This window comes from Cherax quadricarinatus, chromosome 14 (assembly GCF_038502225.1).
Source record: "Cherax quadricarinatus isolate ZL_2023a chromosome 14, ASM3850222v1, whole genome shotgun sequence".
NCBI classification, from domain to species: Eukaryota; Metazoa; Arthropoda; class Malacostraca; order Decapoda; family Parastacidae; genus Cherax; species Cherax quadricarinatus.
In genome coordinates this window covers 46,542,886-46,666,600 of record NC_091305.1, presented here as the reverse complement: position 1 = coordinate 46,666,600, position 123,715 = coordinate 46,542,886, and the positions used below count along the sequence as shown (strand labels likewise).

At 39.8% G+C, this 123,715-nt stretch overlaps 1 protein-coding gene across 1 annotated transcript; it reads left to right on the top strand.

Moving 5' to 3' along the window:
- Positions 1-4,492: 4,492 nt before the first annotated feature.
- LOC128694731 (probable cytochrome P450 CYP44) lies at positions 4,493-84,390 on the top strand (the record flags this gene model as incomplete). Its single annotated transcript, XM_070084986.1, is given in 4 exon segments — positions 4,493-4,659; positions 69,024-69,102; positions 82,212-82,374; positions 82,526-84,390. Coding segments are annotated over 4 exon segments (567 nt in total), but the record flags the coding sequence as incomplete, so codon positions are not given.
- Positions 84,391-123,715: the final 39,325 nt, after the last annotated feature.

Genomic DNA, 123,715 nt, shown 5'->3' with positions numbered 1-123,715 from the left:
GAAGACACTGCCGAGAAGAGATACATAGTCCTCCCCACCAACTCCATTGCCAAACACGTTTCCAACATCTTTTCCAATACCTCATTTCAAGTATCTACCTCCACAACCACGACCATCAAGGACATTACCAGCGATAGACAGGACAAGCTTCTATCCTCTGGAGGGGTATACATAATCCCTTGTAATGACTGCAACAAGTTATACGTGGGCGAAACATCAAGGGACCTCCAAACACGTATTTCAGAACACCAATATGCAAGCAGGTCTGACGATACAAGGAATGCCTGCGTACAACACCGTAATTCACACAACCACTTGATAAACTACAGAAACTCAAGACTTATCGCCACAGAAGACAACACTCAATACCGAAGAATCCTGGAATCATCACTTATTTCTATATCCGACAACATCAACCAGAATAGTGGCTTCTATAACATAGCTGAACCACTTGCCAAGAAACTTCTTCATCGCTATCCCACATAAGAACACTGTAGAAGGTCTGCTCACAAACTTATCCAATCTCCTTTCCAAGCTACCCAAGATTTTAGACTCTATAACCCCACTCGGTACATCATCAGATGCAGCATTCTCCACCTGACCTCAGCATTCTGAACATGACTATAAATACTCGCCTTCCTTCCACCCCAGGTAGTTCTGTTTGTGACTTGAAAAAGCCCACTGTGTGGGCGAAACGTAGTCAATAAAGGATCACATTATACTGCATATGTGTTTATATTTTCGTTCCTCCTTTCTTATGTTCTTATTGAAGACTTGTTTGTGTGAGGGAGGGATGGTAAGTTTATTGTTGGAGAATGTGACACTAATATCAACTCTATGGCTTATTTATCTATCACAATTCAACTAATATGACATAATAAACAACATTAATAACATAGAAACATGGAATATACTCTAGAATGAATAAAATAAGTCATTACGTATGTCACAAGAGGTGTTGTGTTGTGTTGTTGTTGGGTATATAAGGGCCACTGAGAGTATGCCGTCCATAATGGTGGTGAAGCAGTAGCTGAGGCGGTGGTGTTTTCTGTAGCCCTATATAACTCCAGCAACATTAGAGGAGTTGGTAGAATCGCTGAATCACTAAAGAAGGAACCCTCTACCACCATCACTACGACCTTCTACCACTATTACAACTGTTACCACAATCACTACTACCTTCTACCACCATCACTACCACTATCAACCACTATCACAACTGCTTCCACCACCACCTTTGTATTTTTCTACAAACTTTTTCATAAATTATGTGTGTTTTTCACATTCTTTACCAAAGGGCTGGCACTAGAAGCTTTCTTTGGAGCCAAGGTAGCTTATTTAGCACTTGCAAGCACTAAAATCAATGGAATATTATGAAATATTTCGTAGGAGCAAGTGAGGGGACCATCACTCACTGGTAAACAATGGCACACTGCTAAATTAGACACATGTGCAACTCTTGGGTATCTTTATTGAGGAAACGTTTCGCCACACAGTGACTTCATCAGTCCATACGAAGGAGAATCTTGAAGAACGGGAGGAGAATGAGGTAATCAGTCCCTCAACCTTGAGTCGATGTGGTCAGTCCATCAATCTATTCAAGATTGATAGACTGACCACATCGACTCAAGGTTGAGGGCCTGATTACCTCATTCTCCTCCTGTTCTTCAAGGTTCTCCTTTGTATGGACTGATGAAGCCACTGTGTGGCGAAACGTTTCCTCAATAAAGATACCCAAGAGTTGCACATGTGTCTAATTTATCAACATGTCGGTTCTCTGAACCATTCATCTACAAATGGCACACTGGCTGGGAAGACAGGCCCAGGCGGCTCAGAGTGTGAGTACACATCCCAGACGCAGGACAATTAGCGAGTTAATGGACCATTTGCGAGCCAATGTTTAGATGAAATAATGGGACTATTTCCGAAATGGACGACTTTCAGGCTGGACGATTATTGAGGGACCACTGTATATATATATGTACAGTGGACCCCCGGTTAACGATATTTTTTCATTCCAGAAGTATGTTCAGGTGCCAGTACTAACCGAATTTGTTCCCATAAGGAATATTGTGAAGTAGATTAGTCCATTTCAGACCCCCAAACATACACGTACAAACGCACTTACATAAATACACTTACATAATTGGTCGCATTGGGAGGTGATCGTTATGCGGGGGTCCACTGTATATATATATATATATATATATATATATATATATATATATATATATATATATATATATATATATATATATATATATATATATATATATATATATATATATATATATATATATATATATATATATATATATATATATATATATATATATATATATATATATATGCATGCAAAACAACCACTCTGAAAGAATAGAGAAATTCCAAGTGCTTTCGTGACTACTCACATTATCAAGGAACTATGAAAGTAAAGCATCCAAGGAAGCTATATAAGGGGTCTGGCCAGCACCTCACTATCAGATCCCACAACGGTTAAACACCTGACGTGCGCCGACCCAACTTGGATAGGTCCTTTGCACAACTCACCCCACAAACTATTCTACCCAAGAAAATTTAAAAATTATTTGTCCAGTGTATTATTAAATTCTTCCCAAATTCTATTAATTATAAATGTATCTAATTTATATAAACCAAAGAAAATATTCATATTATTGTCAAAACTGCTTTTTATGAAACAAGTGTATATATATATATATATATATATATATATATATATATATATATATATATATATATATATATATATATATATATATATATATATATACACACACACAGTAGACTGTCATTTAGCATGAGTTTATTTGGCACGATTTGAGTATTCCATGATTGAAGAATTGCGGCACAATTTTATGTAACACGTTGTATAATTAATTTAACACGGTTCAGTTTGTGGGAAGGAAAAAAAATTTTTGCCAACTTGTTGTGGAGCAGCCGGGGAGCCCTCCTATCCCCTACCACTCCCGACACCACCCCACCATCCCAACATTCATGGTTCATACGTGTCCAGTCCAGTCTTTCTCTGCTACAAGGCAGCTATGTTTGTGAATTGTGTTATGATATTTTAATTAGTATATCTTGTATCTGCCAAGCAATCATGACACTCAGTAGCCATACCAGTGTTGCTGAAAGTGGCACGAAGAGGTATAAGCACTTACGTCTTAGAATTAACAAAGATATTAGACAAAAGATAACCTGTAGCCTTAATGAAGTGTTACTTTGTACACAGAAAAAGAGGTAAACATGAGTTTGTGTAACTGACTTACTGAATGGCTGGCTGACTGAATGACTTACTTAGTGACTTATTGAGTGGCTTGACTGATTTACTGAGTAACTTGACTAACTTACTGAGTGACTTGAATAACTTACTGAGTGACTTGACTGACTTACTGAACAACTTGACTGACTTACTGAATGACTTGACTGACTTACCGAATGACTTGACCGACTGACTGAATGACTTGACTGACTTACTGAATGACTTGACTGACTTACCGAATGACTTGACTGACTGACTGAATGACTTGAAGTTAGACACTCCAGTACAACCATTGACTTCAGTACCAGAATCTCTACCATCCACCTCAGCCCAGTAGGGCCACAACATAACTCTCCACTCTCTTCACAATCATCCACAAACACCAGCACCCATAATTTAAGGTAAGAAATACTATTATTTCTGTTACATTTGTAGTCTTAAGCAGTAAAAACAGCATAATACATCACAACAATGAACTAAAACTACATACTCACTTTTATTTTATTAGGATGTGGAGGCCTAAAAAAAAGTCGTTTGGCTTTTGGGAGCTCCCAGGAATGTAACCCTAGTTTTCCATAAGTTCTTCAGTTCATCTAACACGATTTTACATAACACGGAATTTTCAGGAACGTAATTACCGTACTAAATGATGGTCTACTGTATTCATATATTTTCATTCAACGCACTGGCCATATCCCACCAAGGTGGGGTGACCCAAAAAGAAAAACAAAAGTTTCTCCTTTTACATTTAGTAATATATACAGGAGAAGGGGTTACCCCTTTGCTCCTGGCATTTTAGTCAATTTTTTGACACACATGGCTTACAGAGGAAGAATTCTGTTACACTTCCCCATGGAGAGAAGTGGAAATGAACAAGAACAAGAACTAGTAAGAAAAATAGAGGAAAACCCAGAAGGGTCTGTATATGTGTGCTTGTACATGTGTGTGTATTATGACCTTAATGTTAGTAGAAGTAGCAAGACCTACCTGAAATCTTACAGGCTTATGAGAGAGAAGAAAGACACCAGCAATCCTACCATCATGTGAAACAGTTACAGGCTTACGTTTTACGCTCACTTGGCAAGATGGTAGTACCTCCTTGGGCGTTTGCTGTCTACCAACCTACTGCTTAGGATGGGTTGTACATATTATTGCGAAATAATAAAACATTACATGTTTTGTGCTGAAAATCATTTTTTTTTTTTTCAGACTGGTCCAACACTTCTTGGCAATCTTCATTGTTTAGCACTGAATCCATGCATTCAAGAACGACTCTATGATCAAATTAAAAGTCACGTGGACCCAGATGCTCCAATAACTGTGCAAATCATCAACAAATTGCATTACCTTAAAGCATTTGTTAAGGAAGTATTTAGGTAAGTTTCATATAGTTTCTCTTATTCAGCTTGTTATTAGTACAGTGGACCCTCCCTTTTCATTTGGCTCTGTTTTCATGAAAAAATATTGGCTCAGTTTTCATTACTTTCCTCCGTTCTCATTGGTGGTACAGTACCTGTCCGAGTGCCGTGCACACACAAAGCCTCCCACACACATTCTGAGGCAGTGTCGCTTTGTTTCTCGGTGAGTGAACATTATCTTGCAAGGCCATAGGAAACATTTTGTAATAATTCATTGCTTTTGCACTTGTTTATTCTGTGTGACTGCTAAATAAGCCACCATGGGCCCAAAGAAAGCTGCTAGTGCCAGTCCATTGATAAAGAAGGTGAGAAACATGATAGAATTCAAGAAAAATCTCGTGCAAAGTACCAAAGGGGAGGAGGAAGAGAGTTGGGAGAATGTGCCTTCTTCAGTGATTCAGTGATTCTACGATATATACAGTACTAAAGCAGCAGGAGTTGATAAAGGCTATAGCGCCAGCCAGCATTTAAGTGTAGCATTAACAGTGTAGCAAGTAAGTTAATCTATTAAGTGATATAAAAAGGACAACATGAAACTGACTCCTCCAATGTTATTGGAGGTATATAGGGCTACTGACAAACATACGCTGCCCTGCCTATCTTCCACCACTCTAAACCAATGCCAGCATCTCCAAGGTACAGTAAGTGTAAATATTTCTTACATAAATAACTCGCACATAGAAGAGAGGAGCTTACGACAAAGTCACACTAATGAAAAGGAGAGAGTGAGGGGTAAATATAGGCAGGAGGTGGTAGTAGTAATAGTAGTAGTGGAGGTAGAAGGTAGTAGTAGTAGTGGGGAAGGTAGTACGAAGGAGGAGGAGGAGCCAGTCAAATACTAAGAAAGAGGAGCACTGCAAAGGAGCTAGGTGCCCTCTGTGGGCACCTAGCTCCCTAAACCAATGACAGCATCTCCTCCAAGGTACAGTAAGTGTAAATATTTCTTATTTATAAAGTGTAAATATTTCTTATTTATAAATTGTAAATCTTTCTTATTTATAAATTACATGCATTGTTTGTGTGAATAGTGTTGGTGGCTTCTGCTGCCACCTCCACTGCCACTAATATGTACGGCTTCTCTCAGTGACCTTTATAAACCCAACAACACCACCACCACCACCACCACTTACTCCTCACATACATAATGACATATTTTATTCATTCTAGAGTATATATCATGTTTTGCGTTATTAATATTGTTTATGTCATATTAGATGAATTGTGATGGATAAATAAGCCATGGAGTTGATAATAGCATCATATGTAAACATTTTGTCCTGTCTCCAAACAATAAACTCGCCTTCCTCTCTTCTCCCCGCTGTTTTGCATATGCCACTAAGACTCTTCAATAAAGGTAAAAGTGATTTAAATATTCATTTATTCATTTCATTAGTAATTTTATTTAGTTCTCATTATTTTGTGTATGTAAAACTATAGTTAATCTTTAAAAAAATGTATTTTTTTTTTAATATGGGTGTCTGAAATGGATTAATTGGATTTACATTAATTCTTTTGGGGAAATATTATTTTGGTTTTTGGCCATTTTGGTTTTAGGCCAACCTTCTGGAACAGATTACTGCTGATAACCGAGGGTTCACTGTACCTCATTATTGTTAAGGTTACTTATATACATATATTCACACACAGTACACACCTGGAGTTTATCTGGAGGGTATTCCAGGGATCAACACCCCCACAGCCTGGTCCATGACTAGGCCTCCTGGTGGATCAGGGCCTCATCAGCCAGGCTGTTACTGCTGGCCGCACAGCTGATGCCGCACACCGACTTTAACCCTTTCAGGGTCGAGAGGCCCTCTCCTAAACTTGTTCTCGGGGTCAAAAATTTTTTGGAAAACAAAAAATTATTGTTTCTTATGAAAAGATAGAGAATCTTTTCCCAATCATAATGACGCCAAAAGTATGAAATTTGATGGAAAACTTACGGAATTATGCTCTCACGAAGTTAGGGGTCTCGGCGATGTTTACGCATCAGTGATTTCACCCATTTTGAGCCCTATTTTCGGCCAATTCTAATGTACTAGTCGACAAAAAACATAGCTATTTCGCTAGAACTCCATTTTTTTCTATCGAATGAGTACAAGAAACTACCCATTTACCTATTTCAACTATCCAATAAAGTGGTCAGAAATTAGCAATTTTGCCAATTTCACACAAATTTCAAAAGATGCCAATTTCCAAATAGGGTCCAGAATAAACAAGACAGACATTCCTGGCACTAAAATAACATTTTCTCTGTTCATTAGTCATGTCCCCAGGCCCCTCTTACATTTCTTTTGCTTTCCACTTTGAATTTTTATTCTCACAAAATATAGAAGATTTACTGTTATGCAGACTACTGCATTAGTGTATAAATGGTATAAGTAATATCAGCTCACTTGTAAAAGAATATTAGACTCACCAGTTGACTTGTATTGGATGCGCGGCAAGATTTGTTTACTTTCGAACTTTGGCAAAAATCGAACATTTCTGCTACTTTGAGCTCAATTTCAAGGGACTTTTCATTATGAAACCAATCAAAATCATCCCAATTTCTGTAATATGTCTTCCATTCTATAAAATGAGACCAGGAAAACTAGAATACAGCCATAAATACCATGCGAAAATACAGTGCAAAGTCGCTGTTTTAAATAAAAAACACGGTCAAAGTTTTTTTTTCTCAGTATGCACTGTGTGCTGCAGGATTTTTTTTATACTGTACACACTGACCACATAGACCCATTCTTTCATATGTAGGTCTACCAGCTTTCTCTTGGTAGATTTGAAGGCGCTAGAATTTAGGCGTACTAGTACGTCAATAACCCTGGTGCGTAAGCCATACTAGTACGCCGGAAACCCTGAAAGGGTTAATAAATATCTGTCCAGCTCCCTCTTGAAGGCAACCAGGAGCCTATTCGTAATTCTCCTTATGCATGGTGAGAAGCTGTTGAACAGTCTTGGGCCCTGGACACTTATGGTGTTTTCTCTTAGTGTACTAATGGTGCCCCTACTTTTCATTGGGGGTACTTTGCACTGCCTGCCCAGTCTTTTACTTTCATAGGGAGTGATTTCTGTGTGCAGATTTGGGACCATTCCTTCTAGGATTTTCCAAGTGTAGATTATGATACATCTCTCTCGCCTGCATTCCAGTGAGTACAAGTCGAGTGCTTCCAAGCATTCCCAGTAGTTAAAGTGTTTGATAGAACTTATATGTGCAGTAAAGGTTCTCTATACACTCTGTACACACATCTTTATAAGTTTGACTGGACATTACCTCAGCAAAGACTGTTCAGAAAACTAATATCCTTGAGTTGATGCCATTACCTGGATCTCTCACAGCAGCACATATCATGGAGATTATTCAAGAAACAGTGAATGAATTCAACATACCAGCTTCTACCATTCATTTGATAGCACGGATGATAGTGCTAATTTTGTCAAAGGAATTGAATAGACAGGATACATATACACTTCAACTGGTCATTCATGACTATTCTGAAGCAGAGAATAATAAAACAACATACCTGATTAAAGGCACAGATTATGCCACCTTGGTCCTGATCCTGTAGCCTGCAGTAGACTAGAGGCTTTTAGTGAACAACATGGACTATCAGAGCAGAAGCCAATTTAACTCTTTCAGGGTCCAGAGGCCAAATTTCAAAGTGCGCACCAGGGTCCAAGAATTTAAAAAAAAAAAAATTTGTTATTTTTTCTTATGAAATGGTAGAGAATCTTTTTCTGAAGGTAATAAAACAAAACAGTACGAAATTTGATGGAAAAGTGGCGAAATTATGCTCTCGCGAATTTTGATGTGTCAGCGATATTTACGAATCAGCGATTTTGCCGACTTTGACTCCCATTTTAGGCCAATTACATTATTCCAGTCGACCAAATTCTTAGCTATTTCACTATTATTACTTCTATCGATTGAGCACAAGAAATCACCAAGTCAACTGTTTCAACTACAAAATAAAGTGATCGGAAATTGGTAATTTGGCCAATTTAACACATAATGAATTTTTATTCAAACCAAAAAATAGAAGATATACTGTTATGCAATACTGTAATAATTGTATAAATATCATCACCATATTTGTGAATGCATATTAGACCCACCAGCTGGCGTGTATTAGACGTGTGAGGTCGTTTGTTTACTCTTAAACATCGGCAAAAATTTAACATTTCTGCTGCTTTGAGCTCAGTTTCAAGCCATTTCCAGTGCTAAAACCAATCAAAATCATCTCCATTTCTGTAATATGTCTTCCATTCTATCAAATGAGACCAAGAAATCACAAATACAATTATAAAAAACATACAAAAAAACACTGCAAAGTCACTGTTTTAATCGAAAATCATGGTCTCGGTTTTTTCTCTCATTATACACTGTGTGCTGAAGGATTTGTTTTATGTGGTGCACACATACCACATAGATGTATTCTCTCATATCTAGGCCCAAATTTACCACTCACTGCTTATCAGAGTGAGCTGAGCTCATGGCGTAGATCTACGGTTTGGATCCTCAATGTAAAGCCGTAGATCTACGGCACGGACCCTGAAAGGGTTAAAATGTACTTGCTTGTGGGAATAGCACTTACTTAATGTTAGACTGCATCTGAAAGAAAAAAAAAAAACTATTGCATCATTTGATGGAAAGAAGTGAAATCCCATTGTTTAGTATTTTTTGTTGAAATATTTCATAAAATAACTGTATGTCATAGTGAAAGAAATTGTCTCCTCTCAGAAATTCTGCCTCAGGTACAATTTTTTTAAACTTTTCATTAACGAAGCTTTGAGGGGCTCGCTCGGTTTTTGTGAAGACCAACATAATTGAAACTAAAAAATTATGGAAAGCAATGTTTTCTTAGCAAAAAGTAGTGCATAATTCTGGCAACATGTTGATGCAATCAGCTTGTTTCTATCATATTTCTAAGTATGTTTTTTTCCAAAAATTTAATTTTTTTGTTTTTGCTGTCATCAAGAGGACATGTTGGTAATTAGTGTTTTTTTGTTTTTACTCTAAAAATTGCGATTATGATTGTTTCATTCTGAATGCTCAACATGGCAACTTCTGTGAGGACTAAAGTGAAGAGTGCAGAGTGTTGTGACTCAGTAGCCTGAGAGCTGTCAACAGGAAAGGGGTTTGCAACACGCTCAGATTTGGCACGCCGTATCCATAGAGTTTTATAGAAAACAAAAATATGAATAACTCAGTAGTAAGTTATTGACATTTGCTTTCAGTTTTTGTGAAGAGTAATAATAGGAGTGTCATGGTTTTTTCACACATTATTGAGGAATAATGGTTCTATTCAATTTCAGGGTGGATTTGCAATATGTTTTACCATTTTGTTTTTATTAAATTTTATTCTCCCAAAAAGCTCCTTAAAAAAAAAAAAACACAAATTTCAACATTTTTTATAATGCAATCTATTGACATTTCTCACAAAAAACTGAAATTAAGATTATCTAGCTCTTTATCTTTCATCTGATGTTCACTAGAACATTGTATATCTTACCAATTTTGTAGGGCAGGGAGGGTTTTCATGAGATATACAATTCTGCAATATCTTGCAATTTTGCAACATGAGTCAATACAAACACACTGTGTAGGTTGCAAAGAGCTGGTTAAATCACAGTATAAAATTTCATTGAAGTTGGACCAAAACAAAACAAAAATTTTAGAACATAAGAAAGGAGGATCACTGCAGCAGGCCTGTTGGCCCATACTAGGCAAGTCCTTTACAGTCCATCCCACTAACAAACATTTGCCCAACCCAGTTTTCAATGCTACCCAAGAAATAAGCTCTGATAACTCTATCCACTGTGGAAATAAATGGTATAAAATACCGACACAATGGAAATATAAACACATATGCAGTATGATGTGATCCTTTATTGACAACGTTTCACCAACACAATGGGCTTTTTCAAGTCACAAACAGATCTACCTGGGGTGGAAGGTACGCGAATATTTATAGTCAGGTTCAGAATGTTGAATCAGATGCAGCATTCTCCACCTGACCTCAACATTCTGAACCCAACTATAAATACTTGCGTACCTTCCACCCCAGGTAGATTTGTTTGTGACTTGAAAAAGCCCATTGTGTGGGAGAAACGTTGTCAATAAAGGATCACATTATACTGCATATGTGTTTATATTTCCAACTCTATCCACTCATTTGCAAGTCCCACTTAAATCCAACCCCTCTCACTCATATATTTATCCAACCTAAATTTGAAACTACCCAGAGTCCTAGCCTCAATAACCCAACTAGGTAGACTGTTCCACTCGTCAACTACCCTATTTCCAAACCAATACTTTCCTATATCCTTTCTAAATCTAAATTTGTCTAATTTAAATCCATTACTGCGGGTTCTCTCTTGGAGAGATATCCTCAAGACCTTATTAATATCCCCTTTATTAATACCCATCTTCCACTTATGCACTTCAATCAGGTCTCCCCTCATTCTTCGTCTAACAAGTGAATGTAATTTAAGAGTCTTCAATCTTTCTTCATAAGGAAGATTTCTAATGCAATGTATTAATTTAGTCATTCTACGCTGAATGTTTTCTAATGAATTTATGTCCATTCTGTAATATGGAGACCTGAACTGAGCTGCATAATCTAGGTGAGACCTTACTAATGATGTATAAAGCTGCAGTATAACCTCTGGACTTCTGTTGCTTACACTTCTTGATATAAATCCCAATAATCTATTTGCCTTATTACGTATGCTTAGGCATTGCTGTCTTGGTTTAAGGTTGCTGCTTACCATAACCCCCAAGTCCTTTTTGCAATCTGTATGGCTAAGTTCTACATTATTTAACTTATAAGTGCTAGGGTTATGGACACTCCCGGGCTTCAGAACTTTGCATTTATCTACATTGAACTGCATCTGCCACTTTTCTGACCAAGAATAGAGTTTGTCTAAATCCTCCTGAAGTTCCCTAACATCTACGTTTGAATCAGTTATCCTACCTATCTTTGTGTCATCGGCGAATTTGCTCATATCACTAGTAATACCCTCATCAAGGTCATTGATATATATTATAAACAACAACGGGCCTAAAACTGATCCCTGTGGTACGCCACTTGTTACAGATCCCCACTCGGATTTAACCCCATTTAAGCATACTCTCTGCCCTCTATTAGTGAGCCATGACTCGATCCATGACAGCACTTTTCCCCCAATGCCACGAGCTGCCACTTTTTTTAACAGTCTCTGGTGCGGTACTCTATCAAAAGCCTTACTAAAATCTAAATAAACATGTTTAGGCCCCTTGAGTGATACAGGATTCTCAGGCTTGAGTAGCACACTATCAGCTCTTGAAGTATCAGTGTTAACTAGGTTCCAGAGTTACACCACTGACTACAACATGATACTCAGCACATTTCTAGACACCCATTACAAAAATAACTTATTCAGTGTCATTGCAGTGGATGAGTCATTTAAAACCAACCTTAAATAATAATAATAATAAGTTTATTTCTTTGTAAAGATTACAATGTGCAATTACAATTTTGATTTGCTAAGTACAAAGATAGCCATTACCATGCACAGGCATTTCAGGCAAACTAATCCTAATACAAAGTAACTAATTAAAACTGGATAAGATAATAGTACATAGTAATTATACTTAAAACTAAACATGGCATAGTGGTTAGCTGTTTTACAATCTTACTTGGACTTAACCCTTTCAGGGTCCGTCCCGTAGATCTACGGCTTTACGTTCAGGGTCCAAACCGTAGATCTACGCCATGAGCTCAGCTCACTCTGATAAACTGTGAGTGGTACATTTGGGCCTAGATATGAGAGAATACATCTATGTGGTATGTGTGCACCACGTAAAACAGATCCTGCAGCACACTGTGTATAATCAGAAAAAAAAAATGAAATCATGATTTTTCGATTAAAACAGCAACTTTGCAGTGTTTTTTCGTATGTTTTTTATAGTTGTATTTGCGATTTCTTGGTCTCATTTGATAGAATGGAAGACATATTACAGAAATAGCGATGATTTTGATTGGTTTTAGCACTGGAAATGGCTTGAAACTGAGCTCAAAGTAGCAGAAATGTTAAATTTTTGCCGATATTCAAGAGTAAACAAACGACCTCACACGTCTAATACACACCAGCTGGTGGGTCTAATATACATTCACAAATATGGTGATGATATTTATACAATTATTACAGTATTGCATAACAGTAAATCTTCTATTTTTTGGTGTGAATAAAAATTCATTATGTGAATAAAAAATCAAAATGGAATTTATTTGTAAAGCCTCAAAACATAACTAATGAACAGAGGAAATGTTAGTTTAGTGCCAGGAATGCCTACATTGTTCATTCTGGACCCTATTTTGAAATTGGAATATTTTGAACTTTGTGTTAAATTGGCCAAATTAACAATTTCCGATCACTTTATTTTGTAGTTGAAACAGTTGACTTGGCGATTTCTTGTGCTCAATCGATAGAATAGAAGTAATACTAGTGAAATAGCTAAGAATTTGGTTGATAGGAATAATGTAATTGGCCTAAAATGGGAGTCAAAGTCGGCAAAATCGCCGATTCGTAAATATCGCTGACACATCAAAATTCGCGAGAGCATAATTTCGTCAGTTTTCCACCAAATTTCGTACTTTTTGTTTTATTACCTTCACAAAAAGATTCTCTACGATTTCATAAGAAAAAATAACAAATTTTTTTTTTGAAAATTCTTGGACACTGGTGCGTGACTCCAGATTTGGGCCTTGGACCCTGAAAGGGTTAATAAATCTTATGTATACTTAGTACAAAATCTAATTTACAAGGAATGGTGCAGGTGGTAATATTTTATGGAATGGCAGAATTAAAAGCCAGGTGGTCACATGATAAAACTAGTCAGTAGATGTTTGGTTGATTTGGTTAATATTGTGAGATAAGATGATATTTCAGCAGAGTGGTAAATTTATAAGCTGTCTGGGGATCCTTGACCTGTTCCGGTAGTGAGTTCCAGATCTTCAGGCCTTTTATGTGCATAACATTCTTGCATAGTGAGAGACTTACTCGAGGGATGTTGAAAAGTGCCTTATGCCTTGTATTGTGACTGTACATTCTGTTGTAACTATCGAGGAGTAGTTTTAGGGGAGGGTTTACAGTGAAGTCTGTATGTGTAGTAGGCACAATAATAAGAGTGTATGTCTTATATATTTAGCAAGTTGAGTCTTTTGAAAAGTGGTGGGGTGTGCTATCTAGCACAGGAGCTGGTTATCACCCGCACAGCAGCTCTTTGTTGGATTATTAAGGGTCTAAGGTGGTTGGCAGTGGTTGAGCCCCTGGCACAAATACCATAGGTGAGGTAAGGATAGATTAGAGAGTGGTACAGGGTAAGGAGAGTCATCTGTGGTACATAGTAGTGTATCTTGGAAAGGGTTACTACTGATTTGGAAATTTTCTTGGCTATGTGATGGGTATGGGACTGAAATTTAAGATTACAGTCAAGAAGAAGACCTAGAAATTTGCCCTCCATGTGTCTTGATATAGGGGAACCATTTAACAGTATGTTGAGTTGAATATTTGAGGCTCTGTTGCCAAACAGCATGAAGTATATTTTGTCTGAATATTTGAGGCTCTGTTGCCAAACAGCATGAAGTATGTTTTGTCTGTGTTCAGAGTGAGTTTGTTGGTCATCATCCAAGTATATATCTTTAGCAGTTCATTGTTTACAATGTTGCCAAGCACAGCTGGGTCTGAATGGGAGTAAACATATGTAGTGTCATCTGCGAATAGAACTGGTGTAAGAAGGTGGGATGCATTGGGGAGATCATTGATGTAGATGAGAAAGAGGAGTGGGCCTAGGACATTACCTTGGGTACTCCTACAGCTACAGGTTGGATAGCGGAGTTGACTCCATTTGCATGTACATACTGGTGTCTGTCGTTAAGATGGGATTTTAGGTAGTCAAGAGAATGTCCTCTTATGCCGTAATGATTCGGTTTGAGGTGCAAGAGATTGTGATCAACTGTGTCAAACGCTTTTCTTAGGTCGATAAAGAGCCCCAGGGGATATTCATTTTCATTGATGGCTGTGTATATTAGGTCAAGCATTTGTATAATAGCATCATTTGTGCTTGTTACAAAAAATGCGATTCTAAAAGCTTAGAGATCTCCAGTGAATACTAGAAAGGACTGCCCTTCTAGCATCCAGCCTGTTACTGGGTTTTCGTAACAATTAGTCAGTATCCTTGTCCAATTATCCATTAGAATTCTGTATGATTCAATAGTGCTTCAGGATTGCAACTGGTAGGCTACTAACTAGAGAAATTAAAATTTAATAAATTTATTAAGTCTAGAGGTATATTATCAAATTAAATTAAATTAAATTAATCACAGTAATCAAAATAATATCACTTCTCTCGTTTACAGTATTATTGTGCTGAAAGCACATACCACATTTATAATTCTTAAGTACCGTCTGGTACATAAACATTTAATAAGATATTACAAATATGTACAAGTAAGTGTGTATGTGTGTAAATGCTCTAAGTAGTTCACTATGTCTCACGACTCGACTAGACTTAAACAAGTGACTGACAAAGTCATCATATAAACTAACTTCTCGACCAACTGGCAATCAGAACAGTCTGCTTGAACAATAAAAAGAATGCTAAGCCCAATAGTAATATAACAAGCGACTGCGACACAGAATCAGGAACAAGGAGATAATATAACGACACTAAGTAGGGACCATCATCAGATCCTCCACAAAAGTCACAAAACTCCCATATTACTGAATCTAAGTTCACCCTAAGAAAATCCCTGACTGTTATAATACACAGATACCAGTACAAGTTAGATCAGAAGCTACAGCTCAGGACCTGAGTTGTTCAGAGTGTCTTTGAGACACACAACCTCAGTACAACGTCGAAAATCACTAAGTCTATACAGTGTTCTGTGAACAGTCTCCAGAACTAACAATAATGAGACAAGAGACGATCTTCCAACAAGGGCCTATAAGGGAGATTTAGGCTCTTTGTCTGGAATACGTCCAACCACCCAGCGAGTCTAGACCAGACTGAATACTTCAGGCGAGGTGAGGACCCCCCCCCCTCGATCACGTGATAGCTCCGTGGACAGTACTGCCCAGCAACAGAAGCCGGCAGAATAACGAGCAAAGAGCGATAATTACAGTAGTTAGACAATCAAGACTTGAACTGAGCACATAATATGTTACATCCTACCTAACCAAAGGAAGCTAAGTCAAATAACAATATAAAGCAGTACATTTACAATCTAGCTATTATCGCAAATATAAGCAATATAAAATTATATGAAAAGGTAATAATTATATATATATACTTATTAATCATTGCAACCCATTCAGGGGTTGCAACACCCCCCCCCCAACACGACAAACGGTCGCACTAGGATTTACATTAATGTCTTTCACATTACTGATTACTCAGGTTACATTACTAACAATATAATATAAACATTAATCAGAGTCACCCTTGTGCCAAGCACCTCTATAATTTCACAGCATCTGTCACTAGGATATGCCCCTAGTACTAGGGCAGTACACAGTATTGTATCTCTGCATACTCGTGGTTATGTACATCAGTGTAGAGACAGGATAGCGTAGACAAGCATAATAGTCTTGTGCTATAGACAGGAGACAGCATTCCACTCTTAAGTAGTGGTTGTGGAATGCTATGCAGTAAGGACATCTGAGTATGAAACAGCTTAAGGTGTGTAGTGAGGGGGGGGGGTCTGCGGCAGGACAGTGTTCCGCCAAGCAGTAACATCGCCCACACGACACTACCCACTCATCACTCAGCTTATGTCTCCTCCTCATACACATCACTACTGTGAATATATAAATATAATAATTAGACATGAGTATACATAGTTAATATGGGCTGGAGGGATTAAGTTACTGTACTGAATTTGACATAGCAAGTAACAAAAGGTATTTGGGCATAAAATTACGTTAACCCTTTGACTGTTTCAGGGCCCTGTCTGAAACTGTCATTCTATGTCGCCAAATATTCGAAAAAAAAAAAAATTATTTTTTCTTATGAAAATGTTAGGAATATTTTTACTAGTGTTTTAAGCCTAAAAAAAAATTTTTGCCATCAGTACTTACCGAGATATAGAGCCGCAAAGTTTGCAGAAATCGACGTGCGTATGGCAACAGCGGCGACTGCCGCCCGCCCGGTATTCTTTTATTTACTCTAATTCAAAGGTTTCTTGCATTTTTCAATATTTTTTCTTTTCCAGGTAACTTATGTGGCCTGTGAGACCAATGTAAGGTGCATTGTTCAAATATACACTCATTATTTACAACACAATAACAGAACAAACTTTATCACTATTAGTTTGTGTATACACTTTGTTTACACAAACAAACAATACAAAACAATGTTTATTACTATTGTTCCATAATATATATACATATGTACAGTCACTAACCACGTTCCTAGAACTGCTGCAGCTTGTGGAACTCTTTGAAACATGGGTATATGCAGAGGGGCACTTCACACTCCTCACACATAAAACGAGTGTCTCTGCGTGTTTGTGGGCGTTTTGTGGTATGCATACATACATAACACCTCTTCTGAGCATTTTTCTTGGCAGTAGTAGGAGGCAGTTGTATGGGGTAGTGATCACCAGGCCTCAAACGAGATGACGTCTGTGGGCGCTGGTCTATTGCAGGAGTTGCTCCTTTGTACTTTGCAATTATTTGTCTGATTACTGACAGGCAAAATTCACCATATTTTGGTGTTTTGTTGGTCTTCAACTTGTATATGTTATAAGCATTTAGCATAGAGATATCAACAAGATGGAAAAAAAGTTTGATATACCACTTATAACTCTTGCGTACACAGTCTGCAAACCCAATCTGCATGTCACATTTGTCCACTAAGCGCATATTGAGGTTGTAGTCCATGACAGCTGCAGGCTTTAGAATGGGTTCATTGGTCTCTCTGTTGTCCCTGCCACTGGGTACCATTTCGTTTGTGTGAACTGATGTCAACAATGTGACATCACGTTTGTCATGCCACCGAAATGCCATGATGTCATTGGCAGCAAAGGCTTGCACCTCACCTCTGCGAGTGCCAGCGTCGAACCTTGGCATATGTTTGCGATTACCACGCACTGTGCCACACACGTCTGTCAAGTTCACTCGCAAGAAATCACTGAGTAAGGGGCTTGTGTACCAGTTATCAGTAAATAACATATGCCCCTTACCAAGATATGGTTCCATCATTGTTCGAACCACATCACCAGAGATACCCAATAACTTCATGGTATCTCTCAAAGTATTACTGCCAGTGTACACAATAATATCTAAAACAAGACCACTTCTGCAATCACACAGTACAAATAGCTTTATACCAAAGCGTTTCCTCTTGCTTGGTATATATTGCTTGAATGAGAGTCTTCCTTTGAATAAAATCAAGGACTCATCAATAACAAGCTTCCTGAAGGGATAAAAATACATGCAGCACTTTTGTTTCAGGTACATAAACACATTTCTTATCTTATATAACCTGTCGCTTCTGTCAGGCCTGGTTTTGTCTGAAAAGTGTAACATACGCAACAGTATCAGGAAACGATTGACACCTATAATGTCACTAAAACCTGGAGTTGAAATCAGGCGATCTGTTGTCCAGTATGTGGTGACAGTGTGCTTATACACATGTGGCATAAGCATTATTGTGGCAAAAAACAGGTACATCTCTGCCACAGTTGTCTCCTTCCACTTGTGTAGCCGTGATTTTGGTGAGAGAATTGTATTTGCCATGGTGTATTCACAGTATGTGTTGGTTTCCCTGACAATGATGTCCATCAGGGGTTCATCGAAGAATAACTCAAAGCAGTCCAGTTCACTGGCATTGTTCCCAAGTGGACAAGATGGCTTTATTCCACTTTGTGTTTCATCAAAGTCATGGGGACTGGGAACAAACTCGTCACCGTCCTGCCAATCCCAGATGCGGTCTGCTGGTGGGGTCTGGATATTGTACCGTGGTTGTGGCTGTGGTTGTGGCTGTGCAGGTTGTGGTGGTGCAGGTTGTGGCAGTGTGGGGTAGGGTGAGGCTGGTTGTTCTGCTGAGTCAGCCGCGTGGCTAGTAGCGTGGCCCGGTGATGGTGCCACATGGGCCGTGCCACCCTCACTATCACCACCACTGCCTCCTCCCTCACTGTCACCATTCATACCCATCGTTACAATATCATCATCTTCACTATCAGGTCGTGGTGTTGGGCCACGGGATGTGCTCCCAGAGTTTCTCCTTCCCCTTGGAACAACATATGAAACACTACCAGACCGCATGCTACGTCGTACATACTGGCGCTTCACTGGGGAATATTCACTCTCACTGTCACTAGAACTGCTTTCAATGACCTTGAAATCACTATTACTATCACTATCACTATCACTGCTATCATCAGGGTGTTGTACACGACCAAATAGTTTCCTCTTTCGTCCTGGTACAGGCGAAGGTGAATGTGAACAAGCCGGCACAGCACCAGAGGTCGAAGGTTGTGGGTCATCTGGGTTTTCGTCACTATTTACGTTATCCTGGGCACTTTTTTCGGTAACACTCACTTGAAAACCCTTGAATTCACTGTCACTGACATTTTCATCGCTGTTAGAGCTATCACTTGGGAACAAAAGACCTCCAATCCGCCGAGGAGTGAGGAACTTCTTACCGAGAGGCATGGTGAAAATGGACTGACAACATGGCGTTCCCACAATGCACCGCTAGGTCCGAGATTTTTTTCACAGGGTGCACACCGACCACTGAGACCCATTCTCTCCCGTGTAGGCCTACCAGGCCTTTGGCGCGCGATTTGAAGCCGCTAGAATTTGTGCGTATAAATACGTCAGAAACATTGGCTCGTAAGACGTATTTATACGTCGGAAACAGTCAAAGGGTTAATTTAATGTAACTGATAATTATTAAGGACGTGACAGAGCGTCAGCAATTACATTATAATGACCACTTATGTGTTTTATACTAATAGAATAAGGTTGGATTCTGAGGGCCCACCTCATGATCCTAGCATTTTTACTTTTCATAGTGTTAATATAAGTGAGTGGATTGTGGTCTGAAAAAACGTTAATTTTAAATGGGGAAGTGCCCAAATACACGTCAAAATGTTCCAAGGACACCACAAGAGCTAGAGCCTCTTTCTCAATAGTGGCATAATTTTTCTGGTGTCGTTTAAGTTTAGATGAATAGTAACATATAGGATAGAGAATGTCAGTGGATGTTGACTGTTGGAGTAGCACAACACCCACTGCATAATCACTCGCCTCTATATGTAAAAAAAGGAAGATAGAAATTAGGACTCAACACTGGAGCAGAGGAAAGCAGATGCTTCAACCTTTTGAACGAGTCTGAACAATCACTAGTCCAGATGAACTGAGCTTTGCTACTAATGAACACAGTGAAAGGTGTAGGTGGAGGTGTGTGTGCTGGCTTGCCTGTCACTTGACACACGTGGCAACGTCGCACATGATCAGCTACTGTTTCCTTCATTTTAGGCCAAGTAAAATGTTTTGCCAGTTTACCGAGTGTCTTCTCGACACCCAAATGTCCTCCAATGGGACTATTGTGAGCAAAATCAATGACTTGTTCACGAAATGTAACTGGTAACACTACGAGATGCTTGACTATGGTGGAAACACTATCAGCTGACAACTTACATGTATTTTTCTCCATCAGTACACCGTTACTATAATAGTAACAATTATCGAGATCCTTTGCTTCACTCTCAGTAACTGCTATATCTCTCAGTCTTTCCAGTGACTGATCAACAAACTGATCCTTGATTAAATCATCATGAGTTAGAAATTTAATGTCAGTAGTGTTCTGACTAGGTTGATGACCAGTGGGGAGTTGGTGTTAATGACCCTGGGCACAGAGCATCACTAAACAACATATTCAAGCCCAAATCATTGTCATCCACTAACACAACAGGAGACAAGGATGGTTGTTGAATCTTTGACATAGCTCTAGTAATTGAGCTGAGAGGAAATAAAATAGGTTTCTCTCTACAAGCTTCAATGGCATAATTATCATCAGTGTTATTATCAATCACAAGTGGTTCCTTACATATACCAGCATGAAGGATATCATTCCCTATCAACAAGTCCACTGACCTGATGGGAAATACACCACTGGATATACCAACTGAAATATAACCAGTATAATAGCTTGTTTCAATGTAAACTTTGTGCAAAGGTACTTTTATAACAGCCCCACCATAGGCTTCTAACAACACATCTATCTTGCAATAGGTATCATCAGTTATGGGCAGTACATCTTCTCTTAATAACGTGAGATAACTGCCAGTGTCTCTGAAAGTAATTATCTCAGTCAGATGTGATTCGTCAAATCCTACTTTACCTCTCAAAAAGTAAGGACTCATCGCTGAACGAATCTTTTCGTCAGATACACTTTCTGACGCTAGTCATCTGTTCTGAGTAACATTATCTAAAACAGTAGGATCAGAGGTATTACTAGGATTTTGGTGCCTTTGTTGCTCTGAAGAGGATACGACTTGTGTGGGGGCGCCAGCCACATGACTGTCTCTCACATCTCTTTCTAACTTATAGCAATACTCTCTAGCATGTCCTTTTCTGTTACAATATGTACATTTAACTTTCTTCTTCTCGATATCAGATTTCTGTCTAGCCACAGAGACAGATTCAGGATTGTGAGTTTTCCTGGTAAAGGTACGAGAAGTTACAGTAGCAGGTACATCAGGCCGGCAATGAGCAACTGATTTAGGTTGCCAACTTCTAGGACAATTTTTAGTTACCTTGTTTCTCTGTGTTTTAGTACGTACAAGTTTGTGAGAAATCTCGTAATTGTCTGCTAATGCTGCAGTTTCCAGAATATCCGAGGTAGTATGATCGATCAGATATTCTTGTAAGTTCGCAGACATACAGTTGTTAAACTCTTCATGTAGTAACAACTGAACTAGACTGTCTTAGTTGTTACATTTGGCAGACCTACACCACCTCTCAAATGCAACTTTTTTCTCACGAGCAAACTCTACACAAGTTTGATCTTGTCGTCGTTGTAACGTACAAAATGCAAGTTGATAACTTACAGGTAACAAGTTATAAGTCTCTAGAATAGTTCGTTTGACAGCGTCATAACTAATGTACTTGGCAAATGGTAAAGCAGCAGTACAAGTTTGAGCTCTTCCTGTCAAAACTGTGTGCAACAAGGTAGCCCAGTGCTGACGTGGCCAGTTCATAGCACGTGCCTGGTTCTCAAACACATCAAAATAGGTGTCTGAGTCACTCTCAAAAAACTTAGGAACCATAGAGGCAGCTTTCTGCACATTAAATGTGTCTTGTGATCTATCAATCTGTTGTCTTCCAAGACGAATATTTTCTCTCTGGAAATCTTCTTCGTTCAATTTCCTCTGTGCCTCTATTTGTGCAGTCTGCAACATAATGAGGCGTTCAAACCTCTCAAACTGTTCCTGAGAGATAGGACCAGTGGGTAATGGAGGAGTAAGGAATCTAACATGGTCTGGACGGTCCTTAGGTCGGACACCTCGTTCAACCGTCCCTAGAGAATCTAGATCTGGTCTCTGATAAGTAGATACAGGTGTAGCATACACAGTACTTGCATGAGGCTTAGTCATACTACCAGCTATACTCTGTACTAATGTGTCAGTGAGGGAAGGAGTGAGCGAGAACCGAGCTATACTAGGCTCAGACACTAGGCTCACTTCTGCCTTAGTTGCTCTTTCATCAAATAGAGTCATACTTCCTAATTGTGACACTAGGCTTTCTGAATCTGAATCATAATCAGACATTTCTGTATGAGCAGGAAACGATATATCTTTAATTAACGCTCTGACAGTTTCTGCGGTGTAATTCCTGTTATACGTCACACCGAGATATTTGGCTACTCGCCAACACGTCTGAAGTTTTAATGTACTTAACTCAGACAAAGTCAGAGTATCAATTAACTGTTTTACTTTGGCATACATCACGAAAATAAGTGTACTACAAGAGAGTGATTATGGGAAACTATAATCTTGATAGGAATTTTAGTGTTGGTGGTCTTAGAACTAGAGCTCATCAATAGTATTTCCATCTCCTTGGATCAAGAGACTCAGTCAAGTACATACATCCACCTGGTATGTTGTACAAGACTAAACTCAAAGTCTTCATATTAGGAAAGTACTCAAAGTGTTTGATCATAGAGTTACTAGTATGTCAAACTGGAAAATTTCTCCAACACCTTGGATCAAGAGCCTCCCGGACAGACCCCCATTTGTTACAAAAAACGCGATTCTAAAAGCTTAGAGATCTCCAGTGAATACTAGAAAGGACTGCCCTTCTAGCATCCAGCCTGTTACTGGGTTTTCGTAACAGTTAGTCAGTATCCTTGTCCAATTATCCATTAGAATTCAGTATGATTCAATAGTGCTTCAGGATTACAACTGGTAGGCTACTAACTAGAGAAATTAAAATTTAATAAATTTATTAAGTCTAGAGGTATATTATCAAATTAAATTAAATTAAATTAATCACAGTAATCAAAATAATATCACTTCTCTCGTTTACAGTATTATTGTGCTGAAACCACATACCACATTTATAATTCTTAAGTACCATCTGGTACATTAACATTTAATAATATATTACAAATATGTACAAGTAACTGTGTATGTGTGTAAGTGCTCTAAGTAGTTCACTATGTCTCACGACTCGACTAGACTTAAACAAGTGACTGACAAAGTCATCAAATAAACTAACTTCTCGACCAACTGGCAATCAGAACAGTCTGCTTGAACAATAAAAAGAATGCTAAGCCCAATAGCAATATAACAAGCGACTGCGACACAGAATCAGGAACAAGGAGATAATATAACGACACTAAGTAGGGACCATCAGCAGATCCTCCACAAAAGTCACAAAACTCCCATATTACTGAATCTAAGTTCAGCATAAGAAAATCCCCGACTGTGATAATACACAGATACCAGTACAAGTTAGATCAGAAGCTACAGCTCAGGACCTGAGTTGTTCAGAGTGTCTTTGAGACACACAACCTCAGTACAATGTCGAAAATCACTAAGTCTATACAGTGTTCTGTGAACAGTCTCCAGAACTAACAATAATGAGACAAGAGACTATCTTCCAACAAGGGCCTATAAGGGAGATTTAGGTTCTTTGTCTGGAATACGTCCAACCACCCAGCGAGTCTAGACCAGACTGAATACTTCAGGCGAGGTGAGGACACCCCCCCCTCGATCACGTGATAGCTCCATGGACAGTACTGCCCAGCAACAGAAGCCGGCAGAATAACGAGCAAAGAGCGATAATTACAGTAGTTAGACAATCAAGACTTGAACTGAGCACATAATATGTTACATCCTACTAACCAAAGGAAGCTAAGTCAAATAACAATATAAAGCAATACATTTACGATTTAGCTATTATCGCAAATATAAGCAATATAAAATTATATGAAAAGGTAATAATTATATATATATATATACATATTAATCATTGCAACCCATTCAGGGGTTGCAACAGTGCTTTTATTTGGTCTAAATCCAAACTGGCATGGGTTAAGTATGTTGTTGACTGTAAGGGAGGAGTAAAGTCGCTTGTGTATTATTTTTTCAAATATCTTGGAGAGTAAGGGCAAGTTTGATATGGGTCTGTAATTGTTCAAATCAGTTGGATCTCCACCTTTGGTGGATTGGGGCGACCCTTGCTGTCTTGAGCATAGATGGGAAGATTGAGGATGCTATAGATTTGTTAAACATTGTTGCAATAATGGGCGGCAGTTCTGGTGCAGCTTTTTTATATATGAATGGCGGCAGGTTATCTAGAACACCTGATTTGTTTTTTAATGATTTAATGATGAGTGAGACTTCAGTGGGATTAGTTGGGCCTAGAAATAGAGTATTTGGACAGTTGCCAATGAGGTACTCGCTCGGATGGGTATTTGAGCTAGGAATTTGACTTGCTAGCTTTGATCCTACAGTAGAGAAGAAGACATTAAATTTGTCGGCCGTGTCTGTAAGTTGCATGTGAGGTTCATCTGGTTTAGTTAAGTCTATCTCTCTATTTCCAGTCGGTTCCCTTGAGCCCAAAATTTTGGAGAGGGTTTGCCAGATACTTTTCATGTCACCTTTCATTTCACTAAATCTATTTTCATAATACAAATATGTATTATGAAAATATGTTTTACATATTAATTTTGTGAGTATTGATGTGTATCTTTTAGTAAATTCTTTAGTAATTAAGCCTAGTCTGAACTGTTTTTCAATTTGGTGTTTTTTATTAATAGATTTGAGGATACTTCTAGTTAGCCATGGTCTGTTTAGCCTTTTTTCTGTGATCTGTTTCATTTTGATTGGGCAATGTTTGTTGTAGAGGTTTAGGGTTTTATGTAAAAAAAATTTGATATCTTTATCGATATTATTACTGTCATCTAGCTCTCCCTGCCAAACAATGGCACCTAGAGCTAGTTTTAGGTTGTTTATCGATGTCTCATCATGCAGGCGAAATGAGATCTTTCTTGTTTCTTGAGGCAGCTTAGATAAGTTGGTTATGAGAAAGGTAGGGTAGTGGTCTGTGGTGTTATCTGTGATTATACCTGCTTGTAGTGGGGATATTATGTTGGCCCAGATATGATCGAGTAACGAGGCACTAGTGTCAGAGATTCTTCTTGGCTTTGTTATAGAGGGTAACAATAAGCTGTTGTTCATAGCATTTGTGAAATCAGCTACTGGAGGGTCGGTTGCTTGGATAAGGTTGATGTTGAAATCTCCTGCTAGTATCAGATGGTGTTTATTCAACTCTGACTCAGTTATCATGTTTCTAAGGTTATTGCTAAAAGTGTAAGTGTTTGAGTGTGGAAGTTTATTCTCTATAAAGATTACAATGTTGAATTTACAGAATTTGGTTGTTGTGTGGTTTACATGTAGTTAAATAATGATTACAGAGTGTACCACTAGAACGCCTAGCATGGCTAGGCATTTCGGGCAGACTTAGTTTAATTCTTTATTTTAAAATATTACAAATTATGAGGTAAGTTGGTATTATGGCTAAGTGACTAAATACTAGTTTGTGAGTTTAGCAATGTGAATGCTTTTGTTTTGGCACAGTACATAGTTTCAGTATTGGAGTATCATAGGATTCATTATTTTAAGATTGAGATTAATATTTCTGTTTATGGTCAAATGGGTGAGTGAGTGTAAGTGTGAACCACCAGGTGGTATTCGTGTAGTTAGTTGATGGGGTTTATCAGGGAGATAAGATGTTTTCTAATGGTAGTTTTGAAGGTGATGAATGTGTCTGCAGTTCTAGAGTTCTCAGGTAGGGTGTTCCAGATTTTAGGGCCTTTGACATACATTGAATTTTTGTAAAGGTTTAGTCGGACATGGGGAATGTCGTAGAGATGTTTGTGTCTGGTGTTATGCCTGTGGGTTCTGTCACAACTATCAAGAAAGCGTTTTAGGTCAAGGTTGATATTGGAGTTTAAGGTCCTGTAGATGTAGATTGCACAGTAGTAAGTGTGGATGTACTGAACAGGGAGTAAGTTTAGATCTATGAAGAGTGGGGGGGGGTGTTGCCAGGGATGGGATTTAGTGATTATTCTTACTGCAGCTTTTTGTTGGGTTATTATTGGCTTTAGGTGTGTTGCTGCAGTTGATCCCCAAGCACAAATAGCATAGGTGAGGTATGGATAAATAAGTGAGTGGTATAGTGTGAGAAGGGCATTTTGCGGCACGTAGTATCGTATCTTGGAGAGGATCCCAACTGTTTTGGATACTTTTTTGGTTATGTGTTGGATATGGGTGCTGAAATTCAGGTTGTTGTCAAGGTATAGGCCTAGGAATTTGCCCTCATTATGTCTGGTAATTAGAGTGTTGTCGATCTTAATGTTAATTTGTGCATCTCCTGCTCTGCTACCAAACATAATATAGTAGGTTTTGTCAGTGTTAAGCGTAAGTTTATTGGCTGTCATCCAAGTCGATATTTTGATCAGCTCCTCGTTAACAATGGTGTTGAGGGTGGCAAGATTAGGGTGAGAGATGACATAAGTCGTGTCGTCAGCAAAGAGAATGGGTTTCAGGTGTTGGGATACGTTTGGAAGATCATTGATGTATATGAGGAAGAGCAGGGGACCAAGGACACTTCCCTGCGGAACTCCAGTATCAAGTGGCCGTGTTGTTGATGCTGTGTCTTTAATGGTAACATACTGATACCTATTAGTAAGGTAAGATTTGAAATAAGCAAGCGCATGGCCTCTTATACCGTAATGGTCAAGTTTGTGGAGTAGGATGTCGTGGTCTACTGTGTCAAAAGCTTTTCTTAGGTCAATAAAAATTCCTAGTGGATATTCCTTATTTTCCAATGCTGTGTAAAGCAGATCTAGCATTTTTATGATTGCATCATTAGTGCTTTTATTTTTCCTAAATCCAAATTGGCAGGGGTTGAGTATGTTTTGTGCTGTTATAAATGAATATAGTCTCCTGTGCACGAGTTTCTCAAAGATTTTGGATAGCAATGGTAAGTTTGATATTGGCCTATAGTTGTTTAAGTCTGTAGGGTCACCACCTTTATGTATTGGTGTAACCCTTGCCATCTTGAGTAGTTTCGGGAAGGTGCTAGTTTCTAGTGACTTGTTAAAAAGTAATGAAATAGCATGCGAAAGGATATGGGCCGCTCGCTTGTACAGTAATGGTGGGACATTAGACAGATTCCCTGAGTTGTTTTTAAGTGACTTTATAATCTCGGTGACTTCCGAGGGCTCAGTTGGTGCAAGATAGAAGGAATTTGGGAAATTCCCATCTAGGTAGTCCCTGGCATGGGCATTAGTATGTGGGATTTTATTGGCGAGATTAGATCCTATGGTTGAGAAGAAGTCGTTTATCTTGTTAGCTGTGTCAGTGGGATGTAGTGGTGTTTCATTAGGTTTAGTTAGGACAATATTCTTGGTTTTTTTCAGTTTGTGGGTCCCTAGAATCTGAGAGAGTGTTTTCCAGGTCTTTTTTATATCTCCTCTAGTGTCTGTGAATCTACTGGAGTAGTATAGTTGTTTGGCTTTCTTTATTACTTTGGTGAGAACTGATGAATAGTGTTTAAGAATATCTTTGTGTATTAAGCCCTGTCTATATTGCTTTTCATATTGGTGTTTCTTGTCAATGGATTTCAGAATGGTGCTGGTTAGCCATGGGCAACCAAGCCGTTTGTTTGTGATCTGTTTCGTTTTTATAGGACAATGTTTGTTGTATAGTCTAAGTAATTTGTTAAGAAAAATGTCTGTCCAGTCATCAATACCATTGGCCTTGGAGAATTCTGTAGGCCAGTCAACAATCTCTAGGTCAGTTGTGAACTTCCTTATTGAGGCCTCGTCATGGAGTCTAAATGAGACTTTGTTGTATTCAAGTGGTGGTTTATTAATGTTTGTCAGGAGGAAGGTAGGGTAGTGGTCTGTAGTGCTATCTGTGATTATCCCTGATTTAAGGGGGGCTAGTATATTGGTCCATATGTGGTCTATTATGGTTGCACTTGTCTCAGTGAGCCTGGTTGGTTTAGTTATTGTTGGTATGAGAAGTGTGTTGTTCATATTGTTGATGAAATCAGTTACAGGCTGATCATCTAGTAAGCCAAGGTTGATGTTGAAGTCTCCAGCTAAGAGAAGGTGGTGCTTATTCATTTGTCTGTTTGTTATTAGTGACTTTAATTTCTCACTGAAATTTGGGATGTTTGTGTGAGGTATCCGGTAAATGGCACCGATTGTTATAGGTGTCTTAAGGTTTTTTACAGTAAAATTAGCAAAAATGTATTCCCCATATTCATCACTAAAGCAAGTGGTGCTAATACAAGATAATTGGTTAGAGTAATAGATTGCAATACCACCCCCAACTTGGTTTGGTCTGCAGTTGTGAATTGCTGTGTATCCTGGTAGAGGGTAGATATCTATTGTGTCCTGCTTAAGCCAGGTCTCAGTAAGAATAATGCAGGAGAAGGGTGTCTTTAGTGATTCAAGGAGTGCCAGGAGGTCATCATAGTGTTTGCTTAAGGACCTGATGTTGTAGTTAAGTACTGATAGGCTTTTAGCATTGTTTAGGATAGTGCTGGCTTGTGATGCTGTGTAATAAAGGCAGTTACTTTCCAATAGGTTTTGATTGGGTGTCAGATTATGGAGGTTTAGATCAGGGTCAACGTGATCAATCATCTTCTAGGTTTAAATTATGGTTATTTATATCCTGAGTTATGTGTTGAGTTCTAGTACTGATATCTGTAGTGGTGGGAAGCTTGGATAAGTATATAGCTAGAGTATTTTGGTCATATAGAGTATAGTCACTACTACACATAATGAAGTTGATGTTGTCTATGTGTTGTGCTGGAATGAACTAAAGTACAACTAGGTATAAACTAGTAATATAAAAATACAAATTTAAAATAGAACAAGACTCTCACTTGTAATTGCACTAAGGTCTAATATAATGACTTTTGTGGAGTCTATGTTTTGAGCTAGAATGAGCTATAGTACAACTAGATTTAATCTAATAATATAAAAATACAAATTAAAAATAGCACCAGTCTCTCACTAGTAATTGCAATATGGTCTAATATAATGAATTTGGTATTGACTATAGTACAACTGAGTTTAATCTAATAATATAAAAAAGGCACAAGACTCTCAATTGTAATTGCACTAAGGTGTTATATAAGTTGTTTACAAGAATTAGAGTATAACTAGATTTAAATTGACAAGATAAAATATACAAGTTAAGGTAGCAAAAGAATAAAAAAAGTAGAAAAAAAAAAAAAAAAGATATATGAGGTAGTTGGTACTAGTTAGCAAAAGATAGTTAAGGGCCTTGAACAATAATATAATTGAAATATACACTAATTGCACACACAATATAGTCACTAAGATATGAAAACAATCTTAGAGTAGGAATTATAATATAAACTTATAAAAATACAAATTGAAATGGTACTTGCAATTGCACTAGAGTCTGGTATAGGTTGTTGACAAGATCAAGAGTATAACTAGATTTAAATTGACAAAATAAAATTCACAATTAAAGTACCAAAAGAATAATAGTAAAAAATAACAATGGTAATGTCTTGGTTATAATATGATTGTAAGATGGTAGACAGGTACACAGGTACAAAGGATAATATAAAGGTTGGAGTTGAATATACAAACTTGAAAATTTGGCAACAAAATGTTATGGGAAGTATAAAATAATGTTTAATGTACAAAAGTAAAATTGACTGGTAATAAATATGGTGTTTAATAAAATTTTAGTAAGTAATAATGATTATAAAAAAAGTGAAAAAGTAATGTTTATTTCATTCAATATTGCACTGGTAGTTATACTAAAGGTTATATGGCAGTACAAGGTAATTAAGAGTACTCTAAGATAGTAAATGTTGGAGTTGAATATACAAACTTGAAAATTTGGCAACAAAATGTTATGGGAAGTATAAAATAATGTTTAATGTACAAAAGTAAAATTGACTGGTAATAAATATGGTGTTTAATAAAATTTTAGTAAGTAATAATGATTATAAAAAAAGTGAAAAAGTAATGTTTATTTCATTCAATATTGCACTGGTAGTTATACTAAAGGTTATATGGCAGTACAAGGTAATTAAGAGTACTCTAAGATAGTAAATGTGGTATTAAAACAGGTAAAGGTAATGAGACAAGTAATGGTAATTAACCCTTTGACTGTCGAAGGGCCCAATCCTGAAGTTGCTCCTGGTGTCGCAAAATATTCGAAAAAAAAAAAAATTATTTTTTCTTATGAAAATGTTAAGATTATTTTTCTGATTGTTTTAGTCCCCAAAAAAAAATTTTCCCATCAGTACTTACCGAGATATAGAGGCATGAAGTTTGCAGAAAATGAGCCGCGTATGGCAACAGCGGCGACTGCCGCTCACCCGGTAAACTTTGGTTTACTTGTATTTGAAGGTTTGTTGTTTTTTTCACTATTTTATTTTTTTACATAACTTATGTGGCCTGTGAGACCAAAGTAAGGTGCAATGTACATATATACACTCGTTGTATACAACACAATAAGCACACAAACATAATTATCAATATATTGTTTACAAAACTTGTTTACAAAAACAAACAATACAAAAAAATTTTTATTACTATTGTTCTATAATATATATACCAATATACAGTCACTGAACATACTCCTAGAAGTTCTGTAGCTTATGGAACTCTGTGAAACATGGTGTCATACACAGTGGTGTTTTACACTCTTACACATAAAACATGGTGTCATACACAGTGGTGTTTTACACTCTCACACATAAAACATGGTGTCATACACAATGGTGTTTTACACTCCTCACACATAAAGCATGGTGTCATACACAGTGGTGTTTTACACTCTCACACATAAAACATGGTGTCATACACAGTGGTGTTTTACACTCTCACACATAAAACATGGTGTCATACACAATGGTGTTTTACACTCCTCACACATAAAACATGGTGTCATACACAGTGGTGTTTTACACTCTCACACATAAAACATGGTGTCATACACAATGGTGTTTTACACTCCTCACACATAAAACATGGTGTCATACACAATGGTGTTTTACACTCTCACACATAAAACATGGTGTCATACACAATGGTGTTTTACACTCTCACACATAAAATCAGTGTGTGTGCATTTTTGTTGAATTTTTTTTTTATGTACAAAGACAAAACACCTCGTCTGAGCAGTTTTCTTCAAAGTATTAGCAGGCAGTTGTGTTATGTAGCTATCCTAGGTAAATGGTCATGTGTCATCCTTCCTTCCTAATTTCCTTCATTCCTTTCCTTCCTGGAGGGTACCTGGAGGGCATTCCACCTCTCTTCCTACATTCCTTCATCTGTCCTTCATTACTTTTTTCCTTCCTTTCATCTAGTCCTTCCTTCATTCCTGCCTTCCCTTCTTGCTTCTGGTTTCTATAATATATATACACATATATAGTCACTAGATACTTTCATAAAACTGCTATTATCACCCTTCAGCAAGCTTGTCTTGTGTGCGAGTGTGTGGCTTATAATTGTTTTGAGTCAGGAGTGGGCAGCTGTCAAAATGACATATTGTCTCATTAGTCACTGCCCCTACCGCCTGTCAAAACAATGGGGTCGGATGCTGCTTCCCCCTCCATTCTATCTAATTATCTTTCTCCCTCATTCTATCTCTTTCAATCTGTCTCTCTTTCTCTCTCTCTGTCTCACAGGTACACATAAATACAACTATACATAGTGTAAATTACCTAGGATAACCCAAAAAATCCAGACAAAGTGCTATACTCTGCTTGAAGATGTGAGTAAAGGTGATGACACAGTCTTGTGGCTCTCTCTGAGACAGAGCTAGACGGATAGACAGGGAGTTTGGCAGACAGACAAATGTTTCGTCGTCGTCGTCGTCCTCGTCCTCGTCGTCCTCCTCCTCGTCGTCCTCCTCCTCCTCCTCGTCGTCCTCCTCCTCCTCGTCGTCCTCCTCCTCCTCCTCGTCGTCCTCCTCCTCCTCCTCGTCGTCCTCCTCCTCCTCCTCGTCGTCCTCCTCCTCCTCGTCGTCCTCCTCCTCCTCCTCCTCGTCGTCGTCCTCCTCGTCCTCGTCCTCGTCCTCGTCCTCGTCCTCGTCCTCGTCGTCGTCGTCGTCGTCGTCGTCGTCGTCGTCGTCGTCGTCGTCGTCGTCGTCGTCGTCGTCGTCGTCGTCGTCGTCGTCGTCGTCGTCGTCGTCGTCGTCGTCGTCGTCGTCGTCGTCGTCGTCGTCGTCGTCGTCGTCGTCGTCGTCGTCGTCGTCGTCGTCGTCGTCGTCGTCGTCGTCGTCGTCGTCGTCGTCGTCGTCGTCGTCCTCCTCCTCCTCCTCCTCCTCCTCCTCCCCCTCCTCGTCCTCCTCCTCGTCCTCCTCCTCGTCCTCCTCCACGTCCTCCTCGTCGTCCTCCTCCACGTCCTCCTCGTCGTCCTCCTCCTCCTCCTCGTCCTTTTCCTCGTCCTCGTCCTCCTCCTCCTCCTCCTCCTCCTCCTCCTCCTCCTCCTCCTCCTCCTCCTCCTCCTCCTCCTCCTCCTCCTCCTCCTCCTCCTCCTCCTCCTCCTCCACCCTCGTTTACGCTCATCAAAGGTCAGCTCTTATCAGATGTTATCTCCCCTTATCTTGTCACTGTCATGGGGTGAACTGTTTTCATGCCTCAAGGGAACATATTATTACATATTAGGTATTAGGTATTATTATTATGCTTATTCTTCTTCTTCTTCTTCTTCTTCTTCTTCTTCTTCCTCCTCCTTCCACCTTCCTCCTCCTCCCTCCCTCCTCCTCCCTCCCTCCTTCCTCCTCCCTCCCTCCTTCCTCCTCCTCCCTCCTTCTTCCTCCATCCCTCCTTCCTCCTCCTCCCTCCCACCTCCTCCCTCCTTCTTCCTCCTCCCTCCTTCTTCCTCCTCCCTCCTTCTTCCTCCTCCCTCCTTCCTCCTCCTCCCTCCTTCCTTCCTCTTCCTCCTTCCTTCCTCTTCCTCCTTCCTTCCTCCTCCTCTTCTTCCTCCTCCTCTTCTTCCTCCTCCTCTTCTTCCTCCTCTTCCTCCTCCTCCTCTTCCTCCTCCTCCTCTTCTTCCTCCTCCTCCTCCTCCATTGCTTTTGGTCTCAAACTCCTCGAAATCATGAAATTGATCTTCATTGACACTTCCATCGTGTTAGAGCATCACTTGGGAAGAGAAGAGTCCCAGATTTGAAGGGAAGTCACATATTTCTTACCGCTAGACATGCTGAAAAAGGAGGACTGAAATGGTATTCCCACAATGCACCACTGGCTCCCCGATTTTTTTTATATGGTGCACACTGACCACGGAGACCCATTCTCTCACATGTGGGCCTACCAGCTTTCTCCTGCTTGATTTGAAGCCGCTAGAATTTATGCGTATAGATACGTCAAACACGGTATCTCCTATGACGTACATATACGACCGCGACAGTCAAAGGGTTAAATGTCAAAAATGTTAAGAGTAAATTGAAATTATAGTAAAAATTATAATTATTAATTTTAGTAAGTAATATCAATTGATAGTATTTAAAAAAATATGAGGTAGTAATATGGACAGAGAAAGTATCAACTCAGCTAATGTTTAAGCAAACAATAGTAAATAAGAAAATTACATAATGTGACTTATGCTTACTAGTAAAATCACAAAATGAGGTAGTTGATTATTTAATTACTAAGAGATTGTACAATGAAATTTGAACAATAATGGAGCAAAACATACACTACACTATGTAGGCTTTTAAGTTGGACATTGTTTAGTTATTCTCTGTAAGATTAGTATCCCTGAGAAATCGTGATAGATCATTCTCGTTCGTGATTGTGTACAGTTGACCTACATTTGTTTTCCTAACAAGAATTTCCCCATCCCGTGTGAAGCATTGGTGTATTGTGTCGTTATTCTCCCGCTTAAGTTTTCTGACTCTATACAGGAGGTTCTGACGTGTTTTTTGGTAAGACACTCATTTATGTATACCTCTTTCTTTACTTTAATAGATGCAATAATTAAGTCTTTTTTCCTGTCATGTATGGTAAATATGTCTGTCAGATCTTGTCTGAGCCAGGCTTCAGTAAGTATAATGAAAGTTATAGTAGCATTTAGAGACTTAATGAGGTCATCATAGTGTTTACTCAATGATCTAACATTGTAGTTGAAGACTGTAATGTTCTTGCTGACACTGAGAAGGGTATTAGCCTGACTAGCAGTGTAGTAATGGCAATTACTACACTGGATTATGTGTGCTGTTCAATAAGAGGTTGATATCAGGATCAGTAATTGCATTCATAAGGGGTACGTAGAGAAATAGCTGTTACAGTTATTAACCCTTTCAGGGTCCGTCCCGTAGATCTACGGCTTTACGTTCAGGGTCTAAACCATAGATCTACGTCATGAGCTCAGCTCACTCTGATAAACTGTGAGTGGTACATTTGGGCCTAGATATGAGAGAATACATCTATGTGGTATATGTGCACCACATAAAACAGATCCTGCAGCACACTGTGTATAATGAGAGAAAAAAAACTGAAATCATGATTTTTCGATTAAAACAGCGACTTTGCAGTGTTTTTTCGTATGTTTTTTATAGTTGTATTTGCGATTTCTTGGTCTCATTTGATAGAATGGAAGACATATTACAGAAATAGAGATGATTTTCATTGGTTTTAGCACTGGAAATGGCTTGAAACTGAGCTCAAAGTAGCAGAAATGTTAAATTTTTGCCGATATTCAAGAGTAAACAAACGACCTCACACGTCTAATACATGCCAGCTGGTGGGTCTAATATACATTAACAAATATGATGATGATATTTATACAATTATTACAGTATTGCATAACAGTAAATCTTCTATTTTTTGGTGTGAATAAAAATTCATTATGTGAATAAAAAATCAAAGGAATTTATTTGTTAAGCCTCAAAACGTAACTAATGAACAGAGGAAATGTTAGTTTAGTTCCAGGAATACCTACATTGTTTATTCTGGACCCTATTTTGAAATTGGAATATTTTGAACTTTGTGTTAAATTGGCTAAATTAACAATTTCCGATCACTTTAATTTGTAGTTGAAACAGTTGACTTGGCGATTTCTTGTGCTCAATCGATAGAATAGAAGTAATACTAGTGAAATAGCTAAGAATTTGGTTGACTGGAATAATGTAATTGGCCTAAAATGGGAGTCAAAGTCGGCAAAATCGCCGATTCGTAAATATCGCTGACACATCAAAATTCGCGAGAGCATAATTTCGTCAGTTTTCCATCAAATTTCGTACTTTTTGTTTTATTACCTTCACAAAAAGATTCTCTACCATTTCATAAGAAAAAATAACAAATTTTTTTTTTTTAAATTCTTGGACACTGGGGCACCACTTCAGATTTGGGCCTTGGACCCTGAAGGGGTTAAAGAACAAAAAGACAAAAGTATTGATGTTAAACCACTAACAATTATGAACTTATGAACTAAGATAGTTATTTTAAATCTAAAAAATAATGGAGCTACCAAATATTAAAATAAAACACTTTAGCACCTTGATTATTTCAGAGTTAAAAGTAATGGTTTCAGGTATAAAATAAGACAGAGAATAAAACACTTAAGTACCTGGATTAGCACCTTGAACAATGCCTTAGGTGTCTTAAGTAGCTGGGAATTAATTACATTATTCACTAGCAGTCATGAAAATATGGATTAGAATAAGGGTAAATTCTACTATACTACAGCACTGAACATGGTTGATAATGTGTTGAGATATGGCTTAACAAGGTTCAGTCAAACCAGTGAATGAGAGGCAACATACTAGTTCTTGATCATTCGTTATCTCAAACCTACGACCCGTGTCTGATAATTTTACCACGATAATTCCATCACAAGTAAAGCACTGTTTTATTGATGCATTATCACGCTTAAGTTTTCAAAGTCTGTATAATAGGTTCTGACTTTTTTAGTTAGGCACTCATTTATTTACACATTACTCTGTTTCTTGATGGAGGAACTTATTAGATCATTTTTTACATCAGTGGAATTGAATTTTAACCTAACACGTTGTTGTTGACTCGGCTTGCCTAGCAGTCGGGCCTCCTTGATATCACTGGTTTTAATGTTAACCCTTATCTTGACAGTATTAAGGATGAACTGAAAAGCTCAGGAGAGAATTCAGCAGCTCAAAAAATCAGAGAGTGCAGCTAGTTTGTTAGCATCAAGCAGCAACTAGTCTGATGAAGAAAGTCAGGATGATGTAACAAGGATTGAAGAACTTGACCAGTTTGATTTTGATCAATGTTATGAAAAAATCATAGCCAACATTCCAAACAGAAGCACATCAAAGACATTGGCCTTCTTTGGAATCCTTTTCCAAATCACAAAAAAAAGAAAAGAAAAAAAAAAGCCCTGGTATTTGTGTTACCACAAACATAAAAACCGACTGATATATGGCATTGGAGTTATTGCCTAAAGAAGGAAATCCGCTAAAGTGGTGGAAAGAAAATGTGATAGTTCTTCCATCTGCAGGAAATATCTAGGTTCAAACTCCCCTCTCCATCTCGGCTTTAGTATTGGAGGGAACATCTGCTCTCCTCATAAGAACAGATTAACTTTCAAATATGGGGAGATGTTGATGTTCCTCAACTTTGGTTTGAGAATTTTTAATTACAGCTATTAGAATAATGTATGTATATTGTTTACTATTAAGTTTAGATTAAACAGTTAAAACTAATTTTTTTCTCATGAGCTATACAAAATTTGATACAAAAGTAGGTACAAAAGAAAGTCACTCATGCAGAGCATTTTTGACAAACTAATCATAAAACTTACATACTGCTTAAATTTAGACCTATCATATTAGTTAACTCTTTCACTTGTCTCATGATTAGATCTATGTCATTGATACCAGTGTCACTCAGGAAGGTGTATGTTTTATGCAGGGCACCCACAAATATGCTGTGGGAGGTAAATTTTGGCTTGCAGCGAGTGTGCACAGTATAAAAAAAGCAAACCTCTCATCTTGTGTTTGGTTTAAAATAGCAACTTTGAGGTGTTTTCTAGAATGGTTTTTATGGCTTCATTGGCTATTTTAATTGATAGTATGGAAGACATGCTTCTGAAGTAAATGATTTTGGTTGGTTTCAGGACTGAAGTTACCTTGAAGAGTAGTGCTCAAAAGTAAATTTTTGACGATTTTCCTGATGGGTAAGGCCACCTACCCCATATCCCTACCTCCAGTCTGTTTTATGGGTTTTTACTAGGTCTGCTTCAATTATTGAGATGCCCTAAACCATGACCAGTCATTCTTGGTTACTCAGTATTTTATTAACCCTTTGAGGGTTTCGGACGTACTAGTACGTCTTACGACCCAGGGTTTTTGACGTACTAGTACGCATAAATTCTAGCACCCTCAAATCTAGTGAGAGAAAGCTGGTAGGCCTACATATGTAAGAATGGGTCTATGTGGTCAGTGTGCGCAGTATAAAAAAAAATCCTGCAGCACTTCGCGAGAGCATAATTCCATAAGTTTTCCATCAAATTTCATACTTTTGGTGTCATTATGATCGGGAAAAGATTCTCTATCTTTTCATAAGAAAAAATAATTTTTTTTTTAAATTTGGCCGACCCTGAGACCGAGTCTCTGAGAGGACCTGTCGATCCCCAAAGGGTTAATCTGTGAATGAGGGTGAAACTTCAAGTTTCTGGGTGATGCTGGATTCGAAATGGAAAGCAAGTGCAATGTAGGAGAGGCCTAGGGACATGACTGATGAACAGAGGATAGGTTGCTTTAGTGGCTGGAATGCCTACAGTGGTTATTTTCAACTCTGTTTTTAAATTAGAATTTGTTTAATTCTGTGTAATATTGGCAAAATTACCAATGGATATTTACAATAATCTGCTTTTTTTTATGGAGTGATTGCATAGAGATGGTAAAATTATAGCATGATAATTTACAGCTAATAGCCATTGCATTTGTAAGAAATTTAATATGTGCTTTTTTAGCATTGTTGGTAAAGATGCTGGCAGATGGTAAACTTTCAGCATTTTCAGGCAGTTATTTGCATGGAGTTTTTGAACAGGTCAAGACATAAATGTGGAACGTCAAAGCGATATCTGTTCTTTTTATTGTGTCTGTGTGTTTTGCTGCAGCTATCCAGATTGATTTTAAGCTGTGGGTTAATGTTTGAATTGAGAATCCTGTAGACATACCATGCACAGTAGAAAGTGTGAATATTTTGTATGTTAGGCAGATTTAAACTTTTGAAAAACAGGGCGAAGATGGTACTTGAAGCATGAGTAGTAATTATTCTGAGAGCTGATCTTTCCCTCAGAGTGCAGGCATTATACTTCCCACCTCCAGGACTCAAGTTCAGCTAACTGGTTTTCCTGAATCTCTCCATAACAGTGTGTCAAGTCATAAAAACCACTTGCCTTCACTCACTCCTATCTAACATGCTCACATATTCTTCCTGGATGTCTAAATCCCACGCGCACAAAGCCTCCGTCTTTTCCTAAGACAACCCCGACCCCACCTGCCCTCCTCTATAGACTTGTACGCCCTCTAAGTTATCCTATTTTGTTCCATCCTCTCTAAATGTCCAAACCACCTCAGCCACCTCTCTTCAGCCTTCTGGATAATATTTTTTGTAACCCCACACTGCCTTACTAATCCCCACTCTACAAATTCTTTGCATAATATTCACACTACACATTGCTTTTAAACATGACATCTCTACTGCCTCCAACCTTCTCTTTGCTGCAGTATTCATAACCCATGCTTCACACCTATGTGAGACAATTGGTACCACTGTACACACACATATACCCCCCTTTTGCTTCAAAGGGTAATGTTCTTTGTCTCCACAGATGCCTCAGTGCATCACTCGTCATTTTTCCTTTGCCATTTCTGTGATTCACCTCATCTTTCATAGACTCATCTGCTAAGAAGTCCACTCCCAAATATCTGAACACATTCACTTCCTCTATACTCCCCTCCTGTGTGACTTGTTATGATTTTATCTACTTTATAAACATTTGTTTAATATTCATGTAATCTGTTTTATTGTGAAGATCATTATTGTCTTGTATATACAGTAGGGCCCCACTTTATGGCACTTCGCTTTACGGCATTCCGCTAATATGGACATTTCAAATTACGAACAAAACTTGCTATACGAGTCCCCCAGCCTGTCTTTCTAATATGGTCACCGCTCCCCACCCGGTTTATTTACATTTTCCATGAGCACCACGTCTCTCCATGATATCTGGAAACTCCAAAATTTCAAGCGCTTTTAAAAGTTATTTCATATTTTATATATACTCTGTGGCACTCGATGTATGCTCAAGGCATATTCCTTTAAGAAAAATGAGGAGTAGATGTAAAATAGAAAGAGACAGGTGCTCCCTTTACAGGCAATGGAAAGAATAACAGCGGCTAAAAGAGGCCAATATATCTGAAATGCATAGGGAGACACTGGTCAGAGAAATAGCAAACATCAGACTAAAGCTAAAGGAATCTTATAAGAGTCAGGAATCACAGGAAGAACTAAAAGCCATAAATAAAATCAAAAGAAACCCAAAGTATTTCTTTTCTTATGCCAAATCAAAGTCAAGAACAACATCCAGTATTGGGCCCCCTACTTAAACAAGATGGGTCCTACACAGATGACAGCAAGGAAATGAGTGATCTACTGAAGTCCCAGTATGACTCAGTTTTTAGCAAGCCACTAACCAGACTGAGAGTCAAAGATCTAAATTAATTTTTTTATGAGAGAGCCATGGAATTTGGTAAACACAAGCCTATCTGATATTATCCTGACACCAAATGACTTCGAACAGGCGATAAATGACATGCCCATGCACTCTGCCCCAGGGCCAGACTCGTGGAACTCTGTATTCGTCGAGAACTGCAAGAAGCTCCTATCACATGCTTTTAACATCCTATGGAGAGGGAGCATGGACACGGGGGTCGTCCCACAGTTACTAAAAACAACAGACATAGCCCCACTCCACAAAGGGGACAGTAAAGCAATAGCAAAGAATTACAGACCGATAGCACTAACATCCCATATCATAAAAATCTTTGAAAGGGTCCTAAGAAGCAAGATTGCCGCCCATCTAGATACCTATCAGTTACACAATCCAGGGCAACATGGGTTTAGAGCAGGTCGCTCTTGTCTGTCCCAACTACTGGATCACTATGACAAGGTCCTGGATGCACTAGAAGACAAAAAGAATGCAGATGTAATATACACAGACTTTGCAAAAGCCTTCGACAAGTGTGACCATGTCGTAATAGCGCACAAAATGCGTGCTAAAGGAATAACAGGAAAAGTTGGTAGATGGATCTATAATTTCTTAACAAATAGAACACAAAGAGTAGTAGTCAACATAGTAAAGTCTGAGGCGGCTACGGTGAAAAGCTCTGTTCTGCAAGGCACAGTACTCGCTCCCATCTTGTTTCTCATCCTCATATCTGACATAGACAAGGATGTCAGCCACAGCACTGTGTCTTCCTTTGCAGATGACACCCGAATCTGCATGACACTGCAAGGCTCCAGGCGGACATCAACCAAATCTTTCAGTGGGCTGCAGAAAACAATGTGAGGTTCAATGATGAGAAATTTCAATTACTCCGATATGGTAAACACGAGGAAATTAATACTTCATCAGAGTATAAAACAAATTCCACCCACACAATAGAGAGAAAAACTAACGTCAAAGACCTGGGAGTGATCATATCGCAGGATCTCACCTTTAAGGACCATAACGCTGTATCAATCACATCTGCTAGAAAAATGACAGGATGGATAATGAGAACCTTCAAAACTAGGGAGGCCAAGCCCATGATGACACTCTTCAGGCCACTTGTTCTATCTAGGTTGGAATATTGCTGCACACTAACAGCACCTTTCAAGGCAGGTGAAATTGCTGACTTAGAAAATGTACAGAGAACCTTCACGGCGCACATAACGGAGATAAAACACCTCAGTTACTGGGAGCGCTTGAAGTTCCTGAACCTGTACTCCCTGGAATGTAGGTGGAAGAGATACATGATTATATACACCTGGAAAATCCTAGAGGGACTAGTACCGAACTTGCACACGAAAATCACTCGCTACGAAAGCAAAAGACTCGGCATACGATGCAACATCTCCCCAATGAAAAGCACGGTTGTCACTAGCACATTAAGGGACAACACAATAAGTGTCAGGGGCTCAAGACTGTTCAACTGCCTCCCAGCATACATAAGGGAGATTACCAATAGACCCCTGGCTGTCTTCAAGCAGGCACTGGACAAGCACCTAAAGTCAGTACCTGACCAGCCGGATTGCATGCAGCCAGCAGTACCGGCCTGGTTGATCAGGCCCTGATCTACCATAAGGCCTGGTCACAGACCGGGCCGCGGGGGCGTTGACCCCAGGTAACTCTCCGGGTAACTCTGATAATTATACTTATGTACACCTGTACCTAAATCAACTTGCACACTGTGCTGGCATACAGGTACACATTAAAATCAGTGAGTGTGTCTTATGTCTCGAGACACCATATTAGTAATGATAATAATAATAATCACCGAGCCTCATTAACCCCTTGACTGTCGCAACCCTAAATCCTGAGGTGTCTCCTTGTGTCGAAAAATTTTTGAAAAAAAAAAAAAAAAAAAAATTATTATGATAGGGAAACTTTTCCCAATGGTAATGACATAAAAAGAACAAAATTTGGTGTAAAACCTACAGAATTACGCTCTCACGAAGTTAGCAACCTCGGCGATATTTACAAATCGGCGATTTCGCCCACTTTGAGCCCTATATTCGGCTAATTCCATTATTCCAGTCGAGAGTCATCCACTCCACTGAGTTTGTTCATTCCTCCAGAAAGAAAGAACCGATCCCTTGTGTTCTGGTGATTCGATTCCTGCTCCAGGAAGATCTTATTCTTACTGTGAAGCCACCAGCACCCATCAGTGACTTTGTAATGAGCCAAGAATTACTGTATCGAACAGCCGAATTGGGTACTCCAAGCAGAAGAGTTTACCAGTTAGTAATTCCACAGTCACTAGTGAACGTAGCTCTACAGCTAGTTCATGATGCACCAGGTGTTGCACACCCTGGTATGGATCGTTCTGTGAAACAAGCCAGAATGAAGTACTTTTGGCCACGTATGGCAGCTGACATTTCAGAGTATGTTAAGAAATGTAGTGTTTGTATGCAACATAAAGGAAATGTCAATGGTCCTAATCCAATCCAGGTGTACCCAACCACTAGCGAACTGTGGGAAAGAGTTGCCCTTGATTTGTTAACCAATTTTAAATGTTCCCTCCAAGGCAACAAACATCTGTGTGTTATGGTAGACCATTTCACCAGATATTGTGAGTTAGTTCCTATTGCAGATAAGACTGCAGAGACAGTAGCTAAAGCTTTTAAAGAACGCATTATCTGCAGGCATACCACCCCTAAGTCCTTAGTAACAGATAATGGAGGTGAATTCTGTAATGAGATTCTTGAAAATTTGTGTACTTTGTACAAGATCTCTAAATCCACCATTGTTCCTCATCCTGCCAGCAATGGGTTAACTGAACGAACCAATAAGAAAGTACTTGATGTCTTGAGAGCCACTATCAACCCCAATAGTGAAATTTGGGATGAAGTTATACCAGATGTTCAATGTGCCATAAATTCTGCTTACAATGCTTCCATAGGTGATACCCCACATTATGCCTTGTATGGTGTAGACAAGTGTTTACCCTATTAGTTGTTATATTCCACTCCAAAACCCAATTACAACCCTGATGATTTCGTAGCAACTCGTACAAGCATGGCTCAGAGTGTTTTTAGAAGAATCCGTGAAACACTTCATAAATCAACAGCAGAATTTACTAGAGTAACTAATAGCCATGCTAAGCCGTCAAAAGTCAAAGTAGGTTCAAGAGTAATGCTGGCAAATTTCAACAAAACATCCGAAATGCCTAAGTTCGATCAAAAGTTTGTTGGCCCTTATCGAGTTGTAGAACATATCTCAGGCAATAAGTATAAGGTTAGAGAAATTAGTACTGGTAAGTTCAAAGAATCACATTTAGATCATATGAAATTAGTATGCGATGTTGATGATATTGCTACCCAGACTAATGTGACAGATGCTGAAAATCCTCTTGACTCTGTACCCTCTACCTCAAATACCCAGTCAGATAATCAACCTGAATGTCGTTACTCCCTGCGTACTCGACAAGTAATGAGAAATCCACAAGTATCTTTTGTAGATACTCGTTCAGATCTCCCTCAGTCAAAGCATGTGTTAGCCATTGCAGAGGAATTCGATCCTCCCAGAGATGATAACCATTCTGCATATGTAAACCTCACCCTCGCAGAATTGGGTTTAAATGTACATAGTCTGTATAACTAGATGTCCGAGATGAAGGAAATTGTCAACTGATCAGTTTTTCAGAATGTTTTTTTTTTCGTGTTCACGTTCCCTCCGTATTCTGAGAATTTGACAGTAATGATCTGAGTGCGCACCAGATGCCTTTGCTGTTAATTTCACCTTGTATATATATATTTATTTCCTCAGAATCCGTGGAGTGCATGAATACAGATCAATCGATCAATTCCATCCATAATGTACAATGATTTGTTCTTATAAGTCGTAATGCATTACAATGAAACTCATTACGTTAAAAGTGATTACGTTAACACCCATTACGTAAAACTCATTTTGTTAACATACAGTATGATACCATCCATTAGTTCTAAGTGATATATATATATGAATTTGTTATTGTATAGAATCAGCCCAGAACCACCTGGACATCGAGACGACATATGTAACATGATTGAGCTGTCAGCATAGTTGCTGATCCCCTTATATGTGTTGTATAGCGTATTATAGTACCATCCATGTGCTTTATATAGAAGATCCCTATTAGGCCGAGTGACTGTATGATGTCACGGGATGCAGCGTGAGTGAGTGACGAGCTGCTGCTTCCTCACTCGATGGATAGACATAGAAGCAGGGAGAACATGGCAGGCCTGGGCTCCCACCTCTCATCCGCAGTCTGACAATATATAGTGTTACCATCCAACAAGGTGTTTACCTTCAACCCTCGTATCTCCTTAAGAACCCCTACGACAGATATTCCACGTCTCCAGGCCCCTCTGATATTACTCTTGCTTTCTGTTTTGAATTTTTATTCAAACAAAAAATAGAAGATTTACTGTTATGCAGACTACTGCAATAATGTAATAAATGTATAAATAATGTTAACCCATTTATGACTACATATTAGAAAGGCTAGTTGGACATTTATTGCACAATGACATCATTTGTTAACTTTTGAACATCGACAAAAATCAAACATTTCCCCAACTTTAAGCTCCATTTTGAGGTTCTTTTCATCGTAAAATCAATCAAAATCACTTCTATTTCTATAATATGTTTTACATTCTATCAAATGAGACCAAGAAAACGAGAATACAACCATAAATACTATACAAAAATAGACCACAAAGTTGGCGTTTTAATCCAAAAACACGGTCGGAGTTTTTTTTTCTCATGCACTGCATGCTGCAGGATTTTTTTTATATGGTGCACACTGACCATGGAGACCCATTCTCTCACATGTGGGCCTACAAGCTTTCTCCTTCTTGATTTGAAGCCCCTATAATACGTAAGACGTATATATTCGACTGAAACAGTCAGGGGTTAAATGTCGTGTATTATGTTAATATACACTTTTTTTTTTTTTAACTAATCGGCCGTCTCCCACCGAGGCAGGGTGACTCAGAAAGAAAGAAAATCCCCAAAAAGAAAATACTTTCATCATTCAACACTTCCACCAAACTCACACATAATCACTGTTTTTGCAGAGGTGCTCAGAGTACAACAGTTTAGAAGCATATGCGTACAAAGATACACAACGTATCCCTCCAAACTGCCAGTATCCCAAACCCCTCCTTTGAAGTGCAGGCATTGTACTTCCCACTTCCAGGATTCACGTTCGGCTATATAAAAATAACCGGTTTCCCTGAATCCCTTCACTAAATATTACCCTGCTCACACTCCAACAGTTCGTCAGGTCCCAAATACCATTTGTCTCCATTCACCCCTATCTAACATGCTCACGCACGCTTGCTGGAAGTCCAAGCCCCTTGCCCACAAAACCTCCTTTACCCCCTCCCTCCAACCTTTTCGAGGATGACCCCTACCCTGCCTTCCTTCCCCTACAGATTTATATGCTTTCCATGTCATTCTACTTTGATCCATTCTCTCTAAATGACCAAATCACCTCAACAACCCCTCTTCAGCCTTCTGACCAATTTCCATACTCCAAATTTTCTGCATAATATTTACTCCACACATTGCCCTTAGACAGGACATCTCCTATGCCTCCAACCGCCTCGTCGCTGTAGCATTTACAACCCAAGCTTTACACCCATATAAGAGTGTTGGTACTACTATACTTTCATACATTCCCTTCTTTGCCTCCATAGATAACGTTTTTTTGTCTCCACATATACCTCAATGCACCACTCGCCTTTTTTCCTTCATCAATTCTGTGATTAACCTCATCCTTCATAAATCCATCCGCTGACACGTCATCTCCCAAATATCTGAAAAAATTCACTTCTTCCATACTCCTCCTCCCCAATTTGAAATCCAATTTTTCTTTATCTAAATCATTTGATACCCTCATCACCTTACGCTTTTCTATGTTCACTTTCAACTTTCTACCGTTACACACACTCCCAAACTTGTCCACTAACCTTTGCAATTTTTCTTTAGAATCTCCTATAAGCACAGTATCATCAGCAAAAAGTAACTGTGTCAATTCACATTTTGTATTTCATTCCCCATAATTTAATCCCACCCCTCTCCCAAACACCCTAGCATTTACTTCTTTTACAACCCCATCTTTAAATATATTAAACAACCATGGTGACATTACACATCCCTGTCTAAGACCTACTTTTACCGGGAAGTAGTCTCCCTCTCTTCTACACACCCTAACCTGAGCCTCACTATCCTTATAAAAACTCTTTACAGCATTTAGTAACTTACCACCTATTCCATATACTTTCAACATCTGCCACATTCCTCCCCCATCCACTCTATCATATACCTTTTCTAAATCCATAAATGCAATAAAAACTTCCCTACCTTTATCTAAATACTGTTCACATATATGCTTCAACGTAAACACTTGATCTACACATCCCCTACCCATTCTATAACCTCCTCTCTCATCTGCAATCCTACATTCTGTCTTACCTCTCATTCTTTGAATAATAACCCTACTGTACACTTTTCCTGGTATACTCAGTAAACTTATTCCTCTTTAATTTTTACAATCTCTTTTGTCCCCTTTCCCTGTATATAAAGGACTATACATGCTCTCCACCAATCCTTAGGTATCTTCCCCTCTTTCACACATTTATTACCCCTTTCAAGGTTGGTGCCGTACTAGTACGGCTTGCACGCCAGGGTTGGTGCCGTACTAGTACGCATAAATTCTAGCTCCTTCAAATCTAGCGAGAGAAAGTTGGTAAGCCTACATATGAAAGAATGGGTCTATGTGATCAGTGTGCGCAGTATAAAAAAAAATCCTGCAGCACACAGTGCATAATGAGGAAAAAAAAAACTCCGACCGTGTTTTTGGTTTAAAACAAAGACTTCGCAGTGTATTTTCGTATGCTATTTGTGGTTTTATTCTAGTTTTCCTGGTTTCATTTTATAGAATGGAAGACATATTATAGAAATTGAGATGATTTTTGATTGGTTTCACAATGAAAAGTACCTTGAAACTGAGCTCAAAGTAGCAGAAATGTTCGATTTTTGCCAAAGTTCAAAAGTAAACAAAACATGCCATGCATCCAATACACGTCAACTGGTGAATCTAATGTTCTTTCACAAGTGCACTGATATTATTTATACCATTTCTACAGTAATGCAGTAGTCTTCATAACAGTAAATCTTCTATTTTTTGTGAGAAAAATTCAAAGTGGAAAACAAAAGAAATGTAACAGAGGCCTGGGGATGTGACTAATGAATAGAGGAAAAGTTATTTTAGTGCCAGGAATGTCTGTCTTGTTTATTCTGGAAATTGGCATCTTTTGAAATTTGTCTGAAATTGGCAAAATTGCCAAATTCTGACCACTTTTTTGGAAGTTGAATTTGGTAAATGGGTGGGTTCTTGTACTCATTCGATAGAAAAATGGGGTTCTAGCGAAATAGTTATGATATTTGTTGACTGCTACATTGGAATTGGACGAAACTAGGGCTCAAAGTGGGCAAAATCGCCGATGCGTAAACATCATCGAGACCGCTAACTTTGCAAAACCATAATTCCATAAGTTTTCCATCAAATTTCATACTTTTGGTGTCATTATTATTGGGAAAAGTTTCTCTATCTTTTTTAAAAGAAAAAATATTTTATTTTTTTTTTTGTTTTTTTCCAATAATTTCCGACCCTGAGAACAAGTTTAGGAGAGGGCCCGCCGACCCTGAAAGCGTTAAACAAAAATACCAACCACTCCAACAATATATTCCCCCCTGCTTTTAACATTTCTGTCATGATCCTGTTAGTTCCAGCTGCTTTACCCCCTTTCATTCTACGTAATGCCTCACGCACCTCCCCCACACTCACATCCTGCTCTTCTTCACTCCTAAAAGATGGTATATCTCCCTGGCCAGTGCATGAAATTACAGCCTCCCTTTCTTCGTCGACATTTAAAAATTCCTCAAAATATTCTCGCCATCTACCCAATACCTCCATCTCCCCATCTACTAACTCCCCTACTCTATTTTTAACTGACAAATCCATTCGTTCCCTAGGCTTTCTTAACTTGTTTAACTCCAAAAATTTTTCTTATTTTCATTAAAATTTCTTGACAGTGCCTCTCCCACTTTATCATCTGCTCTCCTTTTGCACTCTCTCACCACTCTCTTCACCTTTCTTTTACGCTCCATATACTCTTATAACACTTCTGCTTTGTAAAAACCTCTCATAAGCTAACTTTTTCTCTTTTATCACACCCTTTACTTCATCATTCCACCAGTCACTCCTCTTTCCTCCTGCACCCACCCTCCTATAACCACAAACTTCTGCCCCACATTCTAATACTGCATTTTTTAAAACTATTCCAACCCTCTTCAACCCCTCCGCTACTCATCCTTGCACCAGCCCACCTTTCTGCCAATAGTTGCTTATATCTCACCCGAACTTCCTCCTCCCTTAGTTTATACACTTTCACCTCCCTCTTGTTGTTGCCATTTTCCTCTTGGCCCATCTACCTCTTACTCTAACTGTAGCTACAATTAACCCTTTGAGGGTCGACAGGCCCTCTCCGAAACTCGTTCTCAGGGTCGGCCAAATTTCAAAAAAAAAAAAATTATTTTTTCTTATGAAAAAATAGAGTATTTTTTTCTAAACATTATAGGCTAAACAAAAAAATTTTAACGTCAATACTTACCGAGATATGGAGGTGTGAAATTTGCCAAAATTGAACAACATATGGTAACATCGCCGACTGCCATCACCCGGTATTTTTCTATTTACTTTTTTATGTACTATTTTCAATTTTTTTTTAATTTTTCTTTTTCTGAGTAACTTTTATGGCCTCTGAGGCCAACATGATCAGTATTTTGTAAGTTATTTCTTTTTCAATACTACACAATAAGGGCGTAAACACTGTTGTCATTATTTTGTTAACAGAAAATATTTACACAAACAAACAATATGAAATGTTGTTTATTACTATTTTTCTATATTTTATATACACATATACAGTCACAGGACATGTTTCTAGAAGTTCTGCAGCCTGTGGAACTCTTTGAAACATGGTGTCATGCACAGTGGAGTTTTGCACTCCTCACACATAAAACGAGTGTCTCTGCGTTGTTGTGGGCGTTTTTTTGTATGTGAACAGACGTAACACCTCTTCTGAGCCTTTTTCTTCAAAGCAGTAGCAGGCAGTTTTACCAGGAAGTGATCACCATGCTTCAGACGAGCAGGTAGTTGTTGATAATTTGGTGGGCGGTCAATTGCAGGTGCATTTCCTTGGTACTTGAATACTATTTGTCTGATGACAGACAAACAGAATTCGCCGTACTGTGGTTTGTTTCTGGTGCTCATCTTATACATATTATAAGCATTGAGCATGGAAATGTCCAGAAGATGGAAAAACAGTTTGATGTACCACTTATAACTCTTGCGAACACAATCAGCAAACCCAATCTGCATGTCACATTTGTCCACTGAACGCATGTTGAAGGTGTAATCAATCACAGCTGCAGGTTTTAGAATGGGTTCATTTCTCTCTCTATGCTGCCTGCCACTGTCTGCCATTTCATTAGGGTGAATTGATGACAACAGTGTGACATCTCGTTTGTCATGCCACCGAAATGCCATGATGTCATTGGCAGCAAACGCCTGCACCTCACCTCTGCGAGTGCCAGCATCAAACCTGGGCATATGTTTTCGATTTGCACGCACTGTGCCACACACATCTGTCATGTTCACTCGCAAAAAATCACTGAGTGAGGGGCTTGTGTACCAGTTATCTGTATATAATATATGCCCCTTACCAAGGTATGGTTCTATCATTGTTCGAACCACATCACCTGAGATGCCCAATAACTTCCTGGTATTTTGCAATGTATAACTTCCAGTGTACACAATAATATCCAATACCAGACCACTGTAACAATCACAAAGCACAAACAACTTTATACCAAAGAGTTTCCTCTTGCTTGGTATGTACTGCTTGAAAGAGAGTCTTCCTTTGAACAGAATCAAAGACTCATCAATTACAAGCTTCCTGAAGGGATAAAAATGAGTACTGAATTTCTGTTTCAGATACACAAACACATTCCTAATCTTATATAACCTGTCAGTTCTGTCAGGCCTGGTTTTATCTGAGAAGTGAAGCATACGTAACATTAGCACAAATCGATTCACTGGCATTATATCACTGAAACCTGGTGTTGCAATCAGGGGGTCTGTTGACCAGTATGATTTCACTTTGTGCTTATACACATGTGGCATAAGCATTATTGTGGCAAAGAAAAGATACATCTCAGCCACAGTTGCCTCCTTCCATTGGTGTAGACGTGATTTTGGTGAAAGTATTGTGTTTGCCATGGTGTACTCGTAGTATGTGTTGCTTTCCATGACAATACTTTTCATCAGTGGTTCGTCAAAGAATAACTCGAAACATTCCAGTTCAGTGGCATTGTTCCCAAGTGCACAAGATGGCCGTATTCCACTTTGGCTGCCATCAAACTGGTGGGGATTTGGAACAAAATTGACAGCTTCCTGCCAATCCCAGGTGCGGTCTGCTGGTGGGTACTGGACAATGACAGGTGGTTGTGGTTGTGGAGGTTGTGGTTGTGGAGGTTGTGGTTGTGGAGGCTGGTGTGGTGGGGGAGTGGGGGATGGTGGCCTTTGTTCTAGATCAGCTGAGGCAGCGGCGTGGGTGGCAGCATGGCCCACTGCTGGTGCCTCACCGCCGGCACCACTACCACCACGCACATTTTCCATCCCAATTGCAACAGTATCTTCGTCATTTTCACTGTCTGTTCCTGTTGTACAGCCACGGGATGTACTCCGAGATACACTCCTTCCCCTTGGTATAACATATGGCACACTTCCAGAGCGCATATATCGTCGTATATACTGACGCTTCACTGGGGAATATTGCACTTCACTATCACTACTGGAACTAGTTTGAAGAGCTTGTAGTTCATATTCACTATCACTATCATCACCCATGCTCTCATCTGAGTCTGGGATTTGGGAAAATAGAAGTTTCCTCTTGGGTTCTGGAACAACTGAACGTGAACACGAGGGCCCAGCACCAGAGGTGGAAGGCTGAGGGTCGTCTGGGTTTTCTTCACTATTACCGATATTATGGTCATTAGTTTCGGTCAAAACCTCACTAAAACCACGAAACTCATCTTCACTGGCACTTCCATCACTATTAGAACTGTCACTGGGGAACAAAAGTGTCCCAATTCGCCGAGGAGTGAGGAGCTTCTTACCGCGAGGCATGGTGGACATTGTTTACTAAGAGGGCATTCCCACAATGCACCACTGGGTCCCAGATTTTTTTTCTACCACGCACACTGACCACGCAGACCCATTCTCTCACACCTAGGCCTACCAGCATTTTCGCGCGAGATTTGAGGCCGCTAGAATTTATGCGTACTAATACGTCAAAAACCCCTACGCGTAAGACGTACTAGTACGACGAAAACCCTCAAAGGGTTAAATAATGATCCAATATATCAGTTGCCCGTCTATAAACGTGTACATCCTGGAGCCTACCCATCAACCTTTTATCCACTAATACATAATCTAACAACTACTTTCATTATGTGCTATATCATACCTTGTATATTTATTTATCCTCTTTTTCATAAATTAGGTATTATTACCAAACCTCTTTCTACACATAGCTTAATTAAAGGGTTTCCATTTTCATTTACCCCTGGCACCCCAAATTTACCTACTACTCCCTCCACAACATTTTTTACCCACTTTAGCATTGAAATCCCCAACCACAAGTAATCTCACACTTGGTTCAAAACTCACCATGCATTCACTCAACATTTCCCAAAATCTCTCCCTCTCCTCTACACTTCTCTCTTCTCCAGGTGCATATACGCTTACTATAACCCACTTTTCACATCCAACCTTTATTTTACTCCACATAATCCTTGAATTAATATATTTATAGTCCCTCTTTTCCTGCCATAGCTTATCCTTCAACATTATTGCTACTACTTCTTTAGCTCTAACTCTGTTTGAAACCCCTGACCTAATCCTATTTATTCCTCTCCACTGAAACTCTTCCACCCCCTTCAGCTTTGTTTCACTTAAAGCCAGGACATCCAGCTTCTTCTCATTCATTACATCCACAATCATCTCTTTCTTATCATTCGCACAACATCCACCCACATTCAGACATCCCACTTTGGCAATTTTCTTTTTAATATTCTTTTTAGTAATTACAGGAAAAGGGGTTACTAGCCCATTGTTCCCGGCATTTTAGTTGACTTTTACAACACACATGGCTTATGGAGGAAAGATTCTTATTCCACTTCCCCATGGATATAAAAGGAAAAGTAATAAGAACAAGAACTATTAAGATAAAATCAAAGAAAACTCAGATGAGTGTGTATAAATAAACATGTACATGTATGTGTAGTGTGACCTAAGTGTAAGTAGAAGTAGCAAGATGTACCTGTAATCTTGCATATTTATGAGACAGACAAAAGACACCAGCAATCCTACCATCATATAAAACAGTTACAGGCTTTCGTTTTACACTCATTTGGCAGGACGGTAGTACCTCCCTGGGTGGTTGCTGTCTACCAACCTACTACTGTATTTTATTTTATTTTTAAAGGAATTTCAGCAACCCATCTAATAACTTGGCCAGTATTTCTTAAATATACACATTTTCATTAATCCATCTTTGATATTTTTTTAAAAATTATGTAATAAACATGATACATAACATATAAAGATGATAAATACACCCCACAGTAGAATAAATAAACATAAATATGAGATGTGGTAGCCAGACAACTTGTACGAGTGATGGCAAGAATACCGTTTTCTCTAGTTCAACATAAGAGAAAATGTGTTACTGGGGGTAACTAGAAAATTATTCCTTTCGTATGCCTTCACTCAGAGTATCATTTCTTCTAAAAATGGTGTTACATGAGAATGGGAGTGTTCTACCATACATACCACACTTGATTTCTTACAATAAATACTACTCATCTCACCCTAGATTAAGACTACAAATATTTTAAGGTAAGTAATGAGTGTACTATATGTATATTTCACTTTTTTATTGTTTTTTAATGCCTAGTTCTATTGCTAACTTAATATATGTTAGTGTAAACTTGTTATCTAGTACGGTGGACCCTCGGCTAAAGACTGCATCGGCTAATGCCACATTCAGCTAACGGCTCGCTTTGGCATAAAAATATTGGCTCAGCTAACTCCAAATAACTCGGCTAAGGGCTTTCGTTCCAAACGTGTCCGCACGGCCTGAGCAGGCCTGGCCACTCCATACTCCTTGTACAGCCAGTGTGCCATTGTTTACAAAGCCAGTGAGGACGATTCTAGGCGTACATGCGATATATTTTGTATTATTCCATTGTTTTTAGTGTTTGCAACTGCTAAATAAGCCATCAAAGAAAGCTTCTAGTGTCAGGCCTTTGGTAAAGGATGTGAGAAACACGATAGAATTCCAGAAAAAGTTTGTAGAAAAATACGAAAGTGATTGTGGTAGAGGGTGCTAGTGGTTGTAATGGTGGTAGATGGTGGTAATGATGGAGGTAGAGAGTGGTAGTGGTAGAGGGTGGTAGTGATGGTGGTAGAAGGTGGTAGTGTTTAATACTTTTGGGTGTCTGGAACAGATTTATTGGATTTTCATTATTTCTTCTAGGGTAAATTAATTTGGCTAAAGGCAAAATCGGCTAAAGGCTAGCTCTCTGGAACAGATTAAAGGTGTTAGCCGAGGGTCCACTGTATTTATATGCATTTATAAGTGGAAAAAAAATGTGTTCCACTTTATGGCAGTAGCCTGGAACTTAACCTGCCATATAAGTGGGGCCCTACTGTAACAGATTAGATAAGTGTCCTTAACACATATATACGTGTGGTGCGTATAGTGTATGTTACTATTACATTATTGTGCATTATTATTTTTTTCCTTTTCTTTTACTAGCTAATACCAGTTACCTCAAATACTTTTTACTTTTTAATTGCTATTAATTGCTCATAATTTTGTGTTGCAAGTCAAATCTTACTCCAAATTAATGTTATTGATGGTTGCTACCTGTCCATTTAATTCAGTTTACCACTACTTTTTCTAGTCCCTTTTATATTGTGTGAGCAATTAGTGTATATTCCATTTACATTATTGTGTGAGTCCCAAAACTATCTTTTGCTAGCTAGTACCAGCTACCTCATATTTCTCTACTTTTTATAGTGCAGTTAATTGCTCAACTTATTATACATTACAAATCAGATCTTACTTCCAAATCAATATTATATCATAGTGACTATCTGTCCATTGAACTTTGTTTACCATTACTTAATTTAGTCCCTTATATATTTTCTCCTTTATTTTAGCTTTATATAACTACCTTAGTTCATATATTCACAATTGTTAAAATAATCAAGGTGCTATTCTCAAGTGCTAAAGTGTAATAAGTTCACTATTTTGCCATTATATTCAGAAGCTCATTTATTTTTTTTTTTTCCTCCTTTTGTCCATATAGTCACATTTATTAAAATACTCCAGGTTCTATTGACTACCTCAGGTGCTACTGATTTTTACTTTTAATACATTCTTTTATTATTATATTCATTAGCTCCTGTATTTTAGCTGTAAAAATCTACTGTAGTTCATAAACTCACTTGTTAAAATAATTAAGGTGCTATTAGATGCGTAAGTGTATAACTGAATTATCTATTCTATAATAATTCCTTTTTCTTTCAAATTTTTTACTACAAGTTTTAGATTAATCACGGAGTCTTAGTCATAAGTCTAGTTGTAGATTCAATATAAATCTTATATCATTTTACTCAGAAAATCTAGTTTGTAAAATTACTCTCATCCTATGATTACAGACATAGATCCTGATGTAAACTTTTTACAAAATGAATTACATGAATCAACCAGTAACTGTAATTACTACACAACAGACCAAGCAAAGACATTACTCAGTGCAAACAATAACATAACCATCTTTAACTACAATATCAGATCCTTGAGCAAACATTATGATGACCTCACAGCATTACTCAATTCCCTTCATTCCAATATATCAATCATCACACTCACAGAAACCTGGCTTAAGCCTGATATTGCAGATTTCTATACCATTCCTGGCTACATGACCATACACAACTGTAGAACAGACCAGCAAGGGGGAGGAACAACTATATACTACTCAAATCAACTCGAATGTATCAATAAATCTTGCACAAGGGACGAACATGGAGAATATATCATAGCCAAATTTTAATCAAAAGACCTGCAAAAACCCCTCACAGTTATAAACATCTACAGAGTACCACAGTCAAACATTTATAACTTTAGTGAAAAACTAGGAAACATGATTACTGATGCACACATGAATAAAGACCACCTACTACTAACAGGTGATTTCAACATAAACATACTACACAACCAGGAACCACAAGTAACCAAATTCACAGACACAATGAGTAACTGCCTGTTGCCACCAGCAATATCTAAACCTACAAGAATCTCCGAGACAAGCATCTCCTTAACCGTTTGAGGGTTTCGGCCGTACTAGTACGGCTTACGGCCCAGGGTTTTTGACGTACTAGTACGCCTAAATTTTAGTGCCCTCAAATCTAGTGGGAGAAAGCTGGTAGGCCTACATATGAAAGAATGGGTCTATGTGGTCAGTGTGCACAGTATAAAAAAAATCCCGCAGCACACAGTGCATAATGAGAAAAAAAAAACTGACCATATTTTTTGGAATAAAACAGCAACTTTGCACTGTATTTTCATATGGTATTTATTGTTGTATTCTAGTTTTCTTGATCTCATTTTATAGAATGTAAGACATATTACAGAAATTGAGATGATTTTGAGTGGATTTACAATGAAAAGTACCTTAAAATTGAGCTCAAAGTAGCAGAAATGTTCAATTTTTACCAAAGTTCAAAAGTAAGCAAATCATGCCAAGCATCCAATACATGTCAACTGGTGAGTGTAATATTCTTTTGCAAGTGCACCAATATTATTTATACCATTTTTTACACTAATGCAGTAGTCTGCATAACAGTAAATCTTCTATTTTTTGTGAGAATAAAAATTCAAAGTGGAAAGCAAAAGAATGTAAGAGGGGCCTTGAGATGTGACTAATGAACAGAGGAAATGTCATTTTAGTGCCAGGAATGTCTTTCTTGTTTATTCTGGACCCTATTCGGAAATTGGCATCATTTGAAATTTGTGTGAAATTGGCAAAATTGCTAAATTCTGACCACTGCGCTGGATAGTTGAAATTGGTAAATGGGTGGTTTCTTACATAAGAACGAAGGAACACTGCAGAAGGCCTACTGGCCCATGCGAGGCAGGTCCAAGTCTCCTACCGGCTTAAGCCAATGCACCCAACCTAGTCAGGTCAGGTCACATTGACTTAAGGGAGGAACACGGCAACCGACCTGGTAGCACAAGCTATCAGGTCTAACTCACACCCACCCACATCTACTCATGTATTTATCCAACCTATTTTTAAAGCTACACAACGTTCTGGCCTCTATAACGGTATTTGGGAGTTTGTTCCACTCATCCACAACTCTATTACCAAACCAGTACTTTCCTATATCCTTCCTGAATCTGAATTTTTCCAACTTAAAACCATTGCTGCGAGTCCTGTCTAGGCTAGATATTTTCAGCACACTATTTACATCCCCTTTATTTATTCCTGTCTTCCATTTATACACCTCAATCATATCCCCCCTAATTCTACGTCTTTCTAGAGAGTGCAGTTTCAGGGCCCTTAGTCTATCCTCATAGGGAAGGTTTCTGATACATGGGATCAACTTTGTCATCCTCCTTTGTACATTTTCCAGAGAATTTATATCCATTCTGTAATACGGTGACCAAAACTGTGCAGCATAATCTAAATGAGGCCTAACCAAGGATGTATAGAGTTGAAGAACAACCTGAGGACTCCTATTATTTATGCTTCTTGATATGAAGCCAAGGATTCTATTAGCTTTATTGCGAACACTTATGCACTGTTGTCTTGGTTTCAGATTACTGCTAACCAGAACTCCTAAATCTTTTTCGCAATCCGTAATATTAAGATCCACATTATTTAGTTTATATGTGGCATGGTTATTGTCCTGTCCAACATTTAGAACTTTGCATTTGTCTATATTAAACTGCATCTGCCACTTCTCCGACCACTGCATCAGTCTATTCAAATCTTCCTGGAGTGCTCGAATGTCCTCGTCAGAATGAATTCGACGGCCTATTTTGGTGTCATCGGCAAACTTGCCGATGTCGCTCTTTATGCCCTCATCTATGTCGTTTATGTAGATTGTGAACAGCAGGGGGCCCAACACTGACCCCTGTGGAACACTGCTCGTGACGCTTCCCCACTCTGATTTCTCCCCATTTATGCAAACTCTCTGCTGCCTATTTGTCAACCATGCCTCTATCCAGGAAAAAATTTCTCCTCCTATTCCATGTGCTTTAATTTTCCTCAATAGTCTCTGATGTGGGACCCTGTCAAAAGCCTTACTGAAGTCCATATACACAATATCATATTCATTACCATGATCTACCTCCTCAAATACCTTAGTGAAAAAAGTTAATAAATTCGTAAGGCAGGAACGCCCCTTTGTAAAACCATGCTGAGATTCGTTGATTAATTTATGCTTTTCAAGGTGGCTACGAACTGCCTCGGCAATTATTGATTCCATAAATTTTCCCACTATGGAGGTTAGGCTTATTGGTCTATAGTTCGAAGCTATGGACCTGTCACCTGTTTTGAAAATAGGTATCACATTTGCCATTTTCCACTTATCTGGCACCATGCCAGTTTGTAGTGATATGTTGAAAAGATTAGCCAAAGGTGTGCTAAGCTCCTCTTTACATTCCTTTAGAACCCTTGCATACAGTTCATCAGGGCCTGGGGATTTGTTAGGTTTTAATTTATCTATTTGCCTAAGGACCATGTCACTTGTGACCCTAATAGTGCACAGTTTATTATCGTCCTGTTCTACATAATTTATCATTACTGGAATATCGCTGGTATCCTCCTGTGTAAAAACTGAGAGGAAGTATGTGTTAAAAATTCTACACATTTCCTTATCACTGTCAGTGAGCTGACCCGAGGAACTTTTGAGTGGGCCTATCTTGTCCCTGATCTTACTTCTGTATACCTGAAAGAATCCTTTTGGGTTAGTCTTCGATTCTCTTGCAACTTTAACCTCATAATCTCTTTTTGCTTTTCTAATTCCCTTTTTTATTTCTCTCTTTAACTGAATATATCGATTTCTCAATTGCCCCTCTCCTCTTTTGATTTGCCTATATATGCCTCTCTTTTGACCAATCAGATATTTTAATCTATTGTTCATCCATTTAGGATCATTTTTGTTTGATCTGATTTCCCTATTTGGAACATAATTTGACTGAGCAGCTAGAACTATGCCCTGGAAAGCATCATATCGGCAACCATCACCACCTACCTGACCCTTAGTCAGGTCATTCCAGTTCAGCCCACCTAAGTAATTTTTCAGTCCTATGAAATCAGCCAAGCGAAAGTTAGGGACGGAGACTTGATTGCCATTATTAGGGGAATTCCATGATATATTAAAACTGAGTGATTTGTGATCACTTTCCCCAAGCTCATCATTAACCTCAAGATTATTAATTAGTGTTTCCCTACTGGCAAGAACCAAGTCAAGGAGGTTATTTCCCCTAGTTGGCTCTGTCACAAACTGTTTTAAAAAACAATCCTGGATCGTATCAAGAAAGTCACCTGACTCTAAATTTCCTGTCAAATTGCTCCAGTCAATCTGTCTATAGTTGAAATCTCCCATTAGCACAACATTTTCGTATGTAGATGCCTTACGAATTTCATCCCATAGAAGTTTACTGCACTCCCTATCAAGATTTGGGGCCCTGTAAATCACACCCAAAATTAGTTTTTCTCGGCCCTCGAGAAGCTGTAACCAAACAGATTCAGTGGCTGACGCTTCTAATTTAATATCTTGTCTAACACAACAATTTAAATTGTCTCTGACATACATCGCTACTCCACCACCTTTCCTGTTGACCCTGTCAGTGTGGAATAATTTATAGCCTTGTATGTGACATTCAGAGGGCATCTCTCTATCTTTCAGATTAAGCCAGGTCTCTGTTATAGCAATAATATCTATGTTTCCTGCACTTGCAATTAATCTTAGCTCATCTATCTTATTTCTTACACTCCTGCTATTAGTATAGTAAACCTTAAGGGAGCTAGTCCCTTGCTGCCCTCTGCTGTCCCCCTTTGTTTGCTGACCTGATCTATTGTCTTTATTTATAACTTCATGCTGAATGCCTTTTATACATTTACTGTTTCCAACCCAAGTGTTGCAACCTGCTTGTTTCCCACACACACCCATACCTCTATCTTCCTTCAGTTTAAAATCATAGGCATTTCACCAATGGCCTTCTCAATCGAGTCTGCAAGTGCTACCACCCCAGCCCCAGAGAGATGTACCCCATCCCTTGCATACATATCATGTTTGCCATAAAAGTTGTTCCAGTTGTCAATGAATGGGATTGCAAGTTCCTTGCAGTATCTGTCTAGCCAGCAATTTACACCAATTGCCCTAGACAACCATTCATTTCCTACTCCCCTTCTAGGCAAGATGCTACATATGATTGGGATCCCTCCCTTAGACTTAATGAAATCTATAGCTGACCTGTACTTATCTAGCAGCTCTTCTCTCCTACCCTTCCCAATATCATTTCCACCAGCACTGAGACAGATAATGGGCTTGTTCCCATTACCTGACGTGATATTATCCAGCCTGTTGACAATGTCCCCAACACCAGCTCCAGGGAAGCACACTCTATCTCTCATCTTCTTATTCCTATTACAAAAAGCACGGTCAATATATCTTACCTGAGAGTCACCAACCACAAGAATGCGCTTGCCTCCATTAGCAGGGGCAGTAGTACCCTTACCTTCACTGGCCACTGAAGTACATTCATCCTGAAGAACAGAGAAGCGATTTCCTACCTTCAGATCTTCACTCTTAACTTTCCTTACTCTGATGCGCCTTCCATTACTGTGAACCACTCGCCACTTGTAGCAGGTGCTGGACTGCACCTCACTGCTGGTAGCCGTTGCTACCTCCCCAGCTACAGCCTCCTCACAGCGAGAGACAGACTGCACCTCACTGCTAGAAGCCTCATTCCCCACAACTCCAGCCACCTCACACTCTCTCCCAGACCCATTGAGGTGGACCTTCAGCCTCCTAATCTCCTCCTGGAGAAGCAAGACCTCCTCCTTCAACTCTCCAACCTCAATTTTTAAAACACTGCAGTACAGTGGAATTGGCCAAAAATGGGGCTCAAAGTGGTCAAAATCGCCAATGCGTAAACATCGCCGAGACTGCTAACTTCGCAAGAGCATAATTCCATAAGTTTTCCATCAAATTTCATACTTTTGGTGTCATTATGATCGGAAAAAGATTCTCTATCTTTTCATAAGAATTTTTTTTTTTTTTAAATTTGGCCGACCCTGAGAACGAGTCTCGGAGAGGGCCTGTCGACCCTCAAAGGGTTAATAGACCACATCTGGACAAACACCATATCCCCTTTAAAATCAGGCATAATCACAGACAACACTACAGACCACTACCCAACCTTTCTCATAACTAATCTGGGCAAACTACCACAAGAAATTACTAAAGTAACCTTCAGACTACATAACGAGACAGCAGTTAACAACTTTATAGCAGCTATGAATAACATCGACTGGCAAAATGAGCTCGAAACATATACAGATATGAATGAATGTATAAATAATTTTCTAAAAAAAGCCCAATGCCTCTATAACAGACATTGCCCCAGAAAAACTAAACAGATCACAGTAAAGAGACTGAATAATGCCTGGCTAACACCAAGCATCCTCAAATCCATTAACACAATGCACAAATATGAAAAACAGTATAGAATGGGTCAAATAACTAGAGAACAATCGAAAAGTTATTCGTCAGCACTTACCAACCTGAGAAGAAGGTCAAAAAAAATGTATTATGAAAATAGATTACATAACATCAAAGGTGATATAAAAAAAACCTGGAAAACTCTATCTGAAATTCTTGGAACTAAACAGTTATCCAAAAACAAAATCAAACTAACAAAATCAGATGAACTCCTTCTCATTCCAACCGAAACAGCAAACAGACTTAATGTTTTCTTCTCCACCATAGGAAAAAACCTAGCAAACAAAATAGTCAGTAAATGTGGGGCTGATAGTGCTGTCCTGGGAGACAGTAATGGTGAAGCTGGAGGTGCTGTCCTGGGAGACAGTAATGGTGAAGCTGGAGGTGCTGTCCTGGGAGACAGTAATGGTGAAGCTGAAGGTGCTGTCCTGGGAGACAGTAATGGTGAAGCTGGAGATGCTGTCCTGGGAGACAGTAATGGTGAAGCTGGAGATTTTGTCCAGGTAGTCGGGAATTATACGCAGGAAGGAATACATATAAATGACCTCATAGGGGACAGGAGCCATAGTAGGGAAACAAGTGTAGTCAAAGATAAGACAAAACCAATATTGCAAACTAGAAATACCGCAGGAAATAGCAAACAAGAGGACTCCACTAGCAATAGTGAGGATATACTACCAAAAACAACTGGTGGGAGCTCCATTGTTGGTGCTAGGGAGGATAGAAGTAAGACAGGGAAACATGCACCAACAGGGAATACAGTCACAGAAACCCAAGGCAAACAGAAACCAAGCCTGTGCACATACTATGCACTTGGTATCTGCTGGCATGGGAAATCTGGAAAAACAGATGGGACGTGCAACTATGACCACCCTAGAAAATGCCATGCCCATATGACAACAGGAAAATGCAAACTCCCTTCCTGTAAGCTTTTTCACCCTGAACTGTGTACCTCTTCAGTACAGGAAAGACTGTGCTATAACTTAAATTGCCAGGCATACCATCTAAAGGGGACAAAAAGATACAAAACATCCAGGCCATGGGAAAACCTGGGTAGCCACAGCCACTCAAGAGGGAGAGGTTTTTTAGTGCCAGGAAGGAAAAAAAACTGGCAGGAAATGGCAGAAATCGTACACCAAATCCAGTCATTCCTGGAGTGGAACCACAGTCAATGGCCTCCACTCCAAACCAACAGATACAGATACTAATGCCAGAAAAAAAATCCCCCCCCAGTACCAACAATACCACCAGTCCGATAACATTCTTCTTTGCAAATATACAGGGTCTAAAGCCAGCAACAAACAACAAAATACTTTTCATCCGTGGTCTGCTTGCAGAGGCAAAGGCAATGTTCGCGGCTTTCACTGAGACCCACATAAAGGATCACTTGGACAACGAAATATGGATTCCAGGTTACAACCTATACAGATGTGACAGAGTGAACAGGCAAAAGGGGGGGGGTTGGCCTGTACATTGCAGAGTCACTTGTTTGCACAGAACTGCTTAATGCCTCAAATGATGTAGTGGAAGTTTTAGCAGTAAAGGTCGAGAACCAAAACCTAGTCATTGTGGTAGTCTACAAGCCTCCGGATGCAACATCCCAGCAATTCCAGGAACAGCTGTTAAAAATTGACCACTGTCTGGAAAATCTTCCAGCTCCTGCACCCAACATCTTGCTCCTGGGGGATTTCAACTTAAGGCACCTAAAATGGAGGAATATAGCAAATAATATTGTTGCAGTAATAACACCAGGAGGCAGCTCTGATGAAAACTCACACTCACACGAGCTTTTAAATCTCTGTACAAAATTCAATTTAAACCAGCAAATAATAGAGCCTACTAGACTGGAGAATACACTAGACCTCATCTTCACTAACAATGATGATCTGATAAGAAATGTCACCATATCAAAAACAATATACTCAGATCACAACATAATTGAGGTTCAGACATGTATGCGTGGAGCCCCAGACCGACATAATGAGACTAGTCATGAGGGAGCATTCACCAAATTCAACTTCAATAACAAAAACATAAAGTGGGACCAAGTAAACCAAGTCCTAACCGATATAAGCTGGGAAGATATACTAAGCAACACAGACCCCAACTTATGCCTAGAACAGATTAACTCGGTGGCACTCGATGTATGCACAAGGCTTATTCCTCTAAGAAAAAGGAGGAGTAGATGTAAAATAGAAAGAGACAGGTGCTCCCTTTACAGGCGACGGAAAAGAGTAACAGAGCGGCTAAAAGAGGGCAATATATCTGAAATGCGTAGGGAGACACTGGTCAGAGAAATAGCAAGCATCGAACTTAAGCTAAAAGAATCCTTTAGGAGTCAGGAATCGCGGGAAGAACTAAAAGCCATAAATGAAATCGAAAGAAACCCAAAGTATTTCTTCTCCTATGCCAAATCAAAATCGAGAACAACGTCCAGTATTGGGCCCCTACTTAAACAAGATGGGTCCTACACAGATGACGGCAAGGAAATGAGTGAGCTACTCAAGTCCCAATATGACTCAGTTTTTAGCAAGCCGCTAACCAGACTGAGAGTCGAAGATCAAAATTAATTTTTTATGAGAGAGCCACAAAATTTGATTAACACAAGCCTATCCGATGTTATCCTGACGCCAAATGACTTCGAACAGGCGATAAATGACATGCCCATGCACTCTGCCCCAGGACCAGACTCATGGAACTCTGTGTTCATCAAGAACTGCAAGAAGCCCCTATCACGAGCCTTTTCCATCCTATGGAGAGGGAGCATGGACACGGGGGTCGTCCCACAGTTACTAAAAACAACAGACATAGCCCCACTCCACAAAGGGGGCAGTAAAGCATCAGCAAAGAACTACAGACCAATAGCACTAACATCCCATATCATAAAAATCTTTGAAAGGGTCCTAAGAAGCAAGATCACCACCCATCTAGAAACCCATCAGTTACACAACCCAGGGCAGCATGGGTTTAGAACAGGTCGCTCCTGTCTGTCTCAACTATTGGATCACTACGACAAGGTCCTAAATGCACTAGAAGACAAAAAGAATGCAGATGTAATATATACAGACTTTGCAAAAGCCTTCGACAAGTGTGACCATGGCGTAATAGCGCACAAAATGCGTGCTAAAGGAATAACAGGAAAAGTCGGTCGATGGATCTATAATTTCCTCACTAACAGAACACAGAGAGTAGTCGTCAACAGAGTAAAGTCCGAGGCAGCTACGGTGAAAAGCTCTGTTCCACAAGGCACAGTACTCGCTCCCATCTTGTTCCTCATCCTCATATCCGACATAGACAAGGATGTCAGCCACAGCACCGTGTCTTCCTTTGCAGATGACACCCGAATCTGCATGACAGTGTCTTCCATTGCAGACACTGCAAGGCTCCAGGCGGACATCAACCAAATCTTTCAGTGGGCTGCAGAAAACAATATGAAGTTCAACGATGAGAAATTTCAATTACTCAGATATGGTAAACATGAGGAAATTAAATCTTCATCAGAGTACAAAACAAATTCTGGCCACAAAATAGAGCGAAACACCAACGTCAAAGACCTGGGAGTGATCATGTCGGAGGATCTCACCTTCAAGGACCATAACATTGTATCAATCGCATCTGCTAGAAAAATGACAGGATGGATAATGAGAACCTTCAAAACTAGGGAGGCCAAGCCCATGATGACACTCTTCAGGTCACTTGTTCTATCTAGGCTGGAATATTGCTGCACACTAACAGCACCTTTCAAGGCAGGTGAAATTGCCGACCTAGAAAATGTACAGAGAACTTTCACGGCGCGCATAACGGAGATAAAACACCTCAATTACTGGGAGCGCTTGAGGTTCCTAAACCTGTATTCCCTGGAATGCAGGAGGGAGAGATACATGATTATATACACCTGGAAAATCCTAGAGGGACTAGTACCGGACTTGCACACGAAAATCACTCACTACGAAAGCAAAAGACTTGGCAGACGATGCACCATCCCCCCAATGAAAAGCAGGGGTGTCACTAGCACGTTAAGAGACCATACAATAAGTGTCAGGGGCCCGAGACTGTTCAACTGCCTCCCAGCACACATAAGGGGGATTACCAACAGACCCCTGGCAGTCTTCAAGCTGGCACTGGACAAGCACCTAAAGTTAGTTCCTGATCAGCCGGGCTGTGGCTCGTACGTTGGTTTGCGTGCAGCCAGCAGCAACAGCCTGGTTGATCAGGCTCTGATCCACCAGGAGGCCTGGTCACAGACCGGGCCGCGGGGGCGTTGACCCCCGGAACTCTCTCCAGGTAAACTCCAGGTAAACACCCGTCCATCAGACTACCTCATAGGCACCTACCCAAATACGCTATTCCTAGCTCCAACCAACCCCATTGAAGTTACGCTCGTCATAAACACCCTTAAAAACAAGGCAGGAGACATAAACAACTTGCCTGCATTTATGTACAAAAAAGCTTTTCAAGTATTGTGACCAATTATTGCAACGCTCTTTAACAAATCCATTGAATCATCTACCTTCCCAACAATCCTCAAAATAGTGAGGGGTCACTCTGATCCATAAAGGAGGTGACCAAGCTGACTTGAATAACTATAGACTAATATCTAATTTACCACTGCTCTCTAAAATCTTTGAAAAATTAATTCATAGACGGATCTATTCCTACCTCGTTTCACACAACATATTAAACCCTTGTCAGTTTGTATTCAGGAGTAATAAAAGCACAAATGAACTAATATATACCGCACTTGAAAAGAAAGAAGTCCCGCTGGGCATTTTCATTGATTTACGTAAAGCTTTCGATACAGTCGACCATGAACTGCTGTACTCCAAATTAATGCACTATGGTATCAGAGGCCACCCCCTCAACTACCTAAAGTCATACCTTAGTAACAGAACTCAATATGTGTATGCAAATGATGCAAACTCTTCCACCCAACCAATCACAGTAGGAATCCCACAAGGAAGTGTCCTTGGACCACTCCTCTTTCTCATCTACATCAATGATCTACTGAATGCATCACAGCTACTCAAACCCATATCCAAACACAGTCATACTAGCAAATAAGTCAATGCTGAATTACAGAAAATATCTGCCTGGATGATGACTAACAAACTTACCCTGAACACTGATAAAACCTATTTCATTCAGTTTGGAAACAAAGCTGCAAATGATCCAATTAACATAACGATAAATGGATCATCAGTCACAAGACTCACAAGGGAAAATTCCTCGGTATCCACCTTGACAGTAGCCTTAAGTTCCGGACACACATACAACAAATCTCCAAGACTGTAGGCATACTATCAAAGATAAGGTACTACGTTCCACAATCAGCTCTCCTGGCACTGTACCATTCACTCATATACCCTTATCTTACATATGGAATTTGTGCATGGGGATCAACAACATCCAATCACCTAAAACCCCTAATAACCCAGCAAAAGGCAGCAGTAAGAATGATAACAAATTCCCACTCCCGCCAGCATACTCCACCAATTTTCAAAAGTCTGAATCTGCTCACCATTAAGAAGATCCATACTTATTCATGTGCCTACTACATACACAGAACAATACACACAAATATAAACCCTCCACTCATACTTCTCCTCACCAACCTAAATAGGACACATGACCACAACGCAAGACACATATCTCTTTTTGATATACCTCGTGTCCATATCACACTGTGTAAAAACTCTATGCACATAAAAGGCCCCAAAATATGGAATTCATTACCAGAAGATATTAAAGTAACCCAGTCTGAAAATCAAGTTAAGACTCTTCTCAAAAGCCGCTTAATCACCCTAGACTAAATGCTAAATACTCAGTACACACTTACTCACCTATGTACTCCCACATCATAACTGAAACTATCACTTTGAACCTTTTATCCATTGTTGACAGGAATATAATTGAATCATTGTTTTCACAAAAAGCATTTTCGAATATAAATGTATCTTTGTATTATACAAATTTTGATTCATTCATAATTAATATTCTACTGTACAACTATGAAATAATTACTATCCTGAAAATAAATGGTATAAAATACCGCCACAATGGAAACATAAACACATATGCAGTTTAATGTGATCCTTTATTGACAACGTTTCGCCCACACAGTGGGCTTTTTCAAGTCACAAACAGATCTACCTGGGGTTGAAGGTACGTGAGTATTTATAGTCAGGTTCAGAATGTTGAGGTCAGGTGGAGAATGCTGCATCTGATGATCTACCAGGTGGGGTTATAGAGTCTAAAATCTTGGGTAGCTTCACACTTGAGGAAGAAGTCGACAACACTCTTCCTTTCCTTGATGTTCTCTGCAAAACTGACCATGAACTTCGCTTTAAAGTCTATCGAACACCAACCAACCAAAACGATCTTCTCCACTTCTACTCTCACTACGACACCAAAACTAAACATGGTGTAATTATAGGCTTCTTCCTGTGCGCACTCAGAATCTGCAGCAATGAGTTCCTTGAGGAAGAATGCACTATAATTGAACAAGTATTTTCTAAACTCCACTATCCTCGTCACTTCATCAGAGACTGCAGACGGCGGGCATTAAACATCTTCAACACACCCAGAGAAGACACTGCCGAGAAGAGATACATAGTCCTCCCCACCAACTCCATTGCCAAACATGTTTCCAACATCTTTTCCAATACATCATTCCAAGTATCTACCTCCACAACCACGGCCATCAAGGACATCACCAGTAGTAGACAGGACAAGCTTCCATCCTCTGCAGGGGTATACATAATCCCTTGTAATGACTGCAACAAATTATACGTGGGCGAAACATCAAGAGACCTCCAAACACGTACACCTACCATCCGACTTACGACCTGCTCGACTTACGACCACTCGACTTATGATCATGTTTTTATGTCAAATTTCTGGGAAATAAACAACTCTGTGTTGTACACAGTGTTTATCCTAAACATTACAGTATAAAATACAGTACTAGCAGCATAAAAAGTAAAGTAAAACATGAAATACCAAAATAAAACAATAAAATAGTCATTACAAAAATGTTTTGTTGATATTCAGTAGTAAAGTTTGACTTATGACCATTTCGACTTACGACCGGTTTCTCGGAACCGAACTTGGTCGTAAGTCGGATGGTAGGTGTATTTCAGAACACCAATACGCAAGCAGGACTGACGATACAAGGAATGCCTGTGTACAACATCGCAATTCACACAACCATTTAATTAACTACAGAAACTCAAGACTTATCGCCACAGAAGACAACACTCAATATCGAAGAATCCTGGAATCATCGCTTATCTCTATAACCAACAGTTTCAACCAGAACAATGGCTTCTATAACATAGCTGAACCACTTGCCAAGAAACTTTTCATCGCTATCCCACATAAGAACATAGAACACTGCAGAAGGTCTGCTCACAACTTGTCCAATACCCCTCCTAAGCTACCCAAGATTTGAGACTCTATAACCCCACCCGGTAGATCATCAGATGCAGCATTCTCCACCTGACCTCAACATTCTGAACCTGACTATAAATACTCACGTACCTTCCACCCCAGGTAGATCTGTTTGTGACTTGAAAAAGCCCACTGTGTGGGCGAAACGTTGTCAATAAAGGATCACATTAAACTGCATATGTGTTTATGTTTCCAATTACTATCCTACTGTACAACTATGATATACTCCTTAGTATTAAGTAGACTGTAAGCCAGTAATGTTAAGTTGGCCCATAATGCCTAGGCATAATAGAGGCTCTCTCTGCATTGCAACCCACTATTGTATATATAAAATCTCAATGTACTGTTTGCAAAGACATAAAATAAATAAATAAAATAAATGTAAAATACTTGAGCCCTTCTAGATGTAAGTTAGGCTTACCCAGAATGTTCTGCAGAACTAAGGGGTTTTACATGTGAGAGATGTAATGTCATCCAGTTTTGTACCAATGATGTTTCAAGTGAAAATATATTAATTGATCAGATTACATTTTTTCTCATATTTCCTTCTTGATAGTTTACTTATTTCAAGACTAAATTATATTGCATTGCTGTGTAATTACAAATACAATGACTTTACAGATTTTATCCAGTTGGTGAAAGTGTGCAGCGTCTCCTTCAGAAGGACATGCTTCTGAGTGGCTATCATGTTCCTGCTGGGGTAAATCACACATAAAAAAGTTTTTTTATTGATTTTAAATTTAATGTGCTGAATAATATATTTCATGCTTAAAAATCCTCCTTTATTATCATAACCAGACTCATTTATAATTTTACAGTTACTGAGTTTGAAAAAATAATTACAAACTAATTATCATTGATATATGATAAGTATATAGTACAGTGGACCCCCGCATAACGGACGCCTTGCATAGCGGACAATCCGCATAGCGGACGCTTTGTTCGCTAAAATTTTGCCCCGCATAGTGGACAAAAACCCGCTCAGCGGCCTTCGTCCGAGACGCGTCCAATGTGCGGCCTGAGCCACGCTCACATGTTCCGCGGGTGGCATTGTTTACCAGCCAGCCTCCGCGGTAACATCCAAGCATACAATCGGAACATTTTGTATTATTACAGTGTTTTTGGTGATTTTTTTCTGGAAAATAAGTGACCATGGGCCCCAAGAAAGCTTCTAGTGCCAACCCTACAGCAATAAGGGTGAGAATTACTATGGAGATGAAGAAAAAGATCATTGATAAGTATGAAAGTGGAGTGCGTGTCTCCGAGCTGGCCAGGTTGTATAATAAACCCCAATCAACCATTGCTACTATTGGTGGTACAGCTGCTGCTGCTGCTGTACCACCGTCAGCTGCTGCTGCACTGTCAGCTGCTGCTGCTGTACCACCGTCAGCTGCTGCTGCTGCTGTAGTACCGTCTGCTGCTGCTGTAGCATCGTCTGCTGCTGCTGTAGCATCGTCTGCTGCTGCTGTAGCATCGTCTGCTGCTGCTGCTGCTGCTGTAGCATCGTCTGCTGCTGCTGTAACATCGTCAGTTGCTGCTGTAGCATCGTCTGCTGCTGCTGTAGCATCGTCTGTTGCTGCTGTAGCATCGTCTGTTGCTGCTGTACCACCGTCAGCTGCTGCTGCTGCTGTACCACCGTTGTTGGTGTGGCTTATTGAGAATACCAAGAAACAATTAACCCCAGAGGGTTAGCTACCCAGGATAACCCAAGAAAGTCAGTGTCATCGAAGACTGTCTAACTTATTTCCATTGGAGTCCTTAATCTTGTCTCCCAGGATGCAACCCACACCAGTTGACTAACACCCAGGTGAACAGGGAAAATGCCTGGAACTAGTGCTCATATTGGTGAATTTAGAGCCAGCAAAGGTTGGTTTGAGAGATTTAAGAATCGTAGTGACATACACAGTGTGATAAGGCCTGTTCTGGAAGAAAATACCAAACAGGACCTACAGTACTCAGGAGGAAAAGGCACTCCCAGGACACAGTGTCTCATCAGTCATTGCTGCATCTTCAATAAAGGTAAGTGTCATTTATTCTTCATTTAGTAGAGTAGTACATGCACAATATATATTGAGCATGTACTACTTTATTATTGTGCATGTATCCTTCTCTTTGTGTGTAGGAAAATGTATATTTCATGTGGTAAAAATTTTTTTTTCAGACTTTTGGGTGTCTTGCACGGATTAATTTGATTTCCATTATTTCTTATGGGGAAAATTCATTCGCATAGTGAACATTTCGCATAACAGCCAGCCCTCTTGCACGGATTAAGGTCGCTATGCGCGGGTCCACTGTATATGGTAAGTATTTTTATATGGTAAGTTTGTATAGGAAAGAGCAGTTTTAGAAGTTTGCTTTAAGTGTAATGTTTAAAGTAACACATGCAAAAAAGAAATTATATAGTGTATTGATATGCATTTCATTATGACATGTAGACTATGAAATTTGATGTGCTTTTGGAGTGTGAGCAAAGTAACCTATGAAGGGAAACCAGTTAGATGGACTGGAGTCCAGTCCTGGAGGTGAGAAATCATTGCCTGACTTCTGACGAAGTAGTGTGGTTGATGCAGCTCAGAGAGCCATTTGAATGGTGGTGTCTGCATATTTCTGGCAAAACAGCTATTGATTAATGATGGTTTCCTTTTTTTGGTGTGAGATTCCTGATACAAACCTAGAATTGTTGCACTGAATTAAGGTAAATACATATATAGCTGGTTTGTATATAGCTGTTTTTAACACTGGCTGTCTCCCACCTTAGTAGTGACCCAAAAAGAGAAGAAACACTTTCTCCATCATTCACTCCATCACTGTCTTGCCATCACTGTCATTCCATCACTGTCTTGCTGATACTACAGTTCAGATACCCTTATAAACTCCAAATATTGCCACCCATCCTTCAGAGCGCAGGCACTGTACTTCCCACCTCCAGTACTCAAGTCTGGCTAATTGGTTTCCCTGAATCCTTTCATAAATGTTGCCTTGCTCACACTCCAACAGCAGGTCAAGTCATAAAAAACACTTGCCTCCACTCACTCCTATCTAACATGCTCACAGACACCTGTTGTATGCCCAAGCCTCTCGTATACAAAACTTTCCCCTCCCTCCAACCTTTCCTAGGGTGACCAGTACCTCATCTTCCCTCCAAAGTAAATATAATCACCCTCCAAATCATCTTATTTTGCTCCATCCTTTCTAAATGTCTAAACCACCTCAACAACCTCTCCTCAGTCCTCTGGATAATAATTTAAGTAACTCCACACCTCCCCCTAATATCCAAACTACAAATTATCTGCATAATATTTATACTACACATTGCAATCAGACACGAAATCTCCACTGCCTCCACCCTCCTCACTGCAATATTCACCACCCATGCTTCACACCCATATATAAGTGTTGGTACCACTATACTCTTATACATTCTCTTTTTTTGCCTCCATGGATAATGTTCTTTGTCTCCACAGATACCTCAGTGCACCACCCACCTTTTTCCTTTCATCAGCCCTACAGTTTACCTCGTTTTTCATATGCACATCTGCCAACATGTCCACTCAGAAATATCTGAACACATTAACTTCCTCCATACCCCCTCTAATCCGATATCCAGTTTTTCCTTGCCTAACTCGTTTGATATCCTCATCACCTTACTCGTATCTATGTTCCCTTTCAACTTCCTTTACATACCCTCCCAAACTCATCCACTAACCTTTGCAACTTCTCTTCAGTCTCTCCCTAAAGCACAGTATCATCAACAAAAAGTAACTGTGTCAGCTCCTATTTTGTATTTGATTCCACATAATTTAACCCTTTGACTGTCGCAAGCCCATTTCTGAAACTGTCATTCTATGTTGCAAAATTTTTGGGAAAAAAAACAAAATTTTCTTGTGAAATGATAGAGAATCTTTTCCCGATGGTAATGACACCAAAAGTACGAAATTTGATCAAAAACTTATGGAATTATGCTCCCGCGATGTTAGTGATCTCGGCAATATATACGCATCAGCGATTTCGCCGACTTTGAGCCCTATTTTCGGCCAATTCCATTGTTCCAGTCAAGCAAACTCATAGCAATTTCTTTAGAACTCCATTTTTTTCTATCAACTGAGTACAAGAAACTACCCATTTACCAATTTCAACTACCCAATAAAGTGGTCAGAAATTGGCAATTTGGCCAATTTGATGCAAATTAAAAAAGATGCCAATTTCAAAATAGGGTCCAGAAAAAACAATGCAGACATTCTTGGCACTAAAATAACATGTCTTCTGTTCATTAGTCATGTCTCTAGGCCCCTCTTATATTACTCTTACTTTCTATTTTGATTTTTTATTCACACAAAAAACAGAAGATTTATTATTATGCAGACTACTGCATTATTGTAAAAATGGTATAAATAATATCTGCGCACTAGTGAAAGAATATTAGAGTCCCCAGTTGACGTGTATTGGATGTGTGGTGTGATTTACTTACTCTTGAACATTGGTAAAAATTGAACATATCCGCTACTTTGAGCTCAATTTCAAGGTCATTTTCATTGTGAAACTAATTAAAATCATCTCTATTTCTGTAATATGTTTTCCATTCTATCAAATGAGACCAAGAAAACGAGAATACAACCAAAAATTCTATACAAAAATACACCTCAAATTTGGTGTTTTAATCCAAAAACACAAAGTTTTTTTCTCATTATGCACTGCGTACTGCAGGATTTTTTTTATGTGGTGCACACTGACCACACAGACCCATTCTCTCACATGTGGGCCTACCAGCTTTCTCCTGCTTGATTTGAAGCCGCTAGAATTATTGAGTATATATACGTCCGAAACACTGGCTCGTAAGACGTATATATACGGCCGAAACAGTCAAAGGGTTAATCACACTCCTCTTCCCAACACCCTTGCATTTACTTCTTTTACAACCTCATCTATAAATATGTTAAACAACCATGGTGACATCACGCATCCCTATCTAAGGCCTACACACCCTAACTTGAGCCTCACTATCCTCTTTACAGCATTTAGTAACTTACTACCTATTCTATACACTTGTAACATCTGCTACATTGCTCTCCTATCCACCCTATCATATGCCTTTTTTAAATCCATTAAAGTAATGAAAACTTCTCTCCTCTTCTCTAAATATTGTTCACACATCCCCTACCCATTCTAAAGCCTCCTTGTTCATCTGCAGTCCTGCTCTCCATCTTACCCCTAATTATTTCAATAATAACCCTACCATACATTTTATCTAGTATACTCAGTAGGCTTATTCCCTTATAATTTTTACTCTTTTGTTCCCTTCCCTTTATATGAAGGAACTATGCATGCTCTCTGCCAGTCCTCATGTACCTTCTCCTCTTTCATACATTGAACAAAAGTACCAACCACTCCAAAACTATATCCCCACCTGCATTTAATATTTCTGTCACGATCCCATCAGTTTCAGCTGCTTTACCCATGTGGATCACAAATTCCTGTGCCAAACAACACATCCCCACCATTCTTCAAGAGCTTGAACTTAATATACAAAATCTACACACTTATTATTGTGCCTACTACATATACAGAACATTAAACTCCAATATAAACCCTCTGCTTAAACTTCACCTAGACAGCTACATCAGAACACACAGGCATAAGATGAGGCACAAACCCTTTTTGACATCCCTTGTGTCTATCTCACACTATGCAAAAATGCAATGCGCATAAAGGGCTTGAAAATCTGGAACTCTCTGCCTGAACCAGCAAAAGGTCCTCTACTCACAAATAAATTTTGGACCATACTTAAGAATCATCTCCTCTCTCAATAATAACCATACCCACACTATACTAATCTCTAACCAAATTTGAAGCAGCTCTCCCAGACATTTTATTATCCCTTATCTATTCAACCATTATTACAAATTGAAAAATGTATGTTTGTATCATAAATTGTATTACCTCATATTAATACGTAATTGAGTAAAATACTGAATATTTGAAGTTTGTCTAGACTTGAGTAGTCTGAGTATTATTTAAGTCTGCCTGAAATACCTCAGCATGATAGTGGCTTTTTTTGTACCAATCAAATTATGAAATGTAAATACACATTGTAACCTTTGCAAAGAAATAAACTTTTGTTTTCGTTCTACCCAGTGCCTCGCACACCTCCCCCACACTCACATCTAGCTCCTCTTCACTCTTAAAAGATGTTATACCTCCCTGGCCAATTTATGAAATCACTGCCTCCTTCACTTCATCAACATTTAACAGTTCCTGAAAATATTCTCGCCATCTTCCCAATGCCTCTAGCTCCCCATCTAATAACTTCCCTATTCTGTTTTTAACTATCAAATTCATTTGTTTCCTAGACATTCTCAACCTATTTATCTCTAAAACTTTTTTTTCTCAGCCAATTCGTTGGATCCTCTTCCACACACTCATTTGCTATCCTTTTACACTACCTCACCACTCTCTTCACCTCTCTTTTACTCTCCATATACTCCACCCTTCTTATATCACTTGTGCTTTGTAAACGTGTCATAAATAGACTTTTTCTCCTTTATCACCCCCTTTACCTCATCGCTCCATTGATCACTCCTCTTTCCTCCTGCATCCACCCTCCTATATCCACAAACTTCTGCCCCACATTCTAACACTGCATTTTGAAAGCTATCCCTAACTTCTTCAAGCCCCGCACTACCTATACTCTCACTATGTGCTCCCAAAAGTTGCTTATATCTCACCCTAACTTCCTCGTCCCTTGGTTTTAAAACTTTCACCTCATTTAATAATCTTATCTTCAGACAACTTAACCCTTTGACTGTTTTGGTCGTATATATACGTCTTACGAGGTACCGTATTTGACGTATATACAGTGGACCCCCGCATACCGTTGGCATCACATAACGTTAAATCCACATACTGCTACATTTTATCGCCAAGATTTTGCCTCGCATACCGCTAAAAAACCCGCTCACCGCTGTTCGTCCGAGACGCGTCTAATGTGCGCCCTTAGCCAGCCTCACATGTTCCGCTGGTGGCATTGTTTACCAGCCAGCCTCCGCGGTAACATCCAAGCATACAATCGTATTATTACAGTGTTTCTGGTGATTTTATCTGCAAAATAAGTGACCATGGGCCCCAAGAAAGCTTCTAGTGCCAACCCTACAGGAATAAGGGTGAGAATTACTATAGAGATGAAGAAAGAGATCATTGATAAGTATGAAAGTGGAGTGCGTGTCTCCAAGCTGGCCAGGTTGTATAGTAAACCCCAATCAACCATCGCTACTATTGTGGGCAACAAAAAGGCAATCAAGGAAGCTGTTCTTGCCAAAGGTTTAACTGTGTTTTCGAAACAGAGATCGCAAGTGATGGAAGATGTTGAGAGACTGTTATTGGTGTGGATAAATGAGAAACAGATAGCAGGAGATAGCATCTCTCAAGTGATCATAAGTGAAAAGGCTAGGAAGTTGCATCAGGATTTAATTAAAAAAATGCCTGCAACTAGTGATGATGTGAGTGAATTTAAGGCCAGCAAAGGTTGGTTTGAGAGATTTAAGAGGCGTAGTGGCATACATAGTGTGATAAGGCATGGTGAGGCTGCCAGTTCGGACCACAAAGCAGCTGAAAAATATGTGCAGGAATTCAAAGAGTACATAGAAACTGAAGGACTGAAACCTGAACAAGTGTTTAATTGTGATGAAACAGGCCTGTTTTGGAAGAAAATGCCAAGCAGGACCTACATTACTCAGGAGGAAAAGGCACTCCCAGGACATAAGCCTATGAAAGACAGGCTTACTCTGTTGATGTGTTCCAATGCTACTGGTGATTGCAAAGTGAAGCCTTTATTAGTGTATCACTCTGAAACTCCCAGACCGTTCAGGCAAAAGAATGTCCTCAAGGAAAATTTGTGTGTGCTGTGGAGGGCAAACAGTAAGGCATGGGTCACTAGGGACTTTTTCTATGACTGGTTACACCATGCATTTGCCCCCAATGTGAAAGATTACCTAACTGAAAAGAAATTAGAACTTAAGTGTCTCCTGGTGTTAGACAATGCCCCTGGTCATCCTACAGACGTGGCAGAGCGACTTTATGGGGACATGAAATTCATTAAGGTGAAGTTTTTGCCTCCTAATACCACTCCTCTCCTGCAGCCCATGGACCAGCAGGTTACTGCAAACTTCAAAAAACTGTACACAAAAGCTCTGTTTAAAGGTGCTTTGTAGTGACCTCAGAAACTCAACTGACTCTAAGAGACTTTTGGAGAGATCACTTTAATATCCTCAATTGTGTAAACCTTATAGGTAAGGCTTGGGAGGGAGTGACTAAGAGGACCTTGAACTCTGCTTGGAAGAAACTGTGGCCAGAATGTGTAGACCAAAGGGATTTTGAAGGGTTTCAGGCTAACCCTGAGAATCCTATGCCAGTTGAGGAATCCATTATGGCATTGGGAAAGTTCTTGGGGTTGGAGGTTAGTGGGGATGATGTGGAAGAGTTGGTGGAGGAGGACAATGAAGAACTAACCACTGATGAGCTGATAGATCAACTTCAACAGCAAGAGGCCAGACCTGAGGAAACTGGTTCGAAGGATGGGAGAGAGAAATTGAAGAAATTGCCTACTACAAAGATTAAGGAAATCTGTGCAAAGTGGCTTTAAGTGCAAACCTTCATAGATGAAAATCATCCTCACACAGCTATTGCAAGCCGTGCTGGTGACTATTACACTGACAGTGTTGTGAAACACTTTAGGGAAGTCATAAAGGAACGAGAGGTACAGGCCACTATGGACAGATATGTTGTGCGACAGAAGTCCAGTGACTCTGAAGCTGGTCCTAGTGGCATTAAAAGAAGGGAAGTAACCCCAGAAAAGGACTTGACACCTCAAGTCTTGATGGAAGGGGATTCCCCTTCTAAACACTAACACTCTCTCCTCCTCCCATCCCATCAATCATCACCAGATCTTCAATAAAAGTAAGTGTCATGTAATTGTGCGTGCCTTTTTCAGTTTGTGTGTATTAAAATTAACATTTCAGGTGGTAAATTTTTTTTTTTCATACTTTTGGGTGTCTTGCACGGATTAATTTGATTTCCATTATTTCTTATGGGGAAAATTGATTCGCATAACGATAATTTCACATAACAATGAGCTCTCTTGCACGGATTAATATCGCTATGCGGGGGTCCACTGTATACTCATAAATTCTAGCGGCTTCAAATCAAGCAGGAGAAAGCTGGTAGTCCCGCATGTGAGAGAATGGGTCTGTGTGGTCAGTGTGCACCATATAAAAAAAAAATCCTGGAGCACGCAGTGCATAATGAGAAAAAAAAAACTCAGACCGTTTTTTTTAATTCAAATGTCGACTTTGTGGTCTATTTTCGTATAGTATTTATGGTTGTATTCTCGTTTTCTTGGTCTCATTTGATAGAATGAAAAACATATTATAAAAATAGAGGTGATTTTGGTTGGTTTGACTATAATAAGAACCTGGAAATGGAGCTCAAAGTAGGGGAAATGTTTGATTTTTGCCGATGTTCAAAAGTAAACAAATGATGTCATTGTCCAATAAATGCCCAACTAGCCATTCTAATATGCAGTCATGAATGGGTTGACATTATTTGTACAACTATTACAATATTGCAGTAGTCTGCATAACAGTAAATCTTCTATTTTTTGTTTGAATAAAAATTCAAAATAGAAAGCAAGAGTAATATCAGAGGGGCCTGGAGACATGACTGATGAACAAAGAAAATGTTATTTTAGAGCCAGGAATGTCTGCATTGTTCATTCTGGACCTTATTTTGAAATTGTCATATTTTTTAATTTTCGTGAAATTGGCAAAATTGCAAATTTCTGACCACGTTATTGGGTAGTTGAAATCAGTAAATGGGCAGTTTCTTGTACTCAATCGATAGAAAAAATGGAGTTCTAAAGAAATAGCTCTGAGTTTGGTTGACTGGAACAGTGGAATTAGCCAAAAATAGGGTTCAAAGTGGGCCAAAAACGCCGATTTGTAAATATCGCCGAGGTTGCTAACTTCGTGAGAGCGTAATTCCGTCAGTTTTCCATCAAATTTCATTTTTTTTTTGGTGTCAATACAATTGGGAAAAGATCCTCTATCATTTCATAAGAAAAAAATAATTTTTTTTTAAATTTTGCAACACCAGGAGACACCTCAGGATTGGGGGTTGCGACAGTGAAGGGGTTAATTACAGTAGGACCCCATATCCATGAGGGATACATTCCAAGGACCTGCCATGGATACTGAAACCGTGGATAATAGCAAACCCTATATTTAAGCCCTATACAAACCTATTACAAAGTTTAATTGATAAATTATGCACAGTAAGTGGAGAATTATCACTTTTTCACTGATGAGAAGCACTTTGCGGCCAGCTTCTCTACTTTTGTGTTTTGGTGCCATTATTATGGAAAATTAAGAGGTATTTTTGGGCCACCGTAAACCGAGGATAACTGAAACATGCATACTGTATATTATACTTAGGATTCAAATAATCCAACTACAGCTATACAATGTCGGGAAACTTAGGTTCTAGTTTTAGTCTGAAATGCTCTGCGAAACCATGGGCATTCCATAATGTAGGAAATAAATATAATTAGTTTTGTAATGCATATTTTCTGGAAACAAAAATTTATTTACAGTGGACCCCCGCATACCATACGCATCGCATACTGTACAATCCGCATACCGCTCGCTTTTTTCGCAAAAATTTTGCCTCACGTACCGCCCAAAAACCCGCTCACCGCTCTTCGTCCGAGACGCGTCCAATGTGCGCCCTTAGCCAGCCTCACATGTGCCGCCGGTGGCATTGTTTACCAGCCAGCCTCCGCGGTAACATCCAAGCATACAATCGGAACATTTCGTATTATTACAGTGTTTTCGGTGATTTATCTGGAAAATAAGTGACCATGGGCCCCAAGAAAGCTTCTAGTGCCAACCCTACAGGAATAAGGGTGAGAATTACTATAGAGATGAAGAAAGAGATCATTGATAAGTATGAAAGTGGAGTGCGTGTCGCCGACCTGGCCAGGTTGTACAAGAAACCCAAATCAACCATCGCTACTATTGTGGGCAACAGAAAGGCAATCAAGGAAGCTGTTCTTGCCAAAGGTTTAACTGTGTTTTCGAAACAGAGATCGCAAGTGATGGAAGATGTTGAGAGACTCTTATTGGTGTGGATAAATGAAAAACAGGTAGCAGGAGATAGCGTCTCTCAAGCGATCATAAGCGAAAAGGCTAGGAAGTTGCATGAGGATTTAATTAAAAAAATGCCTGCAACTAGTGATGATGTGAGTGAATTTAAGGCCAGCAAAGGTTGGTTTGAGAGATTTAAGAAGCGTAGTGGCATACATAGTGTGATAAGGCATGGTGAGGCTGCCAGTTCGGACCACAAAGCAGCTGAAAAATATGTGCAGGAATTCAAGAAGTACATAGACAGTGAAGGACTGAAACCTGAACAAGTGTTTAATTGTGATGAAACAGGCCTGTTTTGGAAGAAAATGCCAAGCAGGACCTACATTACTGAGGAGGAAAAGGCACTCCCAGGACATAAGCCTATGAAAGACAGGCTTACTTTGTTGATGTGTTCCAATGCTAGTGGTGATTGCAAAGTGAAGCCTTTATTAGTGTATCACTCTGAAACTCCCAGACCGCTCAGGCAAAAGAATGTCCTCAAGGAGAATTTGTGTGTGCTGTGGAGGGCAAACAGTAAGGCATGGGTCACTAGGGACTTTTTCTATGACTGGTTACACCATGCATTTGCCCCCAATGTGAAAGATTACTTAACTGAAAAGAAATTAGAACTTAAGTGCCTCCTGGTGTTAGACAATGCCCCTGGTCATCCTACAGACGTGGCAGAGCGACTTTATGGGGACATGAAATTCATTAAGGTGAAGTTTTTGCTTCCTAATACCACTCCTCTCCTGCAGCCCATGGACCAGCAGGTTATTGCAAACTTCAAAAAACTGTACACAAAAGCTCTGTTTGAAAGGTGCTTTGTAGTGACCTCAGAAACTCAACTGACTCTAAGAGAGTTTTGGAGAGAGCACTTAAATATCCTCAATTGTGTAAACCTTATAGGTAAGGCTTGGGAGGGAGTGACTAAGAAGACCTTGAACTCTGCTTGGAAGAAACTGTGGCCAGAATGTGTAGACAAAAAGGATTTTGAAGGGTTTGAGGCTAACCCTGAGAGGATTATGCCAGTTGAGGAATCCATTGTGGCATTGGGAAAGTCCTTGGGGTTGGAGGTTAGTGGGGATGATGTGGAAGAGTTGGTGGAGGAGGACAATGAAGAACTAACCACTGATGAGCTGATAGATCAACTTCAACAGCAAGAGGCCAGACCTGAGGAAAATGGTTCAGAGGAGGGGAGAGAGAAATTGCCTACTACAAAGATTAAGGAAATCTGTGCAAAGTGGCTTGAAGTGCAAACCTTCATGGATGAAAATCACCCTCACACAGCTATTGCAAGCCGTGCTGGTGATTATTACACTGACAATGTTGTGAAACACTTGAGGGAAGTCATAAAGGAACGAGAGGTACAGGCCACTATGGACAGATATGTTGTGCGAAAGAAGTCCAGTGACTCTGAAGCTGGTCCTAGTGGCATTAAAAGAAGAAGGGAAGTAACCCCAGAAAAGGACTCGACACCTCAAGTCTTAATGGAAGGGGATTCCCCTTCTAAACACTAACACTCTCTCTCCCCTCCTCCCATCCCATCAATCATCACCAGATCTTCAATAAAAGTAAGTGTCATGTAATTGTGCATGCCTTTTTCAGTTTGTGTGTATTAAAATTAACATTTCATGTGGTAAATTTTTTTTTTTTCATACTTTTGGGTGTCTTGCACGGATTAATTTGATTTCCATTATTTCTTATGGGGAGAATTCATTCGCATACCGAACATTTCACATAACAATCAGCCCTCTTGCACGGATTAAAGTCGCTATGCGGGGGTCCACTGTATTATTACAAAGTTCCTAGGTAGTAGGTTGGTAGACAGCAACTGCCCAGGGAGGTACTACCATCGTACCAAGTGAGTGTAAAATGAAAGCCTGTAATTGTTTTACATGATGGTAGGATTGCTGGTGTCTTTTCTGTCTCATAAACACGCAAGAATTTGGGTACATTTTGCTACTTCTTACACTTAGGTCAGACTACACATGCAGTACACATGTAGTACAAGCATATATGTACACACCCCTCTGGGTTTTCTTCTATTTTCTTATTAGTTCTTGTTCTTATTTATTTCCTCTTATCTCCATGGGGAAGTGGAACAGAATTCTTCCTCCGTAAGCCATGTGTGTCATAAGAGGCGACTGAAATGCCTGGAGCAAGGGGCTAGTAACCCCTTCTCCTGTATACATTTGTTTTTCTTTTTTGGGCCACCCTGCTTTGGTGGGTTACGACAGTTTTGTTGAAAGATGATGATTTACGAAGTTGACCTACTGAGGGGCACAGCTGATGCTGCCTCCCACATTTTTGTATTATTATTTTTTCTTTACTTTGGCTTTATCAAATGCAAAAAGGATGCATAAAATACACAAAAAAAATTATAGGCTTTAGCAGAAAGCTTAGAAAATACAAAACATCAGTATCTGGCTATCTGACCTTTTTGATTCATTTTGTTTTTTAATTGTTAGAGTTTGGTGGCAAACAATTCATGTGTGTTTCAGTCCAGTATTTTTTGGTATTTATAGTATTTTTATGTTATGAAACATATTGCATTATTGATATGATTACCTAAATGTTGATTCATATACTTTACTAACCAAAATGAAGAGCACATTTTATGTTCCTAATTTTATTTCAGGCTTACGTTGATTTAAATGCTTACATTTGGTTACAAAGTGATCGCTACTTCCAAGACCCAGGCATGTTGCGTCCTGAACGCTGGCTGAGAGACTTATCTGGAAGTACAAACATAGATCCCTACATCCTCAATCCATTCAGTATTGGTACTCGGATGTGTGCAGGTTTGTTCATACACATACTGGACTTGATGTTTAGCTTTTGATACACTGTGTAAGAAAACTTTACTGTAGTATTGCTTGTAGCATGTTCTATATGGCAGATTACTGCATTAATCTCTCATAAAACCCTCTTGTTATGTTTATCACTCTACAGGTCGCAGGTTTGCAGAGCAGGATTTGTATGTTGGCCTGTGTCGATTGCTGCTGAAGTTTCATTTAGTGGCAACAGACAACACTCCACCACAGCAAGAATGGAGTATGCTGCTACGACCAAAGATTCCACTGCCTCTACAGTTCGTTCCAAGGAATTAATCACTGATGCAGTGTTATTCTGTACATCAATATAATATTGTCATATAACAGCCGTGATATACAGGCAACCCCCAACTTACAACTACCTGATCTGTGTTTCTCCCTGCCTTGCATTTATGGCCATGGTGTTCCTTCTCAGAAACTGAACACCCTTTAATAACATGTACCTGCTGGAACTAAAGGTTCGGCTTATGTCAGAGAAACTAGTAACAACTCGTCTGGAACTAATTAGCAACTGGCAGTGGCTCAGAACTAATTAGGTTTTAGTTGTGGGGGCCACCTGTATTAAAAGACCAGGTATGCGCAATATATGGAGTGTGAGCTGGGTAATATTTTGTGAAGGGATTCAGGGAAACTGGTTTGCCGGACTTTAGTCTTGGAGGTGTTTAGAGTGAAATCTAAACTGTCATATCTGTGCACCTCTGGCAAAACAGTGATAATGTGAATGATGGTGAAAGTGTTTCTTTTTCAAGTCACTCTGCCTTGGTGGGAGATGGCCATTGTGTAAAAAAAAAAATGGATTGCATTACCTTGGACGAAGGAAAAAATGTGTATACAGTAGGGCCCTGCTTTACGGCGTTTCACTTTACGGCGTTCCACTAATACGGTCATTTCAAATTATGACCAAAACTCTCTACACAGCTCCCCCCACCTGACTTTCTAATGTGGTCACTGTGCCCCAACTGGTTTGTTTACATTCTCTGTGAGATCTGTAAGTACTAAGTCTCTCTATTATGTCTGGAAACTCCAAAATTTCAAGTGTTTATAACCCTTAAATGGTCCAAACGTATATATACGTTCTCTCGCGTAGCGCCCCAAACGTATATATACGCTTCATTTGTCTTTTATTCAACATTGGCACGATAGGCCTGAGTCACCCAGACATGAGAGAATGGGTGTGCACACTCATATGAAAAAAATATGAAAAAAATTGGGGATGCCTGGGTACAACATGCTCTTTTTTCCTATAAAAAAAAAAGATTTTTTTTTCCCTCAAAATATTCGGGGTGGTGCACAGGTGAATGTACATATACGTTTAGACTGTTTAAGGGTTAAAAGTTATTTCATGTTTTATATATACTCTGATAATTATACATATGTATACCTGTACCTAAATAAACTTACACACTGTGCTGGCATGCAGGTACATAATAAAATCAGTAAGAGTGTCTTATGTCTCAAGATACCATATTAGTGATGGTAGACAGCAACCACCCAGGGAGGTACTACCGTCCTGCCAAGTGAGTGTAAAACGAAGCCTGTGATTGTTTTACATGATGGTAGGATTGCTGATGTCTTTTGTCTGTCTCATAAATATGCAAGATTACAGGCATGTCTTGCTACTTCTACTTACACTTAGGTCACACTACACATACATGTACACATTTATTTATACACACTCATCTGAGTTTTTCTTTGATTTTATCTTAATAGTTCTTGGTCTTATTAATTTTCCTTTTATATCCATGGGGAAGTGGAATAAGAATCTTTCCTCCGTAAGCCATGCGTGTTGTAAAAGTCAACTAAAATGCCGGGAACAATGGGCTAGTAACCCCTTTTCCTGTAAAGATTACTAAAAAGAATAAGAAGAAGAAAATTGTCAAAGTGGGAAGTCTGAATGTGCGTGGATGTTGTGCAGATGATAAGAAAGAGATGATTGTGGATGTTATGAATGAGAAGAAGCTGGATGTCCTGGCTTTAAGTGAAACAAAGCTGAAGGGGGTGGGAGAGTTTCAGTGGAGAGGAATAAATGGGATTAGGTCAGGGGTTTCAAATAGAGTTAGAGCTAAAGAAGGAGTAGCAATAATGTTGAAGGATAAGCTATGGCAGGAAAAGAGGGACTATAAATGTATTAATTCAAGGATTATGTGGAGTAAAATAAAGATTGGATGTGAAAAGTGGGTTATAATAAGCGTGTATGCACCTGGAGAAGAGAGAAGTGTAGAGGAGAGAGAGAGATTTTGGGAAATGTTGAGTGAATGCGTGGGGAGTTTTGAATCAAGTGTGAGAGTAATGGTGGTTGGGGATTTTAATGCTAAAGTGGGTAAAAATGTTATGGAGGGAGTAGTAGGTAAATTTGGGGTGCCAGGGGTAAATGTAAATGGGGAGCCTTTAATTGAGCTATGTGTAGAAAGAAATTTGGTAATAAGTAATACATATTTTATGAAAAAGAGGATAAATAAATATACAAGGTATGATGTAGCACGTAATGAAAGTAGTTTATTAGATTATGTATTGGTGGATAAAAGGTTGATGGGTAGGCTCCAGGATGTACATGTTTATAGAGGGGCAACTGATATATCGGATCATTATTTAGTTGTAGCTACAGTTAGAGTAAGAGGTAGATGGGAAAAGAGGAAGGTGGCAACAACAAGTAAGAGGGAGGTGAAAGTGTATAAACTAAGGGAGGAGGAAGTTCGGGTGAGATACAAGCGACTATTGGCAGAAAGGTGGGCTAGTGCAAAGATGAGTAGTGGGGGGGTTGAAGAGGGTTGGAATAGTTTTAAAAATGCAGTATTAGAATGTGGGGCAGAAGTTTGTGGTTATAGGAGGGTGGGGGCAGGAGGAAAGAGGAGTGATTGGTGGAATGATGAAGTAAAGGGTGTGATAAAAGAGAAAAAGGTAGCTTATGAGAGGTTTTTACAAAGCAGAAGTGTTATAAGAAGAGCAGAGTATATGGAGAGTAAAAGAAAGGTAAAGAGAGTGGTGAGAGAGTGCAAAAGGAGAGCAGATGATAGAGTGGGAGAGGCACTGTCAAGAAATTTTAATGAAAATAAGAAAAAATTTTGGAGTGAGTTAAACAAGTTAAGAAAGCCTAGGGAAAATATGGATTTGTCAGTTAAAAACAGAGTAGGGGAGTTAGTAGATGGGGAGATGGAGGTATTGGGTAGATGGCGAGAATATTTTGAGGAACTTTTAAATGTTAAGGAAGAAACAGAGGCAGTAATTTCATGCACTGGTCAGGGAGGTATACCATCTTTTAGGAGTGAAGAAGAGCAGAATGTAAGTGTGGGGGAGGTACGTGAGGCATTACGTAAAATGAAAGGGGGTAAAGCAGCTGGAACTGATGGGATCATGACAGAAATGTTAAAAGCAGGGGGGGATATAGTGTTGGAGTGGTTGGTACTTTTGTTTAATAAATGTATGAAAGAGGGGAAGGTACCTAGGGATTGGCAGAGAGCATGTATAGTCCCTTTATATAAAGGGAAAGGGGACAAAAGAGACTGTAAAAATTATAGAGGAATAAGCTTACTGAGTATACCAGGAAAAGTGTACGGTAGGGTTATAATTGAAAGAATTAGAGGTAAGACAGAATGTAGGATTGCGGATGAGCAAGGAGGTTTTAGAGTGGGTAGGGGATGTGTAGATCAGGTGTTTACATTGAAGCATATATGTGAACAGTATTTAGATAAAGATAGGGAAGTTTTTATTGCATTTATGGATTTAGAAAAGGCATATGATAGAGTGGATAGAGGAGCAATGTGGCAGATGTTGCAAGTATATGGAATAGGTGGTAAGTTATTAAATGCTGTAAAGAGTTTTTATGAGGATAGTGAGGCTCAGGTTAGGGTGTGTAGAAGAGAGGGAGACTACTTCCCGGTAAAAGTAGGTCTTAGACAGGGATGTGTAATGTCACCATGGTTGTTTAATATATTTATAGATGGGGTTGTAAAGGAAGTAAATGCTAGGGTGTTTGGGAGAGGGGTGGGATTAAATTATGGGGAATCAAATTCAAAATGGGAATTGACACAGTTACTTTTTGCTGATGATACTGTGCTTATGGGAGATTCTAAAGAAAAATTGCAAAGGTTAGTGGATGAGTTTGGGAATGTGTGTAAAGGTAGAAAGTTGAAAGTGAACATAGAAAAGAGTAAGGTGATGAGGGTGTCAAATGATTTAGATAAAGAAAAATTGGATATCAAATTGGGGAGGAGGAGTATGGAAGAAGTGAATGTTTTCAGATACTTGGGAGTTGACGTGTCGGCGGATGGATTTATGAAGGATGAGGTTAATCATAGAATTGATGAGGGAAAAAAGGTGAGTGGTGCGTTGAGGTATATGTGGAGTCAAAAAACGTTATCTATGGAGGCAAAGAAGGGAATGTATGAAAGTATAGTAGTACCAACACTCTTATATGGGTGTGAAGCTTGGGTGGTAAATGCAGCAGCGAGGAGACGGTTGGAGGCAGCGGAGATGTCCTGTTTAAGGGCAATGTGTGGTGTAAATATTATGCAGAAAATTCGGAGTGTGGAAATTAGGAGAAGGTGTGGAGTTAATAAAAGTATTAGTCAGAGGGCAGAAGAGGGGTTGTTGAGGTGGTTTGGTCATTTAGAGAGAATGGATCACAGTAGAATGACATGGAAAGCATATAAATCTATAGGGGAAGGAAGGCGGGGTAGGGGTCGTCCTCGAAAGGGTTGGAGAGAGGGGGTAAAGGAGGTTTTGTGGGTAAGGGGCTTGGACTTCCAGCAAGCGTGCGTGAGCGTGTTAGATAGGAGTGAATGGAGACGAATGGTACTTGGGACCTGACGATCTGTTGGAGTGTGAGCAGGGTAATATTTAGTGAAGGGATTCAGGGAAACCGGTTATTTTCATATAGTCGGACTTGAGCCCTGGAAATGGGAAGTACAATGCCTGCACTTTAAAGGAGGGGTTTGGGATATTGGCAGTTTGGAGGGATATGTTGTGTATCTTTATATGTTTATGCTTCTAGACTGTTGTATTCTGAGCACCTCTGCAAAAACAGTGATAATGTGCGAGTGTGGTGAAAGTGTTGAATGATGATGAAAGTATTTTCTTTTTGGGGATTTTCTTTCTTTTTTGGGTCACCCTGCCTCGGTGGGAGACGGCCGACTTGTTGAAAAAAAAAAAAAAAAAAAAAAAAAAAAATAATAATAATCACCGAGTCTCATTAAATATCGTATATTACGTTTATATACATATTTTCATTAATCCATCTATGATATTTTTTCAAAATTATATAATAAACATGATACATAACATATAAAGATGATAAATATACTCCACAGTAGAATAAATGAACATAAATATGAGATGTGGGAGCCAGACGCCTCGTACAAGTGACGCCATATTAGTATTAATCATCACCGAATCTCATTAAATGTCATATATTACTTTAATATACACATTTTCATTAATCCATCTACGATATTTTTTCAAAATTATATAATAAACACGATACATAACATATAAAGATGATAAATACACCCCACAGTAGAATAAATAAACATAAATACGAGATGTGGTAGCCAGGTTTGTACGAGTGACGGCAAGAATAACATTTTCTCTAGTAAAACATCAGAGAAAATGTGTTACTGGGGGTAACTGTAGAAAATTATTCCTTTTGTATGTAAGTTTATTCAGGTATACACAAATACAGTTACATACATTATCATACATAACAGCATATGTGTAGAGAATCTAGGATAACCGAAAAAAGTCAGACAGTGACTTATTTCCATTGCCTTCACTCAAAGCGTCATTTCTTCTAAAAATGGTGTTACATGAGAATGGGAGTATTCTTTATTTATTCTAATGTATCAATGTAGAGACAACTTGTACACAATGTAACTTATACACAAACTAGACGTGTACACTTTGTTTGTTTACAAAACTTACATTCGCCTGGTTTGTTAACATAACTCTGCACCTGTCCTTACTCATGTACTCATTCTCTCTCTTTCTTTCTCTCATTTATTCGTTTTATCTCGTTTACTCACCTCTGACCCTACATTAAGACTACAAATATTTTAAGTAATGAGTGAACTGTATATGCATTTTATTGCTCTGGGATGCTTAACCCGTAAACGGTCCAAACGTCTATATATGTTCTCTACCGTAGTGCCCCAACTTTTTTGAGAAAAAAAAAAAAAACTTTTTTAATAGGAAAAAAGAGGATATGGTACCCAGGCATCCCCAATTATTTTAATACGGCACACAGTGAGTGCACACACCCATTCTCTCATGTCTAGGCGACTCAGGCTTATCGTGGCAATGTTAAATGTATGACAAATAAAACGTATATATACGTTTGGGGCAATAGCGGTGAAGACGTATGTATATGTTTGGACCGTTTACGGGTTAAATGTTATAGAATATTATATGTGGGTGGGGTGGCCTCGTATGGTAGTCCGGCTGACTACCATACATACCACACTTGATTTCTTACAATAAATACTACTTGTCTCACCATAGATTAAGACTACAAATATTTTAAGGTAAGTAATGAGTGTACTATATGTGTATTTTACTATTTTATTGTTTTTTAATACCTAGTTCTATTGCTAACTTAATATATGTTAGTGTTAATTTGTTATCTAGTATTTATATGCATTTACAAGTGGAAAAAAGGGGTGTTCCACTTTACAGCGGTAGCCTGGAACCTAACCTGCCGTTTAAGTGGGGCCCTACTGTATCAATAAACATGGGTTTCCATTAAAAAACAGTAAAGATCTTGAGTTAACCTAACTTAACAAATTACAGGGAATTTGGGCAGTTTATTTACTAGTTCTATGGTGATTGTGTCTAATTTTACTTTTGTGTGGACTTGTATTTGATTTGTTCTTTGTTTATTTCCTCTGATGACAGTTCCTTTACATACATAGTGGAAGATTATTGTCTTCATTGTTGTGGCAAAGCTGGGGAGTGGACTTTAGTTCTTGGGATGGCCATGACATATGGAAGCTAAACTAAGTGCTGCCCTGTGAGTGCCATGCATGCTGACCTGTATACTCCTTGTTTCTGCTTAATAATAATGGTAGAATTACTGACAGAATGTTAGGTAAAAGGACACAAATGCAACTAATGTGATAGTTTATCGTGACAATGTTTTGTTCTGGAGGAGCTATATCAAGCTGTGGTAATGGCTTGACAAAGCTCCTGGAGAGTGAAATGTATCCACAATTAAATGTCAGTTGCATATTTGTCCTTTTTACCTAACACCTTGCTTCTGCTTGCCTGGAAGTTGAGCCTGCCCATGAGCTGTGTTCCTTGGGTAGACAATATGCTGCTTTAATGGGAATAGAGATCAAGCTGAAGGTTCATTACTGACTCTGTCCCAACACACACTCACTTTCACTGAATTCCTTGCTGAAAGTCACACCCTTGATGCAACTGTACTCTGACTTTTTAACCAAAACTAGTCTGTCACACCAACTTTGATTTATATTTGACATGCACTAACCCCCAGTCTCCACCCACTTACCTTTTTCATACCCCTACCTCTCTTTCTCAACCTTCGTGAATTTTTACTTTTGCACGTGTATGACCTTTATGGGTTTTCTGTTTGATTTTAATAATTTTGTGAAGCCCTACCTGCAGTCACACTGACTTTTTTGACTGAAACTGACTTATTATGCCAGCTTTAGCTTTCCTTATCAGCTTGTTAGTTCATCCATGTAGCTCTCATTAGCCTTGTAGTGCTTCATCACCCCTATAGATTTGGTGCATTCAGTAAACAAAAATAAAAAAAATAATAATTCCTTTGTTCTTCTGCTCTAAAAACAAAAAAGTGATTGTGTCAGCAATATTGCTATAATTTAATGGCTTTGGTTCATAAATATTAAGATATCCTACCATCTGACCTTTATTACTGGAGATAATACTGGTATCTATTATGCACGCTTTTATACTTCTGTTTTTTATTTTTAACAAGTCGGCCATCTTCCACCGAGGCACGGTGACCCAGAAAGAAAGAAAAAATCCCCCCCAAAAAAATACATTCATCATTCAACACTTTCACCTCACTCATACATAATCAGTCTTTGCAGAGGCCCTCAGATACGACAGTTTAGAAGTCTCCAAACTGTCAATATCCCAGACCCCTCCTTTAAAGTGCAGGCATTGTACTTCCCATTTCCAGGACTCAAGTCTGGCTAAATCTTCTGAATTATATGTGCTATATACTTTTTCATTGTTGAACTTTATGTACAGTAGGGCCCCCACTTATACAGCAGGTTAAGTTCCAGGCTACTGCCAGAAAGCAGAACATCATTTTTTCCACTTATAAATGCCAGATAACAAGTTTACATTAACATATATTAAGTTAGCAAGAGAACTAGGCATTAAAAACAATAAAAAGTAAAATATACACACAGTACACCCATTACTTACCTTAAAATATTTGTTTAGTGGACCCCTGGTTTTTGACCAGCGTGGAAATTGTACAATTTGGAGTTTGAGCACTTTTTTTGGCGAAATTTTCCCCTGGATTTCATACATCCGCTCGGAAATCGTCAGTATCAGATGCATGCTCCTGGGCCAATCATACATTCGTGACTCACTCTTGGGTACATTAAATGTCTTATTTTAGGTTTATATAGACGTTTTCATTAATCCATCTATGATATTTTCTTCAAAATTATATAAGAAGCACATTACATAGCATATAAACATGCCTTTGTTACTCGTTCACTAAGAATGCCCCTCTAGTCTTAATGCCATAGCTATAATACTAATATGTAATAATAATCTCTCTTGGTCATATAAAATGTCTTATTTTAGGTTAATATAGACATTTTCATTAATCCATCTATGATATTTTCTTCAAAATTATATAAAAAACACGTTACATAGCATGTTTATATGCTATCGAGGGGTGAGTCAGTGGAGGGAAAACATTACATTTTCTCTCATCCAGCGTTAGAGAAAGCTGTATGAATCTGCGTCTGGCCCAGTCACTCTCCCACTCTGCTTTTGTTTACAATTCTTGGCATGAATTATTCATTACTTCTCCCTTTGTTTATGAAGGCATCTAAAGATAGCTGTTAGAAACAATTAAACTCAGTGAACATGTTATGTCGATAGTAATATTATGGCTGTGGGCCACAGTGTATGTAGCCAGTAGGTAAAGCCCAAGCAGACTACATCCACCTGGGACTACAAATAAATACTACTAACCTCTCGCCCTACATTAAGACTACAAATATTTTAAGGTACGTAATGAATGTACTGTGTATGTATTTTACTTTTTGTTTTTTAATGCCTAGTTTTATTACTAACTTAATATAAGTTAGTGTAAACTTGACAGCCCTACCCGTTGTGGAATCTATTGGAGCTTTGTCAAGCCCTAACGGCTTGACAAAGCTCCTGGAGAGCGAAACGTTGCCACAATAAAATGTCACATTAGTTGCACTTGTGTCCTTTCACTTTACATATTGTTGGTAATTCTACCAACATTATTACAAATGAGACCAAGAAATCGCAAATACAACTATAAAAAACACACGAAAAAATGCTGCAAAGTCACTGTTTTAATAAAAAATTACGGTTTCAGTTCTTTTCTCTCAATATGCACTGTGTGCTGCAGGATTTGTTTTATGTGGTGCACACATACCACATAGATGTATTCTCTCATATCTAGGCCCAAATTTACTGCTCACGGCTTATCAGAGTGAGCTGAGCTCATGGCGTAGATCTACAGTTTGGACCCTCAACTCAAAGCCGTAGAATTACTGCATGGACCCTGAAAGGGTTAATGATTTTAATGTGTACCTGCATGCCAGCACAGTGTGTAAGTATATTTATGTACAGGTGCACATAAGCATAATTATCAGAGTACATATAAAATATGCAATAACTTTAAAAAACTTGAAATATTGGAAAGTTTCCAGACATAATAGATGTGCTCACAGAGAATATAAACAAACCGGGTGGGACACACCATATTTGAAAGACCACTCGCCGTATAACAAGTTTTGGTCATAATTTGAAAGTGCCATATTAGCAGAATGCCGTAAGGCAAAACACCGTAAGTGGGGCTCTACTGTATGCTTTTTACTGTTGATTTTTATGTATACTTTTTTCACTGTTGAATTTTATGTATGCTTTTTTCACTGTTGAATTTTATGTATACTTTTCACTGTTTAAGATTAGAGATTAAGATGTTTATTTTGACAAATTACATGGTTGCACAGAGGAATATAATAGTTTGGTGTACATGCCAAAAGCCCCTTAAAGATTAACTTAGTAAGGCAATAATACATAGTTCATATGGTTATTAGGTGAGTTACAGTGAGTACAGAAGAATTGAATATTCTATTAGTTAATGCTACATGGTTTTATTTGGTCTTATTGTTGAATTTAACCCTTTCAGGGTCCAAAGGCAAAATCTGAAGGGGTGCCATAGTGTCCAAGAAATTTTGAAAAAAAAAAAAAAAAATTTCTTACAGAATTAAAGATTATATTTTTGTGAAGGTAATAAAACAAAAACAAAAATTTCTGATCAGTACTTACCGAGATACAGAGGCGAGAAGTTGACCCAAAATGACCGGGTGGCGGCAACATCAGCGATTTTCACAAACTCGCATTTCTTTATTTTATGTTTTTTATACTTTTCTAATTTTTTTCTTTTTCTAGTAACATTTGTGGCTTGTGAGACCAATAATGTATATATATATTGGAGTGTGAGCAGGGTAATATTTAGTGAAGAGATTCAGGGAAACCAGTTATTTTTATATAGTCGGACTTGAGTCCTGGAAATGGGAAGTACAATGCCTGCACTTTAAAAGAGGGGTTTGAGATATTAGCAGTTTGGAGGGATATGTTGTGTATCTTTATACATATATGCTTCTAAACTGTTGTGTTCTGAGCACCTCTGCAAAAACAGTGATTATGTGTGAGTATGGTGAAAGTGTTGAATGATGAAAGTATTTTCTTTTTGGGGATTTTCTTTCTTTTTGGGTCACCCTGCCTCGGTGGGAGACGGCCGACTTGTTAAAAAAAAAAAAAAAATATACACTCTGTATTGAACACAATAACCACACTAAAGTTATTATTATAATATTGTTTACCACTTTTGTTTATTACAATAAACATGCATAAATCTTGTATAACACTAATGTTCTATTATATATTTACATACGTACAGTCACTGGACATGTTTTTAGAACTGCTGGGGCTTGTGGAACTCCTTGAAACAAGGTATCATGCACAGAGATACCTTTCATTCCTCACACAAACCGAGTGTCTTTGGGTCTTTGTTGCCGTCGTTTTGTTTGTGCACAGACAACACATCTGAGCAAATTTCTTCTTAGTTGCAGGAAGCTGTATTATGAAGTGATCACCTTCCCTCCTCGAACGCTTGGGTACTTCCTGAGGAGTTCGAGGACAGTTTTGTATAGTAGGTGTTGTTACCTGGTACTTCATTATGAGTTGTCTGACAACAGACAAACAAAATTCACCATACGGTGGTCTGTTGCCAGTCTTCATTTGGTACATATTATATGCATTGAGCATTGAAATGTCCATGAGATGGAAGAAAAGTTTCATGTACCACTTGTAACTCTTACGAACACAATCAACAAAGCCAATCTGCATGTCACATTTGTCAACCAAGTGCATGTTTTGTGTATAATCAATCACTGTCACTTGTTTTCGAATATGTTCATTAGTCACTATCAGCTTTGCCATTGTCTTGCATTTCATTACGGTGAATGTGACATCTCGTTTGTCATGCCACTGTAATGCCATGATGTCATTGGCAGTAAACCCCTGCACCTCACCACTACGAGTGCCTGTGTTGAACCTGGGCATGTGTTTACGATTAGAACGCACTGTGCCACACACATCTGTCATGTTCACTCGCAAGAAATCACTGAGTAAAGGGCTTGTGTACCAGTTATCAGTATATAATGTATGCCCCTTACCAAGATAAGGTGCCATCATGCTTCTCACTACGTCACCTGAGATACCCAATAACATCCTGGTATCTTTCAATGTTTTACTTCCCATGTATACAATAATATCCAATACCAGGCCACTGTCACAGTCACAGAGTACAAACAATTTTATACCAAAGCATTTCCTCTTGCTCGGTACATACTGCTTGAATGACAGCCTACCTTTGAACAAAATTAAAGACTCATCAATTACAAGATTCTTGAATGGATAAAAGTACATGTTGAGCTTTTCTTTCAGATACATAAAATTTTTCTGATCTTGTATAACCTGTCACTTCTGTCAGGCCTGGTTTTGTCGGAGAAGTGCAACATACGTAACAGTAAGATAAACCTGTTCACTGGGATGATTTCACTGAAGGCCGGGGTACAAATTAGCCGATCTGTGGACCAGTATGATTTTATGTTATGCTTATAGACATGAGGCATAAGCATTGTTGTTGCAAAAAGCAAATACATTTCTGCAACAGTTGTCTCTTTCCACCGGTGTAGTCTTGACTGTGGTAATATGATCGTATTTGCCATGGTGTACTCAAAATACTAGTTACTTTCCCTGACAACAGTTTTCATCAAGGGCTGGTCAAAGAATTCCAGTTCATTTGCAGTGTTTCCAAGGGGACAAGTAGGTAGAATTCCACTTTGAGAGTCATCAAACTGGTGGGGCTTGGGAACAAAATACCTTCCTCCCCTGTTCCCTCCCAAGTTTCTTCCTCTTCTGCCACCTCCCAGGTTTCTGCCTCTTCTGTCCCCTTCTATGCTTCTCCAATTCCCTCCACCCTTTTGCCCCTCCCTACCTTGGTAGAGTCCAATACAGTTCCAATCTTTACTCATCCTCCCCCTACCATTTCCAATATTGTCTCCCATACGACGTCTCTGAATTCTGAAACACTTGAAGCAATCTCTTAATATATTGCAGAGACCAAACCATCAATGGACACTGATCCACCCTCCACTCCTTCTCTCTCCTCTGCTCCATCTGCGCAACTCCTTTCTTCACAGCGCACCATTCCTTCACTGCTTGAACGTTTTCCACTGCCTCCGCATGTGGACTTTTCTAACCCCTCTAGTCCGTAGGAACCCTTACCTGCGGATTTCAGGTATCTTTATCATTGCCAATCATGGCCTATTTACAGTGGAATATACGCGGCCTCATGGGTAATCGGGGTGAGCTTCAGGTGTTACTCTCCCAGTTTTCCCCTGTTGGTGTTTGCTTACAGGAACCAAAATTACACTCTGCTGTTATCTCTCCCATCTCAGGCTATAATTTGTTGTATTCTTCAGATCCTTTTCCTGATGGGACCTTTAATGAAAGTGCCCTTCTTCTACGCACTGATATTCCATTCCATCAGCTATTTGTTCGTACTTTGCTGCATTACACAGCAGCCCGTATCCACTTGCATAGGTGGTATACGCTCTGTTCTTTATATCTCTCTCCTTCTCGGGCATTATCTATTCCGGATATTGCCTTTCTTGTTTCGTCGTTACCGCCACCGATTCTGTTACTTGGTGATTTTAATGCCCACCATTTCCTCTGGGGGGGGTCTCACTGTGATTCCCGTGGCATTCAGTTAGAGGCTTTTCTTGCCACCCACCCCCTCCATGTTTTAACCCTTTCAGGGTCCAAGGCCCAAATCTGGAGTCACGCACCAGTGTCCAAGAATTTTCAAAAAAAAAATTTGTTATTTTTTCTTATGAAATCGTAGAGAATCTTTTTGTGAAGGTAATAAAACAAAAAGTACGAAATTTGGTGGAAAATTGACGAAATTATGCTCTCGCGAATTTTGATGTGTCAGCGATATTTACGAATCGGCGATTTTGCCGACTTTGACTCCCATTTTAGGCCAATTACATTATTCCAATCAACCAAATTCTTAGCTATTTCACTAGTATTACTTCCATTCTATCGATTGAGCATAAGAAATCGCCAAGTCAACTGTTTCAACTACAAAATAAAGTGATCGGAAATTGTTAATTTGGCCAATTCAAAATATTCCAATTTCAAAATAGGGTCCAGAATGAACAATGTAGGCATTCCTGGCACTAAACTAACATTTCCTCTGTTCATTAGTTATGTTTTGAGGCTTTACAAAGAAATTCCATTTTGATTTTTTATTCACATAATGAATTTTTATTCACACCAAAAAATAGAAGATTTACTGTTATGCAATACTGTAATAATTGTATAAATATCATCACCATATTTGTGAATGTATATTAGACCCACCAGCTGACGTGTATTAGACGTATGAGGTCGTTTGTTTACTCTTGAATATCGGCAAAAATTTAACATTTCTGCTACTTTGAGCTCTGTTTCAAGCCATTTCCAGTGCTAAAACCAATCAAAATCATCTCTATTTCTGTAATATGTCTTCCATTCTATCAAATGAGACCAAGAAATCGCAAATACAACTATAAAAAACATACGAAAAAACACTGTAAAGTTGCTGTTTTAATCGAAAAATCATGATTTCATTTTTTTTCTCTCATTATACACAGTGTGCTGCAGGATCTGTTTTATGTGGTGCACACATACCACATAGATGTATTGTCTCATATCTAGGCCCAAATGTACCACTCACAGTTTATCAGAGTGAGCTGAGCTCATGGCGTAGATCTACGGTTTGGACCCTGAACGTAAAGCCGTAGATCTACGGGACGGACCCTGAAAGGGTTAAATACAGGTACTCACACCCATTTTGATCCTCGGACTCACACTCTCTCTTGCATCGATCTCTCAGTCTGCTCTTCCTCCGCCGCATTAGACTTCACTTGGTCTGTTCTCCCGGACTTACATAACAGCGATCATTTCCCAATCATTCTTACTTCCCCTTCATATTCACCACCTCTTCGCATCCCACGCTGGTAATTTGATCAGGCAAATTGGAACCTTTACTCACACCTAACTGTTTTTAGAGAGGTTCCTTCTTCGTCCTCCGTCGATGAGCTTTTACACCTCTTCTCATCCTCTGTTTTAACCGCAGCTTCTCATTCTATACCCCAAACTTCGGGCAGGCATTCTCAGAAATGCGTGCCTTGGTGGTCTCCTGCTTGTGCTCGTGCAGTACGTTTGAAACGCGCTGCATGGGGCAGGTACCGGTACAATAGAACCACAGAGAGACTTCTTGATTTTAAGCAGAAGCGTGCAATCGCTCGCCGTGTCATCCGTGACGCTAAACGCACTTGCTGGCGAGATTATGTCTCCACCATCACCTCTGCTTCCTCTATGAGTGCAGTCTGGAAAAAAGTACGAAAACTGAGTGGTAAATATTCTCCTGACCCGGCTCCTGTTCTGCGGGTTGCCGGTGTTGATATAGCAGACCCACTAGATGTTGCCAATGAAATTGGCAATCATCTGGTCCGTATTTCTCAGGAACTCCATCTATGCCCCTCATTTCTTTCCTCAAAGTCTGCCAGAGAGTTAGCACCCTTGGACTTTTCTTCTCTCAGAGAAGAACAGTATAATGTGCCTTTTACACTTCAAGAACTGGAGGCAACACTCTCAGCTTGCCGATCATCGGCAGCTGGGCCCGACGACATTCATATTCGTATGCTACAACATTTACATCAGTCAGCCCTTGCAGTCCTATTACACCTTTACAATCTCATTTGGTCACAATGAGTTCTTCCACAGCTGTGGAAATCAGCCATTGTTCTCCCTTTCTGCAAACCAGGCACTACGGGACATGAAACCTCCCACTATCGTCCCATTGCTCTTACCAGTGCAGTTTGCAAAGTGATGGTAAGCCTAGTAAATAGACGTTTAGTGTGGTATTTAGAGACACACAACAGTCTCTCCACTCGTCAATATGGCTTTCGTAAGGGACGTTCTACCATAGACCCCTTACTACGCTTGGATACGTATGTTCGTAATGCCTTTGCTAATAACCACTCAGTTATTGCCATATTTTTTGACCTTGAGAAGGCATATGACACAACTTGGAGGTATAATATTTTAGCCCAAGCCCACTCCTTAGGCCTTCGAGGCAATCTACCATCCTTCCTTAAGAACTTTTTAACTGACAGGCATTTCCGTGTTCGGGTTAATAATGTGCTCTCCCCGGACTTTATCCAAGCTGAAGGTGTCCCCCAGGGATGTGTTCTGAGCACAACACTTTTTCTCCTTGCTATTAATGATTTGGCCTCTAGTCTTCCATCAAATATTTGGTCATCACTCTATGTTGATGACTTCGCTATTGCCTGTGCAGGCGCTGACTGTCACCTCATTACAGTTTCTCTCCAGCATACAGTCGACCGTGTTTCCAATTGGGCCACCACACGTGGGTTTAACCCTTTGAGGGTCGACAGGCCCTCTCCGAAACTCGTTCTCAGGGTCGGCCAAATTTCAAAAAAAAAAAAAATTATTTTTTCTTATGAAAAAATAGAGTTTTTTTTTCTAAACATTATAGGATAAACAAAAAAAATTTACCATCAATACTTACGGAGATATGGATGCATGAAGTTTGCAGAAAATGAGCCGCGTATGGCAACAGCGGCGACTGCCGCTCACCCGGTAAACTTTAGTTTACTTGTATTTGAAGGTTTGTTGTTTTTTTCACTATTTTATTTTTTCACATAACTTATGTGGCCTGTGAGACCAAAGTAAGGTGCAATGTACATATATACACTCGTTGTATACAACACAATAAGCACACAAACATAATTATCAATATATTGTTTACAAAACTTGTTTACAAAAACAAACAATACAAAACATTGTTTATTATTATTGTTCTATAATATATATACCAATATACAGTCACTGAACATATTCCTATTAGTTCTGCAGCTTGTGGAACTCTGAAACATGGTGTCATACACAATGGTGTTTTATCTTTCTCCCTCATTCTATCTCTTTCAATCTGTCTCTCTCTTTCTATCCGTCTATCTATCTCTGTCTCACAGGTACACATAAATACAAGTATACATAGTATAAATTACCTAGGATAACCCAAGAAATCCAGACAAAGTGCTATACTCTGCTTGAAGATGTGAGTAAAAATGATGACACAGTCTTGTGGCTCTCTGAGACAGAGAGCTAGACGGATAGACAGATAGACAGGGAGCTTGACAGACAGACAAATAGACAGACAGAAATGTTAGTGTACCAGTACCAGTGTACTAGTGTTCCACCCTCCTCCTCCTCTTCTTCCTCTTCCTCCTCTTCCCCCTACTCTTCCTCTTCCTCTTCCTCTTCCTCCTCTTCCTCTTCCTCCTACTCTTCCTCTTCCTCCTCCTCTTCCTCTTCCTCCTCCTCCTCTTCTTCCTCTTCCTCCTACTCTTCCTCCTCCTCCTCTTCTTCCTCTTCCTCCTCTTCCCCCTAATCTTCCTCGTACTATTCCTCTTCCTCCTCCTCTTCCTCTTATTCCTCTTCCTCCTACTCTTCCTCTTCCTTCTCCTCCTCTTCCTCCTCCTCCTCTTCCTCCTCCTCCTCTTCTTCCTCTTCCCCCTACTCCTTCTCCTCCTTGTCCATAGTGTAAATTACAAGGAGTCCGCAGCTGTCAAAGTGACATATTAGCTCATTACTCTTTCCCCCTCCGGCCTGTCAAAACAATGGGGTCGGATGCTGCTTCCCCTCCTCCATTCTATCTAATTATCTTTCTCCCTCATTCTATCTGTCTGTCTATCTCTGTCTCACAGGTACACATAAATACAAGAATACATGGTATAAATTACCTAGGATAACCCAAGAAACCCAGACAAAGTGCTATACTCTGCTTGAAGATGTGAGTAAAAGTGATGACGCAGTCTTGTGGCTCTCTGAGACAGAGAGCTAGATGGATAGACAGGGAGCTTGACAGACAGGCAAATAGACAGACAGAAATGTTAGTATACCAGCAAAAACAAAGGGAGGGCGATGTTCATCTCATCTTTTGGCATCAGCTCTACCCTCATTTACCCTCATCAAACGTCAGCACTTATCAGATGTTATCTCCCCTTATCTTGTTACTGTCATGGGTGAACATTTATTATTACATATTATTATTATTACCTATTATTATTATTATGTATTATTATTATTATTATTATTATTATTATTATTATTATTATGTATTATTATTATTATGTATTATTATTATGTATTATTGTTTTCATTACGTATTCTTCTTCTTCCTCCTCCTCCTCTTCCTCCTCCTCCTCTTCTTCCTCCTCCTCCTCCTCTTCTTCTTCCTCCTCCTCCTCCTCCTCCTCCTCCTCCTCCTCTGCCTCCTCCTCCTCTGCCTCCTCCTCCTCTTGCCTCCTCCTCCTCTTGCCTCCTCCTCCTCTTGCCTCCTCCTCCTCCTCCTCCTCCATTCTTGGAACAAGTTTGAAGATCTTGTAGTTCATAATCACTATCATTATCATCACCAATGCTCACATCTGAGTCTGGGATTTTGGGAAATAGGAGTTTCCTCTTTGATTCTGGTACAACTGAACGACGGCCCAGCACCAGAGGTGGAAGGCTGTGGGTTGTCTGGGTTTTCCTCACTATTACCCATATTATGGTCATTAGTTTCGGTCAAAACCTCACCAGAACCTTGAAACTCATCTTCACTGTCACTTCCATCTGTATTAGAACTGTCACTGGGGAACAAAAGTGTCCCAATTCGCCGAGGAGTGAGGAACTTCTTACCACAGGGCACGGTGGAAATTGTGTACTATGATGGCATTCCCACAATGCACCACTGGGTCCCAGATTTTTTTCCTACTGCGCACACCCACCACACAGACCCATTCTCTCACATCTAGGCTTATCAGCCTTTTCCTGTGAGATTTGAGGCCGCTAGAATTTATGCGTACTAGTACGACAAAAACCCCTACGCGTAAGACGTACTAGTACGACGAAAACCCTCAAAGGGTTAAATTTTCCAGCACTAAAACCCACCAAATTACTTTCACTAGACGCTCTGTCATCTCAGATCATCCTTTGTACCTCTATGGCTCCCGTATCCCTGAACGTGATACAGTCAAGTTTCTGGGCCTCCTCTTTGATCGTAGGTTATCCTGGAAACCTCACATTACCTCTCTGAAGGCAACTTGTCACAGCCGGCTGAACCTTCTTAAAACCCTTGCTCATCTTTCATGGGGAGCTGATCGTCGAACCCTTCTTCGCCTACATTCCACCCTTATTTTATCGAAACTTGATTATGGTGACCAGATCTATTCAGCGGCATCTCCTGCTACTCTCTCTAGCCTTAACCCCATTCATCACCAAGGATTACGTTTGTGCCTTGGTGCTTTTCGCTCTTCCCCTGTCGAGAGCCTCTATGCAGAAGCGAACGTTCCATCCTTATCCGATTGCCTTCGCTACTATGTACGCTCTCATGATCTCCGCAATCCTTCCATTTATAGAATGGTCACTGATATTAGTAGACATTCTTTATTTGTTCGCCGCCCCTGTTTACTCCGTTCCTTCTCTCTTCGCCTTCATTCGCTCGTCTTCTCTTCAATTACCACCTTTCTATGTTCATGTAACATCTCACTTTTCCCTACCCCCCTGGGAAGTTCCAGCTGTTCGAGTCTGTTCTTCTCTCTCCCTTGCTCGAAAGCCCAACTGTCTACTGTCGCTTCCCGCTCTCTTTTTCTTGACCACTTTCACTCTCATTCTCATGCCATTGCTGTGTACACAGATGGCTCTAAGTCTTCTGACGGTGTAGGATTCGCAGCAGTGTTTCCAGACAGCGTCGTACGAGGGCATTTACTATCTTCGGCTAGTATTTTTACTGCTGAATTGTATGCCATCCTTGCAGCACTTATCTGTATTGCATCTATGCCTGTGTCATCATTTGTGGTTGTCTCAGACTCCCTTAGTGCTTTACAGGCTATACAGAAATTTGATACACCTCACCCCTTAGTCCTCCGTATCCAACTTTGGCTACGCCGCATCTTTACCAAGCATAAAGATATTGTTTTTTGTTGGGTCCCTGGTCATGTTGACGTACAGGGCAATGAACAGGCAGACACTGCTGCGCGGTCAGCAGTACATGACCTACCAGTTTCATATAGAGGTATTCCATTTACGGACTATTTTGCTGCAATATCTTCCCACCTTCACACCCGTTGGCAACACCGTTGGTCTACTTTGCTCGGCAACAAACTTCAATCTATTAAACCAAGTATAGGTTACTGGCCGTCTTCTTATCACCAGTGTCGAGGTTGGGAGACTACTCTCTCCCGTCTTCGCATTGGCCATACTCGTCTTACTCATGGATATCTCATGGAGAGGCGCCCTGCTCCTCTCTGTGACAATTGCCAAGCTCCATTATCAGTCAGCCACATTCTGTTGGACTGCCCACTTTATCAACGAGCACACAGAATTTACCTCCATCGTCGTCTTCGCTCCGCTGCTCTCTCTTTACCTTCCCTTCTCGCTGATGGACCCACCTTTCATCCGGACTCTCTCATTGACTTTTTGACAACAACTGACTTACTTCACAAATTCTGATACCTTCAGCCCTTTCTACTTCAATCTCTTGCTACCCTCTACCCCCGTACTATCCCCTGCCCCGCTGTTTTCTGTAACCTACTGATCATCCCTCCTCCCTTCTGCCACCGAATACCCTCACTTCCTTCCCTACCCTGCAGCGCTGTATAGCCCTTGTGGCTTAGCGCTTCTTTTTTATTATAATAATAATAATTGGGAACAAAATTGGGATTTTGCTGCCAATACCAGATACAGTTAGCTGGTGGATACTGGACATTATAAGCTGGTTGTGGTTGTGGTGGGCTGGTGGCTGACACTCCGCTTTGTCCTTGAGCTGAGGAGTCAGCGGCGTGGGTACCAGCCTGGGCTGGTGAATCATGCATGGCCGTGGCACTACCATCACCACTACCACCATCACCACCAATACCACCACCTACTGATGCCTGTGGTCTATCCATGCCAAGTGCAGCCACATCATCCTCACTTTCACTGTCTATTCCTGGTGTAGGGCCACGGGATTTACTCCAGGATGTACTCCGTCCCCTGGGCACTGCATAGGGAACACTACCCGAGCGCATGCGGTGGCGTATATACCGATGCTTCACTGGTGAATATGATTCCTCGCTATCACTACTCGAATGATCGTCAAGAGCAATAAAATCACAATCCATGTCACTATGATCATCATTACTGAGTCAGAGGCCTGGCCATGCGAAAATACAGTGGTCCCTTGATAATCGTAAGGCTCGATAGTCGGAATTTTAGAAAATCGTAACATTATTTCTATCAAAACATTGGCTCGTGAATCGTCGTCTGACTTGCAAATAGTCGTTCATCTGGGACGTGTACACACAGCCCCGAGCCGCCTCACACTCCATTCCCAGCCAGTGTGCCATTGTTTATCAGTGAGTGAGGATGATCCCATGAGTTCATACAATACATTTCATAATATTCCATTCATTTTAGTGCTGGCAACTGCTAAATAAGTCACCATGGCTCCAAAGATAGCTTCTACTGCCAGCCCTTTGGTAAAGAATGTGAGAAACACACATAATTTAAGAAAAAGTTTGTAGAAAAATACGAAGGTGGTGGTGGTGGTAGAGTGGAAGCAGTTGTGATAGTGGTTGATGGTGGATGATGGTGGTAGAGGGTGGTAGAAGGTGGTAGTGATGGTGGTAGCAGTGGTAGGTGGTAATGATGGTGGTAGCAGTTGTAATAGTGGTAGGTGGTAATGATGGTGGTAGCAGTTGTAATAGTGGTAGGTGGTAATGATGGTGGTAGCAGTTGTAATAGTGGTAGGTGGTAATGATGGTGGTAGCAGTTGTAATAGTGGTAGGTGGTAATGATGGTGGTAGCAGTTGTAATAGTGGTAGAAGGTGGTAGTGATGATGGTAGAAGGTGGTAGTGATGGTGGTAGAGGGTGCCTTCTTCAGTGATTCAGTGATTCTACCAACTCCCCCAATGTTGTTGGAGTTATATAGGGCTACAGAAAACACCGCCGCCTCAGCTGCTGCTTCACCACCATTATGGACGGCTTACTCTCAGTGGCCCTTATATACCCAACAATAACACATACAACACCTCTCGTGACATACATAATGACTTATTTTATTTATTCTAGAGTATATTTCATGTTTCTATGTTATTAATATTGTTTATTATGTCGTATTAGTTGAATTGTGATAGATAAATAAGCCGTAGAGTTGATATTAGTGTCATATTCTCCAACAATAAACTTGCCATCCCTCCCTCACACAAACAAGTCTTGATAAATTAGACACATTAGACACAAGTTTGAGGACCATCAGGATTTTCTGCACTATTTTCGATATCCTGGTCATTCCTTTCAGTCACTAACTGATCAAAGCCATAGAATTCGTCTTCATTTCCCCTTACATCAGAGACAGAACTATCAGATAGGAAGAGGAGAGTCCTAATACGCCTTGGAGTGAGAGCTGCCTTGTGACGAGGCATGGTGAACAAATGTAACTGAGCTGGCGTTCCCACAATGCTATGCGGGCGCCTAGAATTTTTCTTCACGGCGCACACGCACCATGCAGACCCGTTCTCTTACATGTAGGCCTATCAGCCTTCTCATGCTAAATTTGATGCCGCTAGAATTTTGGCATAGATCTACGGTTTGGACCCTCAACGTATAGCTGTAGATCTACAGCACGAACCCTCAAAGGGCTAATGTATACTTTTTTCACTGTTGAATTTTATGTACAGCGGAACCCTGAGTTTCGGCCATAATCCATTCCAGGAGCTAGGCCTAAACTCGAAATGGCTGAAAGTCAAAGCAATGTTTCCCATAAGAAATAATGTAAATACAATTACGTAATCTGTTCCAGACCAACAAAAATATTCACAAAAAATACACTTTTTTTAAAGAATAACTACAGTGGAACCTTGGCTTACGAATTTAATCCGTTCCGTGACCTTGTTCGCATCCTGATTTGTTCGTATGCTGAGTCAATTTTCCTCATTTAAATTAATTGAAATGCAATTAATCCATTCCAGCCTCTCAGGAGGCATGACAAAATAATGTTAATATCAACTCTGTGGCTTAGTTATCTATCACTATTCATCTAATATGACATAATAAACAATATTAATAACATAGAAACATGATATATATACTCTAGAATGAATAAAATAGGCCATAATATGACAAGTGACGGCGATGCCGGCAGCGGCAGAAAGCATCTGCCATTTACTCTCCCACTCTAGTATCTTCCCAGTCCATAACCCCACACCTAGCTTGTGTTTGTGATTAGTGGTGAGGTTGTCACACATGTAACCACAGTGTGGTCAAGACAGATGTATATACAGGTGAAGACGTGATCACTGTGGCCACAGTGGTGATGGTGGTGGCGGCCACAGTGTTGGAAGTGGTAGCAGCCAGCTGCCTCACTTTATGCTGCTGCCTTCTTCGTTTCTCTAGCTTTTTTCATAGTTTCTAATCGCTTCTTGCTGATTGTACGTGAATACTGTCTATTTGGGCGAGGCATTGTGTAAGAAATTTGTACAATATAAGACAAAATTACGCATCCCAAGGGTCTGCTGCGATCACTCAGAGCAGTACACCTCCTCTTCCTTTTGACCCTTGGTTGGCACTGAGATAGTCGTGGTCTAGCAGAACCTACAGCCACCCAGAGGGTTACCAATATGTATTTTGAAGCATTTGGTACAAAAATATGAAAAATTATGAATTTTTTTAAAAAATGACAACATATTATTACTATTGTATGATGATTATTATTATTATTGTTATTATTCTTAGTATGTGCATATTATAATTATTATTATTATTAATACATGCTATAATTATTATTATTATTATTATTATTATTATTATTAATTTAGGGAACTGGAGCACAGATCCAATTCCTTAGATCAAGAGCCCATCACCACATACATACTAATAATAATAATACAGTGGACCCTCGACCAGCGATGGCATCGATTAATGATAAATCTGACTAGCTATACATTTTATCGCAAAAATTTTGCCTCGATTAGCGCTAAAAAACTCGACCAACACTATTCGTTCCGTCTCAGACGCGTGCACTTCTGGCCAGTGTTTACAAGCCAGCCAGCCACCGCGGTCGCTTCCAAGCATACAATCGGAACATTTCATATTATTACAGCCTTTTTAGTTTACCTGGAGTTTACCTGGAGAGAGTTCCGGGGGTCAACGCCCCCGCGGCCCGGTCTGTGACCAGGCCTCCTGGTGGATCAGAGCCTGATCAACCAGGCTGTTGCTGCTGGCTGCACGCAAACCAACGTACGAGCCACAGCCCGGCTGATCAGGAACTGACTTTAGGTGCTTGTCCAGTGCCAGCTTGAAGACTGCCAGGGGTCTGTTGGTAATCCCCCTTATGTGTGCTGGGAGGCAGTTGAACAGTCTCGGGCCCCTGACACTTATTGTATGGTCTCTTAACGTGCTAGTGACACCCCTGCTTTTCATTGGGGGGATGGTGCATCGTCTGCCAAGTCTTTTGCTTTTGTAGTGAGTGATTTTCGTGTGCAAGTTCGGTACTAGTCCCTCTAGGATTTTCCAGGTGTATATAATCATGTATCTCTCCCTCCTGCGTTCCAGGGAATACAGGTTCAGGAACCTCAAGCGCTCCCAGTAATTGAGGTGTTTTATCTCCGTTATGCGCGCTGTGAAAGTTCTCTGTACATTTTCTAGGTCGGCAATTTCACCTGCCTTGAAAGGTGCTGTTAGTGTGCAGCAATATTCCAGCCTAGATAGAACAAGTGACCTGAAGAGTGTCATCATGGGCTTGGCCTCCCTAGTTTTGAAGGTTCTCATTATCCATCCTGTCATTTTTCTAGCAGATGCGATTGATACAATGTTATGGTCCTTGAAGGTGAGATTGCACCTGCAAAATAAGTCACCATGGGCCCCAAGAAAGCTTCTAGTGCCAACCCTACAGCGAAAAGGGTGAGAATTACTATGGATATGAAGAAAGAGATCATTGCTAAGTATGAAAGTGGAGTGCATGTCTCCGAGCTGGCCAGGCTGTACACAAAACCCCAATCAACCATCGCTACTATTGTGGCCAAGAAAACGGCAATCAAGGAAGCTGTTCTTGCCAAAGGTGCAACTATGTTTTTGAAACTGAGATCGCAAGTGATAGAAGAAGTTGAGAGACTGTTATTGGTATGGATAAACGAAAAACAGATAGCAGGAGATAGCATCTCTCAAGTGATCATATGTGAAAAGGCTAGGAAGTTGCATGATGATTTAATTAGAAAAATGCCAGCAACTAGTGGTGATGTGAGTGAATTTAAGGCCAGCAAAGGTTGGTTTGAGAGATTTAAGAATTGTAGTGGCATACATAGTGTGATAAGGCATGGTGAGGCTGCCAGTTTGGACCAAAAAGCAGCTGAAAAATATGTGCAGGAATTCAAGGAGTACATAGATAGTGAAGGACTGAAACCTGAACAAGTGTTTAATGGTGACACTGACAATGTTGTGAAACACTTTAGGAATGTCATAAAGGAAAGGGAGGTACAGGCCTCTATGGGCAGATATGTTGTGCGACAGAGGTCCAGTGACTCTCAAGCTGGTCCTAGTGGCATTAAAAGAAGAAGGGAAGTAACCCCGAAAAAGGACTTGCCACCTCAAGTCCTAATGGAAGGGGATTCCCCTTCTAAACACTAAGACCATCAACACACTCCCCTCTTCCCATCCCATCAATCATCACCAGATCTTCAATAAAGGTAAGTGTCATGTAACTGTGCATGTCTTCTTCAGTTTGTGTGTATTAAAATTAATATTTCATGTGTAAAATTTTTTTTTTCTCAATACTTTTGGGTGTCTTGCACGGATTAATTTGATTTCCATTATTTCTTATGGGGAAAATTAACTTGACTAACGATTATTTTGACTAACGATGAGCTCTCAGGAAGGGATTAATAGCGTTAGTCGAGGGTCCACTGTAATACAATATAATATTAATAATAATAATAATAACAGTATAACAGTAAGGAGAAACTTCATAAGGCTGCCAGTAGTTGGCACCACCATCAGCAAAACATTGGTAACCACTACTAGTACACTTTGCACCTGTCTAGACTTAGTAGTCTATTAGTATTACGTTAAGTCTGCCCGAAATGCCTCGACATGATAGTGGCTTTCTTTGCTCCAATCATATTATGATACATAAACACACATAGTAACCTTTGCAAAGAAATAAATATTTTATTTATTTTATTTAAGGAACCTCCCTTAACCCTTTGAGGGTCGACAGGCTCTCTCCGAAACTCGTTCTCAGGGTCGGCCAAATTTCAAAAAAAAAAAAAAATTATTTTTTCTTATGAAAAAATAGTTTTTTTTTTTTTCTAAATATTATAGGCTAAACAAAAAATTTTTACCGTCAATACTTACCGAGATATGGAGGCGTGAAGTTTGCCAAAATTGAACAACATCTGGTAATATCGCCGACTGCCGTCACCCGGTATTTTTCTATTTACTTTTTTATGTACTATTTTCAGTTATTTTTCAATTTTTCTTTTTCTGAGTAACTTTTATGGCCTCTGAGGCCAACATGATCAGTATTTTGTAAGTTATTTCTTTTTCAATACTACACAATAAGGGCATAAACACTGTTGTCATTATTTTGTTTATAGAATATATTTACACAAACAAACGATATGAAATGTTGCTTATTACTATTTTTCTATATTTTATATACACATATACAGTCACAGGGAATGTTTCTAGAAGTTCTGCAGCCTGTGGAACTCTTTGAAACATGGTGTCATGCACAGTGGTGTTTTACATTCCTCACACATAAAACGAGTGTCTCTGCGTTGTTGTGGGCGTTTTTTTGTATGTGCACAGACGTAACACCTCTTCTGAGCCTTTTTCTTGAAAGTAGTAGCAGGCAGTTTTACCAGGAAGTGATCACCATGCTTCAGACGAGCAGGTAGTTGTTGATAATTTGGTGGGCGGTCAATTGCAGGTGCTGTTCCTTGGTACTTGAATACTATTTGTCTGATGACAGACAAACAGAATTCGCCATACTGTGGTTTGTTTCTGGTCCTCATCTTATACATATTATAAGCATTGAGCATGGAAATGTCCAGAAGATGGAAAAACAGTTTGATGTACCACTTATAACTCTTGTGAACACAATCAGCAAACCCAATCTGAATGTCACATGTGTCCACTGAACGCATGTTGAAGGTGTAATCAATCACAGCTGCAGGTTTTAGAATGGGTTCATTGCTCTCTCTATGCTGCCTGCCACTGTCTGCCATTTCATTAGAGTGAACTGATGACAACGGTGTGACATCTCGTTTGTCATGCCACCGAAATGCCAAGATGTCATTGGAAGCAAACGCCTGCACCTCACCTCTACGAGTGCCAGCGTCAAACCTAGGCATATGTTTCCGATTTGCACGCACTGTGCCACACACATCTGTCATGTTCACTCGCAAAAAATCACTGAGTGAGGGGCTTGTGTACCAGTTATCTGTATATAATATATGCCCCTTACCAAGGTATGGTTCTATCATTGTTCTAACCACATCACCTGAGATGCCCAATAACTTCTGGTATTTTGCAATGTATAACTTCCAGTGTACACAATAATATCCAATACCAGACCACTGTAACAATCACAAAGCACAAACAACTTTATACCAAAGCGTTTCCTCTTGCTTGGTATGTACTGCTTGAAAGAGAATCTTCCTTTGAACAGAATCAAAGACTCGTCAATTACAAGCTTCCTGAAGGGATAAAAATGCGTACTGAATTTCTCTTTCAGATACACAAACACATGCCTAATCTTATATAACCTGTCAGTTCTGTCAGGCCTAGTTTTGTCTGAGAAATGAAGCATACGTAACATTAGCACAAATCGATTCACTGGCATTATATCACTGAAACCTGGTGTTGCAATCAGGGGGTCTGTTGACCAGTATGATTTCACTTTGTGCTTATACACATGTGGCATAAGCATTATTGTGGCAAAGAAAAGATACATCTCAGCCACAGTTGCCTCCTTCCATTGGTGTAGACGTGATTTTGGTGAAAGTAATGTGTTTGCCATGGTGTACTCGTAGTATGTGTTGCTTTCCATGACAATACTTTCCATCAGTGGTTCGTCAAAGAATAACTCGAAACATTCCAGTTCAGTGGCATTGTTCCCAAGTGTACAAGATGGCCGTATTCCACTTTGGCTGTCATCAAACTGGTGGGCATTTGGAACAAAATTGACAGCTTCCTGCCAATCCCAGGTGCGGTCTGCTGGTGGGTACTGGACAATGACAGGTGGTTGTGGTTGTGGAGGTTGTGGTTGTGGAGGCTGGTGTGATGGGTGGGTGGGGGATGGTGGCCTTTGTTGTAGATCAGCTGAGGCAGCGGCGTGGGTGGCAGCGTGGGTGGTAGCATGGCCCACTGCTGGTGCCTCACCGCCGGCACCACTACCACCACGCACATTTTCCATCCCAATTGCAACAGTATCATCGTCATTTTCACTGTCTGTTCCTGTTGTACTGCCACGGGATGTACTCCAAGAAGCACTCCTTCCCCTTGGAATAGCATATGGCACACTACCAGAGCACATATATCGTCGTATATACTGACGCTTCACTGGGGAATATTGCACTTCACTATCACTACTGGAACTAGTTTGAAGAGCTTGTAGTTCACATTCACTATCACTATCATCACCCATGCTCTCATCTGAGTCTGGGATTTGGGAAAATAGAAGTTTCCTCTTGGATTCTGGTACAACTGAACGTGAACAAGACGGCCCAGCACCAGAGGTGGAAGGCTGAGGGTCGTCTGGGTTTTCCTCACTATTACCGATATTATGGTCATTAGTTTCGGTCAAAACCTCACCAAAACCTTGAAACTCATCTTCACTGGCACTTCCATCTGTACCAGAACTGTCACTGGGGAATAAAAGTGTCCCAATTCGCCGAGGAGTGAGGAGCTTCTTACCGCAAGGCATGGTGGACATTGTTTACTAAGATGGCATTCCCACAATGCACCACTGGGTCCCAGATTTTTTTTCTACCACGCACACCGACCACACAGACCCATTCTCTCACATGTAGGCCTACCAGCCTTTTCCCGCGAGATTTGACGGCGCTAGAATTTGTGCGTACAAGTACGTCAAAAAACCCTGCGCGTAAGACGTACTAGTACGTCCGAAACCCTCAAAGGGTTAAGGGGAAAGTTCACATCCTGAAATTTCATTCATATCCAGAAGCAAAAAATTGACCAAACGACGGTTCATATCCTGAAAAATTTGCATGGTGGAGCATTCGTAAGCCGAGGTTCCACTGTATAATTTTACATACACACAACACAGATAAATACATATAGTATACTTAAATTAGTAATACAACAGATAAATTAAAATTTAAATAATCATTAAAAATAACATTTACATGTACTTACCTTTACTGAAGAGGCTTGCTGGCATCTGGAAGATAGGGAGGAGGAGAGAGGGAGGACTTATTGTTTGGAAGGGTAATCCCTCTCTATAAGGACTTAAGGTATCAAAGCCCTCTCTGGGGTTACTTCCCTTCTTTGTCTTTTAATGCCACTAGGACCATCTTGAGAGTCACTGGACCCCTGTCGCACAAAATAACTGTCAAGAGTGCTCTCTCTCTGGCGTCTCTAAGATTTCCCTAAAATGGGACATGGTTCTGTCACAGAACTTGCTGCAGAGATGGCTTGTTTCAGCTTGCTCTGGGTGGTACTTCTCAATAAAACTTTGCACATCATTCCACTTTGCACAAATCTCCTTAATCAATGAAGAAGGTGCCTCCTTCAGTCCCTCTTCCTCCTTCTCTGAAACAAGTTCCTCAGCTGTGGCCTGTTGCTGTTCCAGGTGAAGCTCTTGTAGCTGTGTAGTGGTTAACTCTTCCCTGTGGTCCTCCTCCAACTCTTCCACATCCTAGCCGCTTGCCTCCAACCCCATGGTAATGCCCAATGCCGCAACAGAGTCCACAGCAGGGTCAGGGGTCAGCCTCAAACCCTTCAAAATCCCTCTGGACGACACATTGTGACCACAATTGTCTCCAAGCAGAGTTCAAAGTCCTGAAAGTCACTCTCTCCCAAGCCCTACCTATAAGAGTCAACTGAGTGTCTGAGGTCACTTCAAAGCACCTTTCAAACACTGCTTTGGTGTAGATTTTTTTGAAGTTAGAAATGACCTGCTGGTCCATGAGCTGGAGGAGAGGAGTGGTGTTAGGAGGCAAGAACTTCACTGTTATAAAACTGAAGTCCCTAGACAATAGGTCTAACAAGTTTGGAGGATGAGCAGGAGCATTGTCCATTACCAGGAGGCACTTGAGTAGCAAATTATTTTCAAGGAGGTATTTTTTCACTGGGACTAAACACTTCATAGACCCACTCTTTGAAAATTTGCCTCATGACCCATGCTATATTATCTGCTTTCCACAAGACACAATTTATTCTTGATGACATTGTTTTTCTTGAACACGGTGGGATTTTCTGAGTGATACACCAGTAAAGGCTTCGCTTTAAAATCCCCACTAGCGTTAGCACAGAACAAAAGAGTTAGGCCATCTTTCATAGGCTTGTGTCCTGGCAGTGCCTTTTCCTCCTGAGTAATGTAGGTCCTCTTCGGCATTTTCTTCCAAAACAGGCCTGTTTCATCACAATTGAACACTTGTTGGGGGAGGAATTCTTCAGCCTCGACGAACCTCTTAACCCTTTGACTGTTTCAGTCGTATATATATGTCTTACGAGCCACCCTGTTTGACGTATATATACTCAAAAATTGTAGCGGCTTCAAATCAAGCAGGAGAAGGATGGTAGGCCCATATGTGAGAGAATGGGTCTGTGTGGTCAATGTGCACCATATAAAAAAAAATCTTGCACCACGCAGTGCATAATGAGAAAAAAAAAACTCCAACCTTGTTTTTGGATTAAAACGCCGACTTTGTGGTGTATTTTCGTATAGTATTTATGGTTGTATTCTCGTTTTCTTGGTCTCATTTGATAGAATGGAAGACTATTATAGAAATAGAGGTGATTTTGATTGGTTTTACTATGAAAAGAACCTTGAAATGGAGCTCAAAGTAGGGGAAATGTTTGATTTTTCCCGATGTTCAAACGTATACAAATGATGTCATTGTCCAATAAATGTCCAACTAGCCATTCTAATATGCAGTCATGAATGGGTTGACATTATTTATACAATTATAACAATATTGCAGTAGTCTGCATAACATTTAATCTTCTATTTTTTGTGTGAATAAAAATTCAAAATAGAAAGCAAGAGTAATATCAGTGGGGCCTGGAGACGTGACTGATGAACAAAGAAAATGTTATTTTAGAGCCAAGAATGTCTGCATTGTTCATTCTGGACCCTATTTTGAAATTGGCATATTTTTTAATTTGGGTGAAATTGGCCAAATTGCAAATTTCTGACCACGTTATTGGGTAGTTGAAATCGGTAAATGGGCAGTTTCTTGCATTCAATCGATAGAACAAATGGATTTCTAAAGAAATAGCTACGAGTTTGGTCGACTGGAACAATATAATTAGCCAAAAATAGGGCTCAAAGTGGGCTAAATTGCTGATTCGTAGATATCGCCGAGGTCGCTAACTTCACAAGAGCGTAATTCCATAAGATTTCTATCAAATTTTATTCTTTTGGTGTCATTACCATCGGAAAAAGATTCTCTATCATTTCATAAGTTTTTTTTTTTTTTTTTTTTTTTTTTTTTTATTTATTTATTTATTTATTTATTTATTTTTTCGACACCAGGAGACACCTCAGGATTTGGGGTTGCGACAGTCAAAGGGTTAAATTCATGAACGAATGCTTTGGCCTCACATTTGTCTGAACTTGCAGCCTCACCATGCCTTACAATACTGTGTATGCCACTGCACTTCTTGAATCTGTCGAACCAGCCTCTGCTGGCCTTACATTCACTAACAGCAACACTCGCTCCTGGCATTTTCTTTACAAGATCCGCATGCAACTGCCTTGCCTTCTCACAAATTATACCTTCTGAAACACTATCTCCCACTAATTGTTGCTCATTGATCCACAACAGCAACAACAACTTCTCCACATCCTCAACTGTTTGCGACCTCTGTTTCGTTAGCATATTTGCCCCTTTTGCAACATCAGCTTCCTTGATTTCTGCTTCCTTCAGCATGATGGAACTGATTGTTGATGTTGATTTGCCATACATCCTGGCGAGGTCCGACACACGTACGCCACTTTCATATTTTGCTATAACTTCTTTCTTGAATTCTATCATGTTTCTCACCTTCTTTACCAAATAGCACTCTGAACTTTCTTTTGTCCCATGGTGGCTTATTTCACAGTTGCAATCAACAAAAAAACACCAGAAACAATGGATGAATCCAACAAGAGAGATGCGCAGACTGAGTGTGATACGTGTGAGGAAGAGCGTCGCAGGTCAGTGGTGACGAGTCTCATACGGCCTATTTCCGAGAGCATGGCCAATATCCGGAGCAAAACTTTGCAGATAAAAGTGCTCGATTTCTGAATTGGCCAATTTCTGTGACAGCCTATAACCGGGATTCCACTGTACAGTGGACCCTCAGGTAACGATGGCATTACCTAATGTTAAATCCGGCTAGCGATACATTTTAACGCAAAAATTTTGCCTCGGCTAGCGCTAAAAAACTCGCCCAACGCGATTCGTTTGAGACGCGTCCACGTGCGGCCTGAGCCCACCTCACTTGTCCCGTGAGTGCCAGTGTTTACAAGCCAGCCACCGCGGTCGCATCCAAGCATACAATCGGAACATTTCATATTATCACAGTGTTTTTAGTGATTGTACCTGCAAAATAAGTCACCATGGGCCAACCCTACAGCAAAAAGGGTGAGAATTACTATGGATATGAAGAAAGAGATAATTGCTAAATATGAAAGTGGAGTGCGTGTCTCCGAGCTGGCCAGGTTGTATATGAAACCCCAATCAACCATCGCTACTATTGTGGCCAAGAAAACGGCAATCAAGGAAGCTGTTTTTGCCAAAGGTGCAACTTTGTTTTCAAATAAGAGATCGCAAGTGATAGAAGATGTTGAGAGACTGTTATTGGTGTGGATAAACAAAAACCAGATAGCATCTCTCAAGCGATCATATTTGAAAAGGCTAGGAAGTTGCATGACGATTTAATTAGAAAAATGCCTGCAACTAGTGGTGATGTGAGTGAATTTAAGGCCAGCAAAGGTTGGTTTGAGAGATTTAAGAATCGTAGTGGCATACATAGTGTGATAAGGCATGGTGAGGCTGCCAGTTCGGACCAAAAAGCAGCTGAAAAATATGTGAAGGAATTCAAGGATAACATAGACAGTGAATAATTGAAACCTGAACAAGTGTTTAATTGCGACGAAACAGGCCTGTTTTGGAAGAAAATGCCAAGCAGGACCTACATTACTCAGGAGGAAAAGGTACTCCCAGGACATAAGCCTATGAAAGACAGGCTTACTCTCTTGATGTGTGCTAATGCTAGTGGTGATTGCCAAGTGAATCCTTTATTGGTGTATCACTCTGAAGCTCCCAGTGTTCAGGAAAAACAATGTCCTCAAGGCTAATTTGTGTGTGATGTGGAGGGCAAACAGTAAGGCATGGGTCACTAGAGACCTTTTTTATGACTGGTTACACCATGCATTTGCCCCCACTGTGAAAAATTACCTCCTGGAAAATAAATTGGACCTTAAGTGCCTCCTGGTATTAGACAATGCTCCTGGTCATTCTTCAGATGTGGCAGAGCGACTTTCTGGGGACATGAGCTTCATTAAGGTCAAGTTTTTGCCTCCTAATACCACTCCTCTCCTGCAGCCCATGGACCAGCAGGTCATTGCAAACTTCAAAAAACTCTACACAAGAGCTATGTTTGAAAGGTGCTTTGTAGTGACCACAGAAACTCAATTGACTCTAAGAGAGTTTTGGAGAGATCACTTTAGCATCCTCAGTTGTGTAAACATTATAGGTAAGGCTTGGGAGGAAGTGACTAAGAGGACTTTGAACTCTGCTTGGAAGAAACTGTGGCCAGAATGTGTAGACAAAAGGGATTTTGAAGGATTTGAGGCTAACCCTGAGAAGTGTATACCAGTTGTGGAATCAGTTGTGCCATTGGGGAAGTCCTTGGGGTTGGAGGTTAGTGGGGAGGATGTGGAAGAGTTGGTGGAGGAGGACAATGAAGAACTAACCACTGATGAGCTGCAAGATCATCTTCAACAGCAAGAGGCCAGACCTGAGGAAACTGCTCCAGAGGTTCCACTGTGTTATATTAATGCTCAAATATTTTATGATACTTACTTCCTATTTTTCATAAATGATTTATTAATTATTATTTATAAACCAGCTGCAGGGATGTGCTGTTTTGAAAAATCTCTTGGTTGCTTAAATGGTGGCCTGAAGGAAGATTTAGCACAGAAACTGGTGGAGGCAAATATTGAAATATTTAAGGTTAGACATATATTATGCTTTTTCTTGTGATTTTTCTTCAGGTTGTCTAATTTAATTTAATGTCTTCCAAACCTTCCTTATTATTTTATCTTATTTTCTGTACCACCTGCTGCTCTTAACCACCTGTTCATGTGTATACCTTGCTGCTAAACAGTGGGAGTGAATGTCTTGTCTCTATCCCAGAGTGCTTAATTATTATTATTACCTTTCTTACTAACCCTTAAACTTTTGGTCACATAGATCTACAGTGTTGATTATGTAGATCTTAGCACCTTCAAATTTGATGTGAGATGCCTGCAAGGCCGAGACACGAGAAAACGGGTCTGTACAGTTGGTGTGCACCGTGTACAAAAATCGGGGCTGCCGCAATGAATCATGGGAACAGCATGTTAACCCTTTGACTGTCGAAGGGCCCAATCCTGAAGTGTCTCCTGGTGTCGCAAAATATTCGAAAAAAAAAAACATTATTTTTTCTTATGAAAATGTTAAGATTATTTTCCTGATTGTTTTAGTCCCAAAAAAAAATTTTTCCCATGAGTACTTACCGAGATATAGAGTCCTGAAGTTTGCTGAAATTGATCTGCAAGCGGCAACAGCGGCGACTGCCGGTCACCCGGTAAACTTTGATTTACAGTGGACCCTTGACCAGCGATGGCATCGATTAACGATAAATCTGACTAGCGATACATTTTATCGCAAAAATTTTGCCTCGATTAGCGCTAAAAAACTCGACCAACATTATTCGTTCAGTCTGAGACGCGTCCACTTCTGGCCAGTGTTTACAAGCCAGCCAGCCACCGCGGTCGCTTCCAAGCATACAATCGGAACATTTCATATTATCACAGCCTTTTTAGTGATTGCACCTGCAAAATAAGTCACCATGGGCCCCAAGAAAGCTTCTAGTGCCAACCCTACAGCAAAATGGGTGAGAATTACTATGGATATGAAGAAAGAGATCATTGCTAAGTATGAAAGTGGAGTGCATGTCTCCGAGCTGGCCAGGCTGTACACAAAACCCCAATCAACCATCGCTACTATTGTGGCCAAGAAAACGGCAATCAAGGAAGCTGTTCTTGCCAAAGGTGCAACTATGTTTTCGAAACTGAGATCGCAAGTGATAGAAGATGTTGAGAGACTGTTATTGGTATGGATAAACGAAAAACAGATAGCAGGAGATAGCATCTCTCAAGCGATCATATGTGAAAAGGCTAGGAAGTTGCATGACGATTTAATTAGAAAAATGCCAGCAACTAGTGGTGATGTGAGTGAATTTAAGGCCAGCAAAGGTTGGTTTGAGAGATTTAAGAATCGTAATGGCATACATAGTGTGATAAGGCATGGTGAGGCTGCCAGTTTGGACCAAAAAGCAGCTGAAAAATATGTGCAGGAATTCAAGGAGTACATAGACAGTGAAGGACTGAAACCTGAACAAGTGTTTAATGGTGACACTGACAATGTTGTGAAACACTTTAGGAATGTCATAAAGGAACGGGAGGTACAGGCCTCTATGGGCAGATATGTTGTGCGACAGAGGTCCAGTGACTCTCAAGCTGGTCCTAGTGGCATTAAAAGAAGAAGGGAAGTAACCCCGAAAAAGGACTTGCCACCTCAAGTCCTAATGGAAGGGGATTCCCCTTCTAAACACTAAGACCATCAACACACTCCCCTCTTCCCATCCCATCAATCATCACCAGATCTTCAATAAAGGTAAGTGTCATGTAACTGTGCATGTCTTCTTCAGTTTGTGTGTATTAAAATTAATATTTCATGTGTTAAAATTTTTTTTTTCAATACTTTTGGGTGTCTTGCACGGATTAATTTGATTTCCATTATTTCTTATGGGGAAAATTAACTTGACTAACGATTATTCTGACTAACGATGAGCTCTCAGGAACGGATTAATAGCGTTAGTCGAGGGTCCACTGTACTTGTATTCGATGGTTTCTTGCTTTTTTCACTATTTTATTTTTTCACATAACTTTTGGGGCCTGTGAGACCAAATTATTGTGCAATGTTCAAATATACACTCGTTGAATGTAACACAATTATAGCAAAAACACTCGTATCATTATAATGTTGCTAAAACTTGTTTACACAAACAATGTAAACAAATGTTTATTACGATTGTTTTATAATATATATACATATGTACAATCACTGGACACTTTTCTAGAAGTGCTGCAGCTTGTGGAATTCTTTGAAACATGGGTATAAGCACAATGGTGTCTTACACTCCTCACACATAAAACGAGTGTCTCTGCGTTTTTGTGGGCGTTTTGTGGTATGTCCACAGACAAAACACCTCTTCTGAGCATTTTTCTTGGCAGTAGTAGCAGGCAGTGGTATGGGGTAGTGATCACCAGGCCTCAGACGAGAGGACATGTGTTGATAATTTCGTGGGCGCTGGTCTATTGCAGGTGTTGTTTCTTGGTACTTGAATATTATTTGTCTGATGACTGACAAACAAAATTCACCATATTTGGGTTTGTTCTTGGTCTTCAACTTATACATATTATAAGCATTCAGCATGGAAATGTCAAGAAGATGGAAAAACAGTTTTATATACCACTTATAACTCTTGCGAACACAGTCAGCAAACCCAATCTGCATGTCACATTTGTCCACTAAGCGCATATTGAGGTTATAATCCATCACAGCTGCAGGTTTTACAATGGGTTCATTGGTCTCTCTATTCTGCTTGCCAGTGTCTACCATTTCGTGTCGGTGAACTGATGTCAGCAGTGTGACATCACGTTTGTCATGCCACCGAAATGCCATGATGTCATTGGCAGCAAACACCTGCACTTCACCTCTACGACTGCCAGCATCGAACCTAGGCATATGTTTACGATTTCTACGCACTGTGCCACACACGTCTGTCATGTTCACTCGCAAGAAATCACTGAGTATAGGGCTTGTGTACCAGTTGTCAGTATATAAAATATGCCCCTTACCAAGATATGGCTCCATCATTGTTCTAACCACATCACCAGAGATACCCAGTAACTTCCTGGTATCTTCCATTGTTTTACCGCCAGTGTACACAATTATATCCAAAACCAGACCAGTTTTGCAATCACACAGAACAAATAACTTTATACCAAAGCGTTTCCTCTTGCTTGGTATATACTGCTTGAATGAGAGTCTTCCTTTGAACAAAATCAAAGACTCGTCACTAACAAGCTTCCTGAAGGGATAAAAATACATACAGCACTTTTGTTTCAGGTACATAAACACACGTCTGATCTTATATAACCTGTCGCTTCTGTCAGGCCTGGTTTTGTCTGAAAAGTGTAACATACGTAACAGTAACACAAATCTATTCACTGGTATAATGTCACTGAAAGCAGGGGTTGAAATCAGGCGGTCTGTCGCCCAGTATGTGTTGACACTATGCTTATACACATGTGGCATAAGCATTATTGTGGCAAAGAACAGATACATCTCTGCCACAGTTGTGTCCTTCCACTGGTGTAGGCGTGATCTTGGTGACAGAATAGTGTTTGCCATGGTGTACTCATAGTATGTATTGCTTTCCCTGACAATAATGTCCATCAGGGGTTCATCGAAGAACAACTGAAAGCATTCCAGTTCAGTGGGATTGTTCCCTAGTGTACATGATGGCCATATTCCACTTTGTCCTCCATCAAAGTCATGGGGATTGGGAACAAACTCGTCATCTTGCTGCCAATCCCAGATGCGGTCAGCTGGTGCGTTCTGGATATTGTAATGTGGTTGTGGTTGTGCAGGTTGTGGTTGTGGTTGTAGGAGTGTGGGGTCGGGCGAGGCTGGTTGTAGTTGTGCAGAGTCAGCAGCGCGGGTAGTAGCGTGGCCCGCTGCTGGTGTCACATGACTCATGCCACCATCACTATCACCACCACCGCCTGCTGCCTCACTCACATCATTTATACCCATCGTAACAATATCGTCATCTTCACTATCAGGACGTGGTGTAGGGCCACGGGATGTGCTCCGAGATGTACTCCTTCCTCTTGGAAGAGCATATGGCACACTACCAGACCGCATGCGACGTCGTATATACTGCCGCTTCACTGCGGAATATTCACCCTCACTGTCACAACTAGAACTGCTTTCAATAACCTTGAAATCACTATCACTATCACTTGCACTGCTCACATCTGAGTCTTGTACACGGGCAAATAGTTTCCTCTTTCGTCCTGGTACAGGAGAACATGAACGAGCCGGCCCAGCACCAGAGGTGGAAGGTTGTGGGTCATCTGGGTTTTCATCACTAATTATGTTATCCTGGGTAATTTTCTCGGTCACACCCGCTTCAAAACCAGGGAATTCACTTTCACTGACACTATCATCACTGTTTGAGCTATCACTTGGGAACAAAAGACCTCCAATCCGCCGAGGAGTGAGGAACTTCTTACCGCGAGGCATGGTGAAAATGGACTACCAACAAGGCGTTCCCACAATGCACCGCTGAGTCCCAGATTTTTTTCACAGGGTGCACACCGACCACTGAGACCCATTCTCTCTCGTGTAGGCCTACCAGCCCTCTCCCGCTTGATTTGAAGCCGCTAGAATTTATGCGTATAGATGCGTCAAACACGGTATCTCCCATGACGTATATATACGACCGCGACAGTCAAAGGGTTAATTAACCATGTTCACCATGGCACACTGAGCTGATAATCTTAACTCCCAAGCAGATCAACTATGTATTTGATGGTGATAGTTCCGACAGTGACAATAGTGATTCAGAAATGGAGTTCTATGAATTTGAGAAAAAAGCAACCAAAAGTGACACTGGAAACACAGAGAATAGTGCTGAAAATGCCTCATGATCTGTGCCCCTCTACCTCAGTGCATCAACAATGCATCCATGTCATAAGCAAAAGCTAATATTCTCTCATGGTTTGGGCATTTGTGAGTGATAATTCAATTCAAGTTTATTCTCTATAAGGGTTACAATGTAGGGTTTACAGGTTTTGGGTATTGTGTGGTTTACATGTTATGAAATACTAATTACAGAGGGGGCCACTAGGACACCTAGCCTGGCTAGGCATTTCGAGCAGACTTAGATTAATTCTTAACATTAAATCCTTACAGATTATGGTATTAAGGCTAAGTGACTACATCATAAGTTGTGATTTTAGCAATGTGAATGCTTTTGTTTTGGCACAATACAAAGTGTCTATATTGGAGTATCATAGGCAAACTTATGACTAGTTAAGATTTATTATTTTAAGATTAAGTATTTCTGGGTTTATAGTCAGTGGGTGAGTGAGTGTAATTGTGAACCACCAGGTGGTTATCATGTAGTTAGTTGTCGGGGTGGATCAGGGAGATAAGATGTTTTCTAACTGTAGTTTTGAAAGTGATTAATGTGTCTGCAGTTCTAGAGTTTTCAGGTAGGGTGTTCCAGATTTTAGGTCCTTTGAAATACATTGAATTTTTGTAAAGGTTTAGTTGAACACGGGGAATGTCATAGAGATGTTTGTGTCTGGTGTTATGCCTGTGGATCCTGTCACAACTATCAAGAAAGCATTTTAGGTCAAGGTTAATATTGGAATTTAAGGTCCTGTAGATATACATTGCACAGTAGTAAGTGTGGATGTCTGAACAGGGAGTAAGTTTAGATCTATGAAGAGTGGGGGGGTGTGTTGCCAGGGATGGGATTTAGTGATTATTCTTACTGCGGCTTTTTGTTGGGTTATTATTGGCTTTAGGTGTGCTGCTGCAGTTGAACCCCAAGCACAGATAGCATAGGTGAGGTATGGATATATAAGTGAATGGTATAGTGTGAGAAGTGCAGTTTGCGGCACGTAGTATCGTATCTTGGAGAGGATCCCCACCATTTTGGATACATTTTTTGTTATGTGTTGGATATGGGTGCTGAAATTTAGGTTGTTGTCGAGGTATAGGCCAAGGAATTTGCCCTCATTATGTCTGGCAATTAGAGTGTTGCCGATCTTAATGTTAAGTTGCGCAACACCTGCTCTGCTACCAAACATAATATAGTAGGTTTTGCCAGTGTTAAGTGTAAGTTTATTGGCTGTCATCCAAGTCGATATTTTGAGCAGCTCCTTGTTAACAATGGTGTTGAGGGTGGCAAGATTAGGGTGGGAGATGACACAAGTCGTGTCGTCAGCAGAGAATGGGTTTCAGGTGTTGGGATATGTTTGGAGGATCATTGATGTAAATGAGGAAGAGCAGGGGTCCAAGGACACTTACCTGCGGAACTCCAGTATCAAGTGGCCGTATTGATGAGGCTGTGTCTTTAATGGTGACATACTGATACCTATTAGAAAGGTAGGATTTAAAATATGCAAGTGCATGGCCTCTTATACCATAGTGGTCAAGTTTGTGGAGTAGGATGCCGTGGTCTACTGTGTCAAACGCTTTTCTTAGGTCAATAAAAATTCCTACTGGATATTCCTTATTTTCCAATGCTGTGTAAAGCAGGTCTAGCATTTTTATAATTGCATCATTAGTGCTTTTATTTTTCCTGAATCCAAATTGGCAGGGGTTGAGTATGTTTTGTGACGTTATAAATGAATATAGTCTCCTGTGCACGAGTTTCTCGAAGATTTTGGATAGCAATGGTAAGTTTGATATTGGCCTATAGTTGTTTACATCTGTAGGGTCACCACCTTTATGTATTGGTGTAGCCCTTGCTGTCTTGAGTAGTGTCGGGAAAGTGCTAGTTTCTAGTGACTTGTTAAAAAGTAATGTAATAGCATGCGAAAGGACATGGGCCGCTCGCTTGTACAATAATGGTGGGACGTGAGACAGATTCCCCGAGTTATTTTTAAGTGACTTTATGATCGCGGTGACTTCCGTGGGCTCAGTTGGTACAAGATAGAAGGAATTTGGGAAATTCCCATCTAGGTAGTCCCCGGCACGGGCATTGGTAAGTGGGATTTTACTGGCGAGATTAGATCCTATGTTTGAGAAGAAGTCGTTTATCTTGTTAGCTGTATCAGTGGGATGCAGTGGTGTTTCATGA